Source organism: Vicugna pacos, chromosome 3 (assembly GCF_048564905.1).
Source record: "Vicugna pacos chromosome 3, VicPac4, whole genome shotgun sequence".
Classification (NCBI taxonomy): Eukaryota; Metazoa; Chordata; class Mammalia; order Artiodactyla; family Camelidae; genus Vicugna; species Vicugna pacos.
In genome coordinates, this window is record NC_132989.1 from 34,354,761 (window position 1) to 34,498,939 (window position 144,179).

General features: G+C 42.2%; 1 protein-coding gene across 5 annotated transcripts; it reads left to right on the forward strand.

Moving 5' to 3' along the window:
- Positions 1–6,438: 6,438 nt before the first annotated feature.
- On the forward strand, positions 6,439–107,603 carry ZNF608 (zinc finger protein 608). 5 transcript variants are annotated; one of them, XM_072957602.1, is made up of 10 exons: positions 6,439–6,690; positions 10,034–11,139; positions 50,514–50,769; positions 96,720–96,807; positions 97,331–99,785; positions 101,458–101,875; positions 102,441–102,613; positions 103,916–104,069; positions 105,939–106,020; positions 106,602–107,603. In XM_072957602.1, the coding sequence occupies exons 2-10, from the start codon at positions 10,219–10,221 to the stop codon at positions 106,606–106,608; spliced, it is 4,554 nt and encodes a 1,517-aa protein (XP_072813703.1). In that variant the 5' UTR covers positions 6,439–6,690; positions 10,034–10,218; the 3' UTR covers positions 106,609–107,603. The 5 variants fall into 5 exon arrangements, with proteins under 5 accessions (XP_072813703.1, XP_072813714.1, XP_072813711.1 ...); XM_072957605.1 differs by lacking the exon at positions 6,439–6,690 and adding an exon at positions 8,862–9,022; XM_072957613.1 differs by lacking the exon at positions 10,034–11,139.
- The last annotated feature ends 36,576 nt before the right edge of the window (positions 107,604–144,179 follow it).

The following is a 144,179-nucleotide window of genomic DNA, read 5'->3' on the forward strand; positions in this document are numbered from 1 at the left end:
TTTTAATTTCATATTTTAAATTTTTTAAATCTCAGAGGAAAAAATTCTAGTTGGGATAGATAGTGTTTAAGATGTAAAAACTAAAGCACATGTCAGAACAATTTGTTCATTTAACTTTTGTGGGAATTCCTCTAAAATCAAAGGAAACACCACAAGAACCCACAGACACAGAAAACATTGCAATAGCGTTAGAAGAGTGGGGACAGTATAGCTCAGTGAGAGAGTGCATGCTTAGCATGCACGAGGTCTTAGGTTCAACCCTCAATACCTCCATTAAATAGATAAATAAACGTAATTACTGCCCCCCCCAAAAGAAAAAACAAAGCACAAGTGAAGGATTAAAAAAATATTGTGAGCTATCTTTAAAAAAAAAAAAGGAAACTATGGTTAAAAGAAATGTTGCCGTACTTTAACTTATATTTGTAGCAAATCCCAAATATGATCATTACATTTTAAATGTGCTTAAAAATAAAGCAAAACTAAACAAAAAAACCAACAAAAAAAACCAAGGTTCTTCCCTGGATGATTTTAAGAATCTTGAAAAAGGAAGACACAAGGAAAGAAAAGAAAGGAAAAGAAACAAAAAGGTGATTAAAATGTTTTTGGAAGGAGAGAGTCCATAGAGCAGGCTGGCTTGCAGTGCACGTGGAGCTGTAGAGAAACCTGAACATACTGGCCCAGGAGTCAGCCAATCAGAAGGCTGAGAACCATATTTCCATAATGATGATTGGCTGGTGGACTGGTGGCTCAGCTGAGCTGAGGATGGGACGGAAATGCTCTGCTGAGAAATAGCAAAACAACTTTCTGGCTTTCTGTTGTTTATTGCATATTCTCCAAATGATTGTAGTGATTCATCCTTTAGGAAAGCTTGTTTTGAAAACAAAAGAGGCACAGTTGTTCACAACAAAAGTGATACTCAGCAGCCAAGGAACTGAGTATAAAAGTACTCTTTTATTTTTCTTTAAAATGAACTTAAGTCTCCTGATTTTTTTCTAACCAAGTATGTTAAGACTTCCAAGGAGATTCCTAAGGGTTTAATTTAAATTATAATTTTGACCGGGGTTACGATTTCTGATAAGCATCATCTTTGCTTTATGAATCTGTCAGCTTTGTGAAATATGCACAAATATAATGTAGTTTGTAAAGTGTGGGAAAATTCTTAAGTCCTAGGACCAAAAGTATATGAAATTCTCTGACAGTTAAGGGGATTCTGCTAATCTCCAAAAGAAAGCTCTATTAGGAAATCTTTTTATTGCATTCTATATGAAAGCAAGATACATTCTCACAAACGTTTACACATATATAAATATCCACAGTCATTAAGTCATAGTAATTTTTTAAAATGACAAAAGAGGAAAGGGGAAAATGGGAGGCAAGGTGGAAAGATGGAGCAGAACACGGCGGTACCCTGCTGCCTTTTGGCCCTCTCCTGCTTGTTGGTTTGTGTTTTGTTTTAGTTGTTGTTTTACAATCAAATAGAGCAATGACAACATTGCACGTCCACGTTTTAAATGTTGGTTTTACATTCATTCTTTCCACAAACAATCTTTCTGGAAATGAGAATAATTCCATAATGCAGATTAAGCAGAAGTATTTTTCAATCTTTCCCAGTGACCATTCCTTGGCTAGCTAACAGACCAGCCATTCAGAAGCAATTTTCTTCAGGCTGAAATTATGTGCTGACCGTAGCAGATCACTTCCCATAATAACCCTTCCCCCACCCAATGCTAAATACAATCTGTCTCCTACTCACTGTAATAACGTGCAAATGACTGTAATTTTGCAGACAAGAAACAGCCCAAAGTGAAACATGTCTAAACAGAGGTCGATTTGAAAAATCAGGGCTATTACCTAAATCTGTAAAATACATATTGTAATAAAACCAACAACAGCAATCTCCAATAAGTAGTTTTTTAAAAATGTAGCTTGTGTTTTGATCTTCGTTTTGCACCCAGTCTCCACTGGCATAAAAGAAAAACCCTTTTCCAGAAATGGTTTCATTACATGCGATGAAAATTGCCTTACTTTGCTAACCGATCTGCAGACCTTGCTTGGGCATCGGTTCAGATGTAGTAGCGCACACCACACTGTAAGGGCTGGGCCAAGGGGAGGTAAAATTTCAGACACTTAACACTGACCTACATCGCGTTCTCTCCATGTGAGCAGTATACAAATGCTTTCCTTTAGAAGAATGTGCTGCTTTGCAATATTTTACTGGGTTCCCTAGGACTGTATGGCATAAAAGGGACATGATTTGCTGCTTTTCCTTTGGGATTATTTTCAGCTTGAGGATTGGGAGGAGGAACGGATAGATACCTGTACATAAAGGGAAAAGCTCCTCCTTCTTTAACAATACATTTCTTCATTATTAAATTTATTGTAGCCATGAATTGGAGCATGGAAAATGTGCTTTATATCATTTCAATTTGTTTAAGCAAAACTATGTTAGAAAGATCTTTGGAGATAGATAGACATTGTTCTCCTTCCTTGGATGCAGGGCCCCTCTGTTCTACTCTAAGGAGCTTAAATGGAATGTGAACTAATAGGGCAAGGAAATGACCTGAAAAGTTAACACAGCTCAGTGTTATAACATTATACAATGTGTGTAAATGTCTGTATTCACAAAATGTATATCAGAATGTCTGAGAATCTTCCACGATGAGTCCATGGCAGGGTGAACACCATAGGTGTCTTTCTTCCCTAGCGCCCCACCCCCACCCCGCACCCCTCTTAGGATCTGCAGTATTTCTGTGCTGGGTCCTCTCTCTCCATTTGACATCTGCTTCTTGGCACTTTGGTCCATTGATATTTCAGGATATTGCAAAAACGACCAATGTTTGACCAAGAACACTGCTCACCTCTTTTTGGGGACAATTGTCTAGAGATGGATCCTCCACAGAAACTTGAATTGGATTTAGTAAACATGTATGAAAAGGCAGAGAGAGTTTCCTCTGAAAGACCTTTCCTAGGTAGGAAGTTAGGAGATTACTCCTAGGTAAAGGGAAGAATGGTCTAGTGTTTGTGTGGGTGTCTTAATAAATCACCAACTCCATTTTCGCTAAAAACCCAGTCAGGTCACCTCCCCACAGCATTGAGGCAGGTCTGTTGATAAACAACCCCAGACAGATAAAGAGTCTTTCTTCACAATCTTCTTGAGCAGCCAGAAGTTTTCTCGTTATGTCCAAATTAAGTTCCTTTTCCCATAAATTAAGCCCATTTCCAGGTAGGTTTTAATTTTTTTAGCTTTGCTTTCTGCTTTTCCCCTTGGTCTTGAGTAACTCTCTAGTGTCAAGGTTGGCATAGATTTAGAAAAGCCACGGCCAGGTATAGGCTCCCTTCCAAAAAAAAATTCCAGAATTTATTTCTGATCCTTAATAATATACCACAAATCAGAGGAAACGACACTGAAGAAAGACCACCGTGTTTTTCTGTTAGTGCCTGAAGCCCCTGGCTGCCTCAGCATTGAGCTCTCTGCCCTTAAAAAGGGGTAAAAGTCTTGTGCCAGGACCTTTTAATGACCTAGTAATTGAAGCAGTATGTGCAGGGGCAGAGCTGGTGGTGGTGGTGATTGGAGGTGGGATAGCATGCTCTAACTGCTCCCTTTACACTATCCTTGTGCTCCTCCCACACCTTCACTCCTCCTAGACTCCTTTCCAGACAGTTCCTCCCCTCTACCACATCTCTGAGTAGCCAGGCACTAAAATGTGAAATTACAGAGTATGCATATTATACGAGAGTGTACTAGTATGATCAAGTATACACATGTAGACATTAGTTCTCGGACTTGTATGCTCCCTGTTATTCTGGTAAGAGATGAAGATAACATTTTCCCAATTTTGTGAGGGGAGTAGCTCTGATTTTCTAAGCCGGTAGTTAATTATCTTCGTTTCATTCATCAATTAGCTGATAGCCCTCTGCTGTCTCTTGATTGGCCCCTTTGTCAAACAAAACAAAACAAACATGCACAAAGTCAGCATAACAATTCAAGTCTCCTGGCAGAACTTGGAGGGCAGGAGGTGGGGGTGGGGTGCAAATGGAGGGTGGAGATGTTGGTATGGAAGGAAAATGCTTTAGTTTATCAAAAATGGTTTGGGTTAAAGATGTGATTGAATTGGTCATACGCCTCTATCTTTGACCGAGTGGGGTTTATTAAAAAGGTTTAAGAATTAGGGTTAGTTGTTGAAGTTAAGGTTAGATTAGATTATTTAAGTACTAAGAAGCCCAAACTTGGTTTTAGTTACACTAAATCTATGCTGCAGACCCTGTGATTTGCTTTTTCCAAGGAAGTGTGTTGGAGGAGTGCTTCTACCTTTTCAAACTTTATCAGTTCTTTCCAAGTCCAGTTGTTTTAAGAGCTAATCATTGATTTTTCCAAGCTGATATAACATATGGGATAGCCAGGGGCTTCGCTTCTAAAGGCTGAAATGTAGGTGATACTCCAGGGACACAGGAAGTGCCTAAGAATGATCTGGTCCATTGAGGGACCACTCGTCTAAAAGAAGACAAGTTAAAAATTAATGTGTATCTCCCGTTATCAGTGGGACACACACAAATGGTAAAATCTGTACATTCAAAAATATAAAACAAATATCAAAGTTAAATAGAGGAGAAGTGGATATCAGATATCTAATTTGCCCCATTTTATTTGTTAATGTGTGGCTTTGATTTGAATGTCAGTCTATTTAGGAAGTTGGAAGGACTAGTATAGACTGCATTCCTCTAGTTTATATACCCCAGTGAAGGATGGAAACTGCTGTATATTACTATTTGCAGCATCAAATCTAGTTCATCTTGGGTAGTGAAACAACTAATTGGCATTTTTAAAAAATGAACTAAATATACTGAAAGCTCAAACGCGAATCAATAGACATTACTTAAAACATGTGACATAAATATTTTTATTGATCCGCAAAGTCATCGCTGAATATTTACATCATAAGCTACCTTCTGCTAGCTCTAATTCACTTTGTATGTCCATTTGACTCAGTTAAGACACATTCTTAAATTGCAATTGTCATGTGGAAATTACAAAGCCAGTGGTACTGGGTCTTTAAAACTTGGGATCATGACGCTTTCAAATATATTCAGAGTACCCTTTGACTTAAAATTTTCCATATTACAGCTCCTAAAAGTGATAGAAAATAACGATGAAAAATTCAAACTAAAAGTACTCTAAGGGCTTAATGTATATAAATACATTAGCTTAAGTATATTAGCTGTTACAGGACAAATGCTGAACTTGTTACTTCATATTAACCTATCTTGTCCTGTGACCTCAGAGTCTCATTAACTTGGTTGTTGGCATTTGTCCTACAATAAATTCTAAAATATTTTTGTGTTCTTGGTGGATTGCACCATGCAGGGTTCAGAGGACTTTGACACCCGCCTCTTCCCGATAGTGTTAAAGATTTGGGGTAAGGGGAACTCTCAGAATCGCTTGGTTTAATAATAGTACTGGAACTGTTTAACGAGTTAATCTTCCTAGTGTATTTATCTCCCCTAAATAGATTTTTTTTTTAAATGAGGCTGGCCCGAGGTGTTAATATTGTTGGTTGGGACCTTATTTTATTTTTTATTTTTTTGGAGCTGCTGAGGACAAGGTGGAAAAGCCTTGTTACTGATTCCAGGGAAGAACCTTTCACGTAGTTGTGGTTAAATGGTTGCCAGCATTCACACTTCATTGCTTGTGGACCAGAAGACTGGAAACAAAAGGGTTACTTGTTTCCCCACCACCGCCTTCACCCCTAGATCGATTTTTCTTATTTAATCAGCAAGTAAAATGAGAGACACAGGGAAAAAAAAAATTGGAAGAAGAGTAAAGTGGTGGGGGAGGGTTGAAAGCCAGAAGCTGCAATACAGAAAATCAGTCTTGGGAGTTCGCGCTGCCGAATCCTTGCAACGCGGAAGGGAAGCCAGCAAAACGCTTCGTACGGCCAGTCTCCCTTCTCTCCAAGCTACGCGCTAGTGGCTCATTTGGCTTCCCTCAGCCACCGAGCGATCACATACATTATTTCCCCCAAGATAACACAGTCAAACTTGTATTTACCGACATCCTCTCCTCGCAGCCTGTTTGAGATTTGTTTTAATAAATAAGTGTTTTATGTGAATGATGTAGTAATTGAAACGGGCGCACCATTTTTTTTTTTCATCTTACTGCAGGAGGTTCCTCAACCCCAATCTGGTTGGAAAATAAAACGCTTTGTCTCCACAACCACCCCCCACCGCACCCCCACCCGCTCTCAGTGTGTGTTTTATACGTGTGTATATCTCAACCCCCTACAGTAGCCAAGAGAAAGCAGCTAGCCAATGAGAGAGCCCAGTTTCATAAAAGCTGCTCTCTGATTGGCCGGATGAGAAAGGGCAATGGGAACAAAGAAAAGTCCCTTTCAGGTATAGAGGCTGAGAGCTCCTTTTGCTCCACTCCCCCTGTGTGTGTTGTGTTTCAGTCCTGATTTCAGTGTTGCAGAACAAGCTTGTGTGTGTGCACCAGGGGGATTTTTCTTTTCTTTTCTTTTCTTTTTTAATTTTTGCTTTTATAAAAAATACACAGGACGGTCTGTGACATTTGATGGTCCATCTTCTTTAATAATAAATTTGTTGAAGAGATTATAATTTCCAAAATAAAGCGGCTGCAACCAAACACATTCAATGCAGTTAGAAGGAAAAGGTCAACTCGATCCAATACAGACCGTAAGTACGGTTGCGTGGTGTGTCTCTATATAGCACTTAGCGGGGACTTCATGCAGGGGAATGTGCGAGTTTTATGCATTGAAATGAGGAACTAGTTACAGGGTTTGGCTTTTGCATTGAGAACAACAACCCAAGAAGGGTGAATTTTTATTCAGTGCAGGGTGAAGCATTTGTAACTTCTTCACACAAATTAAGCTTGACTGGGCACTCGGGGTAACTTAGAGTAAATTACCTTTTGGGCTCTAACCCAAGGAGAATAAAAGTGACACAGTTACAAATCCTGATATGCAGTGTCCATTCTCTAGCGCACCTCACTCCTCCCTCTCCTATCCTAGTTGGGCAGGACCCTTTTCCAAACCGAGCCAGGAAAATGGGGGCAAGGGCAGAACAAGTCGATTTCTGTCTCTTGTCACATCTAGTGCCCAATAATTTAATATTAAACAAGGGAATAGTCACCCATTACATGTAATGGTTATAATTACCATTTTCCACCTCCTTAAAAAAGCAAGCAGCAAAAACACCATTAAGGGAAAAAAAAAAAAGCCCCACCCAACCCAAACAAACCCACAGATAGTAACAATGGTGTGTTTATTACAGGACCTGGCTTGGGAGCTAGCAAAATGTTTTTCTTTGTTTAAGACATGACGGGGGTGGGGGATCCCTAAAGTCCGAGTAGCTTGGCGGTGCCCTCCCCCCTCGCCTAGTCGTCCCCATCCCTGGCCCCTTGGGAAAACCGACAAATTGGAGATAAGTTGAGGAAAGGTTTATAAGGTGTTTCTTTAAAACATCTGCTTTGCTCTTGTGCTCATTACATTTCACTCCTTCCGAACTTCCGAGAGCCTAGATCTGCGAGAAATGTTTCACATTCATAACTTGTAGCTGCTCCCACTGCAAGGGGGGGGTGGCGGGGTGGGGGGAGAGTGTGTGCAGGGGGAGGGGAGAGACCTTCAGCTTTTTTTTAAAGACCAGATCAGTATTTTCTTGATACGCTTGTCACCATTTTTGTTCTCACGACAACCAATTGAGCCCTTGATCCTCACGTGATGTGAAAGGCTTGCACTGTAACAAAATCGCTCCTTTTAGATGGTTGGTTGTTGCTAACTCACCCATCCCCCTCTCCCAGCCCCGACATTTCCAGCAAAGCGACTCTCCACTTCCAATCCATCAACAATTCATTACTGCTTTTAGCTTCCAAACGCCAGCTAATTAAAAATACTAAGCCAAGCTCCGGGGCCATCTGACTAAACACAGGAGGGGGTGGCTGAGGGAGGAGGAGGAGAGAAAAATAAGTAAAAGGGAGACGCACCGTTTGCCGCGACTATAAATGGGAAAAACTGTCCTGAAAAAGGTCGCCTTAGAAAAAAATCTTTTTTTTGACTCTAATTATCGAATTACCACATGACTGATTGGCTTGAGCGACAGCGGATTTTTTTTCCCCCTCAGGGACTATACTAGGAACTCGGTTCCTTTTTCTTGAAACAACATAAAACAGGAAAACATCACATCCTTTAGGTTTCGAAGACTGAACCAATTTTAAACGCCGTTATTTCCCCCACCCTGCCGCCCCCCGCCCCGAGCGAATGCTGTTATAACTGGTTTATCAGTTCACTGAATCATCTGCTTCCCCCCCTTTTTTTTCTCCTCTAGCTCGTTTTCTCATCCCACCCTTTCCTCCTCCTCCTCTTCCCCACTCCATAACTGCCCCCCCACCCCACGTCCCCCTCCTTTCCTCTTAAGTTAGTTCAAGAAATCAAATCTGTCAGGACGGGCGGAAAAATGCCACTTCCCGACTAACAGGCGGAATCCAGCCCAGATTTTCAGTCCTTTCTTCTTATTCTTTCTTCCCTTTCACTAATTTATCCCGATGTTAGCACATTCTGTCTTGTTACTAGCGGACGCCTGTAGGTTTGCTACATGGGATCATTACTTACTGATCACGGTGACTCTGAAGTCTGGAACTGAAGGCGGAATGAGAAGTTGGGAAAACTTTTTTCTCTAAGCTCTCTCTTTTTTAAAAACTATTATTCTCGATGCTTGTTAAGAGGGAAAAAAACCCTTTGGTGCTTCTGTTGTGAATGTGAAACATTATCTTCCAGCTGTACAATGACACATTTTTTTTAAGGAGAAAAGGACTGATCCGTTTGCCAAAAGGGGGGGTGGGGAGGTGGAATAATGTTATCGAGTGATTATTCTGGCTGAGATGTGTTATTTGGTTCCTTCCTTCTTGATCATTTGGTGTTTAAGTAAAATGAGGCACAGGCTTGTTTGCCGAGTGGAGTGGGAAAGGCATTTTGATTTGCTGGCCTAATTAAAAAATGATAAAGGATTAAAGGTAAGCAATGTCTGTGTGTGTGTGTGTATGTATATTTATTTATTTTTTCTTGACAATCAACTGTTAAAAAGGGGCTGATCCCTTTTAAAACCGTTTTAACTGATCTTTGTCAAACACACACTCATTTGCGGTCATTGAGGCCACCTTGGCGCAGATCACTTAAAGTGTATGTCTTAATCAGTTGCCTGTACAGTCAGTAGCACCATATTTAACAGCTTGAGCAAGTCTGTGACCTGGGAATACGGTAGAATTGTTTAGATGTGATTTTTTTTCTTCAAAAGGCAGATATTTAGCCTTTCATTTAACACTTTTTTTTTTAAATAGAGAAATGCTCTTAAAGACATGTGTGTGTATATTTCAAAAATAAAATTGTATAAACTGTTGGGGAAGAAAGGATAGGAGGGGAATATTTGTATGGAGGGGGGAGATTATTGGATTTTTTTTCCTGTTCCTTACTGGGAACAAAATACAGATTGCCCAGACAATTTGTAAAAACAAGTAATAAAATTAGAAATGAAGAAAATTTAGTAACATCATTCTGAAACTGGCCTCAGATAACTTCCAGGGTCTGGTCTTTTAAACTGCAAGATCTAGGACATGTTTAAGGATGTTTGAAGTGTGTTCCTTCCTCTTGTCTGAGTGTTCAGGCTGTGTTTCTGGGGTTGAGTTATATGTATGTTCTAGAAAAAAAAAATCCTTAACTCTTTTTTAAAACCTTTCTGGAGTTGACTCAGATCCTTAAGATATTTTAATGCCTTTTAAGAAGTGATTATCCTTGTGTTCTTGATAAAGGGCTTTTCTTTTGTAGCTACTGTAAGATGCTTACTGGCATGGGTATGTTTTTCGGGTATGGTTATTTTCTTTTAAACCTGGTATTGGACTGTGGAGACAATACATGAGCCACCTTACTCTCCATCCTTCCCTGTACCCCTTACTGACTCCCCAATATTAATCGTTTTTTATTCTGGTAACACCCAGACAAGAAATATTCGACTTTTCCCCCCTTCACAGGAAAAGGTGGACCTGGACTGAAGGGTGTAAAATCCCTGGACACATTCCTGGGGCAGGAAAAAGAAGAGGAAGATTAGAAGATTTTTTTTTTTTTTTAAGAGAAAACCCAGCGGAGCTAAACGAATGTCCCCTCATCTCCAAAGGAAAGTTCATCGGATTTTTATTCTAGAGAGCTCATCTTCAGGATGTCAGTGAACATTTCTACGTCAGGAAAAGGTGTGGATCCAAATACGGTTGATACATATGACAGTGGCGATGATTGGGAAATCGGGGTTGGAAATTTAATAATTGATTTGGACGCTGATTTGGAGAAGGACAGACAGAAATTTGAAATGAATAATTCCACCAACACCACTACCAGCAGCAGCTCTAAGGATTGTGGAGGTCTGGCCTCCAGTGGGGCCGGCGCTACCGCAGCCTTAGCTGATGGCCTAAAATTTGCTTCTGTTCAGCCCTCGGCTCCCCAGGGGAATTCACACAAAGAGACCAGCAAATCAAAAGTGAAAAGGAGTAAAACTTCTAAGGATGCTAATAAATCTCTGCCTTCTGCTGCCTTGTATGGGATTCCCGAGATCAGCGGCACTGGCAAGAGGCAGGAAGTCCAAGGGCGCCCTGGAGAGGCAACTGGCATGAATTCAGCGCTGGGTCAAAGTGTGAGCGGCGGCGGCGGCGGCGGCGGCGGCGGCGGCAACCCGAACAGCAATAGTATCAGCACCGGCACCTCCGCTGCTACCGCGGGGGCGGCCGCCTGTGGGAAGAGCAAAGAGGAGAAGCCAGGTAAAAGCCAGAGCAGCCGAGGCGCCAAGCGGGATAAGGATGCGGGCAAATCCAGGAAGGACAAGCACGACTTGCTTCAGGGCCACCAGAATGGCAGTGGCAGCCAGGCCCCTCCCGGGGGGCACCTCTATGGCTTTGGGGCCAAGAGCAATGGAGGTGGCGCGAGCCCCTTCCACTGCGGGGGCACTGGGAGTGGCAGCGTCGCGGCTGCTGGGGAAGTTAGCAAAAGTGCCCCGGATTCAGGGCTCATGGGAAACTCTATGTTGGTAAAGAAGGAAGAGGAGGAGGAGGAGAGCCACAGGCGAATCAAGAAACTGAAAACTGAGAAGGTAGGATAAAGTCGCCTTCCTCGATCTCCTGCTTTCCTCTTTGTGTGCATTTGTGTGAGTGTGTGTGTCGGGGGGTGTGCCTCTGTGTGCCTTACACTTCTTACTCGTGCCTTCTGGTTCTTTGTGAGATTTCTCTTCTGTGCATCCTTTCCGTGAACATTGGATATGGGTGAGCTGACCTGGGGGCCGTGTTTAGCTCTTGCTTCTGCTGCTGCTGCTCGTGGTGCTCCTGTTTGGGTCCCCAGGTGGGAGGGCTGTGTGTTCTAAGCACCTTTTACCCTGCAAAAGGGCTCCTGGCCAGGCAAGCTGGTTGCGGTGTGCTTTTAATAGACAACCTGCTCCTGTGCCCACTTAACTCTTGTCCTGGTTTCTCCCCTAAGGAGAACTGTCTTCTGTTTTAATTTTCACGTCGGAGTATTTCTGGTAATGTGTCCTTAGGTGCAGGGTTCAGGTTCCCTCCTCGGAGAGGTATGTCGAGGATTCTAATTTACGCAGTACCCTCCACCCATTTATTTTTTTCGTGATGTTCTCCAAAATAGTTCCATCAAAGGATAATCATCCTGTTATTGGTCCTGAATTAAACCTTGGTTTCCTAGGGTCATTGGTTTCCTAACTGTGTAGAAAGAATGGAATGGTTTTGGTGGCTGCTACGACTCTCTCCTTGTTCCCTGGCCTAGTTCTTAGCTGGTGATGTTATCACTTGGATTTCTAGATTGACCAGGGAGCTGGAAGGTTAGTAAGAAAAGTGAGATAGACTTGATGGATTGGTGTTCTGAGATGTGGAGACATAGCCAAAAGATACTAGAAATATGTGTTGCATTTGAACGTTGGGGAGTGTTGATCTAGGAATTTTGGACCTTTCTTTCCATCTTTGTCATTGAAAGTCTAGTTAGACACTGCCTTTGAAAAATTGCCCCCACTGTTGTGCTCCTTAGTTCTGGAGGCTGAGGACTTACTGGTCTGGCAATTCTTGTGCATTAAGTAACATCCCAGAACTGCAGACTGTTCTGTCCACGGAGCAGGTTGGGAATGAGCTGGGGGAGTGAGCATTGTTTCTGTAAAATTAATCTTCAGCTTAAATTTAGATTGTGCCTTGCCGAAGCAAAATTCCTATCATGTGGTCTGTGGCTTAGTTGTCTGGATATATGCTTATTAAATAATTTGATTTTTGCTATTTCTAACTTGATCAGAATAGGGAAATGTCTTTGGGTGATTATTGCTGTGTAAAGTAACTCACTGCTCTGTTTAAACCTTTTTAGTTTTGTTTCCATGTGTTCAAGATTTAAATGGGAGTACAGGAAGAAAGTTTTGACTTTAATGATTTGAGAAGTTGATGAAGGTATATTAAAGTGCAAAAGCCTCTGAATGCTTCACTTCTTTTATTCTTAGCCCTTTCGTCAGACAGCATTTTGCATTGATGAATTTAAATGTGTTTACAAAAAAATCCAGGTTTCGATTCTAACACTTAATGTGTAGTTTCACATAATTTCTGTTAAAAGGCATTCTGAAGTCTTATTAGTACAGTAGGGCATTTACTTTTGTTGCCAATAGTCTTCAAATTGCAGTTCTAATCTGCTCTAACTATCTAGATGAATTGCCCTAATCCAGTGCTCACAATGGCTGTGGTTAAGGAGTCAGAGCCATTTGATTGGATTCACTGCTGCCTGGAATGTGGGAGGTACTGCCCTTTTGCATTCCCCTTAGCCTTTTAATCTTCCAGCCAAATGTTCACATTCAACAATTTTGTTTAGCTGGCAATCGGAACATTTCAGTATCTCAAAGGCTGCTGTCATGGCAACTGAGATTAGAGCGTGGTGTCGGTTCTCCAGTTTTTGTATTCTTTTCACTTTCCAGTCACAGAGGAAACTGGATGAAAAAAAAATGGAAGAATTAAATTATTCATATACATGCAACTCATCTCCAGTCAGAGCAGCATAAATGTGATAGTATGAATTACATAAATGAAGAGCAAACAAGTCATGATGGGTCTGGCGTGGGGGAGGGGAGCAAGCACAGTGCATGTAGAGTCATGGCTACTGGTGTGGTCACAGGGACCCGTGAGGGATGGCCAGGAGGGGCTTGAATCCTGGGGTGTTGGCCATCCTCTGTCTAGCTGGGGTATTGGCTCAGGCTCTGGAACACTATTCCTTCCGGCTTTCCTCCCTACCCCCACCCCACCCCAGGAGGACTTTTCTTAAGAATGCTTTCCTCCTTGGGACACAGAGATGGCACTCCCTTGTACAAACACCACTCAAGGAAGTGACTCTAATTCCACCAACTCATGGTTGTGTAAAATTTGATTTTAATTTAGAAGATCCTACCTGCTGATGAGAGGATACCTCTTTCTGAGGGAAAGATTTAGTAGCACAAGCTTTACCTGACAATGATTCGACACTGAGGCATCCTTGGAGAATGGTTTCTTTGACGTTTGGTTCAATGTTTTAATTTCAGCCTTGCTTGCTTATCTGGGTTTGTAAAGAGTCAATATCTCACAAGTGAAGATGATTAATTTTCAGCCATCAGATGTGGCTCACGAGGGGCCAAGCGCAAAAACCAAAGAGGGGTGTAATGCGGTGTGTGTGCTGGCTTTTTCTTTTTTCCTCCCTGGTTGGATGGTTCACAGAAGATTCATAAGACTTGCTGTCACCGGTTACTTTTCACAGCATGCTTAAATGTCAATTTTTGGTCTGTTTATTCTGTTTCTTCACTGCACAAAGTCATGTAAAACATGATAAATTGGACCTTATGAAACCTAATTAAATCAATGAGTGTTCTACTCCTTTATGTGGAAACCACAAGTATGTTGTAAAAGTCGCCACTCCCTTAATACGTGAACAAAATCAAAACATGCCATAATACTAAGATGTTTGAGCTATATTTCTATAGCCCATTTTGTGGTTAAGCCACCAGTGGCATGTCTGAATAAGTAGATTTGACGGGTTGGCTTTTAGTTGTTAAAACCTGCTTCTCCACCTGCCCCCTCCTTTCTTTTGAAACATAATAGCCTGTATTGAGGCGCTCCTGCATGTATCCTCCTTAGCTGTCATACAGTTTTGACTTATCAGACACAGGCATTCGGCTGGGCTAAATAGTTAGTCTATGGGTTTACTGGATTGCTGGGAAATTCAAAAATCCACAGAAAAATTCTTAAAAACAGCTGAGACTTCAAATATACATGAAAAGCCCAGGAGATCTTATAGTTGTGTCTTAGGGTTCTGACTACTCCGTTATACGTCCAGAAGAGAGAATGATTTTTCTAATAGCTGCTTTCATTAAGCTGGTCCTTAACAGCCTAAATGTGGTGTCTTCAAATGGACCTGTCTATAAAGGATATCATTCATTTGACTTTATTCTCTTGTAGAAGCTTTTTTACACTTCACTAGGGAATTCTGGCACATTTTCCAAGTGAGTGTGAGCCATTGAAGAACATATTTTGATTAATGAGTTTTATGGAGGATATGGTCCCCGCCCCCCCCCCCCGCATATAGTGCCCCCTACAAATTCTGCTTAGAGAGTGCAGTTTATCTACTGTGAAATAAAAGGGCAGAAAGGTCACTTGCTATAATTAAAGAACAAAGTCCATTGTTGTTGGACAGCAAACTGTTTTGAAAGCTACATAAGGGATTTAGCTGTTAAAAACGTTGGGAACTAAGGGTGGTTCCCAATCAGCATTGATTCAGCTCCTTTCTTTTCTGTAGGCTTCCTTGGAGGGTGACAGCGCTTTTGAGGTGGGTGCAGAGGGGCTGCCCTCTCCCCAAGGAAGTTTTCTGTGAGAACCCGTGGAAGCTTGGAATACTTGCGTGACCAAGCACATGACTGGGTATTGAGCAGAGTATTTGAAATCTGCTGAGTTTGCTGGAGAAATTTTAAAAATACTCACAACAGATCAGGATTGTTCTACACGAGATAAATACTGTTTGGCAACTTTTAATAACTTTGCAAATAGTCTGTAAAAAAAGGGGGGGGGCAGGGGGGAGGAGAGATTGATTGCCCCAGTGTCATGAGGTTAAGAATGCTCTTCAAGTGAAATTGCTTGGCTGCAAGATGGTTTTAATTAGAGTGTTATAAAGACTTATTTTTCCTAAGCAGCATTTTATAGTTAGTAAATGAAATGTATGCCGAAAGTGCTAAGCAGAAATCTCCCTAACCACAGAGGTGTTCAATAACCAGATTCCAACAACATGGAAAGAACCATCTGTTCTTGGTTTTCAGCATGAAAAACAAGGATTGAATAGCTGAGATTTGCTCCAATTTTGACTGTGTCTCTGTGTGCGTGTTTTTTTTTTAATTTAAAAAAGTTCACCAGGTACTTCATAGGAACTTGAAATTGCAGTAATATGAGCAACACTGTGAAAACACATGTTCCGACATTTATTTTAACCAGTTCTACTTTTATTTAAAAGATTTCCAGAAGCCCAGCCATTGAACACTTTATAATGGTTATTCAGTTCCTGCAGGCAATCACAACGAGGGGTCAGTTTCTTCAAAGATCTAACTATTTAGTCAGTACCTGAATTATTTTGTCAGTGTTCCACCCTGAAGGTGGCTGGGAGGGGGGGCGAGCAAGGGCTCTCCCGGGCTAACTCTGGTCAGCATTTGTCGGTTAATCTAATTGTATGTGTTAGCATCCTGGACTGGTGTTTGCTCTCCACAGACCTTGCTCAGGTTCAGAGCTCTTAGGCTAGGATTGCAGATAATGAGGAAAATATTCTCTTAACGATGGTAACTTTGGAGTCCTTGACTTTTAGATGCTAAGCTTCTGGGTTCTGGTTTTCCTAAGAGCCCTGGGTAAAACATTATCCGGCCTTTGTTTGAGGTCTTTTATAGAAGCTAATGACCGGGCTTGTGCCTCCCTGAGATAAATGACATTATCTCTGAGTGGGCTGACAGGAAACAGACATGTTAATGGTGAAGCTGCCGGGAGGATCTGCCCGGGTTCTGACAAAAGAGTGGAGAAGGGACCCCTGGTTGTGGTCATTAACACATCATGCATTCTTGCTCCTCCTAAGAGGCCCTTGATAATTGGAAAGCCATTTTAGCCACAAGCACTTAAATCATAAAGTGACTACTCCCAGTTCCTTTGCATTCTTAAAAGTAGCAGAGCAACGTGTTTTTTGTTAACAAGTGTGATCTGGTTTTTTAAAATGGTGGCAGTTCTGGGCAGTGTGGCAGTGACGTTTGGGAGGACTGCACATCCCAGTTTTTATCAGATGAACTCTCTGTCTTTCACCATTGCTCAGTCATCCCTCTAATAAACCAAGGAGGGGGGTACAAAAAATGAGAAAGAAATCATTTGTATACTTGAAGAGGTCTTGTGGGAGAGGGATAAAAATCTCTTTTTTACAAGTTGGGGAAAAGATTTTGCTCAGTGATTTTGCATGTGATGAAACCTGCCATTTGAAGTGTATGTTTAAAAAGTCATGGGTGTAATTGAGTTTCAATGCAGTTTCGACTCTCTGCTTCTTGAACGGAGATAATTGCCTTGTTGAACACACTCTAGAGGTGTAGAAGAGGTGGAAGGATCATGTTATTCTATTCTTTAATATTAAGCATTGGAAGTTTTTCACGGTAATTACTGTAGCACAACATAGTTTCGATTGCCAGCACTCTGAACGTACCAGTGATCTGAACATAAAGGGTTTTTGCGTGAATACTAAACAGTTTATTCTTAAATTACTTGTGTTGCGTTCTTGTAGAACATGGAAGCCAGAATTAAGGCAATACTTCTTAGCAACATCGGAGTGGAAATAATCTTTCTTCCCTAAGACTGTTGTCAATAAATAATAATGCCCTCTTAATCTGTACATTTAAGGTTATAGGGAAAGAGAACAGGTGACTTCTCTGTCCCAAGAATGACTAAAGTCATCATCATTACAAGCCATAGAGGGATCATACTGGGTAGTACCCTGTGACTGCTATTTATTTCATAGGTGTGTATATACATGTTTTAATTGCATAGATAAATGTTGGGTTGGGGGTGGATTGGGAGTATTTAGTTAGTGTGGGCTTTGTTCTTTAAAAAAAAAACAACCCACCATTGATTTTTCTATTCCACTCTCCTGCAGAGTAATTGGCCTCACCGTGTCCATCCAGGTCCCACTCCCAACTGAAGTTTCTTTAGTGACTTCTTGCTTTCTGTTGCAATTTCTTTTTCATTTAAGCTGAAGGTTTTGGCCGTTGGAACAACGCGTTTGCAGCTGAATGAAAGACTGTTAAACAATTCATAGTAGATTGACCATCAGTTGGGCTGTTTGTAATGTTACTTGGAGTGCTTAAAGGATATTCAAGACGGGGAGATTGGCACTTTGCTCCTGAAGCTGAGTTTTGCGTATCTGCTAGATTTCGGTTAGAAATACCTTTGGAAATGTATTAAAGTAGATGATGGGTTTTGCCTGAAGAATTGAAGAGATTACAAAGCAAATACTTCTATTTTGATAGGTCAGTGGTCCTTGAACCACCGGGAACTTGTCTGGTACTCAGAAGGCTTCCCCCGTGCCCCGTGAAGCTAAATGAAATGTTAAAACTATATATTTTCGTTGTAATAGAGACCTCAAAGGGAAGGGTGTTTCGGTTAAAACAAATGGGCTTGAAGTGATGAATAAATACTATTGCTGGTTTTTCAAAGCTACCGTTTCTTCTTTCTCATCCCCACCTCCCAGTCCAGTTTATTATTCACTGTGACTGTTTGAGCTCAGCCACTGAGCTTTTTGCGATTCCTGGGAATCCTCCTCCTCAGCAGCACCTTAAAAAAAAATGTGCCTATGAGAACACTGAGGCATATTCCAATAATGCCATATGAATGCAGCGTTCACAGTTTAAAAATATATTGATGATATATTGTGTTGTACATAATGCTTTCAGAAAGCAGGTATTTAGGTTGTGGAATCGGCTTATTATGTTAACCAGAGAGCAGATGGCATGGTGCCACAGACGTATAATTTTACTTAAAGGGACTTTTAAGGTTTTGATGTGTTTTCTTTTCCTCTTATTTCCCCGATGGCTTCTTTTTATTGAAGGGTAACTTAAGGAGACCTGGTAGCAATTTTACTGCCTTCCCCTGACAGTTTGAAATAATAGCTTGGTCTTTGGTTGCACTGATCTTCTACCAGTCAACTTGATTCTGGTTTTTGTCATGTGGCAGTGAATTAAAGGAAAAAAAAGTGTTTGTAGTATGTTTTAAGAAATGGACTCTTTTATATGCTTCAATTAGCAACAGACGACACAGTTCCAATTGGTCACACTTTCATAAACTCCTAGAAGTCACTGTTCGTCCTTCTGATTAAAGAAAACTCCTGGTTTGGTTTCTTCAGGAAAGCACATCTGGCCCTCTGGCAGCTTTAGACCCACTTTTTTTGTCTTTCGCATCAGTCACGGAAGGTTCAAAGGTCCTGTCTAAGTTGTTCCTTTTTTAGGTTAGCAAGCTTTCACCATACTGGAGGGCTGTACTTTTTTTGGTGCCTATACCTACCACGTGCTTGAATTCACTTGGCCTAAAAGTACCATTTGTTTCTCTGCCTGGGTTTTACAGTTTTATCCATTCTTCACTTAGACCATCATCAGGCTGAGTTGGAAAGCATCTCTTAACTTTTTTTTTTTTTAATACAAAGTGTGCATAGCCAGACCAGATTACTTTTGGATTTCCTGTCACCTCCTTGGCTGATTTATGGATGGCTCATGTTAAAAGCAACAATAATGTTTGAATTGGAAGGGTTGAAGCCTCGGGTTTTCATTCTTCACGGAGAACTGTTTATTTGTGTGTGGTTTACCACAGTACATGGATAATGCTATCAAATCTGTGCTTTATTATAGGCTTATGACGAACACAGCAGCACTTCAGTGATGTCTTTCTGCCTTTTCGTTCTTTGCCAATTCTTTTGTGATGGAAATGAAATGAGAACTGCATCTTTGCAGCCAAGGGGAAAATAGGCACAACAAATAGAAACTGTCCCTTGAGCCAGTTCAGAAGTAAGCAGTGGTGATTTAAGAAACATTTTTCTCCAAGTAAGTGAAATCCATGGGGGAAAAAAAAGTCCTCCAATGGAACTTTTCCATGAAGATCTGTGGAAGATGAGCCGCATATTTTGAAAAACGGAGGCTGTTCCAACAACGAGGCTTTATCCCTTTATATTGTTTCCCCTCTGAAGTAACTGAAAAGCGGTCCACCCGTTCTTCAGACCTTTCCCAAACCTTTCAGCTGCTTTGAAGGTGGAATTTGAGTTCAGTGATATTGTTGGCTTCTGCTCCCCAAAGGGAGCAAACATGATTTTAAAACAGAGCGGTTGAGCTTTTCCGCATCAAACTCCATTTGGCCAATTGTCTCCATTTACATTCCGTGCCCAAATCCTTCACCAGCCTTTCCCATGATGCCGCAGCAGATGCCAGACACTGAAGTAGAAAGCGAGCAGCTGTTTCCATTACTCCATTGCTGTATTATCCTCCACAATCTGCTTTCTTTCTCTCTCCCCTCCCCCCTTCAAAAAGAACCCTCCTCTCCCTCCGACGTTGGCCTGCTCGGGTTCATCAGCCTGCAGTCTCTCTCTCTTATCAGGCCCCCTGATTTCCTGCGAAGGCCGGGTTTATTGGTTGGCGCGAGGTGGGGGCAGATGGAGGGCCTGGGCCCCCCGGGGGGCGTGGCCGGGCTGCGCGCTCCCGATGGCGGGGGCGCGCAGCCGGGGCCGCGCCCTCCTTCCCTCCCAGGACCCGTTTATAGCTCTGAGCGCTGTAAATCTGTCAGCTCTTCACGACGCCTTCACCTCTTTCTTCATTTGCTCCGGCTTCTAGTTTGACAACGTTCCCCTGAGGCGGAATTCTAATCTGCTTCCAATTAGTTGCAAAATGTGACTGAAATTTCCACATTATGACTGCTGTTTTACTTGCAAGCACACATCTAGAAACAAATTAATGCTCTTGAATATTTATTTTTTGGGCGCTTGGATTTACTTTAAGAGGAAGAGTTTCCAACTCTTTGGATGACTTCCAGGATTTGCATCCCCCCCCCCAAAGCCTTATATACTGGGTGTGTGTGTATGTGTGTGTGTGTATATATATATATATATATATATATATATATATATATATATATATATTAAGCACAAGTATAGTAGGGTTTCCACTCCGTCTCTTAATAAGCCTTTTCTATCTTTTCAACATTTCTCAAAATGTGTTACGTATGTTTAAATTACACAAATACATTTTGTAGTATTTCTAAAATAAACAAAGCAAGAATGTTTGCCCAAGTTTAATGGAAGGTTCCTCATGCAGTGTTTTAAGAGAACCCAAATACACACAAATTTACTTCTAAATATAGCTTAAGTATATTTGGCCAAAACACAAAAGACTTGTTACACACTTTTAAGTTCTTTTGTTTGCTATTCAAAAGATAAACAAATTGGACGATTAATTGGCTTAACAAATATAAGGGCAGCATGAAAGATGTCACTCTGGACACAAACATTATCCTACAAGTTTGTGCTTAGATGGAGCACACCTTCTGGAAGCCATTGGAATTCGGGGGCTGTGGTAGGCACAGTGGATGGCTCCCTGACTTCACTGCCTCTTAGCCTACATAATCTATGTGGTTGTGGGGTGGTTGTGCTTTGAGGGAGGTCAATCACCCCATCTCTCTCTCCTCTTTAGTGATTTTTTTTCCCCCCAAAGGTATTGATCCATCTGATTTTATGTAAATATTAGATTTGTTTAAATCTTGGTTGCTGGGAAGGTCAAATTTAGCTTTATTTACTACTTGCCGAAAAACTACTTTCTCATGTACTGCAATTTTAGTACCAAAGCATTGGAGTGTCTCGGGTTTAGTATTTGCAGAAAGGTGGTACTCTTAAAGAATGTAAACAGCCAGATTACTGTTGTATTTTATAGTAGTGTTCAGTCCTCAGCATCTTGGCAGATTGATATCAACAGTAATAATAAGCTTTAAAGAGGTGTGAAGGAATTTATTGATGGTCAAGTGGTTATGTTGATCACATTACTTTGTATTAGTTTCTAAATAACACCTTCACATGTAAATAGATCCTTTTTTTTTTTTTTGTCTGCAGCATGGTCACCGGTAATCATTAAAAGCTCTGTGTTGATTGATTTATAATATCCTTTTTGAATGTGCTATTTTCCATCTCCGTAACCAGGAGGTGGAGCATTTATTTTACTATGTTTAAAAAATAAAACTTATTTTGAATGATGTATTCTGTATAAAATATAAATTATTTAAATTTCTTGATTTAAAAACTTCCAGCTGTGGCGGAATTCCACAAAAGAGGTAGGCACGCTCTTTGTATTGCTGCCTTTCTTCTTAGTCCATGATTTGTTGGAGTAAAAATGGCCAGAATGAAATCTTTCAAAATTTAAAATGTGGGCCTTTCAGATTGTAGAGACCTCCTGGGTTAAAAAGAAAAAGAGAAAAGAGTTGCTCCACAGTGAAATGCTGACAATGGGCTCGATTGTGCTGGCCCCTCGAGTCCAGGGGTTCACTAATTACCCTTTAATGAGGTCGGTCTGCCCCAGCCTTTTCCCTACCTTGGGAGGAAAAGCACACAAGACAGTTGGAGTTCAAGTGGATCTTGCTGTATTTGCAGCTTAGCATAACTGCTTTGAAGGCCCCCAGGGCGCTTAATTGGGGCTGGGCATTTTTGTTTTGGGGGAGACTCCACACAGCTCCCCATTGTGTGTGTAGAAGCCACGGTGTGTCTTGGAAACATTACATGCTTTTGTTGATAGTGCATAGTTTTATAAACTCCAAGTGAGCTTATTGCCTTTTAACCATTGGGAGCACTAAATAATAGAAGAACCTAGAAGTCTCTGGGTTGGGTAGCCGCCAAGCAGTTTAAAAAAAAAATGAATGAATGGTTTAATTGTAGAGCAAACCATTTGTTTACAGATTAAGATTTATTCAGGCACCAAATCCTATGGACCAGGAGGTGAAAGAATGAGGCTGTAAGGTATAGGAACTGAATGCTCAGTGTTATGTTTTGTGATCGTGCTTAGCTGTTTTTACTCTTGTTTTTTTACAAAAGAAGAATGAATTGTTGAATGGTGAGAACTGCTTGGCCAAGTGTACTTTTTAAGCTGTAAAGAGAGAGGGGAGGAAGGCGGAGGCGGATTGTCATTTCTTTGCTGCCTGATCAGGAAGCTAAAAACTTAAGGTTCTCCGAGTTGAGAGGGGAACACTGGCTGGTGCTGAATTTTCCTGTTCCAATGAGGGGGGCTGGTGATGGTGGTAGTAGAGGTAGGCAGGAAGAAGTGGGGAGAAGGTATGTGGGAAAGGGGTGGTTGGTGGAGAGCCTTTGTTAAAACGGCCCTAGACAGTGCATTCTCTTGAATAACTGGGACCCTTTACAGAAATTCCTCACTATTTCATTAGTTAGTGGCCATGGTACTGAATAGAGAAACTCTCCAGCAACGGCAGTGAAGTGATACATCTTTTTTTTTTGATGCGGGGGCGTGGGGGAGCTGTTGCCGGGCAGCCAGAATTTCAGGGTGTCTTTTCTTTCTTTCTTTCTTCTCCACCCCCCCACCCCAAGGTCGAGGCTATATCTTAACAGCAGAAGACCAGAAATCCCGGCATTTGGTCCCATTGTAGTTGTAGTCCTTCTGACCTGTTTGTGAACAGTGGGCTTAAGGAAATCACTAGTAAAGCGTTTTCTAGAAGTTTCATTTTGAACACTCCCAAATTCACTGTTTTTTTTTACGTTAATCTTCCTGGGAGTGAAACCCTTTATCTCAAAGTATTCCTTTGTGTATAAACTGTTGCCCTAATGATAACTTCGGCTACTTACGAGTATTGTTTCTGCATGATACCTGTTTGCTGTTTGGCCATGAAGAAGCGTGTTCATTCAGTAACATTAAAATGTCTTGTTTGTTACTTGATGCATATTTGATAAATTGAACTTTCAGTTATGTTAAATTGGCTTAACATGATCTTGTTTTGTTTTGGTTTTCTCCTTACTAAGTTCTGGTACTGTCATGGCACGATCCTTTTGAAATGGCTTGATTTTCCAGTCTAAACCATGGCTCATAGCTTCATTTTACACATCTTTCTTTTGGGAGGTGGTGAGCAATGGGGGGATTGTAGGAATGAGGAAGCAGAGAGGATGCAAATATTTAGTTCTAAGTGGTTTCAGCCTTGTCAAACTAGTGACTTTAAGGTGCTGTTGTTCATTCAGGATGCTTCTCTATGAACATTTTCTATTTTAGTGAAAAAAGAGACTGGATTTTACTTCTGTGAGCATCCGACATCATTTTTAAAACTTCAGACTTTTAAATCTCGTAAAATTTAGCACTGTGATCGTCACTAAGTAGACTAAACTTGTGTAAATATGTTTTTTAAAAATCACTCTCCCCAATCATGTTTTACTAAGGAGGTACATCCCTACAAATGCTCACCTAAATGTTTTTATTTCTTTGGGTGTAGTCTGACTGTTAATACGTGCTCAGCCCAGGTTTACTGAGCAAACCAAACAAAAGTGCAAAGATAAAAAAACATAGCTCACATTCATATTTATGACAGCCTAGAGGCTTTGCAAGATTGAAATCTCTCTGCAGCTTTAATCCCTCCTGGAAAGTCCCCTTAAGGCTCCGCCCGAAACCACCCTCAAATTGTCAGTACCTCTACAATGTGAATGCTCCTGAGGATTTTAAACGGCACCTACACATACCGTGTATTTCGGTGAGTGACGTCTGTGTTCACGTGTACAGCGAGAACTGGGAACTGGTGCTGAACTTCCGCCCTTGTTAACAAAGGTCCCCCTTGTGTCTGGTTCCTCCTCTCTAACATGTTCTGTATACTATTTTAACTGGATACATTTTTATTGCCGGTATAAATGTGAAACGAAAAATGCTGACCTTTTAAAGATGCTCTGAAAATGATTTTTCTAAACCTGCTTACACCAAAGTCTAGTACTTTCTATTTTAGTTCATATTAAAGACTTAGTTAAAGTCTCCTTTGAAAGGCTGGCATATGAACCCATAAGCCTGCTGTAAATTCGTGGACATTGTTTCCTTGTAAAAACCCATGTTTTCCACTCACCTGGAGTTAGTACAGCTACGGAGTTACTTCTGCTGATATTCCTGTCCAGTTTTAGATTGGGGGAAGTTCTGTACCATCTACAGCTGTTACCCTGTGATTGGCTGATGACACGAAATCACTTACTCTTGTTGGAATTTCAGCTGAAATCTTAAACACATTGAATTTTCCTTTTTTGACCCTTAATAGTGAAATCTGAAGAGATGTGTATGTAGCTTTTCACACTTGAAAAATCTAGAAAATGTCCAGTGTATTCAAATCACATTTTTACTGGTGTTCAACACATAGATACAGATCTCTTCAAATCGCCTCTGAATTTGGTGAGCAGCTTTTCAGCACACACCAGTAGTAGGAGGAAGTTAAACGGGGGAGGGAAAATAGGTACTGTTTTGTCTTTTGTCAGTTAAAAAAGTCCTGCAAGGTTTTTGAAGAATTTCATCTTGGCTCTTTTGTAACTCACTCTGGGGTCTAAGGAGCAATACTCACTGTACAAATATTCTGTGCGACGAGGTCTATTTGCCTCCATGTTATCTGAGCCTGAATGTGCGTGCATAATTGGAGAGATTATTGGAGAGACAGTGTTTTGCTGTGGTAGATGTGGTTTAAGTCCTAGCACTGAGCATAGCATTTACTTTCTCAGCTTACCCACAAAATCTGTGACTAATTTAGTGAATGTGAAGACTGTAGTCCAGATGGTTAGGTTTAATTGTAAAAACTGGAAAGATTTCAAAGTACCCTTTGGGGAAGTGTGGGGGGCGAGGAGAGGGGATCAACAACTGAACAACAAAAGAGAATGAAAAGTGACTAAGTCACTAAATATAGCATATTTGTACACATTTATAAACACACACACACACATATATGTCTGTATATACAGTCAAAGAAAACTTGAAGAATTTATTATACCAGTCAGCATGAACAGCTTCCAGGATCAAGAAGAGAAGTGACTTTTAATGTTTAACGATTTAGTATGTTCTCTTTCAAGTGTTTCCTACTATGTGTGTGTTTGGCCTTTTCTGGGCTCAAAATAGGTTTCCTCTCAAGTATGCTGAGAAGATACCACTTCCATATCACCCTCTATTCCTGGTTAAAGAGCACTGGCAGTTATCACATCAAACAGAGGAAATTACCACTCTTGCCCAGGCCGTGGTGGGTGTCCCCTGGCTGGGGTGCTCTCTGAGGCCCGGGCCAGCCCATTCTCCTGACCCTGCAGCCGAGCACCTCACAGAGGGCGGAATCTTGCAGAAGGGGCGGCGAGATGATGGTGAGTGCTACGGGGTGATGGTGAGTGCTGCGGAGGGACCAGTCTCTCTTTTTTTTTTAAATTGAAGTATAGTTGATTTTTTGCACTTTTTGTTTGTTTGGGGAGTGGGTGGTTAGATTTGCTTATTTACTTCTTAATGGAGGTATTGGGGTTTGAACCCAGAACCTTGTGCTTGCTAAGCATGCACTCTTCCATTGAACTGTAGCCCCCCCCCCAAGTGTCCACTGATTCTGAACTGTTCTTGCCATGCCCTTATGAGTGCAGGCATCCGAGCTAATGCTTTTAAAGCTCCTCAACACCTTCTGGCTGCTTCCTCTGCAGACCAGAGCTTAAAGGATAGAATATGTCCTCTCCTCTTGTAGTTGGGACACCACTGACCTAATAACTTGGACCAGTAAATTAGCTTTGAACTTGGTAGGCTAATAGGGCTCTCCAGCGGACTTAACTTGTATTACGTGGGGTTATAAGGGGAGACAGAAGGAAGGAGAGAAAGGTATCAGGGACAGGAGAAGGGTTAGACCGCGGGGATCTTGAATGGCTGGGGTTCATGGCATAGTGATCTGCAAGGCAAGCAAATGGAAACATGTCCAAATATATGTATGTATATATATTTTAATTATTACAATATAATCATATGTAATATATTACATAATAATATAATATATACAATTATATTTCATAATATTGCACAAGCATAGAGAAATGAGTTAAATTTATATGTGTTATGTTTACCATATACAGTGCTTTAATATTTGATTATTGAGCCCTCCACATTTTAAAATGGCACAGGGAACAAGCCTGAGTTTGTCTTCCACGGTAAGGAAGATAAGCAGGAGGCCAGCCATGTTGGGCTAGTGGTTTCAGATTATGAAGACCTGTGTGCTATAGGCCAAGAGAAGGCGCTTCCTGAGGAGAAGTAAGTGTAGATCTTGGAGGCGATTATCACCCGTGGGAGGGCTAGATAAACCCAAGGTCAGCTACCCCAACGCAGAGGTGGCCTTTGCGTTGATCCCTTGGTTATGTTACTTCTAAAAATATCTTCCTTTTACCATCTGGTATCTCCCCATCTGCCTAGAGCCTAATTTTTCTCCATTTATCAAGAGCTTTGCTTTATAGTGATCCATTGACTTAAGTGATTAAGTGATGTTAAGGTTGTGCCACTGCCTCACTGTGAGACTTTAAAAGACCCAAGAATGGTGCTCACATGTGGGGACTGTGTGGTGGGAGGAGGGGCGGGGGGGCTCCCTGGTGTCATAATCACAACTTTGGGACAGTCATCTTTTCTGCCCTCAGAGCTGACTTTTTTGTAAAGCTGATTTTGGAGAGAACCTCATCTGCAGATGTTTGTTTGTTTCTTTTTCTTTCTTTCTTTTTTTTTTAATGGAGATACTGGAGACTGAACTCAGGACCTCATCAGCATGCACTCTACCACTGAGCTATTTCCCTCCACCTAGATGTTTCTCCGCATTTGAACAAGGTGGAAGTGATGAGGTTGAATTAGAGGCTGACATTGCTTTTTTTTTCCCCCTTCTTCCTGATTTCATGGTGGATATTGTGAGAGACTTTTATAACTAATATAAGGAGTGAGGTTCAAATAGGGACCTAACAGGCAGGTGAGAGCCTGAGGATTGATACTGCCATTAAGTTATGGGGTGAGGCAGACTTGATAGTAGTATAAATGTCATAAATCTCTATTTTGCATATTTGTTAATGTGTTTTCATATATATGCACATTTATGTAAGTTGGGTTTTATTTGCACATTTCTACTATATCTGATGAATTTGATTTGAGAAATAAAAATAGTAGAAGTAATGTGCATAACTGAAAGAGATCTGTGAGGGCAGGTGTAGAAGGTCAAGGCTTCTGGCATTCTAAGGACACAGGTCAGAAAGATAAAGGGTGATAAACTCACCGGTATACCTGTCAGCTCACTGCAGCCCAGAGTTCTCCATAGTTTGTGCAAGCAGTGGTGCCTCTTGCGTCTTCTGAAGCCTTGATTTAGGGAAAGAAGAGGGTTTTAGGGCTGACAAAGCACATGGTTGTACATTGTTTTCTGTTGGAAACCCTGGAACATCTCAGGACCCAGTGGGAAAGAGATTTGTTAGAAAAATGGAGTACAAATTTTGCCTACTTGTTGAGAACCTCTTGCTCTGATATTACTTTAGGACTTTGACTCAAGGAATTGGGTGTAAGAGATGAGTATGAAGCAGGGTCTGGTGTAGGTATGGTTTTGAAGGCCAGTTACAGGGTGGAGAGCTGGGTCAAGTATGAACTTGAGATGGGAGAGAAAGAATTATGCTGACTTGAGGGGAATCAAAGCCTGTTCTCCTCATTTGATTAAATATTTGCACTTTTTTCTCTGGACATGCTTGCTAGTGTCTCAGCTGACTGCATATGCATGAAATCCACCTAGATAATACCCATGGAATGTGTTCTGGGCAGACTGTGTCCATATTGCATTGGGAGTCAGGCGCAGGTCAGGTTGTGGAGGGCCTTGTAGGCCATGGTAGAGAGTCTGAATATGATGAGAAACATATGGAATTTTGAGCAAAGGAGTGACATGATGTGGTTCGTTTCTAAAAACTTGCCCTTGACTGCTGTGTGGAGAAATGACTAGAGAGAGAAGTAGGGAAATGAGTTACCGAGACTTTTTCACTTGTCCATGCGAGAGAGGATAGACTCCTTGGTGGTCGTGGAGGTGGTCAGAAGTGCCCATTGTCTAAGATTGTGAGGACAGGACTTGGTTACAGAGTGGTGAGAGGATGAGAATTGAGGACAATATCTAGGATTTTGGGGTGGTAAAATCAAGAGTTGCAACACACTTTTGATTTACCCCGCAGCTGTGAAGTGACGATGCCCGATTGAATGGCCAGTGCTGGAGGCACTGATTGGAGGAAGTGGGTATGTAGGTGGGCTCTAAAGTTGTGGGACCAGAAGAGGTCACCTAGAGTCCAGTTGGGGAAGATGGGGGCCCAGGGCTGAGCCACGGAGCATTAGGGGGAGCCAGCACTGCGTCCAGTGAGGAGGAAGAAAACTGAACCAGTCTGGTGTTTCTGGAAAGGAGTGAAGAAATTCTAGGAAGAAGAGTGTAATCGGATGTATCAAATGATGCCAGGAAGTCAGGTTAAGGTGAGACTCAGAATTGATTCCTTCCTGACTTTGGAAAAAGGACTGTTGTTGGTGATCTTAACACAAGTGGTCCTGGCGTGAGGGGTGGGTGAGGGGAGTAGAAGTCTGACTGGAGGCTTGTATTTTGCATGGAAGGTGAGGACAATGTTTAGCTTTTATGTAAGAGACATCATTCATTCAGGGAATATGTATCTATAGCTGTCATTTTTTAATGTCATTTTAATGTCGCCTGTTTGTATGCTGATGGGAATGATACCGGAGAGGGAGAGAAGCTCATCATTCCGGAGAGAGAGGGGATAAGGTGCCCTGGAGTAGGTGTGGACCTGGGGTGGGGAAGATCTGGTGCACGGGTGCGTCTGTGGGCCTCTGAAGCTGGGGCAGGTCCCCCATTGTAGTAGGAAGAAAGTCAGAAGATGAGAACAGATAGCAGGGGGTGTTGGTAGGTTTTGTGGTGGAAAAATGAGCAAGTTTTCTTTTTTATCTTGGGTGCCAGGGTAGCGTTGCTATGTTTAGGGATTCTTTTTAATGCAGTTACTTCAGAGGGTGATTCAGTGTTCATGCCTTCGTTCTCTGCCTTCTGCAGCTGAGAGAGCTTTGACTGTGTTCTGACAGTAGAACTGTTAGAAGCGGGGAGGTGGCCATGCGGGCCTCAGTTTATTCTTTCACTCATTCCTTCACTCAGCACGTATTTTTTGAACACGGATTATGTGCCAAGCACAGTCTGGGTCCCAGAGATACAGTCAACAGTCTCTGCTCTCATGATGCTTATATATCTAATTCATTTGGGACAAATAAATACATTTTGCTTGGTGTTAAGTACTGTCATGGAAAATCAAGGGAGGTGATAGGGAGGGATGGTGGAAGAGTTTGTGTTTGTTTACATTGGAGGAGGGACCTGATATCCTGGGAGGAGAAGCCATTTGACCCCCTGGGGAGAGAACTTTCTAGACCAAGGGAACAGCCAGTGTCCAAGCCCTGAAGGAGGGAGAGTGTTTGGTGTGTTCTAGGAGACACCAGGGTTGCTGGAGCTGAATTGGGGCAGAGTAGGGGCCGGGGGAGGGGGCGAGCAAGGAGATGAAGCTCAAGAGGGCGCCTGAGGCCAGGCTCCCCGGAGCCGTGTGGAACCAAGTAAAACTCTGAGATGAGGAGGGATTGGGGTTGTGAGCAGGGCAGGGCCAGGCTGGGACTTAGGTGACAGAAGGGTCTCAGTGTGTGGAAACCTGGCTCTGTTCCTCCAATCTTTTGACTTCATTCTAGTTTCTAAGTGTTAGGGAGATGGAGAGGGTTATCTTGTGAATTTTATCAACGGATTTCAGGTGCAGGATCATAAATAGTAAGTTTTTTTTCCCCCCAGAGAGTGGACAGTATGGTCCCTTCCTCAGAAGACATTAAAAAGAGACTATTACTTTCCTCAGAGCGAATGATGACTGGATGTCTGTAGTTGTACACGTACACACACACACACAAAATCATATTAAATAGTTGATCACCACTAAAATGACTAACTACAGAAATTTAAAATGATCAGTCATAGTATAAATAGAAACGCTGCATTTTTTTCTCTTGCACCCCCTTAGGGCTCTTGTATATTCCCTGGGGGCTTAACACGCCTCCTGCTTTGGAGACTGATCTAGAGCCCTGAGAAACTAGTTGCATTATTAAAATAGTTTTTATTTGACTTAAAATTTAAAAAGCAGTATATAAATTGATGAACTGTACGCAAATATTATATAATGGAAGGTAGGTGGTTTTACTTCCCCCTTAGACTACTCCCCAGAGTCAACTCCTTTTAACAGTTTTGTATGTCTTTCTTGAAATAGTCTCCATATGTTCAAGCCTGTGTATTTATATATCTCGTCTCCTTATACAGATCAGAGCATATTAAAGAAACAGACCTGCACCTTGCTCTTTTCACAGAACTGTTGTCTTAGATATCAGAGGTTTCCTTTCTACCTTTGATTCCACCACTTTTTTAACAGATTCTCTGCTGATAGCATTTAGGTGTTTTCTAGTCTTTTTCAGTTATAAAATGTTCTGGTAAATCTTATTTTGAATGCATTCAAAATTGTCTTCAAACTTGATTTCATCAGTTGCATTCCCATCAACAATGGAACCCGAAATGCCTACATTTGTATGATTTAATACTGTGAATTCTAATTTTTTTGGTTGTAATCTGTGATAATCTATTAGTCCACTTTTACAATTTGCCCCTTTCATGTTTATAAGCTGTTGTGTCTCCTACATATTGACAGTTTATAACCTTGGACTGATTTTCTAGTGAGTTATTGGTCATTTCTCACTGATTTTAAAGTATTTCAGTTTACATTAATAAATACACTTTTTTTCATGTTTTGCAAATACTTTTCATGTACTTGCAGTTTTTCCCCACCCCTTCTGATTTATCTTTTGATGCTGTTTATGCTAATTTATTTCTTATATAAATATCTTAAATTGTGTAGTTTATAATTTTTTTTCCCTTTTATGGCTTCTGGGTTTTGTATTGGTGTAGAAAGACCTTTCTCCAAGATTATTAAAAAAATTTTTTTGTACTGTTTTTATGATAGTTGGCGATCTTTATGGTTTTCAACTGGAAGATAAACATGATTTTTCATCTTTTTATGGCTTTGGGGGTTATATTTCAGTATAAGTAATTTTCGATCCAAAATCCTTGAACCCTAGAATTGAAAGCAGTTTCTTAATCAGAGCTGGGCATCTGAATCACCTGAAGAGTGATTACTTTTTTCCTTTCCCCAAATACCCAGCCCCAGAGCCCCTACCCATTTGAGGGGGGCTTCTTTGTGTGCATTTAGAAAAAGCTTCAGATAGCTCATTAGAAGGTGTCTTTTTTTTTTCTCTCCTCTTAAAGGCAGATGTTAGGAAGATTATTAGAATTTCCTGTGGTTGTTGCTGTTCTTGTAAGATTTGTTAATAGAAAAGTCACCATGGTATTGCTTTAAATATGGCTTCATCAAGTGTTTTACAGGTGGTTAGTTAGTGTACTTGGTCAGATGGGAGGTAGAGCAGGACGGACTAATGGTTTGCAGCTCCAGCCCTAGGAGCATTTAGAGCCAGGTGAATGCTCTTACTAGTGTTTCTTAGACTCTGAGAACAAAGGCATTCCTGCACCATGAACTAGTAAAGAGGAGTCATGGCTTTGCTTAGTTAGCCATTTGGTTTAGGAGCATGAAGTTAATTGCAGTGGAGGCAGGAGGAACTGTTTGGGGAGTGTGTAAAGCAAGCAGATTGAGTATTATGACCGTGAGGTTGATCTCTGGAGGTCATCTCTGCTGGTCAGCTGGGCTTCAGAAAATTGCCAGCCTGCTCTCGCGCCGTCTCAGGCAGCAGAGCATAGCCACTGAGTCCTGCTGATGCTGGCCGCATGTGACCCTCAGGAGACTGTGTCCTGTGGCAGGCGCTTGACTGCAGTTCCTGCCTGGGTGGTGATCCAGGGGAGAAGCTCTGGAACTGAGGACTGAGGGACTGGCTCTCACTTGACGCTTGGGCGATGACTTCTCTATGACCCTGGGCAGAGTTTCTTTTTGGACCACTGTGTCTTAGTTTCTTCTTGGACTAGTTTTTCTGAATGTCCTTTTCGTTCCACAATGAGTGTAATTCCCCCCACTCATACTTACTGCGCTGGAGACAGGTGTCTTTTACTTGCAGCGTTTCTGTTTTGTTGCTATTAGCTGCGGGTGCACGTTCGCCCTGCCAGCCTGAAACCCTGGAGGAGGGCCTGGATGCCACTGGCCTCAGCACCTAGCACTGTGCCTGATTCTAGGAAATGCCCAGTAGCTGTTTGCTGACCTGGGTTCTCTCTTAGGGTTGCAGAGAGAGGATAGCCTCAAGCCAGACTCTGTTGGGTCCATATCTTCCATCTTTCTTCCGTGGAGAGATCACAGGCAAAACTGTTGCTGGAAATTATCTGGATTTTTGTGTATCTTGCATTTATGCAACATTTAAAATTCTTTAAAGCACCATCACCTGTATATAACTGGTTACATCCAACCTGCTTTCCTGGATCTGGTAGAGCGTGTCTGTTGAATTTTAAAGAGTAAAGGTAAAATGCCTTACCCAGAAGGGTTACGCTGTGTCAGAATAACAGATTGCAGTGGCATCCTGCTTGCTGGCAGATTTTTGTCTGATGATTTCTTTGTCACCCACAAAACCCTCAGGGACAAAATGGAAGGCTACTCCTAAAAAAAAAAAAGAGCCATTATTCAAGTGAGAGAGAAATGTCTATTGTAATTTACAGCCTACGTGTGACTTTGGAAAAATTGTTTAAACCAAGTTAACAATCCTGTTTGGAAGGGGAAAAAAAGGCCAGTTCAGGATTTTGGAGTTTTGTGAGATCTAAGGAACTCAGGGATAAATTTGGTATATAATCATTGATTACAATCATATGTCATTAGTAGTCATAACTGTTGTTATATAGAAGAGTGGTTTGAGTTTTACTTTGAAGTTGCCCATTAAACTCAACATGTTATTAAAATATATTTTCCAAAAAAATACGCTTGCCAATATACATTGAATAGGTGAAATATGTGTGTGTTGTGAAAGTCTTTTTCTCCTCTTCTGGTGTTGCTGCGTTAGGTAGCCAGTGCATGGTTCTGGTTCTTCTAGGGTCTCTGCTAAGGTGCTTTTTTTTAAAAAACAGCAATGTATTTTAGTGGAGGTCCTGGGGATTAAACCCAGGACCTTGTGCGTGTATTAGATGCATATATTAGATCCTGTATTAGACATTATCAACAAAGCCTGGGAATAATTTCTTTCTGAGACCGCCCCCCTTCCCCCTAGTAAGTTTCCCAGGTGCAACGTTTACTCAGAAGGCTATTTCTTTTCTAATATCAAAGATGCAATCAGTAATTATTAGTCTTTGTACAAGGCCTAGCATATAGTTGCTGAAGAAATGTTAGTTGAATTCATTAACACCTTAAATTATGTTTAAGGACTTCTAAAACCATACCCTGCAGATTTTTATGACAATCTTCGAAGGTCATCAGGGAACAGATTATTGTCCTGGTTTTGCAAGCAAAGAAACCGAAGTTTAGAACTAGGGCAGTGCCTTTACCTAAGCCAACGTGTGTTGAGTATGCGCTGTAATGAGAGAGAAACACGACTCCTGCCCTTGACTTCACCACTAGGTCAGTGCTTCTTAGGGCTATTCTGGGTAGTGATTTTATTGAGCATATATGGACTCTCTCTCCAGGGGGAAAAAAAAGGAAGAAGGAAGTGCACCTATGTGCAAACACATGAACCTTTGCTTCTCTAATTACAGGATTTCTTAGACTTCACTAAGTCTTTGAACCCTAGGTAAAGAATTTTTGGTTCAACAATTGCTTGTCAGCAAGCCCTTGAGTTAAGCGACCTACTTAGGGGCCAAACAGCTTGACTACCTAGAAGCAACAGGAACACGATGCCTCTTGTTTCTCCCCTAATGATTTTTCCCACTACCCCATGCTGATTTTGAAATGATCAACAGCAAATGAAATATTAGGAAAATATGCTAAACAGAAAGAAAGTTTTCTACAAATAAAAATGCAAACAGATCTCTTAGTGGTGGAGGAAACCCAGGCGGTGCATTTTGTAGTAGGGCTTCGTATATTAGGGAGCCCGCGGGAACCCTTAGTTGCCAGCTGTTAGGTTTAACCTGATCATTTACAAAAATACAGCAGTCCTCACTGGTGTGTATGTTAGAAACTGATAAAACCAAAATAAATGCTGTGCCCGTGGCATGTATTTTTGCGAATGCTTTCTCTGTGTGGGTTGTGAGAGCTGGCTTAATTCTAATTGTAGAAATATCAGTGGGGTTTATATCTGTCTTCCTGAGGTAGTTGGAAAGAAGATACTTAATGCACTTAAGGTTAGTGACCACACATTTTGATTTTTGCTCTACATGGGAGAGAGCCGTGTTGATTTGAAGCTCATTAGTGTGCAGGTTAGTACTAGTCGCTTCTCTTAGTTAATTAAATGTTGGGGGGCGGTGGAAGTGGAAGAGTAATGTGAGGTTTTACCAAATTTCTGATTTTTGGAGGTAGAGACAAAGTCAATAGATTATGTCTACCATGCATCTTAATTTAAAAGTAATTCACTGATTCCATAATGCCTCCATTTGTTTCATTCCAGCATTTAAAAAAGGGACAGGAAGAAGGCTTGCCTGTCGTTCCTCACCAAATAGCAGTTTTGCAGACCCTTACAAGTTCCCATATGTTAGTGAAAAACATTTCCCAAGAAATTGGCAGCATTGGACTTTGTAGCTGATGCCAACTACTTCCTTGGGCCAATTCAACAGAGAGGAGAGGGGAAAAAATGCCTTGTTTTAGTGGCTGAATTACTCTGACAAGCTTTCACATCGCCCCTCCTCTTATTAATATTCTTTTTGATGTGAGCTTGTAAAACAGAGGATTGGCTGTTAATCTCCAAGATCTCAAGGGCTTTTGGCAGTGGCCCATAATTGATGTGTTCACATGGCTGTTGTCTGACTACTAATGATTAGACAGCAGTGTTATCTCCCAGCTCCATCAATGTTGCTTATAAATCACACTTGATAAACTGCAGTTTCATTACTTCAAAGAATCCCAACGTGTCTCTGTACTTTGATAGAACTGCTGGAGGCGTCTCATGATTCCATGACAGCTTAGATTAGGTTTATTTTTCATTTCTGTTTGACAAAATATTAGACTTTCCAATGCACGTGAAAGAGAATTTTTTTGTTCCTCTAACAAGGTACTTGGAGAATGATAGGCAGAGAAGGATTACCTGCTCTCGGTGGGCAGAGGTCCAGGTTGGGGTAGCAGGATGTATTTTTGCCTCTGCTACTCTGGCCCGGGTGAGATGGAGTGGGGCCATGCGGCTTGGGGCTGGGCCACTCCGAAAGAAGAAGGGAAGAGGAGGAAGTTCTCAGAGTGTGGGCCTGTGCTGACTGTGACATGGCTGGAGTCGGCCATCCAGAACTGTGAGGTTGCACTATAACTGTTCAGTCACAGTGTGTGCCGACCCCCTGCGTCACGGCATGACTCCACTCTGCAGAAGGGCAAGAAAAAGCCAGACGGTTTTACAGGAGGAAGAGGTAACAGCCACAGAAATTGTGTCTGTTGTCCCTGTTCATTGCCCATATGGAGACACTTCGGTGGCCACACACACACACCCAGAGTCCCCTCTTCGCCCAGAACCCTGGGCTCTGCAGAGATGAAAGTCGATTGCACGTTGCATACACACAAAGGGCTAAGGTTGGACCCTCTGCTGAGTCTTGGGCCCTTTTTCTGTGATAAGTGCCCGTGTCCTTGAGCTAACTTTCCTCATGTCTAAAAAAAACAACAACAAAAAAAACCCAAAAAAACTAATTTCTACCATCATTTTTGCATATCCTTGAGGGCTGTGTTCTTCTAGAGCCCCTTAAAATTCTTTTTGCTAATATTGGTTAATTAATCTTCACTTACATCTTGAGATCAAATACTAGATTTCAAAGGAGTACTTATTTGTGATTTTAAGAACTGGGTTTCTTAAAAACGGGGTTTTAAAAACCCCATTGCTTTTAAGAGACGTTTATATCGGTTTCAGATATGTCAGAGATCAACGATTTTATCAAACTGTATGATTTTTATTCAGAATAAAAGTATATGGCCAAGATTGGGAGTTAGAGGTTTTGTTAATAAATTGTTATACAGACTTACCAGAGTTCTAGTATGTAAGAATGTAGGTGAGCACATGTAACAGCAAAAACTACCTGAAACAAATTCCCTCATCCCACCCCCCAAAACAAAACAAGAGTCCCGAAAGATCTCAATGCTTCGGGTTTATTATTAAAGATATTTAAAATTGTTGGTTAAAACAACCACTTGAGAGATGTGCTTTTTATATACTGCTTGGTATTTTCCATACATAAAAATGTTTCTCTAGTTCAGCTTCTTTACTGGAGTCCTTACGTTTATAAGTATTAGTGTTGAAGAAAGCAGGTACTTAAAATGCTTATCTTAAAATGATTTGTGGTCAAAGGAAATGCCCTTTCTGGAAAATTAAACCAAACAATTTAAATGTAAGTTGTTTTGGTTCTGGTTATTAGATGTTAATGCACTGTGGGAAAAATTCATGATTAACTGAGAGATGATAGTCTTTCAGGGATATAAACGGATGCTTCATTTAGTTTTGATACATACAGGAACTGTTTTAGAGTTTCTCATGTAGCTGTGAAATATGGAAAAAAAATCTATTCAGAGGAATTGAGTCTGTTTTTGATTAAATAAAATATGTGTGCATATATAAGAGCTGGATGGTAATATTAAAAATAAAAATAATTGGAATATTTTAAAAGATTCTTTATACCATATTTAAATGATTTTTGAAGTAGAATATGTATGTTATCTATGAGTTTTGTGAAGCTTATTACCATTATGGCAAAAATAAGTATGCATTTTTTAATTTTAAAAAGATACCAGTTCTTCTTGACTGATGATTTAAGTCATAATTCAAATCAACTAGATTTAAATTTAGCTTAGTCTGATGCTCACTCACTTTGCAGGTGTTTAGCAACTAACTGGAATTTACTGTGCTATTAAGGGAGTGCATAATAGAAATATACATTTTACTGTAAATATGAAAAGCTCCGTCACCCACCTGGTGCTTAGTTTGATGTTAGTATATAGAATGTGTCCTCCATCATTTACTTTGTTTTTGCGCTACATCATACAAAAATTTCTTATTCATGGGTTACATATCCACTAAAAAGTTGTGGCTACCTGTTTATTTTGGAGCTGATCTTTTATGGTTCTGTGTGAAGAGGATTTAGAGCGGGCATTCTCTGATAGCTACGAGATTGAGTGAACTGCCCTCCAAAATTAGTCTTAGTAGTTTGTTATAGCCATCTAAAACTGTTCTGAACTGAGACATGGTGAAATGACACATTCTGGAACTGTGGAAACTAAGATAGCGTGACCCTGCCTCCCATTCCCCCAATAGCCCTCACTCCTCTCCGACACTAAAGAGTAACTAAAATGGATTAGTGACGTGTGCTAGCATACATAGATGACCATACTTATTTTTATTTATGTCTGTGCTTTCTTTTGAGACCTTTCACAGAGTTTACTTTGATTCCTGAAGTACCCCTACGGAATAGCTAAGGCCAGCCTTCTTAATGCCATTTTAGAAGATCCTGCTTTCACTCTGAGGTTTAGGATTCCTCCCAGAACACCAGTCTCTGGAAGAGAAAGAGTCATTGTGCCTCCCAAATAATATCAGATCATATACCTGATTCTAAACAACTCACAGTGTTCAATTATAGATTCGTCTCCAGACATTTTGAAGTTTTTCATTTTTCATTTCATTTGAAAAACTATCCTCCGGTTTCCAGAGAGGGTTTTGAAGGTATTGGTTTAGCTACGTGACACATGGAACAAGTCCTGAAAACACTGCTGTTGAGGGTGGTGGAAACTGTATGTGGGGATGACGGGGACCGCTCGCGTTGTCTGAGCACTTAATACGGGAGGGGGACAGTAAGGACTTTGGGTGATCTCATTTCACGTGTCTCTCACACTAAATGCAAGTCAGTAGTATTACATACTAAGATCCCCAATTTATAGATGAGGAAACTGAGGCTTAGCAGAGCTAAGTGAAATTGTAAGACGATGCAGCTGGTAAGTAAATGATCTAAGAGTCAAACACAGAGACTTTATTTATGACATGATCTTATTCGGTTCAGAAGGGTTAGTGTGATGCTTGGCATGAGACCTTGACCTGTCTGTCCTGATGCTCTGTGGGAAGTAGCTTCTGGGACGGATGATCGCTTGATTCATTCCTAGTTCCCAGCCAAATGTGTTTGAGAGCAATAATTTCATCTCATTCATTCACATCAGAGGAAGTTAAGATAAAACATCTTGGTTTTCAAGATTTAAGATGTTACCAAAACCACATTGTAATTACATAGGATACTTTCAGTTCCTCTGTTCTTACAGGGATTGAGAGGTATAATTGATCAACAATGTTGTTATTTCAAAAAACTTCACTTGTGTGTAAGTTCTGTGCAGGAAGGGATCTTGGCTGTCTCGGTTATCATTATATTAGTGGGCAAGCTGTCGTAGTAAAGAGATGTTCAGTAAATATTTATTGAGTTTTAAAGTTATGACTACTCAAGTTCGAATTGAAGTGTATACCTCTTGTGTCTCTTTTCTGTATTATGACTCCTCTGAGTTTTATTGGGAGAGTTCAGAGTAGTAGTACATTAAATTTTTCTTCTTTTTTCCTCATTCAGAAATGGATCTATGTGCTGGCTTCTTCTCATGCCTGTGCTTCTCCCTTCTTTTTTCCTGCTTTCTTCCAACCCCTCCTCCACCCCCTCCCCCACCCCATAACATACATTAGAGTCAACTGGGGAACCTTAGTGAGCTATTGACAGTACAGGCATCTCCCATTAACCCGACCAGGGGCCAGCACACACTTTTTCTGTAAAGGACTCATAGTAAATATTTTAACTTTCTGGGTCCAAATGCTAAATCTTGCATAATATGTAGGTACTTATATGATGAGGGAGAGAAAAGTCTCTACAGAGTTTTCTTTAATCGATGAAAATTAAAATCTAATAATAGTAATAGAGTCCAATTTGTTGGTAATACAGGTCTGCGAATGAGAAGAATGGAATTCTCTTTTTAGGGGTGAGTGATGGTATTATTTCACTTAATATGGACTCAAACTTAATGGTTGCTGTCATTAAATTGATTGCAAAGTTTCATTTGTGAAAGACATTCTTAGCTTGTGGACTGTACAAAAAAATTGGCAGCAGGTGGGATTTGGCCCACTGGCCTTTGTTTGCTGACCCTTGAATTAGACTGTGGACTGAAGACGTCCCAAGCAAGGCAGACTGCTTCTAATAATCTCCCTCTGTAAAGGCCCACTGCTTGGAGACTGGGAAGGGAAGGTGTTTGCATTGGGGGAGTTGGGATTTGCAGGCGGGAGCAGAAACACAGGGAACAGGCGACATTCTTTGAAGGTACTTGAGAAGGAAGATGGAAGAGGAAGAGAGCAAGTTTATCCCTGTTCAGGGTCCATCAGTGATTCTCAAGGGGATGTGCCTTGGACCCTTCGGGACATCACTCTGGGAAGGGCAGGATGAGGTGGGGGCATCTGAAAAAGCATATTCAGGATGCCCGCTGGTTTTGTGGTACAGCCTCCTGAAGTGAAATTCTCATTATCTTCTTTGGCTGTTGGTGACACACGCATTGCAGGAGCTGGCATTTGGGGGTGGAGTCTGGGTATCACGAATCAAGTCATCGAATGGAAAAGAGGTGGCTGCCGCCATGGTGTTGGGTTATTATTTCTTCACCTGATTTGAAAAAGAAAGTTCTGGGGAGGAGTTTGGGCCACATTAGGGGGCTACCAGCAGCTGTTAGGGTGAAATTAAGGACTAGCCCTTAAAAAGCAAGCAGTCATGGTCTCCTGGTAGGTAGAGGGGAGAGAGGGGCCCCGAGCCAGCTCCCCAAGGGTGGGCACCGTCTCCTCTTGACTTCTCTGTGGTGTTGGCCACCAGGCCTCCCAGACCACTGTGACCTTAGAGCCCGTCCCCTTTGGTTTCAATCACTCACCTCTCTCCTGGTTTGCTGTGACCTCAGCAGCCGTTCCTCCTCTCTTTCTGCCCCATCAGCGTTGAGTGAAGGGTTCTGCCCCTTCTCTGTATTTTTCACATTTTCCCTGAGCCATCCTGTCCTCTCTGCTGGCTTCACCACTTTCTCTCTGCCAGTGACTCCTCTCTAGTCTAGATAATTCTTTTGAGCTCCAGACAGTTCTGTCCATCTGTGTGCTGGATGTGGCCCCACCGTCCTCTGCCCATCCTCCCCCTGCCAGGGACTGATGCCCATACTGACTAAAACAGACACCTGGGGCTGGTCTCTGAGTCTCCCCGCTTCCCCCGCCTTGCTGAGCACAGCCTCTCCTCCACCCCCACCGCAGCTGCTACCTCTCCCGTGGACAACTCTAGGGGCTTTCTAACTGCCCACCTTTCCTCCCCCAATTTCAGCCCCCACGTGTCTCTTCTCCCCACGCTCCCTGTGTGCTTTTTACCAAATGAACTGTCGATCCTCTGGTGCCTCTCCTCAGCACTGTCTTCTACCTTGGCAGTAATCCCCCAGATTCTTTGCCTGACCTGGACTCTGCCTGAGCTGTCTGTTTCTCCAGCCTTAAGCTTCCATCTTCTTCCTGACCCCCTACGCCTCCAGCCCCTTAACTGACTGTCTGGTCCAGAATGGCTTGACTCTGCCCGCGCCTCCTGCCCTTCCCCAGGCTCAGCCCTGCAGTTCCTTCAGATGTGTCTTGCATACTCCCCATCCCACCTGTTGGTGGTCCCACAGAGCCCTGGGCCTGACTGCCCACCCGAGCCCTGACCACACACACTGCTCTGCGGCCACTGCTAGTCTCCTGCAGCCTCGGGGCCCTCAGGGCACCTGGAGCAATGCTCAGCACGTTGTGGAACCTGGCAAAAACTTTTTAGATGAGGGAACAACTTCCCTGATGGTGAGGTGGCTTTAATCAGTAGTCCTGATAAAGAGGGGAGCATGGGGTCAATACACCATCTCCCTGTCACACAAACTAGGTCCTAAGATGACCTTGGTTTGTCCATTTCAGGACTTCTGCATGATGGGTTGAAGGAATAGTCCTGATCTTGTGCCTTCTCCCCTCTGCATTAGCATGTTTTCTTTTCTTCTCAAGTGGAATGGCTTGGCATCTTTTTATTAAAAATCAGTTTTTAAAACAACTATGAAAGTAGTACATGTTCATGAGAAAATTCATGCAGCACAGGGGCTATAAAGTGACGTTGGTTCCTTGCCCCCTGCATGTTTTTATATGGGTTACATTTCTGGAAGGATGCATAAGACACTGTTAGAAGAGAAGATCTCCGTGGGGAACGACCTATTGGCTTTTAAAGGCTGCTCTGTTCTCAGGAGGGAAGATGGAAATCTGGGCCTGGGAGCAGCTTTTTTGTGGGGAAACTTTTGAGTTATGGTACAGGGCTTGATAGAGGACAGGGCAGCCCGCGCTGGGAGAGTCTATGGCCTCTTGTTTTGCTCCTGACCCTGAGACATAACTTACCTCTGAAGACTTCAGTTTCCCCAGTTTACAAAGTCGGATGAGGAAACTCTTGCCTTTCAGTCGAGCTGAAATAAGAGTGAATGTGAGTGTCTTCAAGGGGTCCTTGAAAACGGGTAAGGAGAAGGCTGGGAGAAGCTTTGTAATTTTTTCTCGCTCTGTAACCTTCCATCTCTGCGATGAACTAGGGAGAGCTTTCCTGACTTGTTTGAATGGTTACGAAATTAAAATTTCAAAGCTTTCATTAAGAGAGTGTCAGCTATTTTGAATCAGTGGTTGGGAGGTATGGAAATGAGGGATAAGATATTCATACGGAGCCTTAGACAATTTACGTGAGCATCCTTCAGGTTTTGCAGGGAGAGGAAGGAAGCCAAAACTTCCCCTCCTGTGCCTGGCCCACCGTGCTGCCGAAAGGAAGGCTTTGGCCCCTTCCAAGTCACCGTCTATTCCCATCAGGCACTTCCTCGTTATTGAATTTGTCACGACCAGTATGTATTGTGTTTATCACTCAAATGTCTAAAATATTAGTTGAAAATATTCCTCTTAGGTGGCTGTGGGTGAGACTCCCCTGCTCTAAAGAAAAGGAGTGCTGTTAGTTGAGAGGATTAGGAATAAGGTAATTTCCCCCCCAAACAGGCCTTTCTTCCCTTCTTTTCCCTTCCTTTCTTTTTCTTTGACTCATGTCTGTGGCCAGAGAGGGGAGAGGGCCAACCTTCCCCTAACTTCAACCTAATGTCGAGGAGAAATTGGGATCATGCAAAGACAGGCAGTGCATTGGCGGCCAGTATCTACCCTTGAGTCAGAGTTTTGAAATTGATGTTCATTTATCCATGTGAAGCACAATCCAGAGTTAAAAATCCAGTTTTACTGGACTTCTTCTTTTTCTTTTTGGTTTGACCCTTCAGGATTGGGGACCAGATCTAATTGAATGAAATGGGAATTGTGTGGAACTTCGACACTGAGTGTATAAAGGGACTCGTGAAAAGGAATTATCCAAGAAGACAGACTTTTTTAAAGTAACTTCACCACTGCCTCCTTTCTTTGTGGCTTCTTTTTGTGTTTTAAGTGTTTTTGGAAATAGGATGAGAGGAAATCAGAGAACCCTTACGAATAAGAGGACAACACTGATCATCACCTGCTGTTTAAAGCAGGCCCAGCTCTCTGAGCAGTGGACGATGTCAGTGGCATTTCTAGAACAGATGGAGAATCTGTGGCTCAGCCATTGGACAGTATTTTTTTCCCCCTCAAAGAACACACATGAGGCTGAGTGTGTGACAGCTGATGTGGTCTGGTGGGAAGTGCCCAAGGCTGAGTCCCTGTGTCCCCTCCACCTCCTCACTGTCCTGTGGAACTCTGCCCAGCTGCAGGAGGGCCTCCTAGGGGAGAATTTGGTTCGGCTTCAAAAAAACAGCAACAAAAGAAACTTATTAAGATATTGAGTCTTGAGTAGTTTAATTATACTCTCTCTTTCCATACTCAGGACCTTCTCTTTTGCTTTGAAGAATTGTCATGGATAAAGAATGGAGTTAAAAAACATCATTATTGTTTAAAATATATTTTACACCCATGGCTGGCCCTTGAGTGACTCGGCCTCGTGGCCTGCACGTGGGGCCACTTCTGGAGGGATATACTAACAGTCAGTGACCTTCTCTTGGCTGCCACCCCCGAGCAGTGCCACAGAGGCCCCAGGTTGGCATCCTGCGATTCCAGCGTGGCTGGAGTCCTGCCTAGAAAGGGAAACAGCTCTCTTGGGACCAGAGATCTGGTCCATCCCCAGGCTGATCCCCGCCTGTTCAGTGGCTCAGCCTCTAAAAACACTTGAGCAGCTCAACCTTTGGCTTTTTATTTCCAGCAGTCTCTGGTCTTCACACCTGGGAATGAGAAAATGGAAATAAGGGTATGATTCCTAGTCACTGTACCTAGTTGTTGCTTTTGGAATCGGATGATTTAAAACAGTAACAACAACAACAAAAACCTGAGCTTTGGTTTCAGCGAAGTGTTCAGTGGAGGTTTGTGGAGGGATTGCAGTGTTTGCTTGGGCGCACTGAAGTGCATCATTCTGAACTGTGCCGTGAAAGGTGATTCAGGTGTGCAGCTTCTCACATACGGAAAAGGGCAGAAGTTACCTGGGGAGGAAGGTGTCTGAATCATGTGTCATGTTTTACATTTAGAAGAGTTTCTTTTGCTGTTTGATCACTGTAGGTTCAAATTCTGGCTCAGCCACTGACCTTATGTGACCTTTCCCTTTTCCTGTTCCTCATTTGTAAAGTATTGAAGAAGAGAATGCGCAGTGTAACCCCTCCCACGTTACATGTGTTAAGCTAGTTGCTGCTGTTACTGTTTCCACATGAAGGCCCAGGGACTTTGAAGTCAGAGAGGTTTGGCCTTGAAATTCTTTGGGTCAGTTGCCCATCCTTTGAGATCTTCAGTTTCTGCTTCTGTATAATGGGGATGTGAGGAGTGTGAAAGGAGATAGAAAACATATGGGGTCTGGTGCACAGTAGGCCCTGGTAAGAGCTTGCCCTGTTGGCAGCGAGTTGTAAGCATGCATCACCTTGATAATGGTTCTAAAAGGAGAAGCCTCCCCTGCATGTAGTCAAGACAGAATTCGGAATGACTGAAATACAGTTGTTCCAGGTTTGTCCTTCAGGGATGAAAAATTCACCTCTTGGTGATCATTTTGGAGAAAGGATCGGTGCTTAAGGAAACCGTTTTTTAAGCTTCCCTTGCTTTGCTAATGATGCGGTGATGTCAGGCAGAAAGGGTGGTTAAAATGCAAAGTGACAGACTGCGGCAGTGGTCACCTTTAAAGAGCTGTGATTTACCCTACACAAAGTGCAGTCTCTGTCTAATGCTTTTCAAATTAAAGAGGTGACTGTGGGCAATCTCATAAAACAGCCAAATACCAGGATCTGGAGAAAACGTGAGCATTAAGTAATCGTGCCCCAGCGTGCTCATAGAATGTAAGAATACTGACTCTGAGCAAAATAAAACACCATTCCCACTCTGGTTGTTGGCAACCCAAGAATCTCAGGATTGAGGGGTTATGAGCAAGACGAGCATAGAGATTTGTGGCAACAAGATGGAAGCAATCGGGCAGGCTCCCCATTCGGGGTTCAGACTTGCCCCCGGGGTATGGGAGGGAATTTTTCATTGAGACCTGCCTATCTCCTGGTCCTGAGCTTCCCCCTCTGCCTGGCAGGACTAGCCGTCCCCACAGCAAGGCCACCTGACTGCCCCTTTGTTGGGTCTTAACGGAGGGGGAGTGTCCGCCGGAACACCCCCAGCGCTGCCCTAGCGACCCCTCCTCACTTGTCAGTTTCAGGTACACAAGACCATCCCGGCTGACACAGTTAGTGCTTCAGCGATGCAAAGCCCTTGCCACCAACACCCCAGCTTGGGAACCTTCCTTGCTCATCAGCACTTGGGAGGCTCTTGAAATGAGATGAACAGAGAAAATATTGCCAGAATCTCTGCTGATTTCTTCCCCCTAGTCCTCTGATTACACACACGAAGTGCCGCTATCTGTGTAAATAACCTTTTCTTCCCCGCCTTGCTCTCCCCTCGCTGCTCCCCCACTCCCACGCTCTTAGGCTCTCTCAAGTGATAAATAGCCAGGCTACTGCTCAGTGTGCACCAACACCTGGGAATAATCACGCAAAAATAACAGTGAGAGACTGCCGCGCGTCTGTTCTTGACATTAACTTTCCTCAGTTTGACAGGCTGCCACCACCAGCTGTTAGACTTATGGGTCTTTTTTTTTTCCCCTTCCCCACTGGAGACGGCTGCTTTCCTCTTAGGGGCTATAGTAGGTTACATCAGTGTCCCGTTAAGATAACAGAAAAGAGCTTCGACAAAGGAACCATTGCCACAACCAGCCAGTTCTCTCTTCTGATCTTTTATTCCAGCTAATAGTAATATTTGACTAATAATTCCCTGCCCACTTTTTTTTTTAAAGGGAATATCTGATTATTAACTGTTTTAGGGTCCTTCCCTCCAAAAAAGTATAATCGCCTCTCTGGAATTGCCTTTGAATGTAGCAAATCTTAGCATTTGGCTTTAAAGGGCCAAACCATCTACTGATTTCTTTTCAGTTCAGGTCTTTGGCATATTTGTAATAATGATAATACTGTTGACCATGGCAGTAGCTTTTATTTATACTTCGTACTAGGCCCTGGGCTAACGTTTCAATGATGTCAGGTGGTAGTCACAATAGCAGTGAGGTGTTGTTTCCATGTTACAGATGAAGCCACTGAGTCCCAGAGAGAGAGCAAGCAATTTGCCTCAGTTATGTTGCTGAAAGTAGAGCTGAATTCCAACTGCAGAGGCTGATCGCCGCACCGCACTGTCTTCCACTACATGCTGTTTTTTGCACTCAGGCCACCAGGGCCAGCCCTTTGGACGAGGTTCTGTGGTGACACTTGTGATTTTGCTGGATTTGTGTAATGATATGATTGCTGCTGCGGTCTTGCCCACTCCCTTGTTTTGCTAGAAGCCTGCACTGTGCAGGTGTGCAGTGATTATTTATTGGGCATGGGTGATCAAGTTGAGGTGAATAAAAGGAGACTTGGGAGAGCGGTGCACAAAAAAGAGGTACAAGTAGAGCTTAGTGGAAGGAGACTCTGTAGAAGTGGAGGACTCATCGGGCCCTGTGATCAAACAGGGTGGATTGAACTGGTGGACAGCTGCCAGCTGCCAGAGTAGAAAAGGAGCAGCATTTCCCCAGGCTGAGCTTCTCAGGGTTAAGCCCTTTTTCTTAGACTTTTAACACACTTTAACCGCACTTAACCATGCATTTGGAGAGGATTATAGATTTATGTTAAACATAGAAGGATATAAAAAGGATCTTTGTAGGTTGTGTGCAGGGTTAGAGAACTGTAATATCAGACCAGGGATTTTTTTTTTCTTCTTTTTTAAAGCCAGTGTTGACTGAACTCAGCGCTATGCCGAGCTTTTGCTTGACTTGAGTTATCTCCTTGAGTCTTCACTGGGACCCTTTGCTGGGTGATTGTTATTCTTACTCTCATTTCTTTGATCCAGACACGGAGCCTTAAAGTAGCCAGGTAATTTGCTCAGGGTCTTGCACAAGCAGGGTCTTGCACAAGCAGGGCCAGGATCTGAACCCAGCACAACCCGAGGTCCATCACCACCGAGTCCAGGTGTAGGCTGCCTCCTCACCAGACTCCCTTCTTGAAACCGCTGCTGCTTTCTGTCTTAAGGAGCCTCACTGGTTGAAGAAATACTACATTTCACTGTATGATCAGTGAGTGACCTGAGCAGTCGGGATGCAGTGGAGTTGCCCTTTTGTATAAGGCAAATGTAACTAGCGAAGTTCTTTTCAAATCCTGGGTTACATATGGTGCATGTGACTATGAGTTGGAAACCATGAAATACACAAGAGAACCAAAACATTTTTTGCAGGGAACTTCTCCCGCTGGGGGCGTTCACTGGCAGGAAGCAATGGCTACATTCCAAATGATTTCCCTTTTACCCCTTTTGTCTCCTAGTGTGTGTTGAACCCCTTCTGTCAGGTTCCTGCTTGGAGGATGCTACTGTTTTATGCTCACCTGGGCTGCCAGGAGAGCTAGCTTATCGCCCTTGCACAAACATGGGCCACAGTTTTCTCTAGAATGAGTCAGCTGGACTAAATGACCTTCTAGCTAAAATGTCCTGTGGTTGTCTCAGAAAAGCTGGAAATGCCAACTCAGCTGCCTGTGCCTGGGCAGGTCCCTGGAGGGGTGGGAGGTGGAGGAGACTCAGCCCTGTGAGTTAAGGCTGTCAAGGAATGTGGGCCCAGCATAGCACGTTATCCAATTATTATGTTAACAGAGAATGGAAATTTAGGCTTTCCCCTAATCTTTTGTGTTGGCAAAAAGATGAGAATGTGTTTAAAAGTAGCATACCTGCTAAAAAAAAACACCTCTGGGAGTGGCTGTAAATCCCTTCCCCGCTCTGGGTGTTGATCTCTGGGGACCAGGAACCCCCCCAGTAGACCACATGGGTGATCTTTGTTCTTCACTCCAAATCCTGAAATCCCAAGGGAGAAAAGTTCCCTTTTCTCTTCTCACTGGTTGTGATGATGATGATGATGATGATGATCTGGTACCTAAAGGAATATGAGTTTTGAGCCATACTGAGGAAGCGAATGCAGTGGAAAAACTAAGAAAAATTCACTTGTAAAACTCAGAGTGGACCCTTTAAAACTCTATTACCTATCAAGTTTTCCTATCAAGTTTAAGAGTTTCAGACCATTATCACATGGGGGGACTGTTTGTGATTAAGTTCATATTTATTGTCCAACTTCTTTGAACCTTAGCTTTCTCATTTTAAAACACGTGTGGACAGGGCTCCAAGGTCCTATCTATAAATGTCATCTACTGGACTCTTTTCAACACATTTGGATTATGTTAATGGAAATAAACACAGTTAACTCACTGGTAGGCTCAAGATACCATGGTCTTTCCCATCAAGCCACCTAGAAGCTTCATCTTTGAAATTACATATATATCCCAGATAGTATGCAAGTGTGTATCTCTGTGCAAATAGATTCATAAACAGAGTTATACTGAAATAGGGATTTAGTCTAGAAATTCTGTTGTGATAGGATTCGTGATCACTATTAGCAGGCCAAAGAACACATCTTCCACTTGAGGAACATGGGCCCCAGAGAGGTTAAATGATTCTCCCAAGTCACAAGCTTACTTAGTGTGGGCGGCAGGGCTACTGGTGTTGGCGCGCCCTGTCCCTGTAACTTCTGTTGTACCTGTTGCTCCAGGGTGTCCTGATATGCAACATTAGAGTTGATACTAAGACTCCTTACCTCTTTTATTTTATTCCATTTTCTAATTTCTCTGACTGAAGTTTTACTTGTTCTCTTAGAATGAATGTAGGCTGTTGATCAAGGATATAAAGAATGTTTTCAGAATACTGTTCTATTTTGTCTTTTCAGTTTATATGTGTAGCACCAAATTACAATCAATCTACAACTAACCGTGCAGATTAAGAGGTTGTTGGGAAACATGCAAAAAAAAAAAAGTACACTAGCTGGTTTATAATTTTCCTGTCTTTTTAAAAATTCTTTTTTAAATTTTTAAGTGATTTCAATCTCACACAATCTTTTAGTTGTAATTAAGACTACAAGGTTGTATTGGATCCCCCCACTCTTTAAATTTTCTTTCTCAGAACCCCTTTTCTTCATTTGTCACCTCAGTTTTAAAATAGGAACTATCAGTGCGAACTTTGATCCACATTAAGCTTTTACACGAAAGCATAAATCACCAGATCTGGGGTTTGGGGCTGTTAAATGCTTTTCTTTCTTGGGCTCTGTGATCACAAATGAAGAACAATAAAAAGCATGGAGCAAAAGAAGTTTTATGGCAGCTTTGAGAGCAGGAAATTAAGTTTCTTTAACGTGCAGTTGGCTGAAGGGCTGTTCGATTGCATCTTGGATCACTCAGGCAAGTGAACGTCAGTTTATCATTTTTGTGAAATGCAAACTGTAGAAATAGTTCTTACAGTCATATGAACAAGGAGCCCACACAGACGACTGCTTCAGCTGTTTAACTAGGAGCACACTTCCTCATATGACTTATCTTGAAATACACTCTTTTTGTATGTGTGTGTGTGTGTGGTTTTTTTTTTAAAGAACAAAGACTATATAATATTATGTCTGTAGCCAAATGTGGATTTCTTAGAAATGTTAACTGGGAATACATGAACAGACTAAGATGGTGTTCTACCAGGACACCTTTATCTGTGTCCTTGTTACACATCTAATTTGTTCGCCCAACTGATAAAACATGAGAGGTATCACCTCTTCTAAGTCGTGGTGTCTCTTTGCAGCTTGAGGACGTAGGTGATCTGAAATCCCCGGCAGACACACTCTGCATTTGGCTCTTTCACATTTGATAACCTGTCAGCAGGGCCAAAGCTCTTCCGTAGCAGTCATGACAGTTATTAAAATGGGCCAAATGCATGAATGGCTTGGTTGGCGATCTGCCTGTTCAGTACACTCATAGCCTTCGGTTTCATTATGGCCAGACTCGTAAACTTTTTGTGGTGAAGGACCTCTTTACTGCTCTCCTCGGGGTCAGGGTGCAGAGGAGCTAGTACACCTCACGATCTTGTAGGCACTCCTTTCTCTTTCCCTGAACACAGAGAGGGCTGCCGATTCCTCATCAGACTCGTCGGAGAGCTTTACTCGCTGAACCACTCAAGGGCTTGTGCGTTGGAGAAGCCCACGTTCTGTTGAGCACACAAATTTTTTCTCTGTTTATATGAATTCTGCTAGAACACTTAATTAGGAGTTGATGCTTAATATATGCTAATAATACCCAGTTTCTGGGTTTCAGTGTGTGTAATCAAGTTTATGTATTTTCTATATTCGACAGAGGAAGTTAATATATTTTAGTAGTGATTTAATTCATTATGGTTTATAAAGTACTTGGAAAGCCAATTTTAGTCCATCTCCTTTGCTTAAATGTCCAGTGATGCATATGTGGGTATTTATTGGAGTTTCTCCTTTGGAAAACATTGTAATTTTTGCAAATAAGATTTCATTACAAGTGGGCCACAGACTTGATTTTACAAAGCAGACTTCATTCACGTCTCTTGAGGCTAAAAGGTTATCTATTGGAGAAGGACGTTGATGACCTGCCTCTAACGCAGGCAGCTAGAGCTCCAATGTTGACCTCGTTGGTCACAAAAAAATGAAAACTCTCATTTCTGTTCTCCTTTGTATTTTGGCACCAGTAAAACACTCAAAGCATATTATCATTGCCAATGGCATTTGGAATGGTGATCTATTCTGCAAGTGATGTAAACAGATTGCATGGAAAAGAGCTCCGAGATGCAGCACCACTGCAGTAAGCCTGTCTGTCTTTCAGGTTGACCCCCTGTTTACAGTGCCAGCGCCACCGCCGCCGATTCCCAGCAGTCTCACGCCTCAGATTCTGCCCTCCTACTTTTCCCCATCTTCATCCAATATTGCAGCACCGGTTGAACAGCTTTTGGTTCGGACTCGTTCCCTGGGTGTCAATACGTGTGAAGTTGGAGTAGTGACAGAGCCAGAGTGTCTCGGGCCCTGTGAACCCGGGACCAGTGTGAATTTGGAAGGGATCGTGTGGCATGAAACAGAAGAAGGTAAATACAATTTCTTTTTATATATTTCCCCGTGCCCCCTTCATCGTGATTGTCTGTGTGTCTACCTGTAAGGGGAGTTTGCTTGATGGTGTTCAGGGAGGAATGAAAAGTGGTTCTTACACTCTCTCGATTTTTCTGGAAATAAGAGCTACGTTTATCTTTATGGTCATGGCTGCTTTTAAACACTCGAGATCGGTCTGGGGTGCGTCAAAGTGGTTCTCCGCTCTAAGTGCTGACATGGAAGGGCTGGGAGAACCAGGGGAAGGGTGATCCTCTCCCCTAAGAAGTATCATAGCAAATAGCGTGGGGGGTCGATCTCAAGTTCATTGTCTTCTTGGTTTGCCAACTGATCTGTCTTGATGAGGCTGTTTTTGCATCGTGAAGGCTTGTATTTGCTTCTGAACTGAGCCAGGTTCTTGTATCTGCCGAGGGCCATTCCCATGGTGTGGTTGTGGCTGGTTGTTACTCACAGCTCGTGAAGCCAAGGTCAAAGGCTTAAGCCCCAGTCGAGCCAGTCACCTCTCTTCTAGGGCTGCAGACAGCGCTTTCCCTGCCCCTGGACGCAGCAGGCCCTCTGGCAAGTGCCCTCCACAGGTCGCAAGAGAACCAGGGTGCAAGAGAAATGGATCAGGTTGAATCCCTCATTGCTGCTGGTTGCAGACCACGCTTGGCCAGATCTCACAGCACGCGATCATCAAATGTAGCTTGCTTCAGATGGCCAGTGTCCTTGCTGGAGGCCAACAGAGAATTAGAAACTAAATACCAAGGAGAGAGCTGCGGTGCTCCATCGGGGACTGAGCAGAGCAGAACATATGTGGGAGAAGGCATGCCCCAGGGCTCACTGGGGCACAGAGGAAAATGAAGAACATGGGAAAGGGTTTTCCCTCTGAGCTAGGTTGGTCAAGGATAAAGGAGATGATCATTGTCAGTGTCCTGGGAGAGGAGTTAAGGGCAGCAATGAGGGTAACAAGAAGGGTCTGAGACTCAGAATCATTGTTTGGGTTCTTCTGTATCAAGGGGAAAAATCGAGGGCAGAAACTCAAAGGCGAGAAAGTAAAATATATACAAAAGAGGCTGAGCGGATGGGGAAGGGGAAATATTAGGGGTAATAGCAGCAAAAGGAGTGACTGAGAGCAAGTAGTTAAGAATCAGGACAAACTGGGGACTGGAAGGAGAGAATAAAACTGAAGAGTGACAATCAAGTGACAGGTGTAAGCATAATTCTCGGAAGGCAGGAAACAGCCCAAGCTGTTTCATGATAGAAAAACAAGACTTTTCAGAAAAATCTTTGAGTCCTTCGTGTTAACGTTGAGTATATTCTGGTAGGATGGATTTCATAATTAGATTAAAAAAGGACTTTGAAGATAGCTTCAGTAAAGAAAAATAAAGATTTAATTTTTTAAGAAGGTACCAGAAAAAGGGCATGAAAGCAGTAGATACAAGAGGCTCTCTTACTTGCTCAAATAGAACTGATAGTTAGAATTTATTCTTGGTTTGAGAAATTTGGGGGGCTTGGGGACGACTCCTCTTTGTGCTTTTAACTGGAAAGCCATTTAAAACAGTACTGTGCAACCACATTGGGAGGAATTGCTGTAAGAGGAGCTGGAATTAAAATTCTCCCATCTTGCTTGCCTGTTCAGATACCATCCAGTGCGAGGGGGTCCCGTGTGGGGAGCAGACTTCTCCCTCGCTGCCTCTGGGTTGCGTACAGGGCACCTTCCCTAAGATTTTCCCCAGAGCAGAAGTGGTGGATAAGGGCTTTGGACTGGCATGTTGGTGGGAAACGCGTAGAAAAGGAATCAAGACACTAATCAGGTTAATTAGCGTAGGTACTGATTTTCAGGAACACAAAGAGTTGGAAAGAGTAAGGGTTCATTTCCATCAACTTGAAAGTCAGATTTTCTTGTACTTGGGTAATTGACTAGGGTGTCTTCTCTTTCCTAGTTAGGACTTACCACTCATTTTATGACTTGTCATGATTTTATTTATTCCACTGTAGGGTAGGACCAAGTTCCTGCAGTGTGACCTCCCTGGGTAGTAGATGTTGTCAGAGCAGCCACAAACTTTCTGGAACAGCTCTAAAGCTTGAGTTGTTTTTCATTTTGCTCTGAAGTCTGCTGGGTTCTGACTTTTAACCTTGGCCTCTAAAAAAAGATGGGATTATTTAGGGGAAAAAATCCTGTGTGTTTAAAAACTATAGCAATACAGGAGTGGGTAAGAATTCTGATACTCTGGGCAGATGCTGAAAGAGCTTTCATCATCAGTGTTATTCAGTAGTGATGTACATAAAGCCACTCCAGTTCTTACTGTTCTCTGAAAATCCGTCTGCAGAGTCCAATGTCCCTGCACTGATTTGCTGGGATCTGTGCATCCCTGTGGATGGCTTCTCGCCATTCATCCGGCAGACTGATAGCTTTAGAAGCTTTTCAGGCACCATAGTGGCGCCCTCAGCAGCTCCAGCCCTCTTTGAACTGCCTCCCATTTTCCAGGATGTGGAATGCCTGGGTGTTTACTGTGGTGACAAGAAAGAGATCAAGCTGGTAATAGAGTTATTCTTGCTGAATAAACTAAACTTCTGACCTCCGTAGAGTTGAAGAACCCGCCTTAGGAGAGGCCCAGGTCATGAGATGTGTGTTTAATGTGTGAACATTTTCAAGAGCGTTCCATTTGCATTTTTCTCTCAGTACAGTGTGTTTACAGCACTTGTACCGATTTAAAAATTAAGCCCACTTGACCATTAATTTTTCCCTTTTGGGAAAAACAAAGAGAGAACCAGAACAAACACATTTGGAGCCAGTTATTCGGCAGAGCTCAAAGAGATGGATTTGGGGAGTAGGGGAGGGAAAGGAAGCCGTGGTGGCTTTCTAGGACGAGGTTTCGCTTACAGAGACCTTTGAGTTGAGCACTTACAAAGCTGTCGGTTGCCTCTGACTAATGTCCTATAGATGGAGTTGAATAAAATCTCTTCCTGGGTATTTTCAGTTCTAAGGGCATTATAGAACCAGTTGTTTTTCACAAACATGGTTTGTTATGTGTATTCACACATGTATGAAGTTTGTGTGTGTGTGTGTGTGTGTGTGTGTGTGTGTGTGTGTTTTAAGATCCTAGGGATTTTAAAAGCGCCTGTCTGTAGTTTGTGGGAAAATGTTGAGTGTTCTTGCAATTTCATTGGAAGGTGGTAGGAACAGCAACACTGGAACGTGAAATCCCCACTAAGCACCAATTGTTTTTTTGTGCTTGGAATTCCCATTTGAGGAGAGTTCTTTTAATCACAGACTTCCCCCCTCATGTTACTGCCAGTACGCGAGGTCCTGGTTGCCTGAGAACCAAATTGTACTTAGAATAAAGTATGATGAGAGACGTTCCCTCTGGAAATAATTAGTGGGTTTCAGATCATACTTAATAGGAGAGAAAAACTATTACTGCATTTGGATATATACTTCTTCCACTCTGATCCTTCTTTAAGGTGAATGCATAGGAGCAATGGTGTGTTGTACAAAATTACTCGCAGATGTTGGAAGGAATTTCCTCAGCATTCATTCCTGACATTTGGGACACACATGCCAGTGTGTAGTCATTTGTTTGAAAATTTGCTCTTGGCGGTGAGTTGGGGGAGGGTGGAAACCAAAAAAAGGGTGTATATAGCAATGTGTGGGAAATACATCAGTGCTGAACCTGGCTGTTTTAGCTTTAGAGGATGTATTTTCCTTTTGATATTTATTGAATCCTGATTTTTTTTTTTTTGGTTTTTTGTTTATTGGTTTTTTTTTTTTCTTTCCCTACCCAGGAGCATGCTTGGTTTGGCCGGGTCCATTGTTCATTGTTATGACTGTCATTTACCACGGCTTTGCCATTCTGTCCTAGAGTAAAGCCACCAAAGAAAAGGAGGTGAAAGAAAATGGGTATTTGCCAACGATGGCCTCTAAAACATCTGTAGGTTATAGATCAGTGATTCTCAGCTTGGTGCCTGTGAGTCATCTGGTAAGCTTTTAAGACATGGTTGGCGCCCAGGCAGCCCTCCCAGGCCTTTCCTTGGTCTGGGTTGGCAACTTGGTCAGGTTTGGTGACCCGACATCAGTGTTTTTTCACATCTCCCCAGGAGATTCTGATGTGCAAACAAGGATGAGAACCACTGTCTCAGGGGAGAGAGGGGATGTCCTGGCCCTGTGCAGGCTGCTGGACCTCTTCCCTTTAAGGAAGTTGCCTCATTTTCTCAGGTGAGACGTGGACCGAGATACTTGCCTTATTTACCCCACAGGGTAGATAGTGTCTGTCAAGATGTGTCTTGTGGCAGGTGAGCATAGCTGTTTAATCACTATGCTAATGAGAAAAAGGGTTCAGCTCTAATTCTGAACAAACTCCACAGAGCTTTTGAGGGACTTCATGTACCACTCATGCTTATTTATTAATATGGTGGGCGGACCTTAGTTATTTTCTCCAGTAAGCCAGACACTGTGGCTTCATTTCTTTGTGGTCTGCTGAATTTTTTTTTTAAATAGTTCAGAAACCCAGAGTGTAAAGGAAAGTTGATAAAAGTAGCAAATAAAGGATTGGACTCAGAAAACATTGGGAGTTTTCTGAGGGGATGATGGAAATACAAATGGCAACTTAAGAGGAAACATCTAGTGGGAGGGGAGGAGTGCTTGTTTCTATCACGTCCTTCCCCTGACGTTCTGCGGGTTTTCTGAGGAAAGAAAAGTGATCTTGGGAATTAATGTTTTAATTAACTGGAGAAGTAAATGATTCTCTTTTAAACCACCAGAGATGCCCTTAAATTCTTCTGCTTTTCCTGCATCTCCAAAGTCAAAAAGAGGGTAGTGTTTAAATGTGCAATAGAGGGGATTTTAAGCTAATTCATTAAAAAGAAAATGATGTTACATCTTTGATGCTTGATCTAATGTGTGGTGGTGTTATTCCTGTTCTGAAGTATTTACTTCCCAGCCTTATTGAAAATAGAGCATTTCTTTAAAATTTTTGATTCAAGAGATTAAGTATTAATCCAAGCTTACTTCTTTTTCTTAAATTTTTTGATGAGGGAGGGTCTGACTATGATGTTTTTTGGAGGAGAGGGAGGGTCTGATGCTGTGAGGTGAGGGTAGGTGGTCCAAGCTTTGTATTTTCAGTAATTGAGCACAGAGGCGGTACATGAGTGAAACATTGCTATTTGTTGAGGTATTTCCCAGTGAATTTATAAATTTGGCTTTGACTCACAAGCAGAGTGAGATGCCCACTTTCACTTCTGCATTTCACTGCCTGCCGTGTCAATGATGAATAACAACTGTGCAGTGATGGGGAACTTTAAGATGGCTGGTGGGCATGCACACCAGCAGTGCTCTGCTACGTGGAGAGAAGTCAGCCCCCAGGATGTGAGTTTGGTAGGTGAGCATAGTTGTTCAATCACTGTGCTAATGAGAAAATGAGTCCAGCCTTAATCCTCAGCACCAACTCCACTGAGGTTTTGAGGGACCAGAAGAACTGCTAGTTACTTCCACTTTGTATTGGCCAGGGGCCTTCCCCTCACCTTCCCCTCATCTTGTAATGGTGGTGGCCGATGAAAGTACAGATTGTTTCTTGAGGTTCATCACCATTGGTATTAGAGCAGCTCAAAGGGTGTGCCTTCCAAAGTGTACAGGTGCTGCCCATTTTCACCCACAAAGGCACCCTAGATAGAAAATCAAGTCCATACTTTTTCCGGACCATACACCATCCTAATTACCTCTGATTATTCTGTGCACAGTGGTGAAGTTTTTAATAAAATTGGTTCATTACAACTACCAAGCTCATATAACAATTTTTTTTAAAGATTACTAAAACTAATGGTACCAGCTTCATGGAAGAATACAGAAAATAAAAATAGAGAACAACAGGTCTTCACACAGTAGACACTCAATAAAGATTGTTGACTGAAGGTGAGAGAAAGGAAGGGAGCAGGGAAGGCTTGTCTGGGCTGCTTTCCTGGGTTTTGCTTTACTCCTGGACCTGTTTTATGCTTTCCTGATGAGGTAATGTGGCCAAAATTTAGATACGATGAGTGACTGTGTGTTGCTGGAAAGCCATAGCATAGACAGTCACTTCACCTCTTGCCAGTGTAAAAAATAAGATGCCATTGGATAGGATTCAGCTTAATGTTTTTGGACCAAACATTTATTCTTTTGTGTTATTTGTGTATATATTTTGGTGGTGACAGTAGGTGTTAAGTAAAGAAGCAGTAAGTTTTAAACTCACTGTATTAAAGGCATTTTGTTACCCCTTTTTGGTTGGTTGATACTGTAGTGTGAATACAGAATGTAAAACATTTTAAACTAAACTTTTCTTAGGATTGACGTATGTATAGTGAAAGACTTAAGAAGTTGTCTTGAAATATTTGGGTGTATGTTATTGTCCTGTGTGCTTGCTTATCCTTTTCCTATAAAGGGGTTGGTAAGAAAATCTTATCTTAATATAGGGACTTGGAAATGAAGATATTATTTTCCAGTTACAAAATCCACACAGTCTCCAGGGTTGCAAAGAATAGTTGTTGGCCCTTCTGGGCATATTGATTAAGATATTCCATTGACCTTTTTTTTTTTTTTTTTTTACTGAATTTTTAAAATAGCAGCTTCATTTGAGATGTAATGCACATAATGTACAATCCACCGATTTAAAGTGTACAACTTAGTGGGGTGTTTTTTTTTTTTTTTGTATTCAGCGTTGTGTAACCATCACCACAATTACTTCTAGAACACTTTCAGTACCCTCCAAGAAGCCTTGTACCTGTTAGTAGTCACTACGAACTGACCACAATCGTCCATTTCATTGACTTCTGCATCTTTGTCCTTACCTGATTCTAGGTTGCATTTGTGTGTCAATATGTATATTTCATGGAAAAGAGAAAAGGTTGTTTGTTGAACACTTATTTTGTGCCAGACATCGTGCTGGGTTTGCTTGCCAGCTAATTTCCTTCAGTCCTCAGGACCAAATTCAGAGTGAGCGCACTCTCATTATGTTTTAAAATAGCAGACTCAGGAAGGGGTTCACCCATGCAAGGCAGCACACGTGGTAAGGGAGTTTGGCCCTCCGGAGCCCCTGCTCTTCACAGCTACTGCTGGGTGTTCTGGATTTCCATTACTGCTCAAAAGTTCCAGTATGTCTCCTGAAGTACCTATGCTGCATTTCTCTTCAGAGAAAGGGGATAAAATGTGATGTAATAGCTGGAGTTTCTATTTTTAAGCACAGAATGAGCAGAAGTTCTTCATTGGTCTAGCATCTGATTTTGGCAAGAGTAACAGTCAGCTTCAGCTGGGTTGCTGTGTACAAACCATCCCTTTCAGCCCCACTATGCCGTAAGCTTCCCTGGTGCACAAATCCCATCTGTTCTGTTCGCTGTTGGAACCCCAGCACCTGGCATGGAGTACGCACGCCATACATATTTGTTGAATGTTGAATGAATTCATGGAACAAAGTGATATGGTCTTGCTACCTGTTGAAGTTTGAACAGTGTAGCTTTCTCGTCAGGAATATGTTACTTTTAAATCAAGTTTGGCCTACACAATCTGGAAAATAGAGCTCCAGAAGCTACTTTGTCCCTGATTTTTTTTTTAAAGCCATGATAAAACCTGATGAAATTTTATTATATTTCAGCTTCCAACCTTGCTATTATTAGCCTCCACCAAAAAAGGAGAAAAAAAATATTTGATGTGCTTTTTTTCCCTTCAATCATTTATATTCTCAGTGTGGTTTTAATGTTTTGATTGGGAAAGGACTCCATGGCCATTTTAGGCCATTTAGGGGGAAAAAAAGTAAAAGAGAAAAATCATCTACAATCTCACTATTCAGGCAGCCACTTCACTTTGTTGACTTTCTTTCTTAGCTTTTTTTGTGTGCATTAAAAAAATTGTATTTGTTAGTACACTTGTGAATATTCCTTTCTCTTCTCTCAATCTTAACATTAAAGATTAGCATTTCTGATGTTATTAAAACACTTTCTAAGACACATTTTTCATTGCTATAAAATATTACATGGAGTGGACACAAAAAATTTAAAGTCCTCTAATAGTGGATATTTTAGTTGCCTTCAACTGCTTAGATAACTGTCAGCACTGCATAGTATATTTTTGTGCATGAAAGTTTGTATTTTATGGGTTTGCAATTATTATGGATTTTCCAGAAGCAAAATTGCTGAGTCAAAAGATACAGACATTTTTAATACAATGGAAAACATGAACCATTTATCACTTTCCCAAAAAGTCTGTACCGGTTCACACCGCCCCAGTGGAGTGCCCTCTTTGGTTGCCCTTCCCTACTTTGGACTCACCCACATTTTGGTGACAAAAGGGATGAGGTTGTAAGTCAGAGGCATAGCTTGCAGGGCTCACACCCCGGGTCCTGTCCTAGACAGAAGGGAAATGGGACTTTTCCCTTGGAGCAAAAATCAAAATGGTCCAGGCTGAGAAGACAGGTGTGCAAGTGAAGGGATGTTCCCATGAGAGCCGGCTGCGGGGGCTCTGCCTCGTGGAGGGCTTTGCTTTGGATGGTAGGGAGCTTTAGATTTCACTCCTGCTTGTGCCTGCAGTGACACTTTACAGCTTTTTTCCCCCGAGTGAAAGAAGTTAAAAGAGATTTTTAGATCTGAGGAACTCAAACACCCAGGGGAGAAAATTAGTCTGTCAGGCATCTATTCTGAACAGGGAGGAATCGAAGTCACTTGTGTTTCTGTCTCTGCAAACATCTTTCTTTGGGGTTCTGCTCCTTTCAGAATAAGGACAGACGAAGGATGGAGTCTTGATAGAAAACCTTTGCACCGCACGATTTGTTGGTAATCATAATCTGTCACTTGATGTACCCCAGCAGTTTGCAGATTCCTCTCGGGCACACCCAGCCCTGCCCTGGCCCCTGCTTCCCACAACCATTTGCTCCCAGAGCCTCTTCTCTTGGCTGCCTCTGTGTACGGCAGCAGCAGGAGGAAGAATCGTCCAGGTAGTTTTTTAAACATCTACCAAAGCATTCCCATATGTACCCTTTCTCAGGCTTTCTGCTCTCAGATAAGTTGGGCTAATATTTCCCAGGCAAAAGGAAAATAAGCTATCATATGCAAGAAGGAATATCATAGGTTGCAAAAAGCCATTCTCAGCAAAGAAAGTTGGAGGAATTAGGCTCACGGGCAGAGGTGCAGAGTGTCTAGCAAAGTCTGATGTCACAGTCAGGAGACCCAGGAGGGGGGTGGATAAAAAGTGATGTGCGAGAGGCAAAGCCCTTACTGCTCATGTGATAATTGCTTATAACTGAGCAGTAAATCGAGCAATTCTAGCCCTGCCATATGTATATTCACCCAGATGTATATTCATTTCATAATTATGCCTTTTGACTCAAATATGTTTTTGAGACCCTTTCATCATATTTCAGTCCTTGAGTGTGAGAAATGTGGCTGTTTCCTTTACGTGACACATGACACATTTGGCAGGTCTGAACAATCACCGCTTTTGCCTGGAGAACTTTACAGTTGCTCTGCCAGTGCTATGTAATTAGCATCTCATTTATGTGGAAAACTCCTATAATTAGCCCTATTATTCCTACAGGAAAACTGAGGTCTGGACAACCTAAATGAAATGACTGTGTGTCCTTTCTGGAGTTCTCGATTTCTACCTAAAATGATCAGCCTTGCCTCGTTTTAAGTCTGTGTGTGTGTGTGTGTGTGTGTGTGTGTGTGTGTGTGTGTGTGTATGTGTATGAATGTAACCGATTATTTTAAAAATATGCTAAAAGGAGAATAAACATTTGCTTGTCAGTTTGAGGTTTTGACTGAAATGTGGGAACTTTATTCGGCTTACAGAGGGAATTTTTTTTTTTAATATTCACCAAATATTTTTACAAAAATACCCCAAATGTCATTTTTGATTCCGTAACTCTCAACAACAAATGCCCAGCCCTGCCCGTGCGTCACTGGCAGTGCCACATGTGCCTCTGGCCCAGTGAGCATCTTGTACCCGCCAGCCCTTCGGGACTCACGCACATCTGCACAGTTTGTATGTTGTCACGTCGGTGTCTCCTTGATGGCCATGTTGACAAGCCGACTTTTGAAGGAAGTCAAGTCGAAAGAGCTGACTGAGAACATTTAACATGTCTTACTTCGCCTGAGTAGCAGCAGAGACTGACTGGTTTACAGATAGACAGCGAAGACTGCTTTCCACCGCTTTCCCCGGGTTCAGGAGACGATGTGGCCACTCTTCAGAAGATGACCAGCCACCCAGTTTCAACCAGTGCTCTTGGAGAGCTGCTTCATTCCAGCACCTTGAATACACACCTGTGGAATTTCTTCTAGTTCAAACAGACATAGAGCGAGTGGATGCCGGAGTGGGCAGAAGAACTGGAACTGGGACTAGGGGCATGGCTCGGGCGCTACCTGAACCTGGAACCCAGCTGGCTGCAGTAAGGGAGTGTGGGAACGGTGCTCTGAGTTCAAGGAGTCTTCGAGTCCTCAGGGGCAGATAAGTTAGGAAGCTGTAAACCAAAACTATGATGATCTTTGCAAAAGCGCTATTGCCATGTTGAACTTGTCTCTTCCATGAAACCCCTGCTTGGCAGGGTGACTGCAAGGTTAGCACATTCACAGGGCGTTCTAAGAAATGTTGAGTTCTAAGTTGATCATGGGACAGATGACCCAGTTAGGGGACTAGGGGCGTGAAGGGTCTGTTTTCAAAGAAGCAGAATGCAGAATGAGCTACCTGAAATTACACTGACTGCATATTCATCTTTAGTGATTTGGAAGGTGACCATTAACCTCAAACCCTCAGTCAGATACTGGAGTGTCTCTGAAGTGTGTACCCTCTAGGACATCTCACTTTATATCTGTCTCTTGAGTTAAATACCTTCTTAAAATAAATATCGTCAGTATACCAGCCCTCTTTGCATTTTCTTGAGGTAGCACATTTCCAGTATGGAATTTCGACAAAGCGTGACATATGTTGAGTGTGACCGTTAAGTATTTGAGGCTGTGGTTACCATCCCTTTCCTCATTTTCCCAAAGCGAGGAAAACGGAGTAAGGGGAATTTATGACTTAAGTGGAAATCAAGGCCGACTCTAAAGGAGAATCCCCTGCTGCAGAGTTCCAGTAGCTTCAGTGATGGCTTGGGAAGGATCTCGTCTTTCCCACTGATGCTCACCTCAAAGTTTGCAGAAGAAAGTGGGCTGGACTGTACCAGGGTTCTCCGCTGGGAACTCAGTCAGGACTGGAAGTAACCCAGATCCCCTGGGGTCTGGGTTCTGGCTCACTGAGAAGCCTTCCCCCCCGCCCCACGTTTTGCTCCCACCCAGACCACCCTTGATCAGTGGAGTCCGGCTTTACACTACCTTTCACCCGAGGGAGATGCCGATATGCTGCCAAGGGGTATCTGCCATTAACCTGCGTCCATTTACTCGGTGTAAACCTTTTCATATTTTGGACAGCAGAGGGAGGAGTCTGGTGTTTACAGAGGAATATTAGGGGTTTGTCAGTAAGCCTAACTTCGTGCTGTTCTTTTCACTCCGCAAATTCTGGCAGCTTCCAGTTGTTACGGTTCAGTGTTTGGTGTCGTTGCCCTATTTGTTTCATTCTGATAGTGAATGAAAAGTGACAAGGGAGAGCAGGAGTGCCAGGCCAGTTGGTAAGCATGATATGATTGATTAGAACCCTGAATGAAAACAGTCCAGGGGGGTCAGTTTGCAAAGAAGGCAGCCAAAGCCTTTCTTCTAGTGCACTTGAACTTTCTGTTTTTTGTTACTTGAATCGGGTAGACAGTACAAGGCTGAAAAAGCAGGCGAGAAGCTTTGTGTCTTTATAATCCCCTGTGGTAACTAAACAGAAGGAGCATTTTATATTTCATTCAGAATATTGTGTTGATTAAGGCTTTCTGGAAGGGTATGATTGCACAGATCAAGAAGCACCTGGGATTTTTTTTTTTTATTAAAAAAAATTCTTCTTTTTCCGTCTGGCTACAGTAGTTCTAATATCTGTCTATTTAGCAGATTTTTTTTTTCAAAATGTATTGTTACAGAGCCCTCAAGAGTTCTTGGTATTGCAGTTTGTGACAGATACAGGGTTTTGGAGAAAAGACATGTGGCTAGAACACAAGAATAACCTGATTAAAACAAAATGGTGTGATTGCTGTAGCTTGACGGTTACTAGAGCATATTGGTGAGAAGAGAAGAGAAGAGAGACTAGTGCAAAGGAAAAGGGAAAAGATGTGACTGTAACTAATGTTGCTAACTCCCGCTTCTCACCACCCCCACGTGTTATAAAAATGTACGTGTATGTGATGGACTAATGGAGCTTTTTTAGAGTGCTCCTGTGGCGTCCTCAGCTTTGGCTGAAATAGCTCTTGTTTACCGTCAAAGCTGATGTATTTCACACAAGCTGAATAATGTGATGTCGTTCAGAACTGCCTTTGGACTTGGGGGGAAGCCTGACACAGTACCGGGGAAAAGCCAGAGAACCCTAGAAAAAAAAAAATAAAAGCCAGAGTACCCTAGAAAAAAGCCAGAGAACCAGACCATTGTCTCACTTTCCCCACCATCTGGCCGTGATTCGTGGGCCCGGGGTCTCATTTCCTCACTTGTGAAATCGAGGTGGGGTGGAGGTGGAGCACATCATCTCTTGAAGATACCTGACGTCTGGGAGCACTGGGTAGTGAATAACTTAAAGTGTTCTTGCCAGAACGATTTCGGGCTTAAAGGATTCAGGATGGAATTCTTAGGAAACAGTCAGTCTTGATGGCGTTATCCTTAAATCACCCTCTGGGTTAGTGTCAGGTCCTGTTGAACAGGTAGGTCCAGCTCAGTCTGCAGAAATGAATTTATTTCTGGAACTCTTTATTTGCTCAGATCATTTCTTGGACTTTTAGCAGTTGTGCACATGGAGTCTGGTCTGAGTTGGCAGACATGTATTTTGCGCTCTGATAGACTCCAAGGCAGAATGAGCTCATTGAAGACGTTATCTGATAAGATTCCTAGAAGGTAGCCTCCCAGTTTCATTAGCAGGTTCCGTGCCCCTGGTCGTTTGCCGGCTCAGGGTCCCAGGACTTCTAGTGCTACTCTGTCTACCGCTGTGGTGAGACTCCCTGTCGCGCCCAGATCCCCGTTGTGATAAAACCGACTAGATGCATGAGAAGGAACATGTACACGTAGTTTAGTTCTCTTTTAAACTTTTAATCAGATTATACTTGTATACAGTTCATCAAAAAGCCACCTAGGTGTCCGAGGCCCATGGCAAACCCAGCAGTTTCTCGTTCCCCCTTTCCCTCACCCAACTGCTCCTCACCAGAGGCAGTGAACTGCTTTCAACTCTTTTTGGTGGTATTTTTCTCTGTATTTTGAAAGCAGACGTCTACATGGCTATTTCTTCTTTCAGTTTGAGGGTTTTGTATGAACTTCTTGTTGCATTTGCCTCTTACGGCGGATACCCTATCTCCTGGGTCTAGGCGTTCTTATTTCTCTCTTATTTCAGTCCCTTCGTTTTGGTGAAGCATATCTTCCAGCAGCTTCCTAAGAAAAAATTCATGGGAAGTAAAACTTCTGAGATCTTGATGTTTGAACAAGGTTTCCTTTTACCCTCTCACTTGATGGATATAACAGCCCAGTGAAAAGTTGGTTAAAATCATTTTCTTTCAAGACTCTTGAAGACATGCCTTTGTAACTTTGAGCTCCCTGCAGTGTTGCCTTTGACAAGTGCCAACACCATCCCTACTTGAGATCTTGTGTTTGCTACTCTTTGCTACCCCATCTCTCTCTCAAGCCTCCATCTTTTCTTTGTCCCCAGCGAGCGTTCTGACATTACTCAGTGACATCCTTCTTAAATTTGTTGTTCTGAGTTTTGTCTTCTCCTTGGACACTCAGGCCCTGGAGGGCTGGAAGTTTTGTAGTGGTATTTCTTTGGAAAGGATGTAATTTATGCTTCCCTGTTCTCTCTTTCTGGAGCGCCTTTTATTTAGAAGTTGAACCTTCCATATAAACCTTCTATTTTTCTGATCTTTTCTCTCCTTTTTCAAATCTCTGGCTTAATAGGTTTTTAAGTATTATCTGATTTGGGGAGATTTTCTCAACTTTATCCTTCAGTTTTTCTATTGAAAAAAATGTATTCTTACAGAGTTTTCATTTCCAAAAGTTCTTTTTGTTAAAAAACCTATTCTAGTTTCATGAATACAGAGTATGCTCATTTACTTAAGGATATTAATTATCTTCCCTCTCTCTTTGTTTCTTTTTCTCTCAGCATTGTTTCTAGTTTCTCTCACTTCCTTATTTGGTTGGTGTTTGTTTTGGCTTCTTTGGTGTTGGAGAGCTTCTTCAAATGCCTGATGATCCTTGGCTGGCAGTCTAAGTGATATTCTAAGAAGCTGGTTTGAAGGTCCATATGCTTGGGTAGATCTTTTTGATGGTATAGGGAGATCTGGTTGGATCATTTCTCTAGGGGATCCCCCAGCTGGGGGTTTCCACATGCCTCTTCTCTTGCTTTGATCAGTTTCCCCAGAAAAGCCTTTTCCGATTTCCTGGCAACCAACTTTATTTGGTCCTGATTTCAGGGGAAAATGAGTGAAGGTTTCACTCTCCATTGTATAAAAGAATTAATCTTCTTGTTTTTTTAGTAGTTATAATATTATCTCCATTATACAGATGAGAAACCTCTTAAAGAGCCTTAAGTTCCTTTGTTGATTTTTCTTGGTAGCTACCATGTATTTCATGGACTGAATTGAGATAATTCCAGTTGATTTGTAATGTCTCATCGTAATGATCACTTCTATGGAGAGATCAAGTCATTTAATTTATTTTTTATTGACATATAGTTGATTTACAATGTCTTAGATTCTTGTGTACAGCATGGTGATTCAGTTATATATATATATATATATTCTTTTTCAAATTCTTTTTTATTATGGTTTATTACATGATACTGAATAAAGTTCCCTGTGCTATACAGTAGGTCCTTGTTTTTTCATCTGTTTTGTGTATAATTGTTTGTATCTGCTAATCCCAAACTCCTAATTTGTCCCTCCCTGCCTTCCCTCTTTGGTAACCATAGTTTGTTTTCTATCTCTGAGAGTCTGTTTCTGTTTTGTAAATAAGGTAATTTGTATCATTTTTCAGACTCCACATTTAAGTGATATTGTATGATAGTTGTCTTCCTCTGACTGACTGACTTCTCAAGTCACTTAATTTATTTTTGTCATGCCTTACTTGGCCTATTATGATTTTTTTCCCCCAAATGTAGCTTTAGCTATGCTTGGTTTTCAGACAGACTGTAAGTTTGGGAAGTTAAAACAGTGGCATATAAATGAAACAACAAACCGCTTTTTTTTTTGTTTAGCTATTGGTTATCTAAATAAAAGAAATTCAGTAGCTTTTGGAGTGGACAGATTGTCCCTTAACCCCAGCTCTACTTGTCTCCCTTATGGATTCTAGCCAGATCGTGATTTTGAACTTGAGCTTTGTGCTTTTTGTCTTTATTTAGCAACACGGGTTGTTGACCAATCCGTTCTTTTCACAAATTCCTTTCAGTGTTTGTAGCAAAACCCTTATCCCGTGGTTTTGACTAACCCTTTAACACCTGCACCTCGAAGACACTGAAGTTGAGACAAGTCTCACATAAGTATTTCCTTCCATAAAGAACAGATGCACTGAAGACGCCTCATTGAAGCCAGGGTCCCTTGGCCACGTCCTGTGGTGGAACCAGGCCCTGGAGCAGGGTGTCAGGAAGGGCTCTGTTTGCTTAACCAAAGCACAGGCAATTACTTGTATTTTCAAGTTTTTCTTTTTAGCCTAGGAAGGAGCCTTTTCCTTTGGTCCATCTACTTTAGTATGCTAAAGGGTACGTACCTTCCTTGTTGAGTCTAAAGGCTGTAAGAAATGATTGTAAATATCACATCAGTATCTTACTCTGAGACATTCATTTGTCTGTCTGGTTCAAGCACATATCCCTAGTGCCAAGCCCATGGGCGGCAGCCAGTAAATCAGTGTTGTCTGAGTTGATTGCACGGGGAAGAGGAAGGAGGTCAAGTTAGTGCATAACATTAGCGCTACCCTCTCTCCGCCCATCCCGTTCCCTGTCTTGCTCAAGCCCAGGGGATCTCAGAGGGCTGTTGAGTGGGTTTCGCATGCTTCTACCAGTCCAGTTGATAAGGTGACAGGAAGTAGGCTGCAGGAAATGTTTTTATATCCTTAGAAGTGTTATCTTCGAAGGGCATAGTTTGTAATGCTGGAGGAAAAAGAAGCCTCCTTTCAGAGTGTCGGGAGTGAAACAGGCAAAGCTGCTAATTTGTTTTCGGCTTCAAGGAGATTTAGAGCCTTGGCCTCCCTGGCAGTAGCTCGCCGTGGAATTGTTTTCCTGCTCCTTCATCTTAAGTCTCCTGCACGGCAGTAGGAAAGGCTGGATGTTTACAGAACTGGCAGTACCAGATTCTTCTTTCGCAGACAGATGCGGAGATTTGTTGCCCGGGACTTTTCGGACTTAACGGTGTGCTCTTGGGAAAACACGCCAATCCTTTTTCATATCTGAAGGCAACCACAGAACCTCCCCTGGGAAGGCCAACTAACCTTCAGTCACTTACCTGCTGGGAAGGGATGCGTCAGAGCGAAAGTTCTTGCCCACTCACCTGGGTAGAGCTGTTATTAGCCCTGCCTGAAGGAGACAGCAACAAAAATAACACATCCGGCAACCAGCGTGCAAAGTCAGCAGATGCAGTCAGATTCAAACTTGGCCAGGCTGCACCCTAGCTTTGCCCACCAGTTGGAGGTACGAGCGTGCAAACTGAGATGACAGCCCACTGTGGTGAGGATGGAGCTTCTGAGATGTCACTTCTAGCCCCCAGTTAAGCCCTTGGCCAATTTAGACTACTTTTATAGGAACCTACCAGTGGCACTTCTGAAGAGACTATAGAAAAAGAAACTCTAGCAGGTGATTGGTTATGTTTGTACACTCTTGGTCAGAACTTTATTATGGAGATTTGTGTAGTTAATCAAATTAATTTTAGTCTTCCATAGTTCCCTGAGATTTGGTCCCAAAGTGGAGGCATTTGGGTACTGAGAGTTGAACTTGTAAAATTTCTTGGTAACGCCTGGATCAGCATTCTAGGAACTGCTTCATCGCCAGCTTTCCTTTTTTTGGCACGAGAAACCGTGTGAAGAATGCCTTCTTTGAAGCTCGGAGGCCCACAATGAGCTACGAACTCTCTAATTGAACTTTACAAACCGAAGGGGCCGCGTCGGACTTATGGGCTGCATTTGAACCAACTTCCAGTCACCATAATTTAGTAAGGGTGAGCTGCCAAAAGCCATGTGGGGCTTTATTTGATCCATTTGTGAATTAAGAGCCTGCCATAAATTAATTACTATATATTGGGGCTAATAAAATCTGCAGGCTGAGAAGGCCTTTGGGTTCCTGTGTGGAGGGGAATCAGGACAGAGCTACTTCCTGGTGTGGGAGCCATTCCTGGCCCGGGGCTTCCGTGATGCTGGGAAGGGATGGTGTTCTTGCTCCATGTCCAGCCACGAGGCACCCGAGCTGCTGTGGGCTTTGCCACCATGGGAAGGCTGTGCTTTATTGATCATAATAAGCTGTTCTGTCTGATTAAAGTTGCATCATGGAGTCTGGTTTTTTAGGAGCCCTATTGAGAATTCGTTGCAGAAGAAGCGATTTGCTTGTATTTTCCGACAGTTAACAGGCCAAGCAGATGGGTGAGCAGATCCGAAATTGTTGGGCTGGCTGCCTGCCACCAGTCTATGAATTCTAATTTGCATGGATATGTAATAGTTTGATGCTTCCCTTTTTTGGAAGTTCTTGCCTCTGAGCCCCGGGGGAGATTAAGCCTTGAGTTTCCTGTGGCAGGCACCCTTGGAAGGGATGTCGCCACAGTGGGCCTCACAGACCCTGTACCAGGTCAGGCACATCAGGCCCCGTGTTGTCAGAGGAGAGGGCCAACCCAGCGGCCCACGGCGTTCCAGGGAAAACTGGTTTCACTCACCACTTGCCTTGCGTTTTCAGGTGTTTTCCTTTTCTTTTAGACTCTGTTCACCAACATACTGAGTAACTGAAGAAAGGGTGTTAAACTTACACTTCCAGCAAGACATTTATATACAAATGTGAAATAAGCCAGAGCTGTATGTGGGCAAAGATGATCAGTCTGAGTTCTTCTTTAAAAAACTTGTTTTGTTAAATATAAGGAAAATGCTATTTAATTTTTTTTTATTATTTACTAGTTTTATTCTTAAAGATTTTTTATTGAAGTCTAGTTGATTTACAATGTTGTGTTAGTTTCATGTGTACAGCAAAGTGATTCAGATATATATATTCTTTTCCATTATAGGTTATTACAAGATATTGAATATAGCTCCCTATGCTATACAGTAGGACCTTGTTGTTTATTTGTTTTATATATAGTAGTGTGCATAAATGTTATCTCCAGAGTCCTAATTTATCTTTCCCACCCCCTTTCCCCTTTGGTAACCATAAGTTTGTTTTCTATGTCTGTGAGTCTATTTCTGGTTAGTAAGTTCATTTGTATCTTTTTTTTTTTTTAGATTCCACATATAAGTGACATTATATGATACTTGTCTTTCTCTGTCTGGCTTCACTTAATATGATAATTTCTTGGTCCATCCATGTTGCTGCAAATGGCATTATTTCATTCTTTTTTATGTCTGAGTAGTATTCCATTGTATATGTATACTACATCTTTATCCAGTCATCTGACGATGGAGATTTAAGTTGCTTCCATGTCTTGGCTATTATAAAATAGTGCTGCTGTGAACATTGGGGTGCATGTATCTTTTCAAATTAGAATTTCCTGTGGATATAGGCCCAGGAGTGGGATTGCTGGATCATATGATAACTTTAGTTTTTTAAGGAACGTCCATACATTCTTCATAGTGGCGGCACAAAATTACATTCCCTCTAATAGAGTAGGGGGTTCCCTTTTCTTCACACCTGGAAAATGCTATTTAAAACATATGTGTAAGGTATAGAGAACACCATGAAAGCAAACATATATTTCCTGCCACCTAGTTGAAGAAACAGAAAATCGCAGTTTTAGGACCTTTGAAAACCCCTGGTGGCCCTTCTTCCTTCATCCCACTCTGCTGCTGATCCTCTCTATAAAACGCCTTTCTGAATTTTGTGTTTTATTCCTAGATGTTACAGCATTCCTCTATAAAGAACACATTGTTTTGTTTGCTTTTGAACTTATATAAATAGAATCATACAGTATATTTTTCAACGTACTCTTTTCACTCAGCATTAAGTTCTAGTTCATTTTCACTGCTGTATCAGGTTGGTGGAATATACCATTATTGTTTATCCATTCCTGTGCCCATGGATTTTGGATTGTGGCCCGTTCTTTGCTATTTCAAACATCGTCCCTGTGAACATACTTGTGCCTTTCTCTTAGTATCTAAGCCAGTTTTTAAACAAACCAATCTACTTTAAACAGTATGCTGGGTTTAATTTTTTTTAATTTTTAAGGTTTGTTTTGCTGAGAGAGTATGCCACAAAATATTTCAGGTATTACAGTTATAAAATGACCATTCATTTCACACTTGAAAGAAAGGTGTGTATTTACCCAGTGGTGTGTAAAAGACCAGTAGCTTGATTTCTATGCTCTTAAAAGTGCTCCAGATAAAAGTCCCAGTTGCTGCAAAATGCATTTCATTAATGTTTGTTAAAATGGCAGACTGAAGAGAGAGATGGAATTTTAAGATCAAAAAGATAAATGTTAGGAAAAGAAAACCAACAAGATGTACCTGCTTCATTTACGCGAGCTCTATTCACCTCTCCTTCCTGGGTTCCTGGAGCATTTATTGTTTGCACGTGCCACCAGGTGTCAGGTTCTGTTTCTCTAGTGACACTCACTAAAGGCCTTTGATGGCTTCTCTTCAGCTTCATATAAAGTTGAGAACACGCTAGCTTCTCCACAAACCTGTACAAGCCTTCAGGTATGTCTTCCAGAAGAAGCCGTGTTGAAGCAGCGGAACCCTCCCTGTCCTCTGTAGCCTCATCTTGCTGCCCAGGGGCCTTTGCGTTGCTTTTTTCTCTGCCCAGAGCCCTCTTCTCCCAGATCGTCCGCATGGCCAGCTCGCGTGTCTTTCTAGCCTTGGTTCAGATGATACCTCCCCAGAATAATAATCCTTAACTCCTATCCCCAAACTAACCTCTCTCCCGTCACTTCCTAAACCCTATACTGCTTTATTTCTTCAAGGACATTAGTACCTAAAATTGTAGCTGCTTCCTTGCTTATTACATGTCTCATCCCACGTGGAATGTGGGCACGGAGTTTGTCTTGCTCACTGCAGTATTCCAAGCACCCAGGAGCGCCTGGCACACAGGAGGAAGCGTAAAAATGGATTTTGAGTAAATGACTTTTCCTTAAATAACAGATAGCTTAAGGATATTTCTGAGTAAAGGATGGCTGTAGTTTCATGGAATGTATCCTCCTAGAGACAAGAGACTTTTAAGCAAGTCATCAAACTTGTTAGGCCTTATTTTTCTCATCTGTAAAATGGGGTTATGGATGTAGTAAGTATTAAAACATTAATAGATACAAAATTGCTTTTTTAAAAAATGGAAAAGATATGTTATCATTATCTGTATTGCTGACATTACACAAACTGCAGGGGCATACTAGCCCTTAAGGTTATTGAAGGGAATTTGGGTTGAAAGAGGTTTAGAATTTCCTATAGGAAAACAGTCTTTAAAGATAAAAGGACCAGTCACGTTGGAAGGCTCCAGAAGACTTTGTCTCTTTCTCTCAAACCCATGAGTACAAGCTTAGCCTCTGGAATTTTCAAGAATCTGCATGCTTTAGAGTGACATGTGCACCTAGCTGACGTGAACTAGAAATTTACTAAGAACATTTAAATTTTCCTCTCGATACTCAGGTATTCAGAGTTCTATAAATTTCACCCATTGTAATACTTTGAAATATTCTTTTGTTATTTCATTTAGTGTATTATTTATCTGACCAGCTGAGTTGCAGTCTCCTTCAAAGGAGAGATTGTTTTGTTTGGAATTTGTTACTCTGTTGGACAAACATAATCATGTGCTTGGCAGAGAAAGGGTGTTTGGATAAAAGCTTATTACGCAGTTAAAATACTTTTTATTAACTTCAGGTTCTACTAGACCCGTATTTTTCCACCTAGACTGCACGCTAAAGTCATCTTAGGAACTTTGGAAAAATGCCCTGGCCCAGGTCTCAAGTCCAGATACTCTGACTCAGTTGGTTTCAGATGAACTGTAGGCACTGGTTTTTTTAGTTGGTTTCTTTGTAACTTCTTGCAGGTTATTCTGATCAACGCTAGGGGCTAAGAACCAGTAAACTAGATTAGATCGTTGGTTCACAAGTGTGGCGGTCCAGTGAGTCGCCTGAGGAAAAGAGAACGAGCTGGTGCTTGGGGCCCACTCCCAGAGGCTCTAATTTAAATTGGGGTGGGCCTCCAGATTTTGAAAAGACTACTGAGGTGGTTCTAAAGCACAGCAGTTTAAGAGCACTGCCCTCAGCTGTGGGCTTCTTGAACGTAGCACGAGACGCAGAGAGGTCTGTGCGCCTTTGCCCGATGATGCTATTGACCTGGAATATGTACCAAAAGCAGACCTCCCCGACACAGAATCTGCAGAGGAATGCTTGGGAACCCCAAGCTCCACAGGTGGCTTTATGATCATGCAAGTTTGGGAAACATGGCCCTCACCCAGTAAAAACTCTATTTCTTACCGTATTGTAATTGTGGGTGAATTTTCTTATAATTGACTTGGTTTGTCTCTGAGCAGAGAAACTCGCTTTATAGGCGCTCACTATCTTATGAATAATGAAAACAGAAGTGTTTCAGGCTTAGGAACCTGTATATAAGCAGCCAAAGGTGTCGATTTTGTAATTTCATCAAACAATTGGTTTCTTTTTGTACTTAAGTAATCAGGAACTACACACTACGTAAAATCTGTGAAATAATAAGCCTACTCAGAGACGAACGTTAGATCACAGGAATGTGTCTCAAATGTTGATTTTCATGAGCAGGGGATACGAGGGGTAAACGAAAGCAAAACTGATGAAAAAGTCTTATTCTACCTGAGGGTCTTCCCTTTTCCCGACACCCCCAACCCCTGTGCCGAAGTATTTTTGAAATTTGGGGGCTGTTGCCTGGTTTGTGTATCACTGTAGTTCATTTACATGATTTGTTCTTGCAGAGGTAATCTAATATACTCTTAAATTAAAAATAAATTAAATAAACAAGCAAGTTTGAAAAACCAAGAACCTTGAATAGAACCGCCTGCATTCTGTCTAGCACTGTGGGAACCACTAGAAGTTAAAGGTCTAGAAGCATCTGTTGTGGTGGGAGGATAAATATGAATGTTTATTGTCTGAATAATGTGTAGCTAGTTTAATCTACCAACTGGTTAATCAATTGCATGATACTGAAGAGTGGGAGGTATATGTAACACATCATTCTGTCTGGTGTTTCCAATCATTTGTAAGAGATTTGCAGTCATTTGTAGGAGGAAGCTGTCCTTCTCTATGTGAATTAAGAGACGGAGTTTAATAATGACAAGCATTCCCAACTTGGTTCAGAATCCATTTGAAAGATGCACAAGCTGCTCACATTGATGGTGGGGATGGGGTGTGTCGGGACTTCTAGGTACTACGGTTAGGTCCCCTGCATTGGATATTGGGGGCTCCAGAAATTTATAGACTGCCTGTGCCCAGTCTCTCATGTTATATTTTTTCTGCCATTTTAGAAGCCAGGCCACTGCACTTTCCCCTTCCTTATTTTTTTCTTAGAGAATCACCTTAATTTAGTAGAACTTAAAATATTGTCATCATATCCTGACTACAAGCCTATGATAAATGGATTGGGTTCCCACTTCTCTCTGATGAAAGAACTTTGAGGAGACGTATTTGTTTTCTCTGGGTTTACTGTGAACAATGTTAAGATCTGAGATTTTGCCTTTTAGCTTTTGAGATGCTAACATCAAAAGGCCATTCCTTCAAAGAACTTCATGTTGCTATTTAAATGGTAATTACTTTTCTCCTGGTTTAGCTCTGGGCTTGATAAATTCAACAGGCTTAGTATTTTAATTTTATATTGTTGGTACTGGGAGATGAGTGTCTGAGTCAAAAACGCTAAATTCTGATTAGGAAGACAGTTGAAGATAAATAAGTTTCTTCTGTATAACACAGGGAACTCTATTCAATATCTTGTAGTAACCTGTAATGGAAAAGAATACGAAAACGAATATATGCATGTATATGTATGACTGAAACAGTATGCTATACACCAGAAATGGACACATTGTAAACTGACTATACTTCAATTTAAAAAAAAAAAGACACTTGAACCCCTAGATGGAGGATCTGCTCTAGTGTTAGCTTGGGAAAACCCTTAACCTCTCTTCCGGTAAAAATTAGTGAATGACCTTTTTGGTTTTTGTTACTCACTTTGTACGCATTTTTCCTTTAGTACTGGAGACAGTTTTCCCCAGCAGTGTAGCCTGCTGATGTAATTGAGGGCATAGTTTGATTCATTCTTTAGAGATTCATTATTTTCATGGAGGGAAAAGTATTAGAATTGTGTTTTTCAAAAAAGTGCTAGTCCCAGAACCCAGATCAACTGAATCACAGTAAGTACTTAGAGGTCAGAGCGCAGTACAGTGATTATAAAAGAAGTTTTCCCTCGTGATCCTAGGCGGAATCGTGGATACAAACCAGTTCCACATTTTATTTAGGCAAAGGAGAAGTAAATCAAGTTTATTTAACGAGGTGCTCATGATTAATATTTTATGTTGTATTTCTCAGTCAAGTATTTAGGGGAAGAAAGAGCCTTTCAACTTCTTAGTAATTTTGCTGGCTAATTCCTAGATTCACTCTCTTGGTAGAAGCGTAGAAAGGAGCCCGAGGGACAATACCTTGTGTCTGTTGCTTAGTCACAAAAATAAAACCCAGTTCCTGTTTTCTTATAAATACTTTTGGCGAAGGGCAAAGAGAGAACTGACCCTTGAGGTGCTGTGAGAGTGGAGGAGGAGAACGCTGGAAATCGGATCTGTCGTACTCACCACGGGCTGGGGTCGTTAGTGGAGGCTTAATGTGGAATGGGATTTGTTTCTGTGGTTTCAAATGACCTCTTGGTTATGGCGAGTTGTTGAAAAACCCCAGGTGGCAAGGTGGGTCTTGGCACATCACCAACCTAAGGACTGAGCAGGAGGCCTGCTGGCAGACAAAGGCGTCTCTGGGCTTGGCTTTCTATTGTGCCTGTCTATTTCCTGACCGATTAGTTCGAGCTTCCTCTGAATATTTTATCATCTCCTTGGTTTATAATCAGGACCACCCACCTGATTTTAGCCCGCTGACTTTTTTCCCCCTGCCTTTTTATTCCCTCAAGCCCACAGTGCATGTGTATTCATGTTTTTGCTTTCCATTCACGGAGATCTCCAGCTGGGAAAATATAGTGTGTACAGTCCTCTCTGCCTTCAACTGACATTGCTCATAAATTGCGGCAGAAACACTGCTATCAGCAGCTTAATAGCAGGTAGAATGCAGCTCTACATATCAAGTCTCAGCAGGACACAGAAACTATGGTTACCACACTTCCAAAAGGAGAAGGGGAGGGGGTAGAAAGTTTTCTAAGAATAACTGAAACAACATTGAAAACTGATTCACCGAAAGCCGCTTTTGGAAAAGGACTTACAAGGGCTGACTCGGGGTAGCTCTGTTGTCACTTTTTGCTGAATTGATTTTTGAAGACCTCACAAGAGGTTATTGTGGTGGAGCAGGGTAGAAAAGGCAAGCTTGTTGGCTTCTTTTTTTCCCTTCTCTTTCCTTTCTCTTTCTCTCCCTCCTTCCGTCCCTTCCACCTTCTCTTTTCTCTCCCTCTGCCTCATCCTTTTAAAAGAAAAGAAAAGGTCTTTGCTAAACATAATGAAAAAGGGTACCAGTTAACTCGGATACTAAGGTGGGGTGAGCAGGTGGAGTTAGACGCTGCCCTCAAGCACAGCTACCCTCAGGTGAGCCTGGGTCCCTGGCAGAGGAATCCTGCCTGTAACATCGCTCTTGGTGTTGCCTCTCGTCTACAATTTATTTCATCCAGCACAGCGACCTGTCCACTTATTTGACCTCTGGTAAAAGAGCACACAGTTATATAGCATATCAAGATGTTAATATTTTAAGCTATGTTGTGAAAATGGATGCTCTTTATTATAGAGCCTTTCCAGTTAAAAAAAAAAGTAAAAAAAAATAGATAGCTGCTCCACTGAGAATTTCCAGTGCTTTTAGCACATCATTTTATCTTAATAAGCGAGATTATATTAATATTTTGAAAAGCCCCCAATTCCCCTCGACGAAGAAAGGATTGCTGGCCTCTGTCATCTTTTGTGCGTGGCCATAGCAGAATTCTGCCTCTTGCCAGAGGAGATTAGTGTGGATGGTGAAATAATTCTTGCTTTAAACCGAGTTAAGCTGTTGTATTAATACTCCTGTCAAAGGGCTCAGGCAGATAAAAAGTTCTCAGCCTCATTCCAGGGCTCCTTGGTGGCTTTTCCCAAAGCAATAGAATAATACCTCCTACCCCAGAATGTCAGAAAGTAATTAATCACAATCAGTATTCTGCATTTCTTTACGGGTAAAACTCAACGTGGTTTCTGCATATCTTATTTTGTATGAGGTACACTTTCCTTTAAAGTCTGTTAGCCTTGCTTCTCTGATAAGAATCAACCTCACATGTTTGGAGCAAAGCTGAGAATCAGTATTTTTAATAAGCACTCAAGGGGATTCATACCACCCTGTGAGTTTGGGGTGACATTAGAGTCTCATAGGCCTGGGTTTGAAATCCCTATATACCATCTCCTACGAGCGAGCATGTGTGTGTGAAGAGATTGACAGATTTTTCTGTAGTCCAACCAGGAACCCAGATTCAGAAACCGGCCCTATATTTCTTCCAAAATTGAAACGCTCAGTCCTTTTTAAAAAAATTATAGTTGACTTACAATATTATGTTAGTTTCAGGTGGACAGCATGGTCATTCAGTATTTTTACAGATTATACTCCATTAAAATTTACTGTATGATAATGGCTATAATTCTTTGTGTTATACGCTATATCCTGGTTGCTTATCTGTTTTATGCACAGTAGTTTATGTCTCTTAATCCTGTACCCCTATCTTGCTCCCTGCCTTCCCTCTCCTCGTTGGTAACCACTGGTTTGTTTTCTATATTTGTGAGTCTGTTAATGTTTTGCATATATATTCATTTATGTTATTTTTTATATTCCACCTGTAAGCAATATCATACAATATTTGTCTTTCTCTGTCTGACTTCTTTCACTAAATAGAATATTCTCCAGGACCATCGACATTGTTGCAGATGGCAGAGTTTCATTCTTTTTTTTATGTCTGAGTAATGATGGGCACTTGGGTTGCATCCACATCCTGGTTATTGCAAATCATGCTGCTCTGAACACATCTGTGGGAACCTTGATTCTTCGCCTTCACAAAGCCTGTGGAATTTGCTGTGGGTAACGCAACATTTGGTTTAGGTGCTGCCCACCCGTTCTTGCCAGGCCCCTTGGCCGTGTGCCATCTCCATAGGCCATAAGGGGTGGAGACTGACAGCCGTCCTGAGAACACCTCCCCTGACAAAGCAAAGACAGTGAATGCCTGGGGCTGTAGCCTGGCCTTGGAGCCACCATTGGCTACCTGTGGCGCCTTGTGACAGAATGAAGCAAGGGAAAAAAGAGGTTCTCAGTGCAAGTTTAGATAAACTCTATTTCATAATGTTATTTTTGACATCGCTCCATCAGCAGGTAACGTGCATGCGTGTGTGTGTGTTAGGCTTGAGTAAACAGAGGAGGCCCTGGTTCCCCTGGCACCTGCCAGAGGACTTGGGTTGTTGCTCAGTGCTCTGGCTCTTTCTCTGTCCTTTTCTTGACTCCTCTTCTCCGAAGCAACTTCTTACCTCTTGGATGTGTGTTTGTCTTCCTGTGGCAGGATGCCACAGAGGCTACAGAGGCTAGGGCAGACCCCTTGGCTGTGTGATGGACTCTAAAGGAGCCCCCTTGCTCCCTGAGAGCCCATCAGCCGTCCTGGTTGCCACTCGCCTTGGGTGCTTCTGTGTGGACACTGAGGATCACTGGAAGAGAAGGAAGTCAGAGACCCAGTGATGGTTTGCCTCAGTTCTCCTTAGTCCTGGGACTCGGGGCTAGCCATTTATCTTCTCTGGGCCTCAGTTTCCTTCGCCCTGAAGAGGGCAAGTTTGGAATGGGTGATCGTCAAGATTCTCTTGTGCTGGAAAATTACATGATTTTTTAATTTGTTTTCTTAAATGGGAGTTCTGGACATGACATGATGAAGCTCAGTGTGTCCATTGTGTGCCTTGTCATGCAGATTTCATGTCCCAGCAGATTAGGCGAAAAGGCCAACCCGTTGACTCGAGGGCCAGGCATGTATGCTTCTCCTCTTTGTCCCAGTGTCTGGGGCATACTGGGTCATTGTCAGAAACTAGAGCCAGACCCCCTGGGCTCCAATTCCTGGCCTGTAGCTTACTGTCTTTGTGACCTTGGGCAATAACTTACGTACTGCCTGCTGTATGTCAGTCTGTCATTTGTAAAGTAGGGATAATTTATTCCCCTCCATGCTCCTACACTGGGTTGTTAGGAGGATTAAATGAGTTAATGTTGGTGAGACATTTCGAATAGTGTCTGACGCAGTCAGCACCACATGCACTTGTTAAATTAACAGACACACAAAAGTACAGTTCCCAGGGTCATAATACTTGTTCTAGGCAAACACAGGAGTGCTTTTCATCAGTCTGCCGAGCATTCCCTACAGTTTGGGATTCCACCTGGAAGACAGGAAGACCCCCATGTTTGTAGGTACTCTTACAGTCTCCAGCAGTGGTGTTCATGTTGCTAGTGTGTCCTTTCTGACAGCCACATCAGGCTGGCAGGTGTCTTGACAGCAGGACCTTCCAATACAAGTGACCATGAGGGGAGGGAGATGGCTGTGATCAAGGAATGAATGCATCCTCGGGGTCTGCAGTGAACAAACCCTGGTTCCCAGGAGACCACCTTGCTTGTCAGACACAGCTTTCCTGTGCGTTGTGTGGACCATCAACTATAGAAAGAGGTGTCACTGGAAACAGTGCCTCATGAGTAAATATATATTGCCTCTTTACCACCCCCCAAACCCATGTCAGTAAATTTCCTTCTAAAATTTCTTTAATATGGGTCATGAATGCATCCTAAGGAGAAGTCATCTTGAAGGATTGATCTTAAATACCTCATGCACTCAGGGGTCATGCAGTTCACTTTTTTTCTCAATTGAATTCCTAATTTCTATTAAGTAAATGAAAGTTTACATGTCTGTATTCCCTTGCTCCCCAGGATACCCTCTGCATCTACATGGACCATACTTACTCATGTGTTGATTACTGGCAATTACAAGGTTGCTCTCATGGCTGTTTTGTTTCAGAATAGAAATTTTTATAAAATTATTTTTAGTTTTTGTTGTTCTACTTTGCAGAGTATTTGCCTGCACCCCATGATTTACATATATTTACCAAATTTCTATTTTAAAATATGCCTTCCCAGAAAATTAGGCTACTTAAATTAACTAGAATTAAACAACAAATGCCACGATTTGATGAATAGATTAAACACACACACACACACACACACACACACACAAAAACCAATTTGTGTTCTGATCATTTGAGTTGTGAAGAGACTAGTCAAAATGAGTTCCTGACCTGCTGGGGGTAAGTGCCTTTACTGTATCATGAAGGCAAGAATATTGAAGTGGTTGGTGTCCTCCCCGACTCCTTCCTTGTATGAGGAGTCAGGTACCTGATTCCTAATAGCCTTAAGATGTGACATTTTAAAAAAAAACGATTTGTATCATTGTGAGAACATGAGATACCCAAAAGCACACTGGGAAAGAAAACCATCATTCTGCGTTTCAGTTGGCACCACAAAAGTCCCTATTAGAAGTCACAGGCCTCTTGTTGAGGACAAGTGATGCATGTAGCACTTCCAGTAACGCTCACTTCCAGTTAGTGGACCACTCACCATACTAGTTCCAGTCTCAGTAGCACGCTAACCAAAGGGCCGGTGACATCATCGAGGCCAGCGAGGACCGAAGCCAGAAAACAGCACTCAAAACATCACCTGAGTCTTGCACCCTTTATCATCACATGAATGTGTAACCTGGGATTTGCATTGCTGAGCAGTTAAGTTAAATAATTGGATATCTCCTTGAAATCAATTTCTGGTGATCACAGAAGCAGATTGAAAACCACGGCTCGAAGATTTACATTCAGCAGGTAAAATTTACGTTCCCTGAAAGGCAAAGAAGGCTGCCATTTCATGCTTCCTAACCTTCATTGTCTATTTCCCATTGGTACACACAAGCAGCCTAGGACACACCACCATACGTCCCATTATGGAGTGAGAGCTTTCTGCTCTATCAACTTTGTTGTATAAAAGCTCTGTTTTCTTTATTACCTTTATCTATTATATCTGTAAAATTTATTTAAGCAATGACAGATCTCTCTTTGGGACCCAGGGTCTGGGAGAATAACCAGTGGCAGGCTATTGGGAGGAGATTTGTTGGATCTGACCTTTCGTTAAATACCAAGGAGCGGTGGGAGGGGCCAGCGGTCCCCATCTGCCACGGCTGGGCGGGTTCTCGTCTGTGTTCAGCGGGTCTGCATCAGGTGAGCAGCAAATGTACCTCATCAGTTGCTTTTGTGATAGTTCAATAAAAGTGGATGGCTTTTGAAATCCCGGAGGAAGGCTCCTGGTTTCGTTAACTTGTAGTTCACAAAAATTTCTCATGAAAAAAGAGGCCATACATAAAGCCACATCATTTACATCTCTGTTATCATCAAGCTATTTTAAAAGTGGAAAGAATCAGCCAAGTTAGGCTTAGAATCAGGTGATGAATAATGCTCAGCTTTGCAGTTTTCACTTTCATATTTTGATCTGTGTAGAGTTATAACACAGGGGCTCTTTTATGCTTTTATTCATTTTAATGTTTCATTTGCCTTAAAAACCCACTTACTGAGTACCTGCTCTTTGCCAGGCACTTTGAAAGAGATGGCGCTTAGTCTCTGAGAGGTTGGCCAGTAAACTTCAGGCACCCTAAAAGTCACGGTAATTTTTGTGATAGAAATATCCACAGATGTGGTCAGGCAGCCTCAGGGCTTCTTAGAGTTCAGGCACCTGAGCTTGGACTCCCGAGATGAAGGTAGGTCCAGGCTTTCCAGGTAAAAAGTAGGAGTAAAGCATGAAGTGACCTGCTGTGTGCCAGGGACATCTAAAGGCACTTGGAGGTGCGAGGCAGGGAGCTAAGTGGGAACAGCGGAGGGAAACCAAGGGCTGACTGGACAGTGGTGTGGATGAAGAGGGAGGGGCTGGAGCCAGGGGTTGGTTTGGAGTCAAAATAGGCATGAGTCGATGACTGATTAGACAGTTTGTCAACAGAAGTAGAAGCCTTCGGGTGTGAATTGTGACCCCTTTGAAATAACAGCTCAAATCCTAAGAAGTTAGAACTGCGGTCTCCAGTGAGTCCTAGAACCATCCCTTACTTAGTTTTATACTATGGATGCCTTCTAAGCAGTTAAACATAACTTGCATCGTGAAGGGTTTCCAGATTGCATGCTTCCCCCAGACTACTGTTTTCTCTGGCATTATGGGAGAGAAGAGCAGTTCAGCAGATTAAGGTTTATCACCATCCATGTGCTGGTAAATCGTTAACCACTGGCCCTGGGGTGGGAGTTCCGGGGGTGGGAGGAGTGTAGTGCTGGCTGTTTTCTGCGGTGATAACATTCTGACCGTGATCAATTTCAAGCTTCCGATGTGGTGTCTGATGTGGAGCTGGGAAGAGATGCATACCGTCTACAGTTAGCATCTACAGCTCATGCCCCTGAGCACGCCACTGATCCTTACATGGCTTTAACCTTGTGGGTCCCCAGCCGTGCATGTGTAGTTCCTTCATGAAATCTTTCTGTTAATAAACTTCTGTTTATGTAAACTTATATAATGTGTTGAGGAGTGTGGTATCAAAAGTCAGACTGCCTGTGTTCAAATCTCTGACTTTCTGACTGGGGGCAAGTTGGTCAGTTAAACTTACTGTTAATTTGCTCAACTGTAAGATAGTGATAATAAAAGAACCTGGCATGTAGATGCTGAGAAATAAATGAGATAATCTCTGTAAAAACACTTCTTCTTGTGACCTCCACACAGTAAAGCACTCAATCAATGTACTTAGATTTATTTTCTGTCTTTCCCCCCTGGGGACGGTAACACAACTGTTAACTGCCTGTTGTGTAAAATACTGCTTCTCTTACTAGTTTTGGATTGTTGTCTTTGAAGCTTCAGAGGGGAACCCAGATTCAACTATACCAAGATTCAGTGAGCAAATTTCGAGTTCAGTGTGTCCAGAGGCTTAAACATTTTAGTGATCAATTTGGTCCCTTTGCAACTTTCATCTTTATTGACCCAAGACTTAAAATTTGTAGCCTGTCTTTATGTACGGTGACTACTTGAATATTTTAGTCGATTTTTCTCTGACTCTTTTCCTCACTTATTTCTGGGCAGTGAGACCCAGGGAGGACCTCTTGTATAATAATAAGCTACACATGCAGTTTTATTTTGAGTACTTTACCAAAAAAATTTTGGCCCTGGTAGCTTGTGATATTTATGAGTTTAATGTGCTTTGATCACGCATTCTTGGTTGAATTAGAAAATTCTGATTTTCTTTAAATATTACATTTGAGTTGAACTGAATGGCCGCAGAAAATGTAATCCACTGTACCAGGAGACTTTGTTCTCCTAACTGTCACCTTTTGAGAAAGCTGGTCAAGTCTGGTAGTGCACTCACATACCTTGGAGGCAGTGTACTGTCAAACACACCAGTGGAACAGAATTGAATTGAAAAGTGGCTTTCTCTTCACTTGTTTGGAAAAACATGTTCTAATTTATATATATTCATCCATATACTGGGATATACTAAATTAAATAACACAATCCATCTCGCTGCCAAACATTGCAGGATTTTGTGACCAGAAGTCTTTAAATCCAAAGGGAAGTTTTATACTTTTTTTCTGTATCCCAGAAACTTGATTTCCACAGTGTCAATGTGTGTTGTCTCCTTGGAAGCCTTCAGTCTCTGGGCTGCTGGGCAACAGTTTGAACACGTTTGGGGGGACCTGGCTGTATGGCTGGCCTGATCTGGGCACATGAAGGACAGTCCTGGGTGCCCTGGGGCTTGCCCTCTACCAGGCTGCTGTCCTCCCTTCCGCCTCCCCTGGGAGGCCTGGGTTTGGGTGAGGAGAGCCCATGGTTTGCCTGATTTTTCTTTCAAAGAAAATGGGAAAGCCTTTGGACCAGTAATCGTGCAACCCTTGCAACCTGCTGCATTCCTCGCTGGAAGCCTGAGTGTAGTCTTGTACCTTCACCCCGAGGCCATCTAGTCTGTTGCCAGCAGCTTACAAAGCTAACTCCCAGTTTCGGAGGAAAAAGATCTTTAGTTATTTTAAGCAGAGGACATCAGAAGAAAATAGTATGTTTCTACCTCATTCCTCCATCAAGTGCTTTCCTGCCCCATATACTAATAATCCCCACAGATATTTACCATGAAAACCTATTTATTTAATGTTGCCTATGCCGGCTCCCAGGTGTTAGCATTGCCCCGCCAAACACTGCGGTTTGCATTGGTTTTAGAATGAGTGATTCAGGGACTGTGGTGGGTGCAAATCAGATTTTGGTCCAGAGTGTGTGTGTATGTGTGTGTGTGTGTGTGTGTGTGTGTGTGTGTGTGTGTGTGTGTGTGTGTGTGTGTGTTCACTCTTGAGAAGATTACGTGGCAACCTGGAAAGATGTTGAAATGTTGAGTCAGGTCTTCTTCCAGTGAAAAGAGATGGATAAAACATACCCTGAAGATGAGCAGCAATTAACTGTGCATTACTTTGTGGAAAAGACTTCAAGCTGGCTGTCCTGCAGGTCAGAGTCAATAAAGACTGAGTTACTAACAATAGCCTTTCTCTCTGGCTGAAGCCTTGGACTTAACCCTCACTTCATCAGACCAGGGAAGAAGAGAATAATGCAGACAATAGGAGTCTTAGAGGTTGACTTGGGCCTAATGCCCAAGGAGGCTGTAAAAGCTGTCAGAGCCTTGATGGATTGGCTCTCACGCCTTGGTCCCCCCTCATCCCCCTCCCCCGTCGTCTGCCCCTTCCCTGTGCAAAGCACTAACGTTCCAGCCTCTTCTGAGAGGCCTGATGTGCCACCTGGGGTCAGAACTTATCAGCCTGCAGGGCTAATGTTTCAGATAAGGCCAAAGTGCAGTCAATAATTTATACGGAAATTTGTGCTCAGAGTTGCAAGGAAAGCAAGTTCTGACTCGAATTCTTGTTAGTCCAAAAAAAAAAGAAGTCCAAGTCAACTTCAGATCTTCCCGCTAGCCTCACTGTTGTGTATATTAATAACACTTAAATTGAAAAAGAGAGTTAAAGTCGTCATGGGAGACTGATGTAGCATTTATCACGTGGAGCTCAGTTTCAGGAATTCTAGAATCGGTAGGTGAACTGGGGAAAGGAAACACCAGTAATTTGGAATGTATTAAAAAACAAAAGCAAATCGTCTCTAGTGACTTTGGAAACTAGTAAGTGTCCCCGGAGAGTGTTCTGGAATTGAGGTGGGTGATACAACATGGAGTGAAATGTTAGTTAATTTCAAGGGCTAGAAGAGATACAGGTATCAGAGAGGAGGGAGGTTTCAGTTAGATTCCTTTAGTGCCTCATCTGGTTGGCAGAGAAATGTCACCCCAAGTTAGCTGAGATGGCTGCGTGTTACTGTGTACGTGGGAGAGTGTGTGTGTGTGTGTGTGTGTGTGTGTGTGTGTGTGTAAGAACATCTCCATGTCTGCATAAATACACGTACGTACGCACGCGGGATGGAGAAATAGCAGAGCAGTGACACCGCGCGAGGCTGGTCAATCAATAACCAGCTAAGTTTTGTTCTGCTCCAGCAAAACGATGACTTGCTCCAGTAAGTGCTAACAAAGGCCCTTTTCCCCCACGCTCTGCTCTGAGAGAGCACTATTAGTCACGCTTCATTAGGCTTGTTTACAGAAAAGAGCTGGTCTCTAAGCACGTTATTGAAATACTTGTAACTCTGTTGGGCTTTTTTCTTCCCTGAAAGATAAGAACTTTGGAATGTGGGAGGGGGGAGGGTGGGAAGGCAGCCTCTGCCCATCATCATGAAAACTGGTCTGTTCAGATGGGATCAGAAAGATGAGTTTGCCTGTAACCTCTGTCTGCAGCCCCACGAGCCTTGCTGCCAGGTCTCGTTTTCGTTGTCGAGGGGTGGGGGGGCCTTGGATTTTGCTTTTTGTAATTCAGACAGATGTTGGGTGTTCAGTTCGCTGTTCCTGAAAACTTGACGTGAGGTTTCCTTACCCTGAGTCCAGAGCAGAGTCTTTGGTGATTTAGAAACTGGCTTTCTCAGCGGCTTTATTATTGAGAGGTGAAATGAGGAAACGGTTGCTTTAAACAGTGGATAGGGTAGGAAGGATGACTTTATATTGGCTGAAATTGCTGGTGGATATAGAAATAATAAAAAGTCCTTAAGGTTGGAATTTGCAGCCCTTAAGACTGTAAGGAATAGCTATGTCACGTGCACTGGGCCAGGTCACCAGGACTCTGGGATGATCAGTACCCATGCCCATATTCGAGGGTGTTTTCCCTGGAAGCGGTGCAGGTGGGCTGGCTTGCTGCTGGCTGTATTTCTGAGTGGAGGATTCTTGATATTTGGCATCTCCCTCCATTCTTCAGCTGGTGGACCTGGGTTACAGGACAGTTTAAAAGGTGAGGAAGCCCAAGTCCATTTGCTGAGTGACTGTTTTGTGTCAGTTTCCATGTGAAATGCTTTCCCTAAATTACCCCTTCTTTGAGATGCATATGATTCCTCCTTTATAAATGAGGAAACTGAGGGTCAGAGAGGTTTAGTTCAAGGTGAAGCAGCTCCAGAGTGGGCTTTGAGCCCAGTGTGTCTGTCTCCAGAGTCATCTATTCAGGTGTGTGGACTGTTCCATTCCACCACCAATCACTCTTACTCTTTCTTCCCTAGTCCAATCCTCGAGGTAAAATTGACTGCAGACTGAGTTTGACTAGACTTAATTCCTTCATTTTTTTTTAATTACATTGAACCTGAGCACAATTGCATAGCCTCATTTAGCAGAGTATGTGAATGGCCTCCCATGCTCCTGCTGGGCACAGCCACCTCCAGGTGAGAACAGGGAGGGCAGCCAGAGACAGAAACCTCACTCACCACCCTGCTGCCTTTCATTGTGAGGGTGCTGCCTCTGCTTTCCCTGACGTCCGCATTCCTTGCTTCCTTTTCAGATTTGCAACGATGGTGAATTTTAGGTGGCACACAAAATAGACCCTTTTGTGTGCCACGTGCATGCAGAACCTCCCCGTTGACACACACGTGCGCGCGCGCACACACACACAGCTGAGAGACGCAGTTCCCTCTTTCCGCTGCTGTTGTAAATTGCTATTTTAAATTTCAGCAAGTGGAATAATAGCAGAGTGATCATTTCCAGTAAATGCTGCAGGCCTTTGAAAAGAATGGCTTGTTCAGTGGTTTTATGATTTACGGGGACACAGCTGGTGGCCAGCAGAGCTGTCGGAATTTGTGCTCTCCTGGGCCCGGTAGAGCCACAGATGAAAAGGGCCCAGAGCTGGCACAAAAGCAAATAAGCACTCTGCCTTTAAATAAAGCATCATAATTTATATGAAGCCTGGCTCTTCAGTCCCAGTGAGATACATGCATCAGTAGCAGCTTTTTGATGTAAGCATAATTGTCAGTTGGTTCCCACTGTCGCCTTGTAGCTCAAGGACTGAGAATGGTAAGAAATTACTTTGAAACGCAGTCCTCAAATCTATAGTTGTGTTACACATACCCTGACATGCAATTTACTCATGTTGAAATCCGAAACTGCTGGTCACCTACCTAGACTGATCTACAAGAGGTTTGTGGGGAAGACAGGTGATGAGAGGGGCTGGGAGAACTGATTCTTCGTATTCCCTTTTCCAAGCCTACCCATTTCCCCAGGTATGTGGCGTTTTCATGCTTAGATTTTATTTTCTTTGCATCTCACACTTTCATTCATCTCGGTCATCACTTTGCCTCCTGCCTGCTCCTGCCACCCAGGGACCTTTGGGCAAGAAAAAGACTGCTGCCTGCACCAGGAAGTAAGGAAGGGGCAGGTGTCTGTTAAATGACTTTCCAAATTCTCAGCATCCTGCACCTTTCGTCTCCCTTTTTAGCCTTTTTTTTTTAAGGAGCAGTGGTGTAGAGGGGGCGTTTTTGCCTTAAGGATAGTTTATCTTCCCTCTGGTTTTGCCGTTCTGTTTACCTGTTTTTCAAATTGAAGAAACAGCGTTGAGGAGAGCCTGGCTGTAGAAGTTGAGGAAGAAGCTGGAACGATCCCATAATTAATATTAAGTGCAGGAAACGACTGGGCCTGATGATTTGAAAGGTCTGCGTTCTTTCAGTTGCTTATCAGTTGCTGGCATGTGATGCTGAGGGTGGGAGTGTGCAGAGGCTGTTTCCCTTTCCTTCTGGGGGATCCTGGCTGTGTGCTGACTGCCCAGGGCCCCTGGTACATAGCTGCCTCCAGAAATAACACTCTTACAGGAACGCTATGTTAGGCTGCGATAAAATTGCAACCATATCATTATGTAGGCTCGTAGTAGGCGTGGTTCAGTTAATACTTCTCATTTACCTTTCCCAACCTTTGAATGCTTTTATTTAAAGCGAGAAAAAATAATCTTCTAGCGAGCAAATAATTGAAGCTTGTAAGACAGGATTGGGGGCAGCAAGTCCACTGGTACCCAACCCTTGTCTTCCCAGGGAGAAAGGGAAGGGCGGGGGGCAGGGGGTGGATGAGAAATCGTTCTCCTACTTTAATGAGGAAATTGTGCCTCAAAAAGAGAGAGGGCCTGAGGAACCTGCTGGTGCTGAAAACCATTCGTCTAAGCATATCTGATTTCACACCTGCAAAGGAGCAGAGAAAATTCAAGTTTTGAACTTGGCCCCGGAAACCAGAGTGGTGCTGATGCTTAACTCCTTGTTACAAGCCTTAAGGCATACGTTGCTGAAATGTTCAATCAAACATAAGAAATGAAACCTCTTTGCACAGATGTGTGCATACATACATACACTCCCACCTGTACCTGTTCAGTTAATGCATTTAAATTGCTCCCAATGTCTGTCTCAGAGACTGTACTTTTTCAGTTCCATCTCTCTGTCTGTTTCTCCTTTCTGCCTCTTCCCCACCTTCATCTTTTATCTTCTACCTGTTGTGTTTTGGCTGAGCCTTGATGGCTTACGATCTGAAGAGCATCCTCTTGGAGATGCCGGGGGTGTGGGAGGGGTGGGGTAACTTTTGACACAGCCTGGGTGTGTCTGGGACTTCGTGCCCTTGTTGAAGCAAGCTTGGGGAGGTTATCCTCTCTCCAGCAGTATCACCTCAAACCTGTCTTCCTGTCTGTCCCCAAGTGGGGACTCTGCACAGAAGCTAGTAGAAACCAAGGAACAAGGCTACATGGTGTAGTGAGAATGGTGGATATATTAATATATATTACATTTATATAATTATATATTATTTATATATAGTTTTTTTTTCTTCAAATAACTAGCTTCAAGCCATCAAGGACAGTGTTGCTTTAGGATGTGTATGTCTGCCCAACTTAAAAGCAATTTCTTTTTGTTACTGATCATGTTTAAAATTACTTTCTAAAGCTCTCCATGCGATTTTTTTTATCATACTCTTTGTACCCCACAATTTCTATAGTGACACCTACAACATGAACTATGAAACTTGCAAAAACCTAAGAGCTGATTATTTAAAAGAAATAAAGCATCTATCTCTTCAGTAAATACTAATTGAGCTCTAGTGATCTGTTTTTAAATCTAGTGATTAAAAATAATTATATATTAGGCCCTCCAAGTTTTCATGAATGCTTAAACTTGGTTCTACTTGGTCAGTGAACATATTGTCCGCATCCACATGTGCGGTGCAGGCTCTCATGCAAATGTATGGGACAGCGCTTCTGTGTCCCCGGAGCTGCCTTACAAAAGCCTTATTTCTGCTCCCTCTTCTTGCCCACAAGACTTCTTCCCAGGCCATTGTATTTTCTAGAAGTGGGAAAGGATAATATTACTAGGGAAGCAAGAAAAGAAAAGCCGCGAGAGCTTCTTTGCGCTGACCAGTCAACTGGATATCGACCACCTGTCTTCATGGGAAAGAAATAGATGGCAGTGAATAAGCGAGAGTCTAGTTTTCCAAGAAGCTCAATGATTTTCCCAAATCAATACAGCTCATCAGGCCTCAGAACAAAGGCTGCGGGGGAGGTGACAGTGATGGAAGTGGCTCTGTGTTCTTTTGTGTATTAAACCATAAGGCCCATGGGGAAACAAGGTTTCTTTAGCCAGGATTTTTACCCTCTTTTAGGGATTATTCAATATTTTTAGGGGGGAAAATCCTTTCAGGTTTTTTTTTTTCTAATTTCCATAGATTGTACCCCCCAATGATCAAATGTACTTTTGAAAGAGATAAGCACAGACAAGTAAGAAAGAAGACTATCTTTTAAAATGGAGATTCGAGTAGCATCTTGACATTGCTTTTTGGTATTGGTTTAGCATACTTATTTGGCTTAAGGTCTTCTATTTTTTTTATCTTGTTATTTATGGACAGACTTGAGATGAACCACAAAGAATTGTCTGAGTGTTCAGATTAACCGCTGGCAAATGAAGAATCATCACTATCCTCCCATAAATGAACCTTGTTCTTAAAATCCTGAAAATAACACCAAGCCCTACTAGGAATGCTGAACTGTCATCGGAGAGGTTATAATTAACGGAGATAGAGTGGTGCCAGCATTCTCCAGCCGCCAACGGAGAACATCTATCGAAACCAGCAGTTTTTAGCCCTTGATTCCTTTAATCTTTAAGCTCGCTGTGCTTTCATAAAGCAGTACATTAACACCAGAGCAGTGTGTCTCTGGGGTTTATGACTGGGGTGGCAGCACACTGGGGCATAAAGTGTTTCATTACGCTTCCCCTTGTTAGTACTGCCCTATCTCCCAAGTCCATTGCCTACACTATTTGTTCAGATAAAGCACCGTGTTCAGGGTGACTAATCGCCGCACTGTGTTCCAGATGGTTTGATTACAGGATGTGGTTAAAGTGACTCCTCAAACATTGAGCCCAGCAGTGGAGCTCTTTTGAAAAAAATACTGCATTTTCTGGTCATATGACAACACTGGCTTTTCATGTCCTGGTGCTCCCTGTAGCCTTGGCAGAGGTAACAGGAAAGTCCCTCTGCTTTTTGGCTGTCACGTACTTCATTAGCAACCCAGCTGTAAATTTAAAATTTCCCCCAATAATTATAAAGTCAACTTGGTCCTCTGAAGAAAGACCTATATGACGATGAGATGCTCTGAAGCCAGAAAAGTGAACAAGGGTATTATACACAAGACTCAATTGAAAAAAGGAAAAGTACCAGTCCTGGATACAATGAAACCACCACAACAAAATATTAGAGGGAGGGAGTTCAGGACAGAGGACTAGTGATAAATCATACCTTGTACAATAGTCACATTGTATAAAAATACAGAGTAATATGATATCCTAAATGCATGAACTTTATCTGGTACTCATGAAACAGCATATTGTGGCATTTTTGTTGTCACTAATGTTTCTACTAGAATAAATACAGAAAAGGAAAGAAATGTGTAAACTTAAAAAAAAAGATTATGGCATAAATGGGTTCCATTTCAGTATTATTAGAGTGAGGTTTTTGTTTTCTGCATGAATGCACACCAAGTCCGTCCAGATGTGGCAGTCTGAATAAGAGTGCAAAAAAAAAAAAAAAAAAAGAACCCCCCACTGATGTCTGATTCCAAATTCGGCATTTGCCATGCTTGGCAAAGCATTCTGTCCCAGGGACGAGGCACTTTAAAGACTCTTTCAGAGTCTTTAAACTGTAATATAAACAGTTATGCTGATCTACTGGGAAATCAGGCATTTGCCCAGTTCTTGAGAAAACATCTTCACCAATACCAGAAACAGTCATTCATAAACCATATTTATAACATCTTCGGAGCGAAATCTCTCCACAGAGATTTTCTATCATGTATAAGCTAGTGGGGGATTATGCTTATTGAAAAAGTATGGTAATGGTGTAAAGAAGTCACTGAGTAGGATTCAAATCTCGACTGTCTCCATTCACTGTCGAGTAGCTCCAGCGTGTTGAATGAACTCCCTCTGTGTGTTCACAGGTGTGGTAGGTGCAGACCCTTCGCCTGTTTTCCAGGAGCAGAGTCTAGTTGGAAGAGACAGGCTGACTGTGCTTGTGAGTGGAGTAAAGTGTTCACGTGACTGTGCATTGTAAATTAAGACAGTCTCAGCAGCATTCAAGCAGTAGCAGTTTACTTGCTATTCGTGTCATAGACTGACTGCTGGATGGGGGTTCACCTTGTTATAGGTTCCCAGATGAAGGAGATTCTGCCATCTTCTTATGGCCTGCAGGGTCACTGTGGTCTTGTGCCAGCCAGCCGGAAAGGGGAGATCAGACGAACACGCATAGCAGATTCTTTTGGGCCAGGCCCGGCACTGGAACCCAGCGGTTCACTTGCCTTTCATGAAACCAAGGCACAGGGCCATGTCTAGCTGGTAGGGAGGCTGAGAAAGCATCTCGCTGTGGACTCGGAGAGGAACCATGGATTCTGGTGCGCAGCCATTGGGGAGAACAGTTGGATGGAGTGTGGTGGAGACCCGGGAGGGAGTGGCTGTATTGTTGGGGCTCTTTTGGTCACTTAATTTTTTAATTTGTTTTTAACACCTTCATTGTGGTATGGTTCCTGTACATTAAACTACACATATGTCAAATGTACACTTTGATGAATTTCGATAGATGTGTACAACAGTGACACCACTACCACAGTCAAGACAGCTAATATGGGAAGTGGCCGTTTTTTGGTGGTGTGCTTGGTCTGTGTGTCTGGAGAGGATTCATAGAGGAGATAATGTTAGACTTGGTCTCTGTTTGGTCCTCAGTTCGTTAGGAACCTTAACTTTCCTTGGGGATTCGGATGAGGCCATCTTTAAAGGCTTTTTTTCCCAGGGGAATTAAAAGTGTGACATCAGGAATTGTTGAAGAAGCTTGTTTAGGCTGGAGGGGAAAAAAAAAAAACAGAGGGCAGCTGGAGGTGGCAGGAATGTCGACATGGTCATTGTCTTTGTGTGACTGTCAGGTGAACTGTCTATAGGGTATCACAAGGCGCAGCCAAGGTCTGGGTGTTCAAAGATTTTAGTACACAGCCAGGAACAACTTTTAAACAAGGTGGCTGGAAGAAAGCGGGACAGTCCTGGGTAGTGGTGGGAGCCCGCCCAACAGTGATGAAGCAGGAGAGAAAAGGGACACACAGTACGAGGGCTGTGCACGCCTCACCTCACAGCTGCCACATCCTTGTATCCACCACAATGCTCTCAGCCTTCAGTGTCTTGTGACCTACAGGTTTCTACTCTTATTACCAGTTTTCCTTTCCATATTACCAATGCAGATTCCCAAAGCAAGTCGCTGCTTGGTTGCCTCTGTTTCAGTTACCCATCACTGGAACAGTCAGCTGAGGCCAGGGTTAGGGTCACTTGTCCTGAGGCCTGGTCACCTCGGACTTCGCTCTGAGCAGGGCAGGTACTCTGTAAATCACACACTGGGTCTCATTCATTGAGATGGATTAAGGGGTCTGCTCTCCAGTGATATGCAAACTATACTTCCACTTCTGGAATAATACAGGATACGGTTTGTTCTGTTACAAGCTTGCAGACTTACAGGTATAGAGTTTGGATGGAGTTACAGGCTAAACATGGTTGACTCCGTAGCACCAAATAGGTGTTGCATACCCTGTAGTTGCACAATAAATGCTTAATGGGCCTGGCCATCTTTCTGGGAACACTTAACTGCTAAGTAGTAACAAGAGGAAATAACACAACACTGTGGATATGGAATCCTTATGGGATCTCAACAAAGAAATTATTTGCAACACAACCCAATCCCCATCACTTCAATACAGCATAGGTGTAGAAAAAAGTCACACTGCAAGCATCGTTTCGTTCAAGGCAGAACTCCACACCTCCCAACACAGCTAGCCCATCTTCCCAAGAGACCCATGCCCAGAGCCAAACTGAACACACAAACATGGGCCAGCCCAGAATGAAGCTGGGTTATAGAGGTAAGGAAGCGGGCGGGAGTGAGGTTACAGAACATAGACAACATTCTTATTAAATATCCCATAGGTAATACAGCAGCTTAGATGGTGTGTTGGTGTCTAAGACAGTCTTGATACAAAGAAAACCCTGTGTGGTGAGCACACTCAAATGGTCCATTGCTCTCTTCAGCTGTATTTTTACTTTATAGGTTATAATCTTCAGATATTTTCAAAAATAATGTTACAGGGAAGGCAGTATTAGCATTTTGAGAAAGACCATGCCCAGTCTGTTGGTGGAAAGGGACGATAACAAACCTGGTGGGATACATGAGAATTTAAAGATGAAAATGACTTGTATAGCATGTCCCTAGCACCTAGCTCATAGGCCAGACATTTGGAAGAATAAATGTGCAGTAAAATACTAAATCTTTTTGGAATAACTGTACACTTATCTCTAATTTATATCTGATAAGCACGAACCATAACTATGCCCAGATTTGTAAAATTTTAAAATGGACTTGTAAAGGGCTAATTTTCATGTTGGGCATTTAGGCCTTTAAAAAGTATAGTCTGCTTTATACGGCCATGGGTTACAAAGTGTTCACGATGTTGAGACGTCAGCAAAATGATAAGCCGTTTATATCGTTTAGAGCCAAAACGGTACCTTCCTACTTGGCCCCTTATAATAGCATGTTGTCTAAACATAGACTTCCTGACAAAGAAACAGGACACTTTGTAGTTTATGTGAGAAGCATTCCTTAAGCCTTCACTGCAGTGCAGAGATTTGGCCCTATAAACATGTGCGTGAGTATATTCACGCGTAAATTCTAGGTGGGTATAAATATTCTGTGACATCATGGACTGGATTGTGCATATAAAGAAAAATAGACCAAGCACACGTATTTAATTAGAGAAACTTCAAGATCTTTCCACAAGTAGAGCATTTATTTTGAGCACTTTGGGGATTCTAGAAAAATTAGGCCGACTTATTAAGGCCCTATGAAGTTGAAAATGGACTTTTCTTTAGGATTTTATTCCCCCTAAGTGCCAACAATGATGATTTTTAACAATACCCCCTTTGGACTTAGATAAGGTCTGCTCGTGTGGCTTCTAGAAATAGTATCAGGCGATGTGAACAGTTTTGCAGCGTGGAAGTTGCAACTTGTGTTTCACCTACGTGCCAGCTTCACGCAGTTAACCCCTCCTCCCCCCCACCCCACCCCCACATAACCAGTGATTAACTGCGTGTTGGGGTCCCTTCACGCCGGACCCCACTTTTTCCTTTGTCCTGTTTTCGAGACCACGAATTCAGTGTCAAGCGTTGGGAGTGGGTTTGCGTGTTGGGTGGAGCTGCGCGGCGTGGGTCGTGGTGGGAAACCCGGCCCTGTCACACGGACAGTAGCCTTTCATCACAAGGACCTGCTGGCGTTGATTTACGGAGCCGGGCAGCCCGCTGTCCCCGAGAGAACCCTGGCTTGGGGCGCACGCCCCCGCCTGCCCCGCCTCGTGGCTGGCCCGCCACCTTGGCCGCCGCTTCTTCCCCAGGCGATGCTCCTTTATCCGCCCCCATCGCTGCCCCGCTGCTCCGGGCGGCCGCCCTCGGCCCAGCCAATCAGACGCCGGCGTTCCCAGCAGGCGCCGGCCAATCCGAGGCCAGCGTTTGCTGGAAACGCGAAACCCTTAGGGGAAAAGCAATAACAAAAGCCTTTCACTGCAGACAAATGTTAAGTGTCTGTGCAGACTTTTCCTGTTTTTAATTTTATTACTGTAAGAATGGAGGGTTTGTTGTTTCTTTCATGTTTCCTTTCAAGCAATTTTAATTATACATTTGTGCTACATCAGGGACTCTGGAACGCAGTGATTCAGCCTATTGCATCTAAAGTTAAAATGCAGTAACCTTCTGGCAATACAGATACATTTCTGCACTGTAAATATAGCTGACATGCTAAAGAATTTTAAGCAGCTGCAAAGGTCTTTGACACCACACACAGTGCCCCAGAGAGCAGATGATGAGAAAAACAGCTCTGTCTTCCCCTTCGCCTTCTCTCCCGCCCCCTCCCTTTTCCTGAAAGGATGTGCTCATAAAAGAATCCTTTCCTCCAATTGTTCTGTCTTGTGCAAATTTTGACCAAATGCCTAACTGCAACTGATTCTCATCTCAGTATGAATTTTTATACTCAATGGCTTAAAATTTTTTTTTTCCCTAAAGGAATTAGAATGGAATCAACTGTGATTTGAGGCAGTGCTTGCTTTGCTTCATGCAAACTACCCCCACCCCAACACACATACTATTGATACAGTGAGTAAATTCAGCTGTCACCTAAGTAATAGTAACACAGATCATATGGGAAACAATTTTTAAATCTCTTTTTGAGAATTTTGAAAGAAACTCTCTCTTCCTCACTACTTGAGTCCCAACCATTCAAATATTTAACCTGCTGTTTAAGACGTTCCCAAGGAAATGAGTCTTACCTTATGAGGTGTCCCTTACCATAAAGGAGTTCAATACAGGTTTTCTGCAGAATTCAGAATGGCGATGAGCTGGTGAGTAAAACAGCTAGAAACAGACTTTGAGTATTGTCTCTTGGTGTTTCCAAGAAGTGTGTGTGAGTTGGGGAGGGGAGTGTTAAGTAACAAAGGCACACTTAATACTTCATTTTTTTACCCTCATATTTTATATACATCTCAAAATCTAGGTCCTTTTTATATATGCTTTAAAGGAGAGAGTTAAAAAAATTTGGAACCTGTCCTCTAGAGAAATAAAAAGGATGTTAAATTTTGTTTCCCTGTGACATTTGGTATACTAAGTGCACTTAAGTTTAGTAATTCACAGATGCAGTGCTAAATTAGATTGTCTGTCTGCAAAGCAGTTGGGAAAAGCAGAATGGCTTGCAGGAAACAAGTGTGTTGGTTTTGAGATTTTTTTTTTCTAATCCTCTGTGGCAAATGCTTACTAAAGTTGATTCTAAAGATAACCCCAAGGGCAAACCTATTGTGCACATTTATTTTCTAAAGAGGGCTATTTTGGGAGTCCTTAATATGAAACAAGACCAAACAGTGAAACAGATACCATAGGGCTGATTCTTGTCTCACAAAGCCAGAGAGGGAGGATTAGGAAGAAGAAATCGTAGCTGATTGCTCTCTGGACTCCAAGCCCCCGCTTCCCCCCACCCCCAAACCTATTTTTGTGCATGCACATCATTTCTTTTGCTAAATAAAAATCACCATTATTTTGTACTGTTGAACTGGAAACAAAACCAATGCCTTTCAGTCACCTTCTGGTTTAAGCACTGGTAAATGGCGCTTAGTTTTTGTTGGCCGCTTGCCAAACGAAAGCAATTATGTGTAATAATAGAAAAATTAAGAGGTGAGTGTTGCTGTTTTACAGCAGGACATGGCAAAAACCATTTCCTTCTGTCAGCAGTATCTTGATTACGCTCTCACACGCAGTCTTACCCTTTTGTACCACATGCTTGCGCGTGTGTGCGTGCGCACACACATACACAAATACACACACACAGTTTCCTGTGGGTTTTCACTTGAGGTCACTGAAACCAGAAAGAGGAAGAATGCAAACCACAGCTTTTGAAAGCAAATGAGAATAGAGCTTTGCTGGTAAAAAGAATAGCAATAATAAATGAACTGGAAATAGAGTAATTGGTGCTAACCTTGGTCCTTCTTCATTCCCCACTCCTGCAGGTGTCCTCGTGGTCAATGTCACGTGGAGGAACAAGACTTACGTAGGGACCTTACTGGACTGCACCAAGCACGACTGGGCCCCTCCCAGGTATGCACAGGGCCTTTGATTTCAGGCTCTGTTTTCTCTCCTCCTTCCTCTTCTTCCCCTCTCTTTCCTCATCCTCCCTTTGCAAGGAAACCATAGAGAGAGATTAATAATACATGAAAGTCTGTCTGTAATTGAAACCAGGCAAAAGAGCAATGAACAATTCAGGACTGAACACAGTAAAATGCAGATACTGGGTTTCTTTTCTGTAGGGAGTTCTCTACTTCCTGCCCCTTCTCTTTCTCCTTTGTTCTCCTTTCTCAAAACAGGAATTTGAACTAGATTTGAAGCTTAGCTACCCGAGTTGGTTTTCTTTGGTTTGCTGAGAGTGGATGTCAGCCTTCGGTAGCATGTTCTTTTGGGGGTGTTGAAATTCTCAGTGGAAGAGTAGAATGTCTTTTCCTTCTCTGGGCCCAGCCCTGGAGCTCCTGGGGTGTTGTCTGCTCTCTGCCACCTCATGTGCCTCGTGATTTCACCTGGCTCCTTTGGAGATGCCCGTTTTGACGTCTGTTCCTTGCTTCCCCAGGTTCTGTGAGTCACCAACCAGTGACCTGGAGATGAGAGGGGGCCGGGGCCGAGGGAAGAGAGCCAGGTCCGCCGCAGCCGCCCCGGGCTCGGAGGCCAGCTTCACAGAGTCCAGAGGGCTGCAGAACAAGAACAGAGGCGGGGCCAACGGGAAAGGGAGGCGGGGCAGCCTCAACGCCAGCGGGCGGAGGACACCCCCGAATTGCGCGGCTGAGGACATCAAAGCCAGTCCCTCCTCCACCAACAAAAGGAAAAACAAGCCTCCAATGGAGCTTGACCTGAACTCCAGCTCCGAGGACAATAAGCCCGGGAAACGCGTCCGCACAAATTCGAGAAGCACCCCCACCACCCCTCAAGGGAAACCAGAGACTACTTTTTTGGACCAAGGCTGCTCTTCTCCGGTGTTGATCGATTGTCCCCATCCAAACTGCAACAAAAAGTACAAGCACATTAACGGCCTCAGGTACCACCAGGCTCATGCGCACTTGGACCCGGAGAACAAGCTAGAGTTCGAACCTGACAGCGAGGACAAGATCTCGGACTGCGAGGAGGCGCTGAGCAACGTGGCCCTGGACTGCAGTGAGCCGAGCGCAGGTGTTTCAACCTACGAGCAGGTGAAGGCGCCGGTATCCCCTGGCTCGGGGAACCCCCCGGGGACCCCCAAGGGAAAGAGAGAGCTGATGAGCAACGGCCCGGGTTCTGTGATTGGATCGAAGGCTGGGAAGAATTCGGGCAAAAAGAAGGGGCTGAACAATGACCTGAACAACCTCCCGGTCATCTCCAACATGACGGCCACCTTAGACAGTTGCACTGCCACAGACGGAGGTCTGGCTGCCGAGATGCCCAAACTGGAAGCGGAGGGATTCATTGACAAGAAAAACGTGGGCGAGAAAGAAAAGGGCAAAAAAGCCAACAGTTGCAAAATGGACAGAAACCTCTCCAAACTCAAAACTGCCCGGCCCATCGCCCCCGCCCCGGCCCCCACGCCCCCGCAGCTAATCGCTATACCCACCGCAGCTTTTACCAGCACCACCACGGGGACCATCCCTGGGCTGCCCTCCCTCACGACCACGGTGGTTCAGGCCACACCAAAGAGCCCTCCGTTAAAACCCATTCAGCCAAAGCCCACGATCATGGGGGAGCCCATCACCGTGAACCCAGCTCTCGTGTCGCTCAAAGACAAAAAGAAAAAGGAGAAGCGAAAGCTGAAGGACAAAGAAGGGAAAGAGACGGGGAGCCCGAAAATGGAGGCGAAGCTGGGCAAACTGGAGGACGCCAAGGGGGCGGGGAAAGACTTATCCGGGCATTTTTTAAAGGACCATCTCAGCAAGAGTGAGGGGCTGGCCAACGGACTGTCCGAGTCGCAGGAGAGCCGGATGGCCAGTATCAAAGCCGAGGCTGATAAGGTTTACACTTTCACCGACAACGCCCCCAGCCCCTCCATCGGGAGTGCCTCGAGGATGGAGTGCAGCGCTTTGGTGAACGGGCAGGCGCCCATGGCCCCGCTGCACGTGCTGACCCAGAATGGGGCGGAGGGTTCCGCCGCCAAGACGAGCAGCCCCGCCTACTCGGACATATCGGATGCTGCCGATGACGGTGGTTCTGACAGCAGGTCCGAAGGCATGAGGTCAAAGGCCAGTTCCCCGTCCGATATTCTTTCTAGCAAGGACGGCGTTGTCAAAGGGCATCCTTCAGCTGCAGCACAGTCGTCGCAAATGAAAGAGTCCCACTCTCCCTATTACCATGGCTACGACCCTTATTATTCTCCTAGTTACCTGCACCCTGGGCAGGTGGGCGCCCCTGTAACTGGGAACGGCGGGAGCGCCCAGGGAATGAAGATCAAGAAGGAGTCCGAGGAAGATGCAGAAAAGAAAGACAAGGCAGAGCAGCTGGAGGCCAAGAAAGTGGACCATAATTCTGCATCCTTACAGCCTCAGCACCAGTCGGTGATCACACAGAGACATCCGGCCCTGGCTCAGTCACTGTATTACGGCCAGTATGCCTACGGGCTCTACATGGACCAGAAGTCTCTGATGGCCACCAGCCCGGCCTACAGACAGCAGTATGAGAAGTATTATGAGGACCAGAGGCTGGCTGAACAGAAAATGGCCCAAACTGGGCGAGGAGACTGTGAAAGGAAAAACGAGCTCCCCTTGAAAGAGCTGGGCAAGGAGGAGAGTAAACAGAAAAACATGCCGTCGGCCACAATCTCAAAAGCTCCTTCTACTCCGGAGCCTAACAAAAACCATTCTAAACTAGGGCCGTCAGTGCCTAATAAAACTGAGGAGACAGGTAAATCGCAGCTTCTCTCCAATCACCAGCAGCAGCTTCAGGCCGACAGCTTCAAAGCTAAGCAGATGGAAAACCACCAGCTTATTAAGGAGGCTGTAGAAATGAAATCTGTCATGGACTCTATGAAGCAGACAGGTGTAGACCCAACCTCGAGATTTAAACAAGTAAGATTGTGGAGCGTGGCCCCCTCAGGGAGACAGCAGTGTGAGACTCGTATATGGCTGGGCTTGATCTCGTTTGATTTCTTCCCAGAAAATCAACCAAGGGTTCCTTAGGCTCAATGCCTCTTCTCTTGAAAGATATTTTAGAAGGTTTTCTCAGGAGTTCTTGTGTCCTTTTAAAATGTACACTGCTCACTAGTTCCTCTTCATCTTGTGTAGTAAAAAGAACCTGGGCCATGTGCTTTGCAGACTCGTGTTCCCTGCCATTAACTAACTGAATCTGACGAGGTCTTTTAATTTCTCACTGAGTCCAGAGTGCGGGAATTCTACGCCGTGGTGGCTGAGTTCTCTTCTCACTCTGAGATTCTGAGTCTGATCACTCAAATAATTAGTTCTTTGGTATTTCCAAACTTATTTTGGCATTTTCTAAGAATATTCAGATGGGGTCCTTAAGTGCACATTTCCCCCTCATCTTTTTCATGAAACCCAGGTGTCTTGAGGTCCCTAGACTCCTGTGTTGTGCTCTCTGTTAAGGGCCCAAAAGTAGGGCTCAGTGCTGCTCACTTGTGAGACGAGCCAGGGGTCTGGGTGGACGGGTCACAGGCAGCCACCCCGGAGCCCTGTGGTCAGTCAGCCAGTGGTTAAATGTGCGAACACCTGAAAACCAGTCACCATGAAATCAGACACGTGCTAGTGCTTTCTGTCACGACTCAGAGACATCCTGACTGACTACTGCAGTCCCACAGGCATTAATTCTGGTATTTCCCAGCTCCCGCAACCCCCACGCTGCTCCCATGCTTAGATGTCTCCTGTGACCCAGAGCAACAGAATCCTTTCTTGGTGCCCATTTCTGCCCCAGAGTTGGGCCTTAAGCCTTAAATACCCATTGGGTTTATATGATGAATGGGATGGGAGGGTCACAAAGGCCATTGAAGGATCTCAGTTTCCCCACTTATGGAGGCTTGAATCCGTCTGGGACTTCACAGGGCTGCGTTTAGGACCATACAATTTGTGGGGGTCGGGGGTTATGGATGCTTCAGTTTCCTAACAGAAAAGCCATAATATGTACTGTTAAACTGAAATTTTACTTTGATTAAGATGTCAGCACATGATGGGACGTGATCCAGTTGCATTAAACCCCAACTGCAGTAGATAAAGAAAACGTATGAGGAAACCACAGGTTTCCCTCCCCCCGCCACCACCCCGTTCTGTTAATCGATGTAGTAATTACTTATATTTACTGTTATCAGCGGGAGCTGGAGTTTTTAAAATTCTTTTTACCTATGTGAGAGAATAAAAGGAAAATGAGGGTTAGGTGAAATACATCTGTAGAGGTTATTTAATGTTAACAAATGACCTTTAACAGCCCAGCTCTGAATTCTGGCAGAGCTAAGTTTGGAAGCCCAGCTCCATGCACTGGGCAGCAGTGTGACCCTGATATTACTTGAGCTTTAAAAGCTTTAGTTTTGTCATTTGTAAAAGGAATGATTAGCAATGCCGACCTCAGACATTATTACTTCACTACTTCACGAGAGGAGGCGGTACAGCTCTTTGCTCGGTGCAAACATAAACAAATGTTAACGTAGTAGTAGAAGGAACAGTAATAGTGCTGTTGTGATGAATGGGTTCTTCTGAAAAACTGAAATTGTAAAACAAATCTGTTTCTGAAAATCAGGATCCAGATTCAAGGACGTGGCATCATTATGTCTACCAGCCCAAATACCTGGATCAGCAAAAGTCAGAAGAACTTGACAGAGAAAAGAAATTGAAAGAAGATAGTCCCAGGAAAACTCCCAATAAAGAGAGTGGTGTGCCCAGCCTTCCTGTGTCATTGACAAGCATCAAAGAGGAGCCCAAAGAAGCCAAGCGTCCGGATTCTCAGTCCTTGGATGAGAGCAAGCTGAAAAATGATGATCGGAAGACTCCCGTAAACTGGAAGGACTCTCGAGGAACGAGAGTGGCTGTCTCCTCACCCATGAGTCAGCATCAGTCCTACATACAGTACTTGCACGCTTATCCTTACCCACAGATGTATGACCCCAGCCACCCTGCATACCGGGCGGTTTCTCCCGTCTTAATGCACAGTTACCCTGGTATGTGTTGTGGGTTCTCACTCTGTGGGTGGGAAGAGGCTGTGTTCAAAATATCAGCTGTTTTAAAACTCAGGATGAATTAGATGCTGCAAGAGTAGCATTTGTTTTGCTTGTTTTTATGCTGCTTAAGTCCCAAAGATGAAACTGATTTAACATAAGATTTTTTTTTTTAAGATGGAATGTTAAGAGTCTTTCGCTGTGGTTTCCATAGGCTCTGAGGGTCGGCTCTAGCTGTTAGACTGACAGATACTTTATTGCCTGTGAAAGTATTCTGAGCACTTACTGTCATAACCGTTACTGTTACTGTTCCTTTCACTTAAGCAGACACATAAATGTATGAAATGGCTCTAAGCTCAATTCTGTTTATAACCTCCCTTCATGAGGATGAATTAACTGGGAGAAGAGAATCAGAGAACCTAAATACAGTTTAATGATGGTGTAGCCCTTTCTTAATGTAATTCCCTATTTTAAGCTCTCTGACTCTCATCCCAAATTCATGTAATCCAAATTTTTTTTTTAAAGATGTCACCCCTAACTTGGTGTGGCGTTTATTGTTTATCTGCAGGGGCCTATCTCTCTCCAGGATTTCATTATCCTGTTTATGGAAAGATGTCAGGGAGAGAAGAGGCAGAGAAAGTCAATACCAGCCCTAGCATCAACACAAAAACAACCACGGAATCGAAAGCACTGGATCTGCTCCAGCAGCACGCTAACCAGTACCGGAGCAAGTCTCCTGCCGTAAGCCTCCTCTTGTTGTTACTTAAAAGTACTGTGTTTTTGAGGGGGGAAGAGTGCTAAGCTAGAAGACAGTCTTGAAATATAAATAGTTTTGGGACCCAGCTGTGATTTCAGGATGCTGTTTCATTCTAGTATATAAAGAATGGAAGGTTGAAAAGTAAGATGCTTTCATACACAGGGGGAAAAAATTGTCAGCACGTGTAACATAGTAGTGATTTTTCCGCTGAAACATTTATACCTTGCTTTCCCAGGAGGATCCCTGCTAGCCAGACATTTAAATTTATAGGGACCGAGCTTTGATGTGCTCGTGTGCCAGAGCGAGTAACTTGACTAAGGAGTGGTGGCTGGGTCTGCTGCTTTGGCCTTGACTCATGGACGTGTCCCTATAACTCTGCTGAAGTAGCTTGGGCATGTGTATTTGTGCAAGGTGGCTCTGCTCCCACCCTGCCCTCCAAAAAAGGGCGATTGCTAGTCCTAGAGACTGTGGAGAAGACAGGTTAAAAACAAAAGTTGTGGTAGTTCTTGCCTCCAAAAGAGAAGTTTGGAGTAAATGGAAATACAGGTTCTGTGACTGTGAGTCTGTCTGCCTGAGACCCTATAAAGAGAAAAGATGATGTATGGATCTTTTCCTGAGAGGACTCACTGTGCAAAGAGTTTTTTTTTTTTTAAGTAAGAAAAAGGACTTTAAGAAAAGAGTGATTAAGTTCTAGTGGGTAAAAACATCTCAGAAACCTTGAGCCTTAACAGTTATGATTTGGGAGAACCGGAGCTTCTCTGAGTGGTCCGAAATTGAGAGACTCTGGAATCCTTCAGAGGTGTAGGACAGTCATTTCCTCTGCTTGCTCTCGGCATGTGATAGTAGAGTGTCTGTTTTCAATGGAACATAGTAGATAAAGAAAGGTTTAAAATTATGACCTAGATTCTCCTCACAAAATTAATTAGAGTAGAAGAGTAATCAGAAGGCTGGACCTTAAAGAAATCTCTACAACTACATCTTTGCCTCCATCCCTCTGTGACAGGTGTGTCTGGGAAGCAGGTGGGTCTATTCTAAACCTGCAGTTGTGAGTGAATATAGAGATCCTCTTGTCAGTCGTTTGAGGAAAACATGGATGCTGTGTTGGCTTAATTCCAGCTGAAACGAATGCCTGTCTTTTGAAATGATCTGCGATTAATAACAAATTTTACGTATCTCTGTATGTACTTTTTAATCATTAGCACGTATCGCCGAAAGGACAGGTGGTTTATGACTCCTACTAGCTGTTTTGTCGGAGGATTAAAGGGGGACCTCTGTTTCTGTTGCAGCCCGTGGAAAAGGCTGCAGTGGAGCGGGAGCGGGAAGCGGAAAGGGAGAGGGATCGCCACTCCCCCTTCGGCCAGCGCCACCTGCACACGCATCACCACACCCATGTCGGCATGGGTTACCCGCTCATCCCTGGTCAATATGACCCTTTCCAAGGTCAGCAGTGCTGTCGTGCCTGTGTCTCTGTTCATCACACTTTGGAGAACAGTTGCCAAAACCACCTTTCCTGTCTTAAAAAGGTTGAGCTTTGAGTTAACAATAGCTCTGGGAGGGTTTTAAAATACATTTCTTTTAATTTGTTGTTGTTTTTGGTGGGGAGGGTTTTTAATACTTTCTCTGGTATTTCCTTGTGACATAACTAAGGCTATTCTCACACCCTCCATTCAGTAGAACACAACATCGTGTTCCACTGAAATGGCTACCACTTAATAATTGTCACTTGTTATCAGCACACCCTGTTATCTCACACAGGGTGGCGGCCAGTGTCTGGGGCAGTGACTGCAACAATCAGAAGATCAGATAGCTGCTTCTGGGAAATGTGGAAAACAGGGAGAGTCGGTGGGAGGCTCTGGGGAAATTGCTTGTCCTGATCTCCACAGGCCTGGAGGTTGCCCTCTTTCCCATGGAAGTAACGGGAGTCACATGATTGGGCTCAACACTTCTTAGAACCTAATTCAGGGACTCTTACAGCCCTTCACTGCTGTGACCCTTTCAGTAAAGAGGAGAGACATTTTTAAAAAAACACAGAATCGACGTGGGGAACCTCCAGTTCGTGGTGTTTTAGTGGCACGTGAGCCCTTCCTCCTGGCTCTGTCACCTCCTGGCAGATGTTTACCAGCAGATCACATGGTAGCATCTTGCTGTCTGAGTCAGCTTTGGCTGCCGTAACAGAATACCGCAGTCTTTAAGGCTTTAAAGGACAGGAATTCCATCTTAGTTCTGGAGACTGATGGTCTGCGATCGGGTGCCAGCATGTTTGTTTCTGGTGAGAGCTCTTTTCCTGGCTTGGAGGCGACCGCCGTCTTGCTCTGTGCTGCTGTGCTCTCTGCGCATCCGGAGGTGGGAGGGGGCGAGAGAGACTTACTCTCCTGTCTCTTCTTATAAGGACACTAAACCTATTGGATCAGGGACCTACCTTAGGGCCTCATTTAACCTTAATTACTTCCTTGTAGGTCCTGTCTCCCAATACAGTCACGCTGAGGGTTAAGCCTTAGGAATTTTGGAAGGACACAGTTCAGTCTGTAGTGCTTGCCAAGTTGCCTCTTACTCTACTGTCTGAATACAAGATAATGTATTTGCAGGTACTTCCAAAAGTAGGAAGTGCTCTACAAATGTGGAGGTCATTTTGGTTTATTCAACTCAGGTTACTTGGTGGCAAATAGTGGTATTAAAAGGGAACAGAAAGAACATAGAAAGAGAGTCATCTCCTTAAGGTTTGCATCGGTTTCCTCTATTTTTTTCCAGAACTGTTTTCTATAGAATTTAGAAGAATTTCCTGTAAGGCAGCTTCCTGCCATTTGAAGCTGTTACATTTTCTTACTGCTACCTTTCTCTTGCAGGGTAAAAGTTGAGACTATTTCTAACTTCAATTCAGTGATTCCATGTACCTTATGGGATGCATTGTGTTCAATCACTGGGGAAAACATTAACATGATAAAAGTTATTATGAAAGTATTGTATTCTAAGCAAATAGCATGTCGCTTCTATAATTTTTGATTCCTGTTGTTACCTGGTACATATTATTTCTCCTGAGCTTCCTATTCATGAATGCGTGCAAACCATTTAGCACCATGCAGAGCCAGAGAGATGGGATGCTATATTCTCTTTGAATAGCTATTAAGAAAACCGCAGAGTATTCAATGAAGGGATAGACTGGTTAGACCAAGCAGTTTGTTCTCTGTCCTTACTGTATGAAGCATCTCATGTGTATTTAGGAAAGGACAGATTGCCGCTTTGGGGTCTACAGCCCATCACTACTCTACCTTTCCAAATGTCACAGGAACCCTGCATTTTATTCCCCATCAGGCTTGACCTCTGCTGCCCTCGTTGCCTCTCAGCAGGTGGCTGCACAGGCATCTGCATCAGGAATGTTTCCTGCACAAAGAAGGTAAATATTCTCTACATTTCAAATCAGTTTTCTGGATGGAGACATCTTAATGGGTGGGAGGAAGCAAGTGTAAGCTTTTTAAACCAAAAACTTGGCTCCTAAGGGTATGATACTTTTGTAGTGACTGTGCTTATGATCCTACTGTGCTTCACAGACACCATCTATTTCGTGAACCTCATTTTTATAGCTGTAATGTAGATAAGTAATTAACTGAGCAGTTTTTAAGACAGTTGAAAGTTTCTTAGGTTATCTTCACAGCTTTGTTAAAATAATCCACAATGACTCCCTTTGTCTTATTGTGTTTAAAAATAAAGTTGGAAATGGAGGAATTTATTTCCCTGATGCTGGAGGTAATGTTTGTTCTTCGGTATTTTTTTATTATCCCTCAGGTTGTTTCAAAAAGGAAAATAATTTCTTTTTCATGATGCATGTATCATTTCCCTTGTGTCCATTCACTGCTATGGAATTGGATTCCATGAATTGCATAGAAGTAAAATAAGCCTATCAATCTTTCGGTTTTCATATTTTCAGCGTCAAATGTGGGTAGAACCCGTATGCTAAGGTTTTCTTTTCTTTTGCAGAGAATAACAAGATTGGAAATGTACGTTGTCATGTGACTGGATCACATGGGGAAGCGCTTTATACAGACATCAGTTCCATGGTGTTAATTTGAAATGCCTTAATGGCAGGCAAAAACCAGTCATTTCATTTTTGTAAATTACAGATTTTATCACAGAGTTGCAAATGTTGCTGTAATTAAACTTCTGTTTTATATATATATGCGTATACATATATGTATATATACATATATATATATATATATATATTCTTTACTTTTTGTATCAGTAACCAGGCTCGCACACACAGGGTCTGCTGCCAAGTCGCAAACCACTCAGCAAAGGAAATTTAAAAAATGTATTTGTCATGTTGAAAAGTGTTAGCCACAAAAGGCTGCTTACTTTCTTTTCCTTTTCAATTGTAAATAAATAATGTTATGTATCAGTGTGCCTGAATCTTGCATATCCTTCCTATATTTCCCGTAAGCCCCTCTGAAAGGCTAACTGTGATGATGACACTTTGGTACAATTTAGATGTCTATTTGGTGGCTCCCGTTAAGACGCATCAGTGTAAAATGTTCCTGTAGTCACTGTTTGTACTTGTGTATTGTGGGAAAAAAATACTTTTGGAAGGCATGGGGTTGCCAGTACCACAAAAAATGTGTTGTATATAATGTAAAGATTAGAATGGGGAAATAATGAGCATCTGTGAACAATGAGGTGTCATTTTTGATAATCTTGAATGGCAAGTAACCCAATAGCCTGCATACCAGAGACATCTGTGATTGTTCTATTACTTGAATAGTCTTGCAGTCCTTTTTCTTTTCTTTCTTTCTTTCTTCTTTTTTTTTTTTTAATGTTTACAATTATCCAGTTTTAGAAGAGAGAGACTTTAACGCCATTGCCTGGTTACTTGTTTTATGCTGTAATCTAGTTTATTTTATGTAAAATGTATATTGAATGCTTTCCTTTTTTATACCTGCCTTAAATAATTTGGCAATCAGAATTAAAAAGGTTTTTTTTTTTTTTATAATGGCTTCTTGTCCGTCTCATGTTATTTCTAGCTGGCTGAGAGCAAGTCTAATTTTCAGAGAAAGGTTCCTTCATATTAAAGATGTCCAATGCATTGAGATCTGGTACACAGATACTAACTTCTCTTATATGATACCCAGGTTTAACAACCAATAGTGGGTTTAATTCAGTGGAAATATGGATGGATCTTTAGCGGGTATTTACCCCAAACATGGAGCATAATATCACTGCAGATCGGTAGATACAACTTTCTCTGGTACAGAATGATATTCCAAATATGTCAGTCTTGTGACTTGTGGACTGTAGGTAAAATGTATAAAAAGTTAGTCAGCTAGCCATTTATTTGACTTGTCATTAAATTGTTTTAGTAGCATATGCTATGCCACATGTACAGAATTAAATGCTTCCTGTTTTTTTTTTTCCTTACCTCTCCTTCTCTCCCTCCCTCCTTCTCAACAAATACTTTCTGAGCACCTGCTTTATCCAGGCACTGTCTAGATGCTGAGATACAGCCATGAACCAAGCAGACAAAAATTCCTGTCTTCAGTGAGTTGGCATCTTCTAGTAGGTGGGGTAAGCCTAATAAAATATATAAGAAATAGGCGGAGTATATCAGATGCTTGATCAATGCCCTGGAGAAAAATTAAGTCTGGGAGTGGGCTTGGGGGCTGTGTGGGAGTTTGTAACTCTTAAATTGAGTGATCAGGGAGGGCCTCACTCAAGGAGATGAGGAAGCAGTCATGCACATCTCTAGAGGGAAAGATTGGCAGGGGGAGGGGGGTTTGTCATGTGTTTGGATGGACTGATTTCGATGCTTCATTCCAGCTGTAAGTTTTAATGATTTTACTGTAATTGCTAATGACAGATTTTCCACTTGGTTTTCTAAGAAGTTCTTTAAGTTGATAGAATTTGACTTGATAGAATTTGGTTCGTTGTCTTACGTTGAGGCCTTTGCTTCACACTTGAGGAGGAATTTGCAATCAAAAATGCTTCCTCTCCTTTTGGAAGCCACCATCAAGCAGCTTTCCTTTGGAGTTTCATCAAACATTGTTTATGGGGTTTATTACTGCGCTTAAAAGGAGTTCACAGATTTTTCATCATTTTTTAAGTTACCAGATTTTTTTCAGTTCCTAGACCACATCTTGATGTATCCTGGAAGGCGATGGAATTTGTGTCACCCCAGTTCAGTATGTTTCCTCTGTTCAGAATATCGTTTCCAAGATGCAGTATGTGTTGCCCAGTTCTGGAACTCACTGAACAGTTCACTATCGAAACACAGGACCAGAACTTAGGTCAACTTAACATCTTCACCTCTGTATTATCACATTCCTGGGGGTGGCTAGGGGATGCTGTGGATTCCTGAGGATTTTCCTACCTTCAGTAATAAGTCTTTTTAAAAAAACATGTGGAAGCCAATCTTGCCTGAGCTGCACCATGATGAGATATATGCTTATTTTGTACCAGGCTTTTAATCACTTCTAGTTAGGGGCCTAAATAGATAGGGTACTAGATAGGTGCCTCAGATCAGGCTTAACTTTGCTCCTGTAATAAACAAGAGTGCTGATAAACACAGAGATACATGACCAAAAGCACAAGGTGATTTGAATAGTCTCTCCCCCAAGGCTTTTACTGGAACATTACTCATGACTGGTTTACATTAATCACTGAATGAAGTTTTGTTTCTTCCCCCTTATTGTTCCAGTATTGTCTCTGCTGCTGACAACAGGAATTGCCAAAGGCCAGAGCTTGTTTATATTGTGTGTGCCATTTCTCTGGCTGAGTACAGAGTCACTACTGAATGGTAAATCAAAGATTCCCAAAAGACAAGCACACTTGGCTCCATTATATTACTATGATGAATCTGCCATTAATACGGTTCTAATTGTTTTACTTTTCTAGACATAAAATCAGTCCCCTTAGTGACTAATAATAGGGTTTATTGATTTTACTAAACATTATTCATTCTAGGCCTGCTCATATCAGCTTGTCCTGAACATATGCAAAAAGCCTGCAGTGCTGACACGGTACAAATTAACTTCACGGAGAAATGAGAGTGAAGAGTTGTTTACAGCTGTGCTTCCTGCGAATGCAGAATATTAAAAACAAGGTAACAGGCTCCATGTAGAACCGGTTGTTCCCAGATGAGGTTCTCAGGTGGCTTTTTGATGGAAACTTGCCGCTGATGGTCAACCCAGGTGCTTAGCACTTACAGCGGAAAAGGACTGGTCTTACATATTCACCCTGGCTGTGACCCTGATGGAGTGTGGTTTCAGCCCAAGGGTTTGAGAGTCACCAGAATAAATAGCTCTAATTGATACAGGATAAAACAGCAGTTTAAATGATAATTACTGGTCACTCCATTCCTTCCCTGACTCTGAAAAAGGGATGAAGCAGGCAGAGCCAATTACTCCTGTTTTTGTCACTAGTCATCCATCCCCTGCTTCCTGCACGAGCTTGAGTCATAAATGTTGTTTGCTTTCAGTTCACTTTAGGAGAGAAAACAAAGTGAAACCCACTCATAGGAGTGCCTTCATCATGGTTTCTTTTTTAATTTTTTTTTTAATAAAGTCACTCTCTAAAGCAGGGGTTCCCAGCCTCGGCACCATGTACATATTGGACAAGACGATTCTTTGTTGGGGTGGGAGGTAGGGGGCTGTCCTGTGTGTTGTGGGATCTTGAGCTAGTCTCTACCCACCACATGCCAATGAGGTCACACCCCCCACCCCCAGTTGTGACAACCAATTGGTCATACGAAATTCAGATCTCCTGCCTAGCCCGTTCCACTGATAGACTGCTGAATTTCCATGCTCTTTGTTGCTTTAGAAGATGCAAAAACCATCAGTGGCACCAGGTAATCCTAAGAAAATATAATGGGGATGCTCATTTGACCAAATGGATAAAGTTGGACCAGACCCTCTAGCTTTTTTAAGAGAATTGGATGATCTGAAGTTTAACATAATAATTAGTACTTTTTATAGATTGAATTCATTTTCAATCCAAAAACCTGTCTGAGGGCTGAATTGAGCCCAAAGCACATCAATTAGCAAGATATGCTTTATATATGTTGTTGAAAATCTTCACGCTAGCTCTGTAAAGTACATATTATTTTTCCCTGGAGCAAAGACTTTCCAGCTAGAAAACCTGGAGAAAGGAGGCGTTCTTAAGTTGCTGCTGGGACTGAACTCAGCTTTCCTTCTCATCAGGAGTGTCATTCAGTTCATGCACAGGAATCAACTTTGAGAACTTCTCAGATGCAGTATACATTTCAGTGAAGTTTTTTCTTTTTTTTTTCTTTCTTGCTTAGACATTTGAAACACAAGGCACCGACAATGCTGTGAGTGTGTACTAGTTCTCAGTCTAGGTTTATGTTCTGATCACACTGGCCAGGCCCTGGCCCATCTTCAGTCATCCTCCTGTCCATGGAATGGAGGGTGGGTACAGGGGAGATCACACTCCTTACCTGCGTCCATAGGAGAAATGGCTACTCATGGTGATGCAGGAAAAATGGATGTGGGGCTTGAGGAGGGCTGCGTCAGGCTTCGGTTAAGCCCCTGGGACGTGCCCTGCCAAGTGTGGGTCCTTGGCTTCGCCCAGGAAAGAATTCAAGAGCGAGCCACAGTTGAGTGAAGGTAGATTTATTCAGAGAGATACACTGAAAGGCAAGAGAAAGGCCATGAGGTGTAGGGGTTGGGTGTTCAGATTAAAAGTAGGTACACACTCCATAGACAGAGTGTGGGCCATCTCCGAAGGGAGAGGGAGAGAGAGAGAGGCCGTGAGGGGCAGTGTTGACCATTTTTATGAGCTTTGGTAGCTTCATATGCAAATAAGTGGAAGAACCAGTCTAACTAGCCTGGAGAAGGGACTGGGATTCCCAGGAAGTTGGCCATTTCCCATTCTTTGACCTTTTGTGGCTAGCCTTGGGACCGCCATGGCACCTGTAGGCATGTTATTCACCATGTTAATATATTACAATAAGCATGTAATTGAAGCTCAAGATCTTCTAGAAGTCAAATCTCCCACCATCCTGAGCCTCAAGGCCTACTGGGGGTTGAATCTTTCACCATTTTGATGTTAATTACTGTAGCATTCCTTGAATGGCTGTGCCCTGCCCCCTTCCTGTCTCAGTGGCAGCTCTCTGGCTTCTTGTGTGTGAGACCCCACTACTGTCTCAGCCCAGCTCTCCAGGCAACTCCTGAAAGTGGATCAAATCTGACCTGCAAAATGAAGCCACTTTGACATCTCTTTGAGAACTGAGTTCTTGAGGAATGGCATCAGAACCCCCTCATTTCCAAGTTAGGAGACTTAACACGGCACTGTGCTTTCCATTATTAGAAAATCTGGAAGTTATTTTCTTTACCTTCCGTGTTTTATAGTGATTGTTATTCCTTGAGTTGGAAAGGTTGGAGCACTGTTAATTTTTGACTCATCTTTCTATTGATTTGTGGAGGTTTTCTTTTTCTTTTTCTTTTTCTTTTTTTTAAACTTTGTCATCACAGCCCTGCTTACTCTCCTGCCGTGCTCTTTTTTCTTTTTATTTTAAGTGTAGTCAGTTTACAATGTTGTATTAGTTTCTGGTGTACAGCAGATGATTCAGTTATATATATATATATATATATATATATATATATATATATTCAGATACATATTCTTTTTCATTAAAGGCTATTACAAGATATTGCATATAGTTCCCCCTGCTATACAGTAGGACCTTGTGGTTTATCTACTTCATATATAGTAGTTAATATCTGTAAATCCCTTAACTTCCAATTACCCCTCCACCCTAACTTTCCCCCAGTAACCATAAGTTTGTTTTCTATGTGAGTCTGTTTCAGTTTTGTAAATAAGTTAATTTGTGCCATTTTTTTAGATTCTACATTTAAGTGACATCATACGGTATTTTTCTGTCTTTTTCTGGCTTATTCACTTGGTATGACAATCTCCAGTTCCATCCATGTTGCTGCAAATGGCATCATTTTATTCTTTTTTTAAGCCTGAGTAGTATTCCACTGTATATGTGTGTGTGTGTGTGTGTGTGTGTGTGTGTGTGTGTGTGTATACCACTACTTCTTCATCCAGTTATCTGTCAGTGGACATCCTGCCTCTTACAAGGATACTTGATTAAATTGGGTCCACCCACGTAATCCAGGATAATCGCATTTCAAGGTCAGTGGATTAGCAACCTTAATTCCATCTGCAGTCTAATTTCCCTTTGCCAAGTAACCTAACATACTCACAGGTTCTAGGGATTAGGAAGTGGACATCTTTGGGAGGGCATTATTCTGTCTACCACCCCACCCAGCACCATGTCCTCTCTGCCTGATAGTAATAAGAACATAGTAATGGCCGCTAGTGTTTATGTAGGATTTACTGTGCTCTAGACACTTATTCCTAAATGCTTCACATAGAACAGTTCACTTAATGCTCATAACAACCCAAGTGCTATTCCCACTTCAAGATGAAAAAACTGAGGCACAGTTGTAAGGTACTTTGTCTGAGTTTGCACCTCTGTATGAGTGACAGGGGCAGGCTTCATGACCATTGTGCTATATGCTGCTTCAGAAAGAGGATCTTAAATCCCCTAGGCAGTTAACAAAAGCTAGCCAGCTTTCCTTAAAAAAGAATAATGCCTTTCTCCGTTGCACACCCCCCACCCACCCATAGTCATGTGCTCTCTTTCCCCTGCAAAAGTTCCCTAGAGCTTAATAGCCTGTAAGAATTAAGAGGGACCTGTCTTGTCCTCAGACAAGTAGGCTGCACTCTGGAGAGAAAAGAGGAGCTCAGGACCACTCTTACCAAACAGAGATACTGGGATGGGGGTGGTGGTGAGGAGACAGGAGTGTTAGGAAAGGCTCGCGTCAGGCACTGGTGAGCCAAGATTCAGCACGTGGTAGTCCACTGACAGAGGGTGAATCTTACCATTTCAAGAACAAGCAAGAATCCTTGAGAAAGAGAAACCAGGCTGTAGCCCGCGGTCAGGGCTTAGGGTTGCTGAAAGCTTTAGGTTGAGAAAGAGCCTTGACAGATTCTGAAGAGAGCCTTGCCCTTGCTTGAAGGGCAGGGGTGGGCGGTAACTCCAAGGTAGTGCCAGCACTAGGCAGGGCCCCATCCTCTTTCCTCAGCCCTCCCCTCCCCCTGGCAGAGAGCAGAGCGCTTGGTAAGGAAGAAGACAAAGGAATGGCCCCAGTTCCCTGCCCCTCCACCAACCCTCTCTGTGTGCACAGGCTGACCTGCTTACCCGTGGAGGATGGATGCCCTGACTTGAGCAGGGATGGGCTAGCGCTCTGCCAGCAGGTCTAGTGACTGGAGATGCTTTTGGTGGGGATAAAGTCCTTCCAAAGAAGGCATTTTGGAAGTGACTGAAGCAGAATTCATTCAGAAAACATCTTCTGAGCATTTCCTAAGGGGACCAGGGTTTCCCTAGGGCTGAATGCTCAGCCCCTGCGCTCACAGACCTTCCAGCTGTGGGGCACGGCCCTCCCCTCTGCATCAGCCAGACCCCTGCAGACCTTTTGTTGACTAGGCCAATCTGATGCGAGGAGGAATATTCGCTTTGGGGACTTTGCCATCAGAGCTTGTAAACCTTTCCACATGATGTGTTCAGCCTTAGAAATCCCCAGGTGCCTGTGTGTCTGCCACTCCCAAACCCCCGCTGTCCCCCCCCACCCTGTCTCAGTGATAAGATACAGAGACAGGCTATAAATGATGGATTTTACGACAGCAGTTCTGGGACCAGACTGTCTCCCTGTCCATGCTGCCCCCAGGCTGGGCCTGAAGCAGGACTGGCCCCAGCAGGCAGCTAGGGAGCAGCAGATGTGCCCAGAGGTGGGGAGTTTTGGTGACTCATTTCTGTCCCTCGCTGTGGGTTGTCTAGTCAGTGAGGGGCAGAATCAGAGGCGGAAAGTGCCACACCACCCAGGGAAGCCCCATTGCCTATCCGTGGGCGGCCTGTCATGGTTACTATCTTGAGAGGCTTCGCGCTGTTCAGTGCAGTTTCTGGAAACACAGTGTGACCGTCGAGGGGGCCCAGGAACGTTCCTGTCACTGACCCTGCTGGGTGAGGTGGGCTGAAGTCATGTCGGTGACCAAGCAGCGTCCCCCAGGTCAGCTAAAGGGACGTCTGTTTCATTGCCTAGTGGTGGATACTCGTGAGCTGGTGCCGAATATGCATGTGACATCCTCCCAGGAGGCCAAGTGTCTCTAACTTTGTCCCGCTCCATATATGTGTGTGAGTGTGTGTGTGTGTGTATATATATGTATCATATATATTATTTGCTCGGGGCTCTGAGGGCCTCTGACACTTGCTCTGAATGCTTGGCGGGTCACCTGTGCCCTGCTTGCTAATGCCACCTTGCCTTAGTCAAGGACTTCGTCAGCTGTAAATAACAGAAACCTAATTCAAGCTGGCTTAAGCAAAATGGGCAAGTGTAATGTAGGGCAGAGAGGTCTTACAGGAGCAAGGGTGGGGCGTGTGTGTAAGCATCAGGGGGGCTGGCGCTGGGACGTGGGTCATCTCCAGGCACCTGGGCAGCCTCCCCTTGCTCTCCTCCCCCACCCCCGCCCCCAGTCTCTCTCTGACTCTCATCGTGATCTCTTCTCTCTGCTCTTTCTTTTCCTCTGTCTCTCCTCTCTCTGCACACTGGCTGCCTCTGGTTCTCCAAGCACATGGCTTGCCTTGCTGAAAGTACGGTCTGGCATCTCTGTTCTAATTCCAGGTTCCCAGGAGAATCAAAGTGGCCCAGCTGGGGTCCAGTGAGCCAGGAGGGTTTTGCAGTTGAGAATAACTTGCCTTGCTGAGGGACTCCAGGTTGCAGGGTCAAGGGGTGCGAAACAGATCGCTGAGCTGGCTCCTCAGTTTGGCTTCTTTTGGCCAGCGCTACACCACCCTGTGTCCAAGGAACATTTGTGGCCAAGAACAGAAGCCCATTCAAACCAGCTTAGTTACAAAGATGGTTCATTGAAAGCTTACGAGTCAGTCTCATATTATAAGAATATGGGAAGGAAACTGGCAGGTCATAGTGATGGTGTCTAGAAACCCCCTCAGTCTCTCCCCAGGGTCATGTAATCTCCGCGCACCTGGAGAGGGCGTGGGAACACTAGGCTGTCCCCCTTCCCCCGATCTTGTCCTGTGCACCTCTTCCATTTGGCTGTTCCTGAATTGTATCCTTTAGGATAAAACTGTAATCATATGTATAGTACTTTCCTGAGTTCTGTGAGTCATTCCAGTGAATTATTGAACCTATTTGTGGGGGAGGGGAGTTGTGGGAACCCCCAAATTGTAGTTGACTGGGCAGAAATGTAGGTAGCCTGGGGACCCCATTTGCAACTGACTTCTGAGGTGGGGGCAGTTTGGTGGGACTGAATTCTTCATCTGTTGGGTCTCCATTCCCTCCTGGTAGTATCAGAATTGAATTGAATTGTAGGACCTAGTTGGTGTTAGAGAATTGGAGAATTTTTGCTGGAAAATGATTTAATTTTATATAGGAGTTTTCAGGAAATGAGAGAGCAAGTCATGTAGTTGTCTATAGAATAGTGTTTCAGGCAGAGGGAAGAACATGAGCAAAGGTAACGAATGTCCTTGGAGTGTGTAAGGGAAAGCAGGGGGAACAGTGGCTAGAGTGGTCGATCAGGTGTGTGTGGACACAGCCTTGCAGTGGTAGCGTCCTAGAACACAGCCAGGTGGGCTATCACATAGTCTTAAGACAGAGCGCTCACAGACTTAATGCACACAGATCACACAGTTCACTGGAGCAATTTAAACCAAAGCATACAGTTAGAAGGTAGTGAAAAGAAGTGGAATGGACTGACACACTTAGACTGGGAAACAAGCAAAGGGGAGGGCCACATCCCCTGAATTCCGTCACACCATGTTCTTTTGTCCTGTTTCTCTCTGGGCCACATCAGTCGTCCCCACTGATGGTGTGGTTACGAGGGCCACAGGTGAGTATGAGGAAGAGGAAGAGGATGCCTGAGTCAGCCCCACTTGCTCTATTGGAGAGCCTGGTGAAGGGTTGTTGCGTTAGTCTCCTGAGCACGTATGGGCTTTATTTGCGTGTCCAGGACAGAGGGCAGGTGGGGTTTTGCCCAGCTTTCATCACCAAGTGGCTAAAACAGGACCTCGTGGCTACTGAGTCCTTTGTGTCCTCATGTATACTTAGTATATCATAAATATTCAGTGTTTCCTTGCCTCATATATATTTAGGGTATCATGAATATTTATTATTTACTTGGTTCTTCCAATCCTGTCTGTCTGGATTCACACATACATGCTCTACTTGCTTTATCTAATGTATCTCACAGGTAAATACCTTAATGATCTGTGCTTAACACATCTAATGATTTGCGTCAACCTCATTTGTTTTCTTGTTTTCTGTAGTGGAACTGATATTCTCCGTGTGGCAAGTGCACGTGGCATGAAGTCTGAGAGATGGATGTATATGTTTGGGTGGGGAGGAGGCGTATTATTAGGGTCTCATAAGCTATTGTAAGGACTTTATTTTTACTCTTAAAGGGCTGGAGGAGCTGTCTGTTTAGGTGAGCTTACAATTTCATCACATGCATGGAAGATTTTAAGAAAGGAAGGAGGTAGGAAAAATTACAGAAGCAGGTGCCAGCAGATTCTTTGTAGAGAGATGTAATATAAAAGTGCAGAGAATGTGGGTTATTGGGGGAGGATCGTAGATGTTCATTTTACTTGTTTGTCTACCAGCTATTTCAGTCTTGTCACGATGGCAAAGGAATGAGAATGTGCAGGAGGAGGCAGCCACCCCAGGATGTGAACAAAGGTGCTGGGCACAGAGTGAACAAGAATGGTCCCAGAGAAGAGGTACAGCCAGCTCTAGACGGAAGTTTAATGGAGGGAGTTTGCAGGGTAGGAGGAGATGAACTAGTACCATTAGAATTCAGAGGCATTGCTGGTTTTAACTAATCATTCAGTGTCTGCCATGACCTTGACTTAACTCCCTAAGAGGTCCTACTCCAGTTATTTCTTGTATGTTTCCTCCTGCCAGTTTAAATGGATTGACTGACACAGCATTGTATACCCTAATTATACATTTTTGTGATTTGGGTTAGCTGGGGCAGAACGTTAACTTATTTACCACTTGGATAAAAATGTTGCAGTGCTTGTTCATAAAGCAATAGAGTATAGCAATTTTAGCTGGTGTAGACCCCTAAAAAGTCAATTTTAGCTCTACTGAAAAAGTCACTTAAAAAGTTTTTGTGGAATATCTTTGGTTTTACTTTTCAAAGAGTCTGTCTTGTTGGAAAGAATTTTGAGGTTCTTTCTTTCTCACGCTTCTGTAACATAGAACACACAATTGCATGTTGTTTATTTTTAAATTGCATGATATGTTTCTTAAAGAAACATGTAAAACTTATGCAATTGCTGTAGTATACTATTTATATTTTTGGAAAGTATGGTTAGTATGTGGAAGCATTAAAGTAATTTCATCTTTTTTTGTAGTGGAACATTGCTTGACTTGTAGTGGTATGTTATTGCCTTAAATATACCTTGACAAACTGGTTAGCTGTACGGGAGAAAAAATAGCCTGGAATCCAACATAACTTTTTATAACAAAATTAATTCCAGGAGAATCAAACATTAGTGAAAGCATCACAGTACTAGAAGAAAACATGGATAATTTATTTATATTTTTAGAGTGGGAGTGATCATTCTGTATGTAGCATCAAATTCAGAAGCCATAAAGGGAAAGGTTGATAATTTGATTGCTTTAAAAATTTAAAGTTTCATTTGTAGAATAACATTATAAATAAGGCCAAATAGCAAACAAGAGACTGTGGGTAATATTTGCAATGTATACCTTAGGCGAAGGGCCAATTTTTATACTCAGATGACTTTTTAAAGTGCTGAGCCAGCACCCTCATAGAAAAGACGGACAAAAGAGACAAACAACTAGTTAACAGAAGAAGAACACAATGACTAATAGAAATATGAAAAGATGGTCATATAGCTCAGTAGAGGGCCAGTGGTTTATTTTTCCCTTAATAGGACAGCAACGGTTAAATGTTGGTGAGGGTGTGTGTCAGTCTCACTACACTGGTAGTGAGGAATCTGTTAGGGACAAAGTTGGCACTGTTTGTCAAAAATGGAAATGCACATAGTAATTTCCTTTTTGGGAATTTAGCCTACAGCCATTCTCAATTGCACAAAGACACCGTACAGAAATGTTCACTGCATGATTTGAAACACCAAAAACTACTTAAACATCCATCAACATGGTCTAGTAACGGTACAGCCACAATATGGTGCCTTGAAAAGGATGACATAAGTCTTGTATTTGTGTGTTGTGATGGCTCAGCGCATTGTTGAATGAATGGATGCGGGATGTTACATGTAGGGTATAGGAGTACAGTCTCTTCTGTAAATAAGTGAGTACATATTTATATACGTGTGTGTGTTGTATGCTTGTGTGTTTGTATCTGTGCATGTTTGTTCTTTATATTTGTATTTGGATAGAAAACCTGGAAAGCAAGCCTCTCAGATTGTTAACAGTGGTGAACGGAAAGTGGGGAGAAATGGCCGAGAGGAGGAAGGGACTTTATTTTTAATTAATATAATTGTGAACTGTCATTTAAAAAAATGATGGACATGAATTTACTTTAAAAATAAGCTGCTATTTCTCTCACCAAGAATCTGGCATATCTGTCTCTGTCTTATCTCTACTTCTCTTGCTATCTCTTCACTATTTTTACTTGATTCCTCTCTATTTAGCTAATTTAATATATATATAACAGTAAAGCAGGATGTTTATTAGCTAGTTGTAGAATATTTCACAGCGATGCTAACTGCTTTGACATTTGTTATACAATGTCTGTTCTTGCTTATCTGTGTACAGAATTTTATTTTAACACAACATCATATGCGTACTCTTAACATACATAATGAGGAAAGCTATGTACTCAGTTGGAGTAGCAAACAGATGTCTCTATTAATGATAAGTACCTCTTATAGTACTAAATATTTCAGAGTTAAAAATAGAACATAACAATTGTGAGCAAAGTCTATATAAAGTTGTTTCAGTAGAGGTTTTATCTCATTTTGTCATAACAGAGTTTCATCATTTTAAGAAATTCCGTTGTGATGGGCATTTAGGGGTGAGCAACGGACTCATCCGCATGATGGTAGCCACTATGAAAAAGGTGGCTTCAAGCCGTTGGAGACAGAGCACGCATAGGGCTTAAATGTTGAGCAAGAAGTGAGTTTGGTGAGGAGTTGAGGTTAGTTAATGCCCAGCATAACAGAAAGGCTTCCTTTTTTTTTTTTCTCTCTCCTGCTTGGCATCTAGGAGCAAGGAGTAACAGAAGCTACAAGTAGACTTAGGATAGCTCTTGGGTAAGTAACACATAGTCTCTTCCATCCCTTAATACCTCTTTCTCTCCTTTTTACAAGGAGACACGAGGATGGTTCTTAAAAGTAAAAACAGCCATGTCATATTTCCATTTCATACATATTTCTATGCCCATAGAGGTAAGCTCGCATTTTCAAAATTTTGCACTTGCTTAGAAGATCTTTGCCTCTCCTTTCATTTCAAGCTTTCTGAATCATTTGTTTTAGGTATGTCTCTTTTATGCACAGTAGAGATTAGTTTCTCTGTGAAATCCAATATGAAAATCTGTTTTTAGTAGTTAACATTAGCACACTTTTATGTATGGCTCTGAAAGATGATTGTTTCTGTTCTGTCATATTATGTTATGTTATGTTTTCTCTTTGTTTATTTTAAATATTGTTATTTACTTCTGATATTTGGCAAGATTTGTATTTTTGACAAATATTTTGTATTTTTGTATAAATATTTTACCTCTTTTGTATTATATAAAGGCATAATTACGTCATACAAAGTACACTTATACAAGTTACCTTATAGTAATACAATAATAAATACAAATTACCTTATACAAAGATCACCTTTCTATACTAATCGCAGTTACTGTCATCAGTGATAAAATTAGCTCATGTTCTCTCCTTTGTCCGTATAGTCTCCCTCCCTCAACTGCATGTTGTCTTTTATTGTCACCTTTTTAGTGCTAATTATATTTTTACATCCACCACTTATTTTGTCAGTATTAAAATATATTCTTTTGTCCTCACTTGTTTTCTATCTCCTATAGTCTTCTCTCGATTTTTATTTTATTATTTTTTAAAAACATGTTATATAAAGACATTTTCCAAAAGTAGGAGAAATTATAGATGACTGGGTCCTTAAATATCCAAATTATTTTTCATCTTAAAATGCCCATAGCTTCGAGTATGTCTCAGTGTTGATTGTTCTAGTTTAATTTTTCATAATACATGATCTGCTTTTTGATTATGTAGGTACAAGTCACAAGTCTTCATTTATTTCAGGAAAGTTCTATTACCAATCATTTAAAAATACTTGCTCTGTTTTATTTTCCCTTATGAAAGATTCCGATTATATGTATATTGGATATCCTTTGACTTGTGTAAATATTAGATAAATTTTATCTTTTATAATTATTATCTTTCCAACTAAAATTTTTTTTCTTTATTTTTATCTCATTTTATTAGCTTATTTTCTATAGTTAATGTTCCTTTTTGGATTTTCTACAATTTCTCTTTCTCCTTTGCACTTCTCATTAAAAAAAAAAAACTCTGACTTTTTTCTTGTAGTTTTTCCTGAGTTCTGCCAGCATGTGTTTTATCCTTTCTTCTCTGCTGTGCGTTCTTCTATTTTTATAGTTTTCCTTAATGGAGGTAATTGTTTTATTATTATTTTTTAATATCACAGTCAAATTTGTGATGATAAATTCATCTGTTTTTCTGAGTGTTTTTTAAACTGTTGCTAAGTTCTGATGCTTTCAAAAAATTCTTTAAAAAAAACAGTGTGCCAATTATGCTATGCATGATTGATTGGGTTTGGTGTTCTCAGACCACCTATTTATAGGATGTTTTGTTAGGGGTGGGCCAGATGGAATTCTAGGCTTTATAACTCAAGATGCTTTCCTTTGCTGCCTGAGAGACATTTTGCTTCCAGTATGGCATCTCTGTGCTGTGCAATCCGTGCTTCCTCTTCTTCTCTGACCTAATCGCATGATCTGAGCTCTGTTGCATCTCAGCCATTCCAGAGACACACCCTCTTCAGTCTTTTACTTAGTGGATCCCTTTCATTTTAAGAGTATTTGTGCTTATGCTTGTTGGGACCTGCTACCAGCGTCGCTCCCTTCAGCCCTCCCCAGGCTGCTCTCTGCTGCTTCCAGGAAAGCTTCCTTTGGGGCTGTGCTTCATTTCAGCTGTCTGAGGCAGCATTAGTAGTAATAACAAGTTTGTAGTGTTGTCGGTATCCAAGTTTAAAAAAAAATTTTTTTTCTCATTGTCCTGGTTGCTTAGAACAGTTTCTAGGAAGAGAAGTTAAATAAATCCCGAGCCAAACTGTCACCTTGTTTATGCCAGAAGTCCTTATTCTCATGTTTTAAATATTTTCACTTCTATTAATAATTTTTTGATTACACAAATCATATATAGCTAAATGATTATATTAAAAATTAATTTAAGCAAAACAGAAGAATAAAAGAAGTTAAAATAAAAGTCTCCCCTCTTAATCCTCCTCCCAGCTCTTAAAGAGTAACCATTTTTCTTTGGTTGGTATATATCCTTCTAGACATTTCCCTATGTATGTATATGAAATTTATATTGTATATTTTGAAATTTATACCGGTAATCTTGTCCTTTTTAATACTCAGGGGTTTTTTTTTTCTGCTTTCAGTTCCCTTTGCCAATCCTACCATTAACTTTGTTTTTTGTTTGTTTGTTTGTTTTAGTAGAGGTACTAGAGATAACTTTGTTTTTATTCTATAGCTGCAGTTCTTGCTAATAAAATTATTATAAGATTTATCAGTCTTGAAATACAGCAATTCCTTCTATGTTCAAGGACAAAATGTTCAATGAAAGTTGAACGTTATGATTGTGGCAATTTTTCCATTTCTTTTATCTGTGCTTTCATTTAAACCCTTCTCTTTTCCAAAATCTGAAAGCAAGAACTGAAGTTATGCTCTCTGCCATCTCGCTTTTTCCCTCTCTCCAGCTTCTTTTTTTATTCCTAGCAGATTCTAAGAGCCTGTCTTGCAAACACAAGACAAAACCTCTTCCTGTGAAGATTGTTCTGGAGCAATACTCTTTTTGTTTGTTTGTTTTTGCTTAAAGTAGCCCCATCACCGCCAAATTATAGTTAACTTTTTTTTAAATTATGAGAATGATTTTAATTTAAATATTCAAATTCACCTTTCCGAGGTTGAACTTTATGACATATTTTGTTTTGAGCAGTCTCGTTTATGTTTAAACAACTTCTAATCAAAACCATGAAAAAAGTTGCCTTATTATGTATAATTTTTCCTCCTTAGTCGTCACATATAGTCCTATGTGAAATGAGAAGATGAAAGAACGTTTTTATTTTTGGCAGCCCGTGTCTTCATGCTGAGTCCTTAAATTAGACTCACTGCACAGCCTTTGCTCAGAACCCTCATTTTCTTGTGCCAAATAAAGAAGGGCCGCCATCACTCTTGTGGCCACTGTGTTAGTCATCTGATTGAAAGGTTGGTCCTTGACAATCTATCATTTGGACAAAATAGTCATTTGGCAGAGTCTGGATTTTCAGAGTTTATCCTCAACAGAGATAACAAATAGCTGCAGAAGGAGAATTCTGCACAAATGGAATTGCTTGGAAACAACAACAGACTTGGAAGGCAAAGAAAATCTAAAGCTGTTGTCCTCAGATGTGAGATGCAGAGACGTCTCAAAGTGTCTCTTACTTCAGAAAATTGTTCTAGTTTCTGTATTATCCTCTGGGCTCTGGGGATGCCTGAAAGAACAGGCAACGTTTTTGCAGGACATGGTCATATAGACATTTTTCTGGAAGCAAAGATCTTTAGTTTTAATTACATCCCAAAGATAGAAATGAATGAAGTTTAGAAGTGTTACTAAGCACGTTCGTTTTCTGTCACTTTGTTTCTGCGCATTGTGGTCATTTGTTGTTTCTGCCTGGCATCCATTGCCCCTTTTTCGTCACTTTCCTTCAGTGTCCCTTTGGGGGCCTTGCTCTCGGTCGCTCTCAGTCCAGGTGGAGCCTGGGACTCGGATGTGGTTGGTCTGCATATCTGCCCTCCTGGCCAGATTAGTTTAGGAGTGAGCCCCTGACTCACTGGGAGCCTGTGAAATTTGTTTCTGAGAATTTGCAGGAACTCCTGAGAGAGGAGCACCTTGTTTTCAGTGGCGTTGCTGAGCAGATGGAAGATAAACCTGAGTCTGACTGGGGCCTCCAAGTGGTGAGGGCTTTCCTGAAAGTGCAGCTAACGGGAAATGAAGTTCAGCCAAGGTGGGTGAGAAATAGTCATGATAACTTTTGAGCCCCCATGATACCTTTTTAATCCAGGCAGGTCTAAAACAGCCTTCTTCTCTATCCGAACCAATAAGCACCTTGCCCTCACTATTTACTTGTTTGTTTATTTTAAGTGGAGGTACTGGGGATTGAACCCAGGACCCCAAACATGCTAGGCACTCTGCCACTAAGCTATACCCTCCCCCTTTTATTTATTTAAATCAGTTTGAGTTGGAATTTTGTCACCAGAGTGACAAAGTCATGGCTGTCATCTCTACTAAACTATGTATATATATACACATACATATATACACACTAAACTATATATATAGTTTATATATATAACTATATATAAATCATATATAAATATATATAAACTATATATAAACTATATATATATTTTTAAAATTGAAGTATAGTCAATTTGCAATGTTGTGTCAATTTCTGGTGTACAGCATAATGTTTTAGTCATACATACACATACATATGTTCCTTTTCATAGGCTTTTTCATTATAGGTTACTACAAGATATTGAATATAGCTCCCTGTGATTGATATATATATATACACATATATGTGGTTTTTGAGTAGGTGTAGGAGTAGCCTCTGTACAATTTGATGTGCGTAGCAGTAAACCGAGAGTCATTTAAGAAACAGAAGTGAGCATTGTGCATATTTAAGTCTAATGACATAAAATACTTTTAAATAACTAAGAACACAACTAATTCTTCGTTTTTCTAACATGTATTACAGTTTAGATTTTGTTCTTGGCCTACTAGGTTTTGCTCCTGAAAAAAAAAAAAAGCCTTCCTGCCAAAAATGCCTCTCATGTGCATTGCGTTTTTGTCTGATGTTTGAACTAGGCCATAGGGACACCCCCGCTCTACCCTGGTACCCAAAGAGGAGAGTAGATGAAACAAGACAGTCTGGAGGGCTCCCAGCTCTGGCCTCCGGATTTTTCTTATTTCTTCCATTTGGCAATAAGTAAGAAAGGGTGCTTGTTCTCTTTAACTCAGTGAAGTTTTAGGAGAGAGAACAAAGAAGCATTTTTGAAAAATCTGCTCATAGTTCGAACAAAGTGGGTTCTCTTATCTAAGGTTCAGACACAACCAAGATAAAAAAAAAATTCTTTCATGTGGTCTCTTTCAGGTTTTGAGAAAAATCAATACCATAGTCACACTCATGTTTGCGCGTATAAAATATTGACTGAAGATACGGGCTTTTTAGTCCTTATGTGAAAACGTCCGTCTTAATCGTCAGTTGGGTTCTAATTGCCTCCCCTCCCCTCCCAGGGAAAGAGTAACGTGAGCACAGCTAAAAGCAGAACTATATAGTTATTTTATAACTGGCACTAACAAATTTCGCCAATTACAGGGTCCATTCTGTAAGCAATGGATGTGAGGCTCCCAATTAATCTAGTGCACCTCCAGGCAAGGTCTAAATCAGCTGGATACAGCGAAAGCAATTTGCACACAGCTAAAAGCAAATTGGAAAATAAGTGTTCCACGCCGCTGCCTATCTTTCCAAGCCAAAGACACAATCAGTATTCTGGCAGCAGCCCTCTGTCATGTTATTTGCAGCTATCAATTTTAATTATAACAATTATTGATTAGTTAGGAAAGTGAATAATCTGAAGCTCAAATAAATGACTCTGCTGCTCCAGGTCTCCTCCCTGCCCCTCATGAGGGGGTGTTGCTCTGAGTCCAACATAAAAATTCTACCTGGGGGGAAGGCATAGCTCAAGTGGTAGAGTGCATGCTTAGCATGCACGAGGTCCTGGGTTTAATCCCCAGGACCTCCATTATAAAAATAATTAAATAAATAAACCTAATTACTACCCCCCGAAAGAGTCCACCTGGATGTCTGGACCAGTCCCTCCATTTCTCCCTCCACTCCCCAGCATGCACACAGTCTTAATTTTGCAATTTGCCTTAAAGACTGCTCTGACCTGAAATAAAACTTGGCCGGCATCTTACTTCTAATCAGAGAATTTCATGACCGTTATTGAAAAGGTCCCTAGATTTTGCAGATTTGGAATTCACTTAACCGTTTTTGTTCAGTTGGGTGAAGAAGTGAGAGAAGAAATTCCACAGAAAGAGAGGAAAATAGAATTACAGGGAAGAAAAGAAAAATGATCCCTGTATTGTCAGATCAAGCAAGCAAGACAGTGTGGCTTAGTGGAACAAACAAAAAGGTGGAATTTGGGATTAAAAGGCATGAAAGAATCTTTGCCTTAAGATTATCACCACGCTCGTTAACTTTGTGATTTTGTACAAATCAAATAACATTGCAAAGTCTTTGTTTGCTAATCTGCAAAACAGAAATGAGAATAACACAGTGAGAATAATCCTTTTTTCCTTAGGTCATTTTATGTTTTAGGTGGAGTGAGTTAGGAATGTGGAGACAGCTAAGTAAGGCACTCTTATCAGAAAGGTTCTGCCAGATGATTATAAGATACTACGTTGGGCCCTCCCCAGCAAGTTCTGTCGTATTTGTTGAATTAACCACGTTCCCCTCTACTCAGTTTTCTCCTGTCAGATTCTGCGTGAAGGAAACCCCAGAGAGGTAAGCAGCATAGAGACGATAGATGAGAACGTAAATACATTCATCTCTCATTTTATGAAATAGATGCGTGCTAGCAAATCTGGCTGTAAGGTGAATTTCTGCCAAGCAAATCCCATTTCCCTCTTGATGTCTTTATAAAATCAGATATATATCCACAGAAAAGAATTTCCCAAGATACTCAGTCAAAATTTGTCACAGGCCAACAGTAGTTACTTTGAAGTGAGTTCAGAATCTTGACGTGTTTGGCATGATTTTCCCAACTCTGGATTTCTTCTGGAATCTATCTTTGCAGAAAAGGTTGGTTAATAACTTTAAAAGATCAACAGCTCTTGGAATGAAGCTCCCCTCCTCCTCTGGTCTAAATGTTTACACAGTCCCCTGACCCCAGCTGTAATAATACACATTGCTAATAGGTGGTGTACCTTAGCAGGCAAAGCTGTACAGTTCCAGAAATTTTGGCAAGTCAGTGGATTCTGTGCTTTATCACTTTCTTAATCTAAAAATTCAGCATATTGGGCTTATTTATAAAAGGCTACACAGAGCTGGACACCACTGGTGTGGTACATTAGGTGGTCCAGTCTGAATGCCACAACCACAGTCTAAGGCACCGATGCTCTGAGGTTCCAGACAGGACGTGAGCCAAGAACTGAAGAAAGGCCAAACCTTGTTATTCTTAGCAGTTCCTACAGAGGAGCCATTAAAACCTCAAATAACTCATAATTAATCTCTGCTTGATTCTTCTTGTGGAAAGAATCATACATTTAGAGAAACATGCCTGTGGGGCTCAAACCTCATGGAGAAAAATAGCCAAATAGATTCATGAAGATCATTTTTTTTTCTATAGATTTCTTACAAATAATTTCAAATTGTGTAAGGGGTAAAATCTACTTTTATCTTTCTCTCTAATTTAAGGAAAGGTATGGCTTACTTAATTTGCTCTGGATCAGAGAATATAATTTTTTAAAATAAATACGATCATGTAATTGCTAGAAAGTCTTTCACCGTATTTCAAGGGAATCTGTTTATTACTTCTGTAAACATTTGAATTAAACACCAGAGTGAAAAAAAAAAAGATCTGCAATGGTGACGTGAAGAGGAATTCTAACTAGAATAGAGTTAATATTTTCTCAAGCATCCTATTTGAATATGCAAGGTTAATCATATTGGCCATATCTTAGAGCATCAGATCCTTTTCTAAAGGACCCCATTTTTTATTTTTGCTTTTAAATCTACTTTAACATATATTATAAAATACCAAATACTGTATTTCAGTATTTGGTACTTAAAATGCTTTAAGGATTTACCACATTTCAATCAATTGAAATTCTTTCTATGAATAGAATGGGCATAAAAATTTCCTTACTTGATAAAAGATTACTTAGCAAGGGCTGTGCTCAGATTAGGAATGTCATTGAGTTATAGCTACATTTAAAATTTATATGACATTCACCATTGAATGTGGATCATTGGAAGAAGTGTCTGTTTTTAACTCAAAAGTATGAGATAGGCCATTTACATAGTAGAAGGAGCATGAGATTTGGTATCAGAGACACTCAGGTTAGACCCTAAATCTGTACCCTTTGGTTTTATATCCCTGGACAAGTTATTTAAAGCTCAATGAATATCAATTCTCTCATCTATAAGGTAGGGATAATACAACAAAATGAGTCTGTATTAAGAGATTTAAATAAGGTAATGCATTGCAAAGATAATACTTGCACAATAAACATTCTTCTTTCCCATCCCCTTTCCTATCTCAACATAACATCAGGAGGTGTGAGGTGTGCAGTATTCATCAACAGCTAACTGGGATAGATTTGCAAACTTTCTGACTTCTCTGTCCTCAAAATCGATCGAGAAATAAATAGAAAATTGAGCTGGGATAATTTCATTATTTCAGAAGTCAAAATCTTGACTGTAAGAGAGTGTTTATCTAACCAAACACCTTTGAAATTCTCAGCAGCAGACAACATACTTCAGCTGTATTTTATGGAAGGACAGAATGAGGGTGTTCGAAGAGATTTTAAGTATCGTCTGGTCCAATTGTCCAGCTGCTGCTCTGATCCCCTCTATTTTACAACTCGGTCCTGTCTGAACCCACATAGAGAACAGGCCCCCGCAGGGGTGGGGGTTGGGGTGTCACGAGGCTGGAATTTCATCTGCAGAGCAGCAGGCTGGGCTACAACCCAGTTCACCTTGTTAAATATGTTTCTTCTGCACTGGGCCCAGTCTGCAAGCCTTCGAGGTCCCTAGGTAAGTTGAGGAAGCGATCCCCCGCTTGTCCTGGGTGGTTATCTCTGTGCCTCCTCCAGGGGACCATAGCAGTTGCCCAGGAACCTCTACCTGGAGTAGCTCCACCCAGGCCTGTGCCATCTTGGCCGATCTAGAGTCTAGACCATTTGCTACCCTTGCCCTTTGGTCCTTCATTGTTCTGGACAGAGTGACAAATTTGACATACCGATTTTTAAAGTGTTAATGATTATCTCCTCTCTTGAGATTATCTTCATCCTAAAGGTGATTTGTAAAGCTACAGTGGCCTCAGCAGCAGGAGTGAAACAGGACAGCCTGGGATTTGAGCAGCATCGTGGTGGAGGGATCCTGGGACAGCGACCTCCGCACCATACAAGGTATTTACCTTCTGTCTTTTAGTAAGATTAGTGTGGACAAGTGTTCATGGACACCAGGAACGGAGACTATCTCTTTCCAGTTACAAGATTATTCAGTGCAATTGAAATGCTTTAGCATAAGATTGAAATAACCCAGGAAAGGCTGATTCCTATCACGTTAACAACTAAATGCCTCAGCAGTTCAAGGTTTCTAAAAAAGAAAAGCCAGTGCAACTGCTCCATGTTTAAATCTGGCACCTTTTTAAGTGGCTGTGAACAGGTAAGGGAGGCCCACGGTGAGCCCCTCTGACGGGGGAGCTGGGAATTGTCACCCCATCATCACAAGGCTTTGCTTTTAAGAAGTAAATACCTGAGTAGCGGATGGGGCTTCAGCTGGAAACACCAGGCACAGTTATAGAAAATCTGTGTGTGAAAGAGCTCAAGCTAATGCTGTGAGAATCAGAAGGAGAAATTATTCAGAAAAGTGGCCTCCCAAAGAGACGGCTGTTGCCTATGCCAGTACCTGCCCGGGCCTGGAGGTGTCTGCTCTCCCCAGCCACGACTGCAGAGCGTGAAGAGAAAGTCAGACATTGTGAATTCAGTCTTTTCTTGGTTCTACCAGATGCTCTGATTGTTGGTGTCATGTTTATCCAAGTTGAAAAACAAATCAACAAAAGAATGTTTTTGTTGTATTTTCTTCTGTGGCGAGTCCTCCTCTCGATGAACCTACAGGCCGTTTGTCTCATTTGGTAAATATGCGTCTTCCAAGTCATGATCAGTTTCTGTCTCCAGCTCTCTCCATGGTAATTTCATTTAACAGATGACTTTATATACTCTCAGCCACTCAGCATTGATTTGACCGCTGTGTGGAAGGCTTTAGCAGGAAGGTCTAGCGGAGGTAAACACGTTCAGCTCTCCTCTCTTTATCCTCTCTCTTGCCTCCCTCCTGTCTTTAAGAAAGAAGATCATTTTCCTTTTTTGCAAATTTTCCCTTTCTTGCTCTCTTGCTCCTCTCTCCTCCCTTCCTGGGGCCCTTACCCTTGGCTGTTTTTTAGCCAACTGTCTCTTCTTTAATGCTGCCTTCTCTTCTTTTTTTTCAAGTTCTTTTTTTTTTTTAATTTTTTTTATTGAGGTTTGAGTCAGTTATAGTGTGTCAGTGTCTGGTGTACAGCACAATGCTTCAGCCCTACATATACATACATATATTCGTTTTCGTATTCTTTTTCATTATAATGCTGCCTTCCCTTCTCACAGAAGCATGATCAGCTAAAAAGATCTCAGTTGCTCAACCATTTTATCCCTGGACGCATAATGCTGTCTCCCTCCTCTTCACCATCAAACTTCTCGATCTTTCTGTCGCCCTTGTCCCTTCTTCCTCACTGGATCTCAGTCCTCAACATTTCACAGTCTCGTGTAGAGATCTCCTCTCTGAGGAAGCCTTCCCCTTTCTACTGAAAGTGCTTCCTTGAGTGGCACCTGGTGATTGACAGATTCAGTGACATTTCTCTGAAGCCTGTGTCCTTGACCATCTGCCACAGCCCCTGCTTTCTCCTCCCTAGGGTGCTAACCCCTGTCCCACTGTAATGCTTTGCTTTGAGTTTTGAACTCTTGTGTTTCCTTTGTGGTTCTTCTTGCTCCTTTTGCCCTCAGACTTAGATTTTGTTTTCCTCAGGCCACTATTCTCTTTTGTCTTGCCTTCAGGTTTCTTCTGTCCTCAGAACTCTAACTGCTGTTGTGTCTACGTTACCACTTACAAGCCTGTATTCCTATTAGTGACCCCTCTCCCATATTTCTGGCCACCTCCTCATGATATCCAGGTGTCCCCACTTTGTCTTATACTTAATAAGTCAGAAATCTAAACCCCTTTCCTCCCACTACATCAGCTTCTTTTTCATACTCCCCTGTCCCTTTCCAGGTGCTACCTACCACCCACACTCACACCTTGGAGTCTTTTAACTCCTCCTAAATGTTCAGGAATTTGTACTTCTACTGTGCAGTTTCCCTTAGATACACCTGTTACTTTTTGGCATTACGTAGTTTAGGTTCTCATTCCTTCTTGTTTTTACGAAAATAACTTCCTGAGTTGTGTCTCTGCTTCCTAGTTCTCTTGCTCCAGGGCACTCACTCTGTATGCTGCTGTAGAAACCTATATGGTCTAGTAGAAATACATGACAGTGTATTTCTCTGTGTACTCTGGTAGAGATCCTCCTATTCAAAAGCATCAGGAATTGGTAGCCTGTGGGTTAATAAAAAGATTGTCAGTTAAAACAAGGAATCATGAGTGATGATGGACACATACCTTAAACATTTTCTTTTAACTTAGAGCACATCAGTGTGCATTACTCTAACACTTTCTGGGCCAGTGATTCATATTCTGCACATCCTTTTATGAATGAACGTCTCAACCGATGGTTTCTTTGTTTGTTTTTTTAAGTGGAAGAGGAACTTAAATTTTTGAAGAAATCTGAAAACAAAATTGTCCTGAATTTTTATGTTATCCCACCAGTCATTTATAATTTTTTCACCTACACCCAATTTGATGATATTAAAAAGCAAATTCAGGGAAAGTACAGATCTCTTTTCTTCAGTCACTTTTGTTTTATTAGTTTATTTTAAATAGTAAATAAATGACATAATCATGATAACAAAGGCCATTTATATAAACTGGCTGACGAGCAAACAACAGTTAGTTACTCTTGGTAAATATACAATACAACTGATGAGAGCAGAAGTACTCCGATACCCTGTTTAGAGAGGAGCCCATGAGTGATGAACGGAGCCATCTGTGTGTGGTGGCCAAGAATCGGGGCTGGGAAAGATCACAAGTCTGGGGATTTGGCTCTTTGGGGGTCTGTAAACCCTCCTCTGCTGTTGCTGGGAATGTAGTTTGGTGCAGCCATTATGGAAAACAATAAGGAGATTCCTCAAAAAGCTAAAAATAGACTTACCACATGCTCCAGCAGTCCTACTCCTGGGCATAGATCCAGAGAGAATCTTAATTCAGAAAGGTACATGCACCTCAATGTTCATAGCAGCACTGTTTACAATAGCCAAGACATGGAAACAACCTAAATGTCCATCAGTAGATGACTGGATAAAGAAGCTGTGGTATATTTATACAATGGAATACTACTCAGCCATAAAAAAGAATAGAACAATGCCATTTGCAGCAACATGGATCGACCTGGAGATCGTCATTCTAAGTGAAGTAAGCCAGAAAGAGAAAGAAAAATACCATATGCTATCACTCATATGTGGAATGTAAAAAAAGAAAAAAGGCAATAATGAAATTATGTACAAAACAGAAACAGACTAATAGACATAGTAAACAAACTTCACTGTATTTTCAAATTGCCCGGAGTTAGATATCTTTGCTTCTGAAATCCTAAAGAATACCACTAACAGTCTGTAGAGATAACTGACCTCACAGGAGTCTTACTTTGGGGTGGGGCTTGTGTGGTTGGAATCATAAGCTATTGCCCTACCAGTGACTTCTGCTATTGGCAGAGATGGCTACTAGTCTGCCACTCACCTGGGGGTCTTTTCAAAGTTTTTTTCAAAGAGGCTTAAAAGAAACACCTATGCAACAACAACCAAATTTTGAAAAATCAAAATGAACTCATTTATACACGTCTGATTTCAATGTAGAATTTCCATGGCAACATATCACTCATTGTTTAATGTTCAATAACTTAGAGACCAATTTTCCCATAAAACAATTGGGTAATGTTCAGATTCAGATTATAGGAATCTAGTTTGTTTATAAAATATTATGATCTTGAGCCTTTCAGTCTACCATGAGTTAATGTCTACTCTGGGAATTCGTGTCATATTCCCTAACTAGAATCACTTCTGGAGAGCAAAAATAATTTAATGAGGGAAAAAAAATCATAAAAGAAATCGAGTGTACAAATCCATGCATTAAAATATAATTTAGAAAACTGTTTCTGACTTTGAGTTCATCTGTGAACTGATTTTCCTGAGTCTCATCCTCTATGAATACTGGTGCTGCCAAAAACCAGAATCAAACATTTTAAAATGTTAGCCCAAAGCCAGCCAGACACCATCTTGAGAGTCTTGGAAAAGTGTTCCCCTTCCAAAATCAAGCCCACCCGTTCAGCACATGTTTCCAGAGGTCCATTGGCTGTTCGATAATGAGAGGTTCGGATTTCATTGACATGCGGAGTGGATTCTGAATTCTTGTAGGGCCCTCAGACCAGGCCCAGAAAAAGCCGGCTTGGACCTTTCTCTTGGATCTGTGTCACTGCGCTGTCACTGGGACTGCGGAAGCACTTGACAATGCAGCCCTGAACTCTGGTGCATGGATGACTTGTTTTTCCAAAAGGAGAGAAGGCCGGCATTACTATGTAAGCAGAGGAAGTTGACACGATCTCACTCATGGGCCTCTCTTCTGTTTGTGTCAGGGAATCCGGCTCTGCAGAACAGTCAGCCTTTCTTTCCGCCGCACACGGTTGTCGGCTTCATTTTCCTCATTCTTAACCTTTGCCTTCTCCTTGGAGTGAAGTGTGAAATACTGCCAAGACTCCACATTTTTTTCTGTTGACCTTCCTCACAACAGTCAGGAGGAGCAGGGTTAAAGATGTTTGTACACCTCCAAAAATAAGGCCAGCACACAGGACCAGGTCAGAACAGCCCCCACCAGTGGGAAGAGGTTACACACCCAGATGGGTGCAGAGAAGAATGTTGCTTTCCGTCTTGTACAACCTACATGGTAGCAACCTCGTTAAATGTCCAATTTAAATTAATGATGAAAATACCTTGTAAATAATGAAAGTCCCCCAAAGCCAAACAAGTACTAATTGCCTTTGAATCAGTCTTTCCCTTTAAAATTGTCTTAATCCAAGCAGCACATTAATTATTGAATGATACTTAAATCCTTGTGAAGTAAGAATTTAATTTGCCTCATTTTATATGATGATGTATTTTTATTACAGCATATTGCTGTACATATTGTCAAATTATAAATAATTCTATAGATAAGATTATTCTGAGAAACAGAAAATTTGACTACTTGTAGCCAACAAGTAAATATACTGCACTACTCAAGACGTTTGAGAAGGTCTTCACCGCAGTCTCAGTTGTGATCAGAAAGCATTTTATTTTTGCTGGTTTGCTTCAAAGGGGAATGAGAGAGCTCTCTCTCTAAATGTATGGTGCCATTGTCAACTGGTTTGTTCGGAGTATTCTGTTACTGAATTTCCTGTCTCTCATTTCTCAAGAAAGGAAAATTAAGAAGGAAACCACACATTATATAAGCATTTGAGAGTAGGGCGGGCGGCGTCGTTGGATGGCTTGTGTATTAGGGCTCCGGCTCAAGGAAAGGGCCTATCTACCTCCTTCTCCCTTTGTATAACTTCTTACCGCACCTCCAGATGCGGACCAGAGGGCAAAATCGTCGTGGAACTCAGTTTTCACCCTGTGCTCTGTGTGTGCTGTGTGGCTTTGGCAGCCTCGGGTCTTCCAGGATCCCACACAGCACTCTAAGCCTCCAGGGGATCTGTCAGGAGAAACCGCCCAGGGCCACCTGCTGCTTCCTTCACCTGTTACCGTAAAGGTTCCTTTCCTCTTACAGATCTGTTTATCATCTCCCTCACCCTTTACTCTTTGTTAATTGTAACAGCTTAATAGCATTTCGGAAGACAAGAGAGAGGAAAAACCCATCTCCTGTGAGCAAATTAACCCAACACACATTAGTATCATTGGTTTTTAGCTACTGTAATCGCATCTCTTAAAAGAGGGTTTTGTTTTCTTATATAATTTGTAATCATGGAGTATGTTTTGGGTCTAATTTTTTTTACGGTTAACGCAGAAACATTGTTGCATGTTCCTAGAGTCTTCATCATTATAATTTAAAATAGCTATATAAAACATAGAAAACAAATTTATGGTTACCAAAGGGGAAAGAGGGGGACAGATAAATTAGGAATTTATTAGGGATTAGCAGATGCAAACTACTATATATATATAGATAAACAACAATGTCCTGTATAGCACAGGGAACTCCATTCAGTATCTTGTAATAACGTATAATGAAAAAGAACATAGAAAAGAATATATATGTGTATAACTGAATCACTATGCTGTACACCAGAAACTAACACAACATAGTAAATCAAGTATACATCAATTTAAGAAAAACAAATATTTCTAAATGAAACAAACTAATCCAAATGTTTAAAGCATCATGTGATCTAGGATCACTCTTTAATAAATGAAAATAAGCCTAAAAATAAAAAATAAAATAGTTATATAATAGTTCATGAAGAAAGTTCATCATTGAAGAATTCCTCCTTTTTTTAAGATTTAATTTTCTGTTGATTTTCTTTCACATATATGTGTAAGTAAGACTGTAATAATCGTATTCAGAACCCTTTCCCTTTACTGTTTCAGATGTCCTTAGACTAGAGGCCCAGCGTGGGTATACTGGCTCAGTGGACGTGAACATCGCATAGCTTGTAATACACCTGCCAAACTGCTCTCCAAAGAGGCTGTGCTGATTGATACTGCAGCAGTCACAGATAAAACTTCAGTTTCAGTGCGGCGGAGCTCATGCTATGTCTATTCAATGCCGCAGCCTCAGGAAAGAGCCAGAAAAATAGTACTAGTCAGTTCTATCCTCTGTGAAGAAATGAATATTGGTTACGGAAATCAGCTTCAAGTGATTATTAGGAGAGAAAATTGACATCTTTCACTGATAAGGCAAATTGGAGACCACATTATGCCTAGATGTTCTGCTGTTGAAATTCTTCGTCTTTATTGTGTGTCTGTTGCTTATTCACATTTTGTAGGTATGGACTATTTTATTCATAAAGGTATCTTGATCAAGTCTTATTTCTATAGAAAACTTATTCAAGTGTGGAAGCATGTGTCAGACTCTGACTCAGCCGATTTTATCATGCCCTGCACAAAAACCTCTCTAGACTCCATTACTTAGAGAGTAAATTCTGAGATCTTTATCGTGACATTTCAAGTCCTTCATTCCCTGGCCCCAGACTTCCTTCCATCCTAATCTTTACTGCACATTCTCTGTATGCCAGTCAAGCAGTGATACGTCCTGTTCCCCAAATGCTCCTCGCCATTCTTGCTCTTGCTCTGTCCTCGCACCATGTCTTCACTGTCCCATCGAAATTCTACTCTGGTTTCAGGAAGTTGAGAGTCAGGCCCTCCCACAATCTTCCCTGCTTCCTAGGCATCCTTTTCCTCCCAAATGCGTGTAATTTCTTCCAACGCTGGACCATGGTCAAACTTTTGTTGTTGTTGCTTTTCAAAATTTATTTCAGCCCATGATTTACTTTATCTCTTTAGCTACATTTTTGCAGTGTCCCCTACCCCCACCCCCGCTTTATTGGGGTATAACTGACAAATGAAAATTGTATATATTTAAGGTGTACAATGTGATGATGTGATATTCATGTACATGGTGAAATGATTGCCACAATCAAGCTAACTGACACATCCATCACCTCACATAGCTCCCTGTGGACTGTGGTAAAAGTTTTACTTCTGTCTTAAAGTGCTTCTCTTGTTCTCTCCCATAGTTAGTGCTTGTGAACTTGTCAAATCCTATTAAGTCGTAATATTTTTGAGGAGAGGAAAACTTCTTATTCATTTGTTAATTATTTACAATAATTAGCAATGTGTCATATATAGTAGAATTGACTATTACATACAGTGTTAATAAATATTTGTTTATTTAAAGTGTATACATTGAGCTCAAGAGACCCTCATTAGTGTCACCCATCATTTAGCAGCAGCCATTAGAAGATAGATATAAATCTCAAGAGGAAGTAACTAGACATCTACTCTCTCATGGTAACTGATGTGAAGAATCCTGACCCTCAAGTGTTTTGAGATCCTTAAGTTCCTCCTGAATCATCAAAGATAAAATGATGCTTATTAGACTCTTTCAGGTTGAAAAGGCACCAGTATATCCAGGTTACTTCAATTAGGGTATTTATTGTAAGGATTCATAAAGAAGTAAAGAATGATTAGAAATGATCTCATTTAACACACAGCCGGGGGTCCTGGAGAACCAGAATTTTCAGCTCTGTGGCCTCGTTTCCTTGTCTTCTCAGCATAGGCCTCTGTTGCTACAACTGCAGAATTTTTCCATTATGGTCAAGTAATAGTCAACTTTTGTTAGTCTTCGCTACCATTGCTCTCTTCAAGAATCACCTTGTTGGGGTAGGGTATAGCTCAGTGGTAGAGTACATGCTTAGCATGCATGGGGTCCTGGGTTTGATTCCCAGTACCTCCATTAAAAAAAAAAGTCAAAAATAAAACAATGTAAGAGTGACTTTGTCATTCAAGTGGACGATCTGAATGGTTAGCCAAGCACAGCTGACTTGTGTCCTCCACCCAGCTTTCTATGGGTTGGACCACAGTCTACAAAGAGGAGACTACGTGCCAGAGCCTCCAGGCTGGGGTCCTACATGTGTCCAGGGAATGTGGCCCAGCCAGCTGTGCTGGGATGACTGTGACAACAGTGTAAATTCTAACTGCCTTTTCCTACATGTGATTGACACTCAGTGTATTTTATCTCTTAAACTGGTTTAGTATTTCAATGTTAAATTATTTTCTAGTTTTGTAAAGTTGATTATGTTATATGTAAATTCTATTAACTTGAATTTTATTTAGAACATTTTCCAATTTTGATAGGTATTAGTGGATGCTTTACTTAACAATTGCTAACTTTATAAAGCACTACTGTTGCAAATATATCTCCTTTAATCTTCTCATGTACTCTGTAAGCTATTTTTATCCCCATTGCACAGATAAAGAAATTGAGGCTCAGGCAGATGTCTTAACTTGTCTAAAGGCACGTGACAGAGTCATCGAACCACAGTGTGAACCCAAGTTGGTCAAAGCTCAAAGCCTGTGCTTGCACTGTGTTTCAGCAGGGATAGTGTAGAGTTTGAATTATTTAACCACCATTTTTCTCTTTAAAAAAAAAAAGATGGAAAACATATCAGGGTTTTATGTAAGTTTTAACTTCTTCACATTTCAGGATGAGTCTGGATATTTCACAAGTGAAATCAGGAGTAGTGAGGCTGAAAGGGCACAGACTGAACTTGGGCATTGTCAGTGCTGCTGCTCGGTCCACTGTGAGTGTTTCTTCCCCCACCCTTCACATGTCTGTTCTCAAATATTAGGAAATGACCCAGAACACCTCATCAATGAAAAAGAATGTGCACCGTGCTGTGACGGAGCTTTATACTAAAGGACTTTCAAGAGGGAGTTAACGCAATGGTGAAACAACCTTGCTCCCGTTTAAATAGCTTTTCCGAGGACGGCTTGCAGCTCAGGCATCACTGTCGCCCTTATAAATACCCACAAAACAAGTGAAGCAACAAACTTAAATTTGCTAAACTTAAAACCTTTTTGCAGAAGAAACATAATAAAACAGGACCCAGTTTCTTTCTCTCTCTTTTTTTTATCTAGAAGCTGAACTAGGTTCACAGTTGTGTTTCCGATTCAGTTATAATTTCAAAACTCACTATAGTTTCTCCTCAAATGCTATATTCCTTTTATCTGAAATTTCAGGTTTCTCTCTCCTGTTTCTTGGGATTTGCAAAGCAGCAAAATCGGCCAGTTTACATTCAAGATGTCTTGATCCTTTTCTCAGACTCCTGCCAGTGTACTTAACAAAGAATGATTAAAAGCTGTGTGTTCTGTTAGAACTGTTATAGTGTTTAAACAAGGAAGTCTGTGTTTGTTTAAGAGAATGGGGAAATGGTTATCTTGACAGATTAGACTGAAAAAACAGGACAGCCACAGTCTAGCACAGATGTCCACATTTGCCACTTGGCTGGCTTTTTGAGGTATTCTAAACAAAACTTGCTTGTGCGCTGGTGCCTGTTCTCTGCTTGACACCTGACTGAGGAATGTGATTAAGAGCCGCTGCCAGGGCCTGGGTGTCTCTGTGGGCACAAGTTCCCAGGTTTGAAATTTCTCAGAGTCGGTTTAACTGTGTCATAATTAAACTCATGGAACACGAGAGGACTTTCTCTGGTTTTAAGACGCCGTTCCAGTGCGATTTCATCTCGCATCACGCAGTTCCCGTGGCTTCACTGCAGTCAGCATGCAGCTGAGCAGAAGCTGCGGGGATTACCACGTTAATCAATCCCTGATAAATGTGATCTTCAACTGGGTGAAACATCGCGCAGCTGTGGTTAAGCGGCAATAGCACTAATGAAAATTCAGAACACCTGACTCAAGCCCGCCCTCCCCCACTCGCGAGCTGTTTGCTCTTGGTTACGTCATCATTTAACGCTTCCAGGCTGACGTAGATGAGACGTGATAAAGGCGGCTCCCGCTTATTCGGGCGTCCTCGGTGCCAGGCGCTGCTGCCGGCCTGAGGCGCTGTACCTCGTCTTCTCCTCAGAAGAGCCCGATAAGGTGGGTACACTTAGCTGCGCTGTTTCCTGTGCCATTTCAGAAAAGCTAAGAGTTCTGCCCAAAGTCCTCTTGGGTAGTGTGTAGCTGGGATGTTTGAACCCACGTCCGACTAGGACACTATTGGATTTTGGCTTTCTCAGGCAATGTGATCTTCAAGGTAACTTCTGGCTGTGAAATCAACAGTTGTGAAATCTGAATACCTCGACATGGGTTTAAGTATGTCTACAAATACGTTAAAAAAGCCCAAAACGGGGTGAGGGGGGCAGGGCATAGCTCAGTGGTGGAGTGTGTGCCTCGCATGCATGAATGAGGCCCTGGTTTCAATCCCTAGTATCTCCATTAAAAAAGGAGTAGGCCCAATTACCTCCTTCTCCTCACCAAAAAATTTTAAGTATAAAATATATTAAAGAAAAAAGGCAACATGGCGGCGGCTGCCGCGGGCCGGGCTCTGCTGCGGACCGGCCCCGAGCGGCCGCTGCGGGGAGGAGTTCGGGCGCTTTGAAGGCGGCGTCCCCGGCTCGGAGCGCGACCTCGGCCTCTCAGGCGGGGCGGGAGAGGGCCGGTGGCCGCGCCTGCACCGGCGCCGTCGCGTCGGCAAGCTGGTGGAGGGCGCGAAACGCCGGCCCGGAGACGGCCTGCAGCTCATCCTCACGCAGCCGGTGGAGGAACTTGGAATCCGCGGTGACCTGGCCTCGGTGAAGAAATCTGAGGGCCGTAATCACATCTTGCTTCCTCAGGCACTGGCTGTGTATGCATCTCCCGAAAACAAGAAGCTGTTTGAAGAGGAGAAGTCGCTGAGACGAGAAGGAACATGAGAGAAGATCCAGACCAAGGCAGGTGAGGCGACAGTGAAATTTCTGAGTTGTCACCTGGAGGTGGGGATGAAGAACAACGTCAAATAGGAGCTAAACCCTGAAATAGTTGCCCGCCACTTCCTCAGAAATCTTGGTGTTGTGGTCGCCCATATGCACTGAAGTTACTAGAAGAGCCCGTCACACAGCGGGGCGAGTACTGGTGTGAGGTGACGGTAAATGGACCTGACACCGGGAGGGTACCTATGTCTGGTGAACTTTGAGAGGCCCAAGACCAAAAGATGCAAATACTGGTTAGCCCAGCAAGCTGCCAAGGGAATGGCCCCCCACCAGTTCCCAGACCATGGGAACCTTTTCTCCCTCGAAAGCGGCGAAGCAGAATCAGAGGAGCAAAGGTGGGCTAGCACTGTAGTAACACTCCCAGCCCTGACCAAATACGGAACTTTAGCATATGGAGACACTGGGCACATGCATGCACGTACATGTTGAATTGTCCATATTTGCCGCCATCATCTTAAGCAATTAAGCACATCTGGCCTTATTGTGGCAGTCCTGCTCCAGTAGTACCAGGCTGTAGATTTGATAAGCTGAATATTAATAGACCAAAAGAGCCTAGATCCCTTTAGGCTCTTCCTCCATTGTAATTCATTGGAACAAATGGAAGAGCTAGCTCATTCTTATCCAGACTGAACATTTGTATCTCAAGGAGAAATAGAGGTTGTGTTCTTAAAAAAATAAAAAATAAAGGGATGTTGTTTTTAAACAAATAAAAAGAAAGAAACTAGACATTAAAAAAAAAACGCTCAAAACTTAGCCTTGGTTGGTTATAATCATGGATTTGCATTAGTATCAATGTCTGTTGCCTGGTTGTATAGTTTTCTAGAAATATTAATATAAAATTTCCTTATCCTTTTTATGAAAATCTAGAACTGTCTTAAGTAGTAGTTGCTAAATAACATCTTGCAAGCTTGAAACTCTGGTATGTGTGCTTTCGACTTTTGAACAACTTCGAAATATAGTACTTAGGACTTTAGGATCTACATGTTCTATTGTAAAAGTAACTGGCAATTTAGCTCTCTTTGTTGTATTTATTACTACTTATAAGGACTTTATTTTATAACATGGGTGATACTTGAGTGCAATCAATCTGAATTTAGAATTTATTGTAACGTAGCTTTATTGGTGACAAAGGAGGTTTCCATTGCCTTATTTTAATTACATAAGATTTTGATTTATTCCTAATATAGTCACGTGAGGTATATGAATATATTTTCCAAAATTCATGAGTACACAGTACTTACTGAAAATATAAAATGCAAAATGTCACAGCAGCTGGTGACAGTTCACTTTGGCTTTGGCTGTTTTTTTTTCACGTCAGTGGGGTTGACTGTCAGGACTTTGGGACACCAGACAGGATTCCGACCATGGATTCTACTGACCTTATTCTTAGAGACCACCTAGATTCTTTCATGCAGAGTCTAAGAGGTCAGTTTGAAGAATTCAGTCTCTACCAATTTTGATACATCTGCACATAGTTATTAGATAATCAAAAGTGTATTAAATAATCAACTTCTTGTATGACTGTTTAAATGATTTATGGTATTGTCTTTGCTCCTATAATCTTGACCTGACAACAGTCAGCCTGGATGGCTTCATTCCTAGCCTTCCTGACATAATCCTCTTCATTTACTTCTTGACCTAACCCTGTTCCCTTGTGGATGTCATTACTAACATTTAGAACAATCTTTTGCTCTACAGCTGTAATTTTTTTTCTCCTACTAATTCTGTTTAGAAGAAATCTCTGGGAATTTTACCCTCAACCATCAGTCTCTCCTGGATCCTTATCAAATAACAGGATTTACCCAATGCACTATTTTGTTTACCACAAAAATAAGAGCCTGCTTCTCCCCAAGTAGGAATCTATTGTTTTATCTTACCCCTTCCCATGTTAATAACTGAAAGATCAGGGTCACTCATTTATTCCCATGCTGATAGGGTGCCTGGCAATTAATACTAACAGGTAACGAGGGGATTTCACTGTAATTATTTCTTAGGTACATTCCTGGCAGTGTGTCATAGAACTTCCCTGGTTTGATTTCACCTGAAATCCCTAAGATCAGGAATTTAGTTTCTGCTAACATTTAGGAGCAAATTGTGGCTGTCACTTTCGTTTTCTACCTAGCTCAAAGATAAAAGGAAATAGTAAGTTTGGACATGTTGAGTCATGTTTAGGAAAAGGGAAGTCCATGTCTTCGGATGCTGTTGGGTCTAGAATGAGTCATGTGACATGTCCTTCTCACTGAGTATTTTTTCCTGGGAGAAATCTGGGTAATGATCTGAGGCAGGCACGGAAGAGTGGTGTGGGAGGCTTGCCTTGGTATTAGAGGTGATGCATGGAGGACTGTGTGTGAAGCTCAGGTGGTATTTTCTCAGGCTCGCTGTCTGGATCATCTCTTTTCTGCTCACCGTCTCCCCCCAGCACTGGTGCTAACTTGCCCACCTTTTTGATCCATTGATTGTTCAAAGCTCAGGCCAAAGGCAATCACCAGGGTTGAAAGATAAAGAATGTTAGTAAGAGTGGCTTTCATAATTTTTTAAATCCTTTTTTTTACACTTCTTGTTTCTTTTGAGGGGAAGGGAAGGTAATTAGGTTTATTTATTTGTTTACTTACTTACTTATTGTTTTTAACGGCGGTACCGGGGATTGAACCCAAGACCTCGTGCACACTAAGGACATGCTCTACCACTGAGCTGTACCCTCCCCCACCAAGACTGTTAAAGCAGAATTTCTCACACTTGATCCACCTTTCCAAAATTTGCTAAATCTTAACAACAAAAAAGGAGTTAACCTACCTTTTTATTTAACTAAATCTGTTAGAAAAGGAAACAGGATATCACATGCCAAAAATAGATGACTCAACACAAAAACTGAAGACAAAACAATGGTTTTTAGACTCTCAAGGCTATAAAGGTTCTGAGCTTGAGGCCTGTTCTCTTTTTCTAAAAAAAGGAGATACTCGTTTTAGAGAGATGAGAAGGGTATTCTGGTGCCAAACTAAAAATTTCTCTATGGTTTATCTGAAGGGATTGAGAAAGAATTGAGAGTTGTTAGTGTTATTTAATGCTGTGTTTTTGAGATTTCATCCCACACACCTTTAATAGGCTGAGTCTCACATGCAAAATGTTAAAGCATTAACTACATTGTTTTTAACTATCATCTGGACCAGGTAGTAGCTGGCAGTGGATTCAAAGAGTCAACATGGGTTTATTGAGTGTGTATCATTTGTGCAAGGCACTATGGGGAATAGAAATACAGCAGAATCATCTGACTGGGGTCTAGAAGACATACATAACAGGTATATGTTTCTGCGTGTGTGACTGTATTTAATAATTTGAGATTTGAGTCTGGGACTAAATTGACATATGAGTAAGTGTGATGTGTGACACAGCATTAAAGGACTCAGAGAGAAGGAACCATCATTCTGAGATGTGGTTGGCATGGAAAAGCTTCATGAGAATTTGGTGCTTAAAGAATATATACGTTTCAGATTGACTAGCAGGTGGAAACAGGGCACTTGCAGAGAGACAGATGGTAAGCCAAAGCGTTACTTTGGGGTTCAGCATTGAACCCACAGAGCCCACGTCAGATTTCAGGATGTGGTATATTGCACAGAATTGACTAGGAGAGACCACATGTAAGAGTTGGCTTGGGGTTTGCTATTATTGACAGAGAAGTGGCATTTCTTATCCTTAAACTGCTGTCTTAGAGTATGAGGAGGATGTATCTGGCAGTATGTATTGGATATAGGAAACAAGTAG

What these genes read in the sequence shown, in the direction of transcription:
- ZNF608 (XM_072957602.1), top strand. Translation starts at nt 10,219, where the DNA reads ATGTCAGTGAACATTTCTACGTCAGGAAAAGGTGTGGATCCAAATACG. An exon ending in CAACCTCGAGATTTAAACAA is followed by an intron (nt 99,786 to 101,457) that starts GTAAGATTGTGG and finishes TCTGAAAATCAG; the next exon opens with GATCCAGATTCAAGGACGTG. An exon ending in CTTAATGCACAGTTACCCTG is followed by an intron (nt 101,876 to 102,440) that starts GTATGTGTTGTG and finishes GTTTATCTGCAG; the next exon opens with GGGCCTATCTCTCTCCAGGA.